The sequence below is a fragment of the Sorex fumeus genome, unplaced genomic scaffold, assembly GCF_029834395.1.
Source record: "Sorex fumeus unplaced genomic scaffold, SorFum_2.1 ptg000019l, whole genome shotgun sequence".
Lineage (NCBI taxonomy): Eukaryota > Metazoa > Chordata > Mammalia > Eulipotyphla > Soricidae > Sorex > Sorex fumeus.
Window position 1 is genome coordinate 19,394,189 of NW_026606076.1, and position 144,179 is coordinate 19,538,367.

The 144,179-nt window shown below is 46.2% G+C and overlaps 1 protein-coding gene across 1 annotated transcript; it reads right to left on the bottom strand.

Annotated features, from left to right (window-relative positions):
• Window positions 1-24,353: 24,353 nt before the first annotated feature.
• On the bottom strand, window positions 24,354-61,336 carry LOC130022004 (zinc finger protein 420-like; the record flags this gene model as incomplete). The annotated part of the gene is made up of 3 exons (XM_056112731.1): window positions 24,354-24,521; window positions 32,619-32,626; window positions 60,130-61,336. Coding segments are annotated over 3 exons (1,383 nt in total), but the record flags the coding sequence as incomplete, so codon positions are not given.
• Between the last annotated feature and the right edge of the window lie 82,843 nt (window positions 61,337-144,179).

The window sequence follows — 144,179 nt, forward strand, 5'->3', positions numbered from 1 at the left end:
GTGGTGGAGTGGTCTTACTCTCAGCTGACCCAAGTACTATACTTGGGCCCTGGCTGCAGTGATCCCTGAGCTGAGTCAGAAGTAAGGGCAGAGCACTACAGGGAGTGGCCAAAACTACAGCAACAACAGGACAACTGTCAGGAAGCAAAACAAACAAACAAACAAACAAACAAGCAAAAATCATGTGCAAAGTCAAACTAGAGAGGAACATTTAAATAATAAAAGAGTGGGTTCTTAAAACTCTGTTTTCTGGCATTTCCATAGTTTCCCAGAATCCTTATTATTCTCTTTTCTTGCAATCACATGTTTTCTTGTGTGTGCAAGTGTGTATGTGCATGTGTGTGTGTGTTTCTTTGATCCAGAACAAGCATTGCTAAGTGTCTATTCCTAACTCTGCACTCAGGGTTTCACTCCTGGAAGCTTTGAGGATCACTAGGATGCAGGGGACCGAACACAAGTTGACTGTGTGCAAGGCAAGTATTTGCTGTACTTTCGCTCCGCCCCTTCCTATATAAATTTCTTCCAAAAGTACCAGGAGTCCTGTACAAAGTCCCCCCTCCCCCCCAAACACAAATTAACAAGTATCTTCCTTCAAAAAAAGGAGAAAAATTTAAAAAATGACAACAAAAATCTTTACCCTCAGTATTTATCCCAATAGCCACGGGTCACCCGCTCAAGAAGAGATGAAGAGTGGAGGGTGCTTTGCAACTTGACGTGAGAGCGATGAAACTCGTGATCTGAAAAAAAAAACACCAATGGTGTTGTTGAACAGACATTAAAGTCTGTAGGGCACTTGCCTTGAGTCCGTAAATTCTCCCCGTACCTATGTCCCGCAGCAACACCAGCAGGAATCATACCTGAGCCCAGAGCCAGAGGAAGCCCTGAGCATCTCTGGTGATGCCCCCTGCCCCACAACGCCCCACAAAACAAACCCCAAACCAAAAAGAGCCCCAAGAGAACATGTTCACTGGCAAACCCCATTCACCTGCAGGTCCACTGCCCCCGAATATCACGGACCAACACAGCGGCAATGAAAATGATGTACAGCAATGGGACCCTTGCCATGGGGGGGGCGGCTGAGGGGGGCTGCAGCTCTGCCCTTCAAATATGGAGGTTCTACAGCTACTAGATTAGGGCCAAAGGTTACAATATGGGACTGCCAGGAGGGTCGGGACAGCCAAGACACCCGCCCTGTGCATGTTCCGCACCCCCGTGCTCAGCCCCAAGCTCAGCCCCTCCCCGCACCCGCTGCTGCCCCATCACGAAGATGAAGGCCATCATGGCCTCAGCGGCCTACGGGGACCCCACGCTCACACCCACAACACTGCGCCCCAGTACAGCCCCCACCGCACCCCCCAAAGCTCCGCATCCCCCTAAAGCCTCCGCCACGCCTCAGGAACACCTGGAAGTCGAGGAACATGTGAGAAACCAGCGCGGAAGCGTCCCCCCACGCTATCGCATTGCTCACAGTGCAGAGATGGAGATTCGCCCCTCTCCTGCCCCAAAATCCGCCTTCAAGAACTGCTTCCAGCCAGTTCCAGGCCGTCCTTCACCCAGGTAACAATAGTGAGACTGACTTGAACTATCTCTGTCAGCAAGAACACAGGTACCTAGAAGGCCCTGTCTGTGACGTCACTTCCATTTCCAGCCGCAGCCTTAAAGGGCCAAGCTCCAGGTGCGGAGAGAACCTTTCGGGACACCCAGGGGATCCTGTGCGGTCTACGAAGGTTCGAATCCCATCATCCCATATGGTTCCCCAAGAATCGCTAGGAATAATTTCTCAGTGCATAGCCAAAAGTACCCTCTGTGCATCACCGGATGTGACCTAAAAGGCCAAAAAAAAGAATAAAATAAAATTTGAGATAACAAATTTGCAATATTAATATCAATAGGTGGAGAAAACAAATTCATGTGAACATTGTTATATCTGGTTTTAGGGTTGGTAAGATTGTCTCATTAATTTTTAAAAGCTTTTGTTAATTCAAGAGGTTTTTCCTTTTATATTTGGTACTTATTTAGTCACTTTCCTCCTGGCTTCCATCACCAAGACTGTTATTTACAAGTTAACACACTGTGAAGTTTAAATGCCGGGACTGGCATAACTAGAGCCCTGGTGATAATCACCGAATACCTTTCCCTTATAGGATGATGTCACGGGAAGCTTGTCATGCTGGATTCTTAGCTTCTGGGCTGGACTTTTGTAGCCCCGTCCTAACCTTCCTGGTCTAAATAAAACTCGCCTTCCCTAGGGGGATTGTTCTAAACTTGGGGACAGTTCTTTGGGGTCAACTCATCCCATGTGCATTTTACAAAAACTATAAAGGCTAGTTTATAAACTAGCTTATAAACTAGTTTATAGTTTATAAACTCAGCTCCTGGGAGAGAACAAGACAGAGTCTCCTACCCTATGCCTGACTGTCTCCACCAGGGCCCAACAGCTGAAGACCATCGAGGCCCAGCCAAGGCCATGCTGGGAGCACTCTCCACACACTTGGATGAGCCTCACGCATAAAAGAACTGACAGAGGAACCCAGGTGTGTGGGACCCGGGGCTGAGATCTCCAAGCCTGCACAGTTTGGGACTGGACCTGCCAGTAACTAGACAGTTACACCCACCAACTGCCGTGTAACTCCAAAAATGGCCAGGATCCAGAGATCATCACACTCAGCTCCTGAGAGAGAACAAGACAGAGTCTCCTACCCTGTGCCTGACTGTCTCCACCAGGGCCCAACAGCTGAAGACCATCGAGGCCCAGCCAAGGCCATGCTGGGAGCACTCTCCACACACTTGGATGAGCCTCACGCATAAAAGAACTGACAGAGGAACCCAGGTGTGTGGGACCCAGGGCTGAGATCTCCAAGCCTGCACAGTTTGGGACTGGACCTGCCAGTAACTAGACAGTTACACCCACCAACTGCCGTGTAACTCCAACAACGGCCAGGATCCAGAGATCATCACACTCAGCTCCTGGGAGAGAACAAGGCAGAGTCTCCTACCCTATGCCTGACTGTCTCCACCAGGGCCCAACAGCTGAAGACCATCGAGGCCCAGCCAAGGCCGTGCTGGGAGCACTCTCCACACACTTGGATGAGCCTCACGCATAAAAGAACTGACAGAGGAACCCAGGTGTGTGGGACCCGGGGCTGAGATCTCCAAGCCTGCACAGTTTGGGACTGGACCTGCCAGTAACTAGACAGTTACACCCACCAACTGCCGTGTAACTCCAACAACGGCCAGGATCCAGAGATCATCACACTCAGCTCCTGGGAGAGAACAAGGCAGAGTCTCCTACCCTATGCCTGACTGTCTCCACCAGGGCCCAACAGCTGAAGACCATCGAGGCCCAGCCAAGGCCATGCTGGGAGCACTCTCCACACACTTGGATGAGCCTCACGCATAAAAGAACTGACAGAGGAACCCAGGTGTGTGGGACCCGGGGCTGAGATCTCCAAGCCTGCACAGTTTGGGACTGGACCTGCCAGTAACTAGACAGTTACACCCACCAACTGCCGTGTAACTCCAACAACGGCCAGGATCCAGAGATCATCACACTCAGCTCCTGGGAGAGAACAAGACATCTTATCATCTTATTATCTCATTCCTAATTTGGTCAAACTGGCAGGCTACCAAATGTAACATGCCCACACGGCAGAGTCTGGCAAACTCCCCGTGGTATACCCAATATGCCAAATACCAGTAACAATGATGGGTCTCATTCTCCTAACCCTGAAAAAGCCTTGAATATGGCACTTTAAAAAAAAAATCTCAGGGCTAGGATGAAGAAGACGTTACTGGCACCTGCTCGAGGCAATCGACGAACAACAGGGTGGTCGTGATCGTGATCGTGATAAAGGCTAGAGAGGCACACAAAGGCCGTCCTATATTGACAAACATGAGTTTTCCCTCCAGTTTGTATTTTCCTATGGATCGTAAGAGTTAAGGGTTGAGTGAAGGCCTTTGCACATTCCTGATATATGTAAGACTTCTCTCCACTATGAATTATCCTATGCATACTAAGGCTTGAATGTAGAGCAAAAGCCTTTTTAACATGTATGGGATTTCTCTCTGGTATGAAATTTTCTGTTTAGTAAGACATCAATTTTGAATGAAGGCCTTCCCACAGTCCTTCCATATGTAAGCTGTCTGCCATATGAATTTTTCTGTGATCAATAAGGCTTGAGGAGATAATGTAGGCCTTCCTACTTGCCTTACATGCATAATGTTTCTTTCCAGTATGAAATGAATGTTCTTATATATAATAATGAGTGAGAGGTAAGTGAATGCCTTCCAACAGTCCATATATATATATATATATATATATATATATATATATAGATTCATTTAGTGTGCGTTTTCCTGTGCTTAGTAAGTTCTGAGTACAAAGTAAAGGTCTTCCCACAGTCCTTACATGAGTAACGTTTCTCTACTGCATGAATTTTCTATGCACAGAAACCCCTGATAAGGAAATAAAGGTCTTCAAACATTCCTTATCCTTACATGAATAAGGTCTCTCTAAATGAATTTTCCTATGCATACTAAGTCTTGAGGTCTTCCCATATTCCTTGGATGAATAGCGTTTCTGTCCTGTATGAATTCTCCTATGTATAATCAGGTATGAGGATAGATCTAAGCCTTCCCACATTTTTTACATGTTTACAATTTCTCCCCTGTGTGGATATTCAGGTGAGGACACTTGTGTGGTGGCTGACTCAAATTGTGTCTGTGCTGCTAACAGCCCTGGGATTTTTCCCATCTGAAGAATTCCTGCCTGTCTCAGAATCCCAACAGTGATGCAGGCACCACTGCTCACTCGAGCCTGTCACATTGCACAGGATCAGAGACATTCAGCTGAGGCTGGTTGCTTCCCTGGAGAACAGCAGAGTAGGTTTACAACTATTTCTTGATTTCTTGAGGGTCTCCATGTCAAAAAAATAGTCAAACCCTGCAGGTTTGATGTCTAACATTTCCACCATGGAAATACAATTATTCACACATATATGGCTTTTCCTGGAATGACCAAATAGTTTTGCAAGAAGTTCATGTAAAATTGACAGAAGTGTTGTTATTAACATGTGTCCATTTTTTTCTCAACTCAACGAAGAACACATTAAGTGGAAATTATTTCTATACAGAAAAAGGAAGCACCACTTTCAAGAAAATAAAAATACACCCGAGTCTGGGTTCGGTTGTAGCTCAGTATGGAGCTCGGGATGCATGTACGAAGGCAAGGCTGAGTCCCCACAAACTGAGAATGCAGGGGCCATTGAAATCATCTAACCTAATTGAATCAATGTCAGGATCAATCAGAATTTTGGGTTTTTTATGTTTATAAGTTGGGACAGTGTCACACAAAACAATGCTTTGCAACTGGCACTTAGGAAGCAGAAATTCTTGACCTAGAAAATAAGACATAAAAGTTGGGACGAGAGACAGTAACGTGGGTAAGGGAATTTGCCTTGCATGTTGCCAACCCAGATCAATCCCTGGCATCCCATATGATCCCCGAGTACCATCAATAGAAATTCCCAACTGCACAGCCAAAAGTAAACCCTGAGCATCTCCAGATATGGTACACAAGCCAAACCAAAAAAATAATGAAGGGGCTGGAGGAAAAGCAGAGCCGGCAAAGCATTTACCTTGCATGTGGCTGACCCAGATTTAATTCCCAGCATCCCACCTGGTTCCCTGAGCATCTCCATGAGTAATTCTTGAGTGCAGACCCAGGAATAACCCCTGTGCATCGCCGGGTGTGACCCAAAAATAAATCACGATCACAACCACCCTGTTGTTCGTCGATTGCCTCGAGCAGGTGCCAGTAACGTCTTCTTCGTCCTAGCCCTGAGATTTTTTTTTTAAAAGTGCCATATTCAAGGCTTTTTCAGGGTTAGGAGAATGAGACCCATAATTGTTACTGGTATTTGGCATATTGGGTATACCACGGGGAGTTTGCCAGACTCTGCCGTGTGGGCAGGTTACATTTGGTAGCCTGCCAGTTTGTCCAAAGTAGGAATGAGATAAGATGTTGCGTGGCCCGGGAGCTGAGTGTGATAATCTCTGGATCCTGGCTGTTGTTGGAGTTACACGGCAGTTGGTGGGTGTAACTGTCTAGTTACTGGCAGGTCCAGTCCAAAACTGTGCAGGCTTGGAGATCTCAGCCCCGGGAGAGAACAAGGCAGTCTCCTACCCTGTGTCTGACTGTCTCCACAAGGGCCCAACAGCTGAAGACCTCTGGGGCTCAGCCAAGGCTATGCTGGGACCATTCTCCACACACTTGGATGAGCCTCATGCATAAAAGAACTGGCAGAGGAACCCAGGTGTGTGGGACCCGGGGCTGAGATCTCCAAGCCTGCACGGTTTGGGACTGGACCTGCCAGTAACTAGACAGTTACACCCACCAACTGCCGTGTAACTCCAACAACGGCCAGGATCCAGAGATTATCACACTCAGCTCCCGGGAGAGAACAAGGCAGAGTCTCCTACCCTGTGCCTGACTGTCTCCACCAGGGCCCAACAGCTGAAGACCTCCGGGGCCCAGCCAAGGCCATGCTGGGACCACACTCCACACACTTGGATGAGCCTCACGCATAAAATAAATAAATAAATATGTGAAAAGAAAAGAAATAAAAAAGAAAAGAAAAATTTCACTTGCAAATCTCACCCACCCACAGGGAATGAGCCACAGGGTCGCCTTTTCCCTTCACAACAGCCAATCAAAGCACAGAGGAGAATTGGATTTTCTGCTGCAAGGGGGCTGGGGCCCTGCCCTTTGAAGTGAATCTGAAGATTCTACACTAGTGATGCCAGGGCCAAAGGCTCTGGAAACAGCCAAGCTCAGCCCAATGCTGGCAGGTTTGAGAGGGCTAAGCCCCGCCCTGTGCAGGTCTCTCAGTCCAGCACCCACCCACCTCTGAGCCTTCCCGGAGCTGGAGGCGATCCTGGCTAAGGGGACCTTCCCACAATCACTTGCTCACACGTGTGAACCCTGCACCCTGGCATAGGCCCCACTCCACTGCCTAAAGCCTCTGGGTCCCCCTAAAGCCTTTGCCATACCTCAGGAACCTCCTGGATATCAGGAACGAGTGAAAAACAAAGGTGAAAGCGCCCCCAAGCTGGACCAGCTCTGCTACTCACAGTGCAGGCGACTCGGAGGCCGCTAGTATCCTGGCACAAAATCGGCCTCCACAGTCCCCCTGTATAAAGAGCCGCCAATTCCTTCTCTACCCACAAGACCTGAGGCGGCCTAAGCCAGGCAACCATGACTAGAATAGAAAGGATGCTGAAAGACCAGTTCTGTGACATCACTTCCGCACCCGCCAGAATCCTTAAAGGGCCATGGTCCAGATGCAGAGAGATCCTCTGTCCCCATCTAGGTAAATTGGTGCTTTAAGGGGGCTGGACTGGATAAAGTAGTGGAGAGGCAGTTGCTGGAGTGGTGGGTCACACAGTGGGGGGGCTGAGGTAAGGACAAGAGCCCTGATCCTGTAATGGGCAGTCAACCACTGAAATAATGCTCTCACAAACAGTCCATCAGGGGAAAAAAAACACGTGGGTTGATTCAAGGTCAAACAGGCAGGTTGGTACAAGGCACCTGACATTGAGTTTCGTGAGGAGGTAATCAAGATGTGGTGAAAGCAGTGACTCCGAAGCCAGCCCTGGAGATGCAGAGAGGAACTGGCCTAGTAGCAGCTCAGATAGCTGGACAGACACTGGAAAGGGGAAAAGCCTGGTAAGACCATAAGAGAGCACTCTCCAGCCAACATGCTACCTCTTGAAAACGCCTGACTAGTAGACTCTTGCCTACAAGAAAAACCACAGGAGGTAGTTTCAGAAACACACTTTCAAATCCAGAGTATGGACAAGAGGGATATTACAGTGGGTTGGACGCTTGCCTTGTATGTGGTCAATCTGGGTTCAATCCTCATAATTCTAAATGGTGCCCTGAGCACCATCAAAGTGAAAATCAAGGAGTAAGCTCTGCACACTGCCAGGTGTGTACCACCAACAAACATTTTATATATATATATATATATATATATATATATAAACATTTTATATATATATATATATATATCGATAGCACAGTGGGTAGGGCTGGAGCGATAGCACAGCGGTAGGGCATTCTCCTTACAAGCGGCCAACATGGCCGACCCGAGTTCGATTCCTCCGCCCCTCTCGGAGCGCCCGGCAAGCTACCGAGAGTATTCGATATGCCAGACACAGTAACAACAAAGTCTCCAATGGAGACATTACTGGGCCCGCTCGAGCAAATCGATGATCAACGGGAGGGCCTTTACCTTTACCTTTACCACAGTGGGTAGGGCTTTTGCCTTGCAAGCGGCCAACATAGTGTACCCGAGTTCGATTCCTCCGCCCCTCTCGGAGACCTAGGCAAGCTACCGAGAGTATCTCGCCTGCACAGCAAAGCCTGGCAAGCTACCCGTGGCATATTAAGTATGCCAAACACAGTAACAAAAAGTCTCAAAATGGAGACGTTACTGGGCCTGCCCAAGCAAAATAGATGAACAACGGGAGGAAAGATTTTTTGACATATATATAATATATGGAGTATTTGTATTATACATAATGCATATCATATAAATTACATCACGGATCACGGTCCTCCTGTTGTTCATCGATTTGCTTAAGCAGGCCCAATAATGTCTCTATCATGAGACTTGTTGTTACTGTGTTTATCCTATCGAATACATCACGGGTAGCTTGCAGGGCTCTGCTGCGAGGGCGAGATACTCTTGGTAGCTTGCCAGCTCTCCGAGAGGGGCTGAGGAATCGAACTTGGGCCGGCCATGTTGGCTGCATGCCAGGCAAATGCTCTACCCGCTGTGCTATTGCTCCAGCCCATAAATTACATATATATCAAATTTATATCTATGTACATGTATGTACACATAAAAACTTAAGAGTATATTCCGACCCTAAGAATGGAGTATAATAGACAGCAAATCATTCTGGTCACTTTGGAGCCTTTTATGATCTTTAAACAGATCTGAATCCTTTTTATCATTGGGGTGACTATGAGATTGATGGAACTTTGATAATTCCATATAGAATGCTTATTTTATTTCTCTGATAATATTGAACTGACAGGTGGGATCCAGGAACTTGACCAACATTGTGAGTAATCACAGGAAAATGGAAGGGCCTGCTGGGATGTGGGTTGCCTGGGGAGTGTTGGGATGTGGGGAACTGACCCATATTCCCAACATTTCTCAGAGATTTGAATCAAGGGGCCCCTTCCATCCTTTCAAACATCTTTCTACGCACAGTAAAGTTCATTTAAACTGTTTCGAGTAGGGACCAAAGAGACAGGACAGCAGGGAGGACATTTCTCTTGCATTACCTTTTTTTTTTTTTTGAATGGGAAAATACTTTATTTTCACAACCAAAGCAGAAAAGATGTCTTATTAGTAAAAGACAGGAAAGATATTCCATATTTTATAACATAAAACTTTTTTATAATTATAAATAATATAGGGCTGGAGCGATAGCACAGTGGGTAAGGCATTTAGCTTGCACACAGCCAACATGGCGGACCCGAGTTCGATTCCTCTGCCTCTGTCAGAGAGCCTGGCAAGCTACCGAGAGTATCTCGCCCACATGGCAGAGCCTGGCAAGCTACCCGTGACGTACTTGATATGCCAAACACAGTAACAAAAAGTCTCATGAAGGAGACGTTACTGGGCTCACTCGACCAAATCAATGAACAATGGGAGGACCGTGACCGTGATAAATAATATAGTCTCTGGTGATGGGATTATGTGTCGCCAGGGGGCCAGTTGGTGGTTGTGACCCCTGCCTACTGGAATTTGGAGGATCTGGGTGGAGTATGCTCAGCCCCGATCCGAGCAGGCTTGGTGATCTCAGCCCCGGCACTCGCATGCCTTTGTTCCTCTGCCAGTACCTTCCTGCGTGTGGAGAGTGATACCAGCATGGTGGTGGCTGGATCTGGAGGTCTTCGGCCGCAGGAGCCCTGGTCGGGGCGGGGAGGGAAACTCAACCCATTCCCCTCCAAGGGGCCCTGGCGAGGACAGCCAGGCGTGGGGGCAGGAGACTCTGCACTGTTCTCTTCCAGGAACTGGGTTTTAAAGTCTCTGAGTCTTGGCCATTGATGGGATTACATGGCGCAAGGGGGCCAGTTGGTGGTTGTGACCCCTGCCTATTGGAATTTGGAGGATCTGGGTGGAGGATGCTCAGCCCCGATCATGAGCAGGCTTGGAGATCTCAGCCCCGGGACCCGCATGCCCTAATAAAACCCAATAAAAGGACAGACAACAACGGGGGTGGGGCGTGGGGGGTTGGGCCCTGCCGTTTGAAGTGAATCTGAAGTTTCTACACGAGTGAGTGATGCCAGGGCCAAAGTGAATCTGAAGTTTCTACACGAATGAGTGATGCCAGGGCCAAATGCTCTGGAACAGGCCAGAGCAAATTCCCATGCTGGGAGGTTCGGGACACCCAAGCCCTGCCCTCTGCATGTCCCGCAGATCCCGAGCTCAGCCCCTGCGCTCAGCCCCACATCCACATGCTGCTGACCATTCATGCAGCTGGAGGTGATGGTGGCCAAAAGGGACCCCATGATCACCCCCACACACCGCAACCCCTGCACTCCCTAAAGCCTCTGGGTTCCCCTAAAGCATCCCTCATGCCTCAGGAAATGGCTGAGATCAGAAATGAGATAAAAACAAGAACAAAAGGGCCCCCCAAGTTGGAGGGGCCTGGTGTTTACAGGGCGGAGAACGGGAAGCACTGCACGCTCATGAACCGCCACTCGCTTCCTGACAAAAAAATAGGTCTTCACAATTCCTCTTCCACGAAGGGCTGCCATTTCCTCCTCTACCACCAGACCTATGGCGGCCTCATCAGGCAACCACAATGAGAAGAGAAAAAAATATCCGAACTTCCCTGGCCTGGGACGCCACTTCCACTGCTGCCGGAACCTGAGCCTTAAAGGGCCCTTGTCCAGATGCAGAAACCTTTTTTGCCCACCTAGGTGAATCTGCTTCAAAGGGGATGGACTGGATAAAGGTGTAGAGAGGTGGCTGTGGAGAGTGGTGGGTCACACGGTGGGGTGGGGTGGGGATAAGAACCCGTGATCCTGTATTGGTCAGTCAAACAATGACCCAATGCTCTCACACACAGTCCATCTGGAAAAACTCAGCTGGGTTGATTCATGGTAAAACAGGAAGGTTGGTACAATTCACCAAGTGCTGCGTTTCTTTGGGAAGTAATCAAGATGGGTTGAAAGCAGTGACTGCAAGTCAGCCCTGGAGATGCAGAGAGGGACTGGCCTAGCAGCAGCCCAGAGAGCTGGACAGACACTGGAAGAGGAGGAGAGGCTGGTAAGAACATCAGAGAGCACTGTATGATCAGCGCACTACCCCTTGAAAACCCCGAACCAGGGCACTCTTACCTACAAGGAAAGAATCAGAAGCACAATTTTAAATCCAGACCATGGGGCAAGAGGTTAGTACAGTGGCTTCGGCGCTTGCCTTGCATGTGGTCAATTTGGGTTCAACCCTCAGAATTCCAAATGGTCCCCTGAGCACCATCGAAGTGTAAAGCCAGGAGTAGGTCCTGAGCACTACCAGGCTGCACCAAAATCATATATTCCTACCCTAAAAATGGAGGATAATAGTCAGCAATCCATTTTGGTTACCTTGGAGCCGTTTTTGTCCTTTAAACAGATCTGAATCTTTTTTATCATTCTGGTGACTACTACTTTGGACGGACTTTGCTAATTCTAAATACAACACTTAATTTTTTCTGTAATATTATTGAACTTGTGGGGGGGATCCAGGAACATGACCAACCTTGTAAGTATTCATAGGTAAATGGAACAGCCTTCTGGCATGTGGGGAGCTGACCCATATGCCCGGCATTTGTCAGACATTTGACTCAAGGGGCCCATTTCATCCTTTCCTGTCTTTCTAAACACAGAAATGTTCATTTAAACTGTTTCCAATAGGGGCCCAAAAGTAGGTACAACAGACAGGACATTTACCTTGCACCAGGATTAACAGGGTTCCTGGAGTACCACCAGGAGTAATCTCTGAGTATTTCAGGATATGACCCAAAAAGATGGGAAAAACAAAGTTTAAAATTTAAAAACAAACTGTCTTCACAGCACTCCATTTAAGAACTTGCCAGCGCCATTTAACTAAGATGACACTTTCTGAAACATTTATCCTTTGTACTTACATAACGCTAAGCAGTACCTGAACACATGGGAAGCGGAGATGGCATGGGGGAAGGAGTTGGTGACACACAGCCCACCGGGACTCCAACCACGGTAACCCATAATGATCCTGAGTCCCCCAGGTATGGATGACTGAGCTGAGAGCGAGGACTAGGACTCAGCTGGGTGTGGCTCCAAAGAACATGAATCAGGAATCCCTGAAGAACGAAGGTGTGGCTGTTTCTCTTCCATAATCCCCCAAACCAAGGGCCTCCAAACCAAGTCACAGGGGCTGGAGTGATAGTCCAGGGGGAGGGCTTTTTCCTTGCATTGAGCCAGCCCACTTTCAATCCCTGCCATCCCAAATGGTCCACAGGCACTGCCGGGAGTAATTACTGATTGTGGAGGCAGGAGTAACATCTGAGCATCACTGGGTGTGAATCAAAAAGCAAAAAAAAAGTCTAGACAGTGTCACAACAAAAGAATATGCCAGGGGTGAGCCTTGACAGCCCTGAGCGAAGGAAATTTTTTTTGCCTTTTAATTCACATTCCTCCTGGCTTTCATCAGAAAATCCAAAAAGTACATGTTAACATCCACATCAAGTTTAAATTGCGGAACCTTGGCATAGACTTTCCCTTATAGACTGATATCACAAAAACTTTGTTACACACTAAGGGATTATTTCCTTCCTGGCTGCATTTATGTAGCACAGCATCAAATGGTACAAAGAAAACAGACTTTACCAAAGGGGCCTGTTTTGACATTAAAATAACATTAAAAAATTTTATTACGGCATTGAGTAGTTGCTACCCGTAACTCTGTGGGATGGGGAATAAAGGCTGTGGGACACGGGTGAAGAGAGGGATAAAGAGAAGTGGGAGACTGGTATAGGTGCACAGGAGAATGGAATAAAGAGCAACTGATCACTGTGAGTCCACAAAGTAAAATGTGCGGGTACAGTGAGTCCACAAAGTAAAATGGGGGTCCCTTCCCAACAGAGACAGAGAGACAGGGAGACAGAAAACCACACCCTGATGGTGAAAATGGCCCGTTTAATGCAGAACAGCTACCATAATTATAGAACGTCTGAGGAGGCATGAGCTAAGGTAATAGGAGTGACTGTTCATTTACGCAGATAAACATTTGGCAGAGGAAATTCTCAGGGAGAGTGGGATATCTACATTGCTTTTATCTTTTCATCTAGTTGTATAAGTTATCAATACTTGCAGTTGTTTGGATAAACACAGTAAGAGACAAAGATCCCAACACTTATTTCTCTGGGCTTTGAGAGCAAATAAGGATTTTAAAACTTAATTCTCTGGGCTCTGAAAGCAAGCAAGGCTTTTACTGTAAATCCTAGACTCAGTCCTCAGGCCACTTCAGCTTGTCCTTCCCCATGGGGCTCCTGTCTCTAACGTTGTAACAGTTTGGATCAAGACAATGCATATCTGCTTTCTATAATGTTCCATTTTGGAACCCGGGTAGTTCTGCCACTTGCCCCGGGTCCATCCATGTCCCACGGCAGAACCTCCGTTTTGGGGTGTTAGGAACTACAGTAACTGAAGTCTGAGTCAAGTAATGATGACCAAGAAATTATGCCCAGGAGTAGATAACTTCAGAGTCAATCTACTCCCAACTATTAGGAGCATAGCATTGATGGTCTTTCTGTTTTTAATCAAACACATTGTTGTATAGTAAAGACATAAAAATATAAAGGAGAAATAGAAAAGCAGTTACAAATACACAGCACTTCAACTACAAAGCAGTACAGATACAAAGTTGAGAATTACCAGAAAGTTATGGCTTATAAGTAATCAAGACTGACTTGGGGAACTGAGACAATGAGAGATAAAATACAAAGAAAAGGTTAAAGATAAACTTGAACTAAATTAGGGATGTTAGCAAGGACATGATAAGCTTCTCTGGGAGGAACAAAAGGGGAAATTCACAGATGAAGCCTAAAACATTGTTAAGTAAATATTCAGCAGATCACCAAGAGCCTGTGCCTGTTTCCTTCTTCAATCCTCTGTCACCCTTCACCGGCCAGGTTTGGGAGACTAATCATGGCCACCAAATGCACGCAGCACATATCCAGACATTATTTGAACACAACTCTCAGTACTCAGTGCAACAGCCAGGTTTTGCCCTGATCAGGGAGAGATGAAGAATCGGGGTGCAATTTTCAACTTTATTTTAGGGTACAGAAATTCTACATGCTAGAAAAAACAACAATGTGGAGTCAGAGATAGCAAGCTGGGAGGGGCGCTTCCCGTACTTACCCAGATTGATACTCGGCATCTCACGTGACCCCTAAAGATGAAAAAAAAAAATAATTGCAGAGTGCTGCTCCTGAAATAAACCCCGAGCTTTTATAGATGTGCCCAAAAAAACCAAAAATACCCCCAAAGTAAATTTTCATTTGCAAACGGCAACCACCCCTAGATCCACACACACAGGATGGCTCTGGACATCCAGGCCACTAATGAATAGTGACCCAGGGCTACAGTGTCATTTTCCTTCCCTCCGCCCCGACCCCTCAAAAATAAACAGGACTTCTATAGTTTGGGAGGCACCACCGACGATATGGACGAGAAACTTCTGACTCTGCGCTGAGGCACCCAATCTGCTCCAGCTCGGAGATCGAACTTGGGTGGGTCAGATGCAAAGCAAACGCCCTAACCGTTGTGCTATCTCTCTGGTCCTCTAAGTGAATCTGCAGCTTCTACAGCAGGGAGGTCAGGGCCAAAGCTTCCAGGCCAGGGCCCAGTGCAGTCCTGTGCTGGGAGGGTCAGGATGGCCCAGCCCCAAAGCTCTGCAGCCCCCGCGCTCAGCCCCGCACCCACCCGCCACTGTCCCATGGCGGAGCTGCAGGGGATCCCCATAACCATGCACTCAAACCCGCGACCCCTGCACCCCGGCACAGCCCCCACTGCACTCACCAAAGCTCCGCCTCCCCCAACAAACCCAGCCGCGCAGCGGGAACCGCCTGGATATCCGGAAGCGGTTGAAAAAGGAGCCTGAAAGCGGCCTCCAAGCTGGCCTGGCCGCGCCTTTCACAGTGCGGAGACGGGGAGGCGCCGGGCAGGTAGTGTCCTGCCACAAACCCGGCCTTCACAGAGCCCTTCCACGCGGAACAGCCACTTCACCCCTCACCTGCATAACAAATGGACGCTGACCCAGCGTCTTGCACGCAAACACCTAAATGCCCTGCTGTGATGTCACTTCCGCTTCTGCAAGCCGACTTGAAGGGCCAGACACCAGCAACGCAGAAAACAACTAGGAAAATGCAGGTAAATGTGTAAGGCTGGTTGGCTGGAGCGATAGCACAGTGGATAGGGCATTTGCCTTGCACGCAGCTGACCCAGGTTCAATCATCTGCATTCTATATTGTCCCCCAAGCAGGACCAGGAGTGCAGAAGAACCGGAGAAATCCGTGAGCACCACTGGGTATGACCCCCCCTCAAAATAAAGTGTACTGCAAGTGGCAAGCTCCCCGTGGCGTATTTGATATGCCAAACACAGTGACAACAAAGTCTCCAATGGAGACGTTACTGGTCCCGCTCGAGCAAATCGACAAACAACAGGAGGGCCTTTACCTTTTTACTGCAAGTGGAATGGGCTCACATAAAGGAGTGGAGAAGTGGTAGCAAGAGTGTTCAGTAACAAAGTGGGCGTCTGGAGAAAGAAGTTCCCCGTTCCTGTATTGCATAGTTACTCTGAAGTCAGCCCTGGAGATGCAGAGAGGAACTGATCTAGTAACAACCAAGACCACCAGAGAGACACTGGAAGAGGAGGAAAAGCTTCTACCCATTAACAACACGAGAGCAATGGACTCATGCCTACAAGAAAAACCCCAGGAGGCAGTTTCAGATACAATATTTCAAACCAACAGTGGCTTGAGGGGTAGTACAGTGGTTTGGGCACTTGACATGCCCAATAGTGGCCTGGAACCACCAGGAGTAATCCTTAAGAACTTTTAGATTTCCCCAAAAGTGAAAATAGATAATTAAGTACATAAAATACAGCATACAGAACAACACCCAGCACGGAGGCATACATGGGGTCAACAGGCAGCAGACCTTACTGGTCCCTTTGTAGACTGGCTTGGCCTTTTGCACAGATCTACATGGTGTTTACCATTTTGGTGTATAATAGATTTTTAGGATTTTCTTGCTTCCAAAGTATAAGTCTCAAAACATTTACCCTCAATGTTTGTGTAAATCAAATGGAAAACGGAATACAATGAGCACAGATATGCTACAGCGAGTGAAGTGCTTCCTTGCATGTGGCTGACCTGGACACAAATTATGGACAGCACAGCGGGATGTGGCTCCCAGAACATAACACAGAAGAGCCTGAAGGATGGAGGTTTGGCTGTCTATTCAATGTCAAAAGGGTTCACCACAGCACCATAGTTGATGAACCCCGCAAACCAGGCCCTCTGAGCCAAGCCAGAGTCACAGCAAAGAATGAAACCAATGTGAGTCTTGAGAGCACCCATCAAAATGCAATTTTTGTACCTATTTACGTCTTATTTAATTACTTACACCCTGGTTTATTACTAAGAAACATTATTTACCAGTTAACATACTCGGAAGTCGTTATCATAACAATGTTGCAGGGGATAATCAGCAAGTACCTTTCACTTATGGTACTAGTATCACAGGAAGCTGTCACACGTACCAGGATTATTTCCTTCCTTACTACTCTTTTCTATCAATCCCCCACCCACTTGTTGAAACTAAAATTGTTTTACCCAAGGTCCCTGTTCTGACCCCGGTCACTGTTATTATGGAATTGATTTATCCAGCATAACTTTTGTATTTACTAAAGCTTGAGGGAACATGATGGCCTTCCTCCATTCCTTCCCTACAGGATTTTCTCCAGTATTCTCTTTAAAGGCCGCAGATGCGAATAATGGGCTTCCCATGTTCTTACATATATATAGTTTCTCTACAGCGTGAATTCTCCTATGCATAATAAGGCCCGAGGATCCAGGAAAGTCCTTCCCATACTCCTGTCATATATAAGGTTTCACTGCAAAATGACTTTTCACATGCACAGGAAGGGCTGAAGACAAACTGAAGACCTTTCTACATTCCTTACACTTGTGAGGTTTCTCTCCACTGTGGATTTTCATGTTCAGAAAGCTATGCTAATTGCATGAAAATCTTCCTGCAGTCCTTACATATAAAGGGCCTCAATCCAGGATAAATTTTTCTACACACAGCAAAGCTTGAGGATTGAGTAAAGTTCTTCTCACACCCATTTTTATGTTTTTTTTTCGAGTATGAATTTTCCTATGTTTAATAAGGAGTTAGGGGGGAAGTGAAGGCTTTGCCAAAGTCTTTTCAAACATAAGGTTCGTCTCCAGTATGAAACTTTCTGTGCCTCAAAAGGTTTGTGAAATAAGCAAAGGCGTTTTCACACTCTTTACAAATATGTGGATTCACTGCAGTGTGTTTTCTTGTGGACAAAAAAAGTTTGAATAGAAAGTGAAGCCCCTCTTACAATAGTGACACGAATAATATGTCATTACTGTAAGAACTTTTCAATGCCGCGAAAGACCTGAAACGAAATGAAAGGCCTTTTCACCTACCTCACAAATATAAGGGTTTTCTCCAAACTAGAAATTGTGAAAACTAAGACTTCAGGAATACACAAAGGCTTTCCTACATTGCTCATATGTATAGGTTACCTCTTCAGTGTGAGTTTTTCTGTGCACTAAGGCTTGTGGAATAAGCAAAGACTTCCCACTCCATGCATGCATATGGTTTCTTTCCAGTGTGAATTTTTCGGTGCATACTATGTTGTAAGAGTCAGATAAAGGCCATGACACATTCATTACATGCATACAAACTCTCCAGTATTAAATTTCCTTTGTATAGGTATTAGGATCCTATGAAGGCCTTCCCACAATCCTTACATATAACCGGTTTCTCTCCTGTGTGAATGTTCACATAGTCCCACCGGGGTGACACTGGACTCAAGTTTGTCCTTAGTGCTTACATTTCTGGGGATTCTGTCCATGAAGGGCTTTTAACGGAAGGGGATGGTGCTGAGGACATGGGAACGGTGATCATCTGATCACCCTCAGAAGACATCCCACCTGTCTCAGCATCCCCATGGGGATGGGGGACAAATTGCTCACTTGAGCCTTTATCATAGTGTGCAGGAAGAGATATTCCACCAGGGCTCGCTGCTTCCTTGTAGAAGAGCAGAGAAGGATTCCTATTAGTAGTCTATGTCATGAGAGTTTTCATGTCAAAAGAAATCAAGCTCTGCAGGTAGGTAGCTGGTAGGGTATGGGACAGTGAGTTTCTTGGGGAAGTAATAAATCCAGATGGGGGTGAAATCAGTGAGTCCGAAGCCAGCCCTGTGAATTATGAGAGGAACTGGCCTAGTAGAAACCCAGAGAGTTGGAGACATGGAACAGGAGCAAAGGCTGGAAAGAACATCAGAGAGCACGTTCTGGACAACGCTCTACCCCTTGACAACACACAAACAGTTGACTCTCAGCTACAAGGAAAACTCCAGGAGGCCATTTCAGAAACATAATTTCAAACTGAGTATCAGGCTAGTAAAGTGGGTTGTATGCAGTCAATATAGGTACAATGTCCAGAATTCCAAATGGTCCCCTGAGCACCATCCACCCTGAGATGGATGGAATTTTGCTCTGTCCAATCATAAATGTTGTGCTTTTTTCTTCTAATATTAGTAAAGTGACATGGGTGGAATCCAGGACTGTGACCCACCTTGTGAGTAATCACAGGTAAATGGAATGGCCTGCTGGGATGTAGGGAGCTTGGGATCTGACCCGAATTCCCACTTATAAAAGATTTTATCACGGGGTCCCTTCCATCCCTTCAAACGGCATTCTGTGTACAGTAAAGTTCATCTAAACTGTCTCCAATTGAGACCAGAGCAACTGTAGATCGGGGTAGGGTGTTGCTTTCACATGGCCGACCTATTTTCAACCCCCAGTATCCTGGAGAGTCTCCCGGAGCACCAACAGAAATAATAGCTGAGTGCAGACCCAGGAGAAACCCCTGAGCATCACCAGGTATTGTAGGATAGTATTGGTTTGCCGTTCCTCCCTGATCTCTGGAGCTTGTTTTTGATGATTGCCCCCTAACCTTTCAATTACCTTTGTCTCCTGATCAGATTTCCTTTAAACATTGTCTTTCTCTTCTCCTTAATGACCTTTGTGTGGTTAGCGATTTCAGAGCAATTGCCTTATGTATGCATATAGGAAGACAGTTACAAAGACAAGCCTGTGGCTTGGGAGTTGATTGTCTCCAGATGATATTACCTCCTGGACATCTGCTCTCTTGACTTAAGCCTCAGTTGCCCTTACTTCCTTGATCCCCAAAATCAGGGTCCCGAAGACAGACTGGATGGACCCAGGGCAAATGGTGAGCTAGCTACCCTGACATCGAAATTGACCTGGCCAAAGTACCGTAATGCTTATCTATAAGTTAAGAGAATGGTCATGGACAAATTCTGTCATGAATCAGATAGTAATAACTAGACTTGGACCTTGATGGGATTAGGAGTGATTGATCTGGCCTGAGCACTATAGTCTGAGCTTGTGGTGAGAAGTTCCCAGGAGTGTCACCCCACAAGCCTAAAAATGTCTAGTACTGTGTCCATACAGAACGGTAAATATTAGGAAGTAAAACTGTCACTGTCACTGTCACTGTCCTCCCGTTGTTCATTGATTTGCTCGAGCGGGCCCAGCATCGTCTCAATTTTGAGACTTGTTACTGTGTTTGGCATATCGAATATGTCACGGGTAGCTTGCCAGGCCTTGCGCAAGGCAAACGCCCAAGCGCTGTGCTAAATATATTAAGTTATTTGCTGGTCTAAGTAGAGAAGAAACAAACCTTAAGGTGTGCTTTGCCCCCGTGGGCTGCAGGTGATGGGGAAGTCTGGAAAAACATTTTTCATTACACTTCCCGTGTGGAGGCGTGGTTGGGGGGGCATGATGAGAGAAGTAAAAAAAAAGCAGCTTCAGGGGGACAGAGGGATTGAAGGAGACTGAGAGAACAAGAGACACAGAGTTAGAGATGTTTGCGACTTAGAGAGAAGGCTGAGAGCTGAGAGTAAGAGTGGCTGGGGAGATTGGAGAGGAGTCATGGAGAGCATTGTAGAGCAAGTTAGAGAGATGGTTGGATAGAGCTGGGAGAGACCAGGGATTTAATAAACCGCAAATACTCAGCAACCAGCTTGGCCCTCATTCTTGTTTCGCCGGTCCAAAGCAACAGCTGTCCGGGGTGATAAGTGGATTGAGAACACCAAATGCGGACAGGGAGAGAGAGCCGCCCAGAGAGTCCGGGAACATCTGTTAACATGGCAATCTGGTTCAACCCCCACTTCCCATAGGTACCCCAAGCGCCCCTGAAGTGATTCCTGAGTGCACAGTCAGGACTACGCCCAGAGTACTTCTGGCTGTGAGCCGAAAACAAAAACACACAACAAGTGAATTGTGGGGGGCTGGAGCGATAGCACAGTGGGTTGGGCGTTTACCTTGCACGTCACTAGTCCACGTTTGATTCCCAGCATCCCAATGGTTCCCCAAGCACCGACAGGAGTAATTCCTGAATGCATGAGCCAGGAGTAACCCCTGTGCATCACCAGTTATGACCCAAAAAGCAAAAAAGTGAATTGTGTATTTAATCAGAAAAAAGAACATGACTTTCTCAAATTAGCATAAAAGCATTTTTATGATGGCCACAGAGATAGCACAGACCATGACTTGCCTGTCTGGCACACTGCTTAAAAGCGTTCAATCCCTATCACCTCACAGGGTCCCCAAACCTAGCATTATCAATGAGAAAAGAGCCAGGGAAAACTCTAATCTCCATGAGGTGTGGTAAGCCAAACATAAATCAACAAATTTATGTGCCACAACTATAGTCTGGTAGGGTACTGGCCTTGTACATGGCTGATTTGTATACCTCCGCACCACACCGCACTAGGTACCTTTTGGTACATTTTGGCAGAGACCATAGGGTATGACATTAAAAATATATATATATATATATATATATATATATATGTGTGTGTGTGTGTGTGTGTGTATTGTGGGTATAATATATATATGTGTATATATATATATATATATATATATATATATATATATATAATTTGTTCACAAATCAACCTCCTGCACCAGCCAGTTTTGTAGAATGCAGGTTTGGGTTTTGGGGCTACAGGTGGCAGAAATTTGGGCTTACCTGAGTGGTGCTTGGGGAATCCTGCGTTGTACAGGAGACTGTAAGGTGGAAGACTGCTTTCAAGTACAGATCCTGCACTCCTGGACTATCTATAATTACATCAATTCAAATTCTATATAAATAATGTGAACCTTGTGCGAAGGATACAGACAGGGGGCAGGGATCAGGCCCAGCTGGTAATGGTCAGGGCAGGGCTGCTGTCACCTGGGGCCTCACAGTGCAAACTTGAGCCAGAAGTACAGCCTGCAATTTCAAAGGTTTGCAGGGGCCTTAAAGAGCTGACAGTGAGTGGTAGGGCACTTGTCATGAATTCAGAAGACTCAACTTCACATCCTGAATTGCCAAGGAGTGATCCAAGAGCACTGCTGAGTTTGGCAAAAGCCCGCATATCCAATCCTCTCCCTGCCCAAATAAAGGCAATGAGAAGATATCTGCCAACAGCAGTGGTGTGAAATCTAGTAATATGTTCTCAAGGGTCAATCCTCTGGGTTTGTTATTTTGTTTTGGGACCACATCCAGAAGTGCTCAGAGTTCACAGGCCAAGTTTTCCGACTATGATTCTACTCCTACGGGTGAGTGATTTTATAAAAGAAAAAGAGGATGAAAAATTATACTTGGAGACAGAGTGATAGTACAGCGGGCAGGGCATTTGTTCGGTCACCGGAATCCAATCCGGTCCCCCAAGCACCGCCAGAAGTGATTCCTGGGTGCCAAGCCAGAACTAACACCTGAGCATCACCGCTGTGTCCCAAACAAGATAAAAGAATAACAGGTAAAGAAAAATTACACTTATTCCAAATGAGATTTTAAAGTCCATAATGTTGCTCAGAGCCTCCAACTCCTTCCTTTCCTCCTAACAGCCACTTGTTGAAAGGACTCAAGAATGTTCACATCTAAGTGCTTTCAATGAAGTTATGAACACAGGGGCAGGGACGAGCACACCAGATTGAAGCAGATGACGGCCAACTGGAAGCCCAGAGGGCCTTCCCTGGTACCTAGTGTCCACTAGTCCCCTGAGCACAGAGCAGGGCACAGACCTCAATCACTGCCAGGTGTGGCCCCAAATCTCACCTCATCTGCTCCCCAAGTAGTGAGATAGACCCAAAGAGAGGAGCTGCATCCCAGACACACATACACAGAGGGGTAGAGTCTCTGACTATCTCCAAGTTTATGGCAAATGGGGCGGGGAAGACAGGAGATATACTCCAACCTCAAAAAGATGTTCAAAGGATGCTCATGTGTCAAGACAAATTCTGGAGTGGGAGGGTTGGAGTCATACCTAGTGATGCTCAAGGTGTGGCGGGGATAACTCTTGTCACGGCAAGAAACACAAATGCGTTCCTGGCTATGCTACTGCACCAGCCCCCTAAGAGTAAGACATTTAGAACCTATTGCAGCTGGTCCCTCTAAAACCCCTTTCTGCAAGTACTCACTCAACAGCAGGGCACTACCCTGGTCTGGGAGTGATGGACATTGGGGGGTGATTGGAATCTTGACAGGTGAGGCAGAAATTCTTTTTTTCTGAGGAAATATAATCATATAGGGTTAGCAAAGATAATAAGTTGCTAGGGTGCTTTTCTATCAAGCAGCTAAGCCGGGGTCAATATGCAACAGTACATAGGCTCACCCACTCCAGCACTGCTAAAAATGATACATGAACTCAGAACCAAGAGTAAGCCCTGAGCACTGAGTGGTGCTGTGACCCCAAAAAGTACAATAAATTAAATAATAAAGAAATTTCTGTGAAAAGAGATTGGAGAGATAGCAGAGCAAGTGAGGTGCTTGTCTTGCACACGGCCAACGCAGGTTTGAATCCTGGCATCCCATATGGTGCCCTGAGCTCAGCCAGGAGTGATCTCTGAGTACTGAGGCAGGAGTAGTAACTGAATTTTGCAGTTGTACTCCTACAGACTAAATAATTAATTCATTTAAATCAATAAAGGTGTGGTGGCCAAAAGTGATCCTAAATTACATTATTAGAGGCTTTAGGGCACACTCTGGAAGTGCTCAAACTACTTCCTGCTAAGATCGCATTTTCGGTTGTCAGACCCACTGTGGCATAGCATAACCCTGATGCACCACTCTGGACCCACCCTCCAACACTGAGTTGTCTTAAAGCTCTACAGATTGGGGCCTGAGTGATAGCATAGACAAATATGCATTTGTTTTGAAGGAGGCCGACCTGGGTTTAATTCTGGGTATCCCTGGCACCACTAGGAGTGTTTGCTGAATGGAGAGCCAGGAGTAACCCACGTGCATCGCTGTTTCTGACCCAAAAAGAAAAATAAAAAAAGATAGAAAGAGTAAAGAGAAGCTTCCCACCCACCTCCCTGTACTCCCAGAACCCACTGAATGCACAAGGAACAAGTGAAAATCAAAGGCTCTGCCAAATGCTTTTGAGCCCCAAGAATATAAAGAATATGCCCCGCCCCTCCTGCAACCTGACCCCCAGGAAGAATGAAAGGACAGAGAGGAGTGTTTTGTTTTCCTTCATGCTGCTGACCCAGATATGGGGTACTTGAGCAACCCCAGAAATGACTCCTGAACACTGCCAGGTGGTACTTGACAACCCAAGAGGAAAATGAATGCCCCCCAGGTCCCTTTGATGAGGGAATCCCATGCTTTAGCCCTACTCCACAATCAGCCTAAGGAATGAAAGGGGGGCAGTAACAGGATGTCCTGCGGACACTGCTGGGATAATCACGAACCCCTGTGACTGACCAGGTGCTGGGAGACGCCCCAAAACTAAGTTAACGCTGAGGTCCCCTCACACGCCCCCTCCGATCTGGAGGGAGAATGAGGCTTCCTCTAGCTCTGACAGTTTCTGCTTTATGAGGGGCCCAAGTAATGGCCTCGCATCCTGACACCCCAAAGTGTCCTCGGATCCCCATGGAGGGACTCCTGAGCACCACCAGGTAAAGGTCTAAAACACATCACTATCACGATTATCCTGTTGTTCATCGATGGCATCGATTGCCCCAGTTTCCACTGGATGCCCACTCATCCACTTCTCACCTTTTGCAGCCCTCTGGCACTTCCACCCAGAATGACAAAGCTCCTCGGATAAAGGACCTGGATTCTGTGATGTCACCTACACGGTTGCCCAGAGTCTTAAAGGGCCAGGCTTCAAATATTACTGGTCAGAAAGTTTCATTTTTCCTCGTTTCTGGGATAGAATCAGGTGACCCAGACATCTGGGGATCGCCAGGTCTGGGATAGATGGAGAGTGATGGACTGAACAGATAACATGTTGAGTAGAGAGACTTTGTATTTACGAAGGACAAAACATTCACAAAAATACTTTGCAAATAGCCACCAAGACCATCTCTCTGAGTCCAATGTTCATTTATATATTCACGTACAACCCTCAGCCAAATGCTAGGATCAGGCCCCCAGGATTTCTCCTGGCAGCTGCCAATGAAAAAGACGGGCTTCAACAGGGTCCCTCACCAAGGGGTGCTGACGAGATACCCCTCAAAGTGATCTGGCAATTTTACATACACATATCTACACCAAAAGCTGCAGGACAGGGCCCGGCACAATCCATGGTTGAGAAGGTTGGGGTGGTCAAGACTTCTCCCATCAGCAGTTCCAGCATCCTCAAGACTCACAGCCCCCAATGCTCAGCTCCGCACCCAGGCCATGCTGCCCCATCGCAGAGCTGGAGGCGGAGGTGCCCCCAAGATAACGAACACACACCCAAGAACCCTGTGCCTTGCTAAATCCCCCCAATGCAATCAGCAAAGCTCTACATCCTCCTAAAGCCTCTGGAGCAAGTCAGACCCAGGAACTCACTGGAAATAGATGAGGGGAGTGAAAAACAACCACAAAAGTGCCCCAAAATCCGGTGTGATCCCGTCAGTCATATTACAGGCACTGGAGGTGAGAGGTCTTCATGTCCTGCCACTAATTGGCCTTCAGTGTCCCCCTTCAACTGAAGTATGCCTTTGTCCTTTAACCATGTGCCTGTAGGAGGCCTGATAGACTTGACATCATTAGGAAGTAAAGGTGCACATGGAAGACTTCCGTCTGTGACATCATCCCTTTTTTCAAGGAGCTTTAAAGTGTCAGGTTCCAAGTGCAGAAAGACCATTATGCCAGCCCAGGTGAGTCGGTGCAAGGGGGATGAGATCGGATAAAGGAGAGAAGAGGCAAGTGCTGGAGGGGCTGGTCACAGAATTCAGGGCAGCGCGTTAAGGCGGAGTCCCTTGATCCTGTACTTGTCAAACATGGAACCAATGCTCCCACACACACATCCATCATAAAAACAAAAGCAGGTTGATTCCAAGTAAAATAGGCAAGTAGATTGTGAATGGCTCATGGGACAATGCGTTTTGCTGGGAAGTCATTAATCAAGATGGTACAGTGACTCTGAAGCCAGCCCTGAAGATGCAGAGGAACTGGCCTAGCAGCAACCCAGAGAGCTGGAGAGACAATGGACAGGAGCAAAGTCTGGGAAAAACATCAGAGAGCACTGTAAAGTGAACATTCTACCCCTTGAAAACAAAAGAGCAGAGAACTCTAACCTACAAGGAAACCCCAGGATGCAGCTTTAAGAAACACATTTTCAACCAAGAGTAAGGGGAAAGAGTATACTACTGTGGCTTAATGCTTGTGTTAAACATGGTTTTCCTGAGTTCCATTCTTGGTATCCAAAATAAAACAAACTCCTAAGAACTGCCAAGTATAGCATGAATTACATAAAACATACTTAAATAAATAAATCCCATGTATGAACCAACCCTATGAACGGAGGCACATAGGAGCTAATGGGCACCAAAGTGTTCCAGATCATTTTGTAGACTTGGTCTTTTTAATGTAGGAGTACTGCTATTTATGCAGCCACTGATTAGCTGATTGAATTGGGCATGAACTCAACCTTACTTTTTTCACAGTTTTATTTATTAACCCCAATATACCCCCATTCCACCCCACCCAATGCCTGTGAGGCAGATGATTTCTACTTATCTCTTCTCTACATTGGTTGCATTCATCATTTCGACATAAGATGCACTATTATTGTTTAGAATTCCCCCCCCAACAATCAGAATTTCTGAAAAGGCATTGTGAAATACTTTGTTTTCTATAGCTGGTTATGAGAATCATATAATGTTGCACGGCTGCTATTGTGGCCACACAATTTTGGATTTCTGCAAAGAGCCAGATAATTTAGAGATTGGTTTCTGTGCGTCTTGTGTTATGGCTGTGCCGGAGATCTGCTCTTGGGGGGCAACTCAGGACCTCACTAGGGAGTGAAGGACGAGCCGGTACCACCCCTCTTCTCACGAGACTGCAGTTGCCCTGTCACTGCTGGCTCATACCTTCCTTTCCTATAAGCTCTGAGGCGGTGGCCACCTTGCTGCTTGGGAGGGGGGGAGGCAGAAGGGAGCAACATTGTTTCCCTCCCTGGGAGGCATGGTGCTGGAGTTTAACGCATGGTCCATTTACTTTTCTGCCGCAAGCTGTCAGGCTCTGAACTAAGTCCATTTGCCTCTGGAGCCATGTCTGTGCCAGAGAGCCACTCATGGGGTGCAACTCGTGACCTCAGTAGGGCATGAAGGACGAGTCAGTACCAACCCCCTTCCCATGAGACTACAGTTGCCCCGTCACTGCTGGCACATACCTGGCTTTCCAATAAGCTCTGAGGTGGCGGCCACCTTGCTGCCGGTGGGGAGAAAGGCGGAAAGGAGCAACACCCTTTCCCTCCCGGGGAGGTATGGTGCCATAGTTTAACGCAGGGTCCATTCACTTTTCTGCTGCAAGCTGTCAGGCTCTGGATTAAGTCCTTTTGCCTCTGGAGTCATGGCCGTGTATACGGTCCAGATGCATTTCTGCCAAAAGCCGCTGGGTTTTGAGATTTGTTTCTGAGTCTCTGGGATCATGGCTATTAATCAGCTTGATCAGGAGCCAGAGAGGCCATTAGAAAGCAGTGAGTCGAGGTCTCGCTGTGGAGGGGTGGTAAGGGCCGGTTCCACCACCATCTGGTGAGGCCCCGCGTGTCTTGTCACTGTAGGCCCAAACCTGACTGTCTTGTGGACTCTGGGGATGACGGTCACCAGGCCGCCAAGGGGAACAGGCCAAGACATGAAACCTATTCCCACCTGGAGTGGCCCAGCCCCAGTAACCTACTGCAGGAACAGGACACATTTCTGCCAAAAGCTTTTGGGTTCCGAGGTTTGTTTCTGAGCCTCTGGGATCATGGCTGTTAAGTAGTTCGATCAGGAACCAGAGAGGCCATGCCTCCGATTATATAGCTGAGCTGGAGGTGGTTTGTGTGTATGTCTCCCACATACCTAACTTTTGGCCTTTACTTTCTAGGTTAACTTTGTCCCAAGTTTTTAGGGTCTGGCCAAAGGCATAGAAGCAATTTTGGGGTATCTGAAAGTCTGACTGTGCCATTAGGTTGCTGATGCACTCACCTCACAGGTACAGATTGACCTGCTGGTGATACCATATCCCCAGACTTGGTCCTTTGGACAGACCAAAAATGGTTTTAATCATTCTGGTGGCTAGTAGGGTTGAGATTATACCACTTCCAAACACAATGTGTTGTCATCTTTTCTCCTTATATAACTGAAATTAGGATAGTGGTGCAGGGGACCCCGGTAACCACTCTCCGACCCGCGGAGGTGGCCCGAGGATTGATCCGATGGTGCAAGGAGGGACCAACCGAATGAACACGAGACACAAGAGACAGAGTACAGTTTAGAAATAGAAAAAGAGAGAAAAAGGGACAGGCTTTATTGAGGGATACAGGCTGTTTATATAGGGTCCGGGCAGCTCAGTCAGGAGCAGAAGCAATATAACCATGTATGGTAAGGTCAGCAACAAGAGCTTTACCTAACATTCAAGGTAGACATTTGTACATCAAAGGGTCTTGTGGCAGTATGTGCATCCTGAGTTTTACATTTGTATATCAAAGGGTCTTAGGGAGTAGATGCATCCTGGAGGGTGCTACAGATAAGGTCAGATAAGCTGTCAGCCTGATGTGTGGCTATAGATCAGGTATCCGCTGAGATCAGGAAGTCCTGGGAGACTGTCACCAATGTCTGTCCCAAGCAGTTCCTAACATGGGAACCATGGCCAGGGTCTATGAGAGGGCTCTTGGCTTCCCACATCTCCCCCTTAGATATTATATAAAAGCCTCGTTCAGGGAGGTATTGGCTGAGTCCCCCCGAGATTGCAAATTACCTCTGTTTTGTGGAGTGGAGGATGAGATTCCCATCCCTCAATTCTCCTTGCTAGAAGGGAATTGTGGAAAAAGGCAGGAACAGAGGAACCTCCATGCAGATCCAGCATCACTCTCAGGGAGTCGGAAACTGGCCACAGGGCCATCCCTTGCAGTGCTTTGCCTTGCAACTGACGGGCTCCAAAAAAGAAAAAAAGGGGAGCACAGGGAGCGGGTCCGACGCCACTACTCCCGCGACGGGAAGGTCCATTCGATAGACAGGCGGGGGAGCTCAACTGACCCAGCGGAGGCCTGCGACAGCCTAGCATCTTCCATAGCCAGGCGGATATAGTGCACCTATAATGGGTTGGTAGATAGAGAAGCTATCTGTTGTCTAACAAAAGCAATAATTCAGTTAAAAATGCAGGGGCCCACTGTAGCAATCAATAAAAGGGCAGTCAGGGGACCCAAGGGTGGCAACAAGTAAGGAAGTAGAGTGTGCAGGGCCCACCCAGAGCTAGAAGACTCAGGTTGCTGGTGTCTCTGCTCCAAATCTTCCCTTAGTTCTCGCATGGACTTTTTAATCACTCCACTGTGTTTAATATAAAAGCAACACTCTTCCCCCAAGGCAGCACACAACCCCCCCCTCTTTCATAAAGAGCAAGTCCAGTCCTTAGTGATATTGAAGAACAACCTCCACAGAGACGTTAGCGAATCCTCGAGCTGAGAGATGGATTGTTCAAGGCGCTCTAAGTCGGTATCCACGGCGACACGAAGTGTAGCTAAACAGGAGTGCCATGAGGTCAGGGTGGTGATACCCGAACTGGCGCCTGCAAGGCCAAGGGTGAACAGGGCAGCGATGGTGAGGGCGGTGACAGGCTCCTGGTGGAGTCGGTGGGGTGTGGCAACATCGCGCTGGGACCAGTAATCATAAAGGGTGGAAGTTGGGTGCTACAACAGTCATACAGAACTGTGAAGAGTAGTCGAAAACAGAGGCAGCGAGATGAGGAGTCAGGCCTGTCACTGAGCAGAGCCACCAGGCATCCTCGGTCGGGATCAAAGAAGGGGTCGGGGTCACAAGAGGCAACCACTAGGGCCCAGAGGGTGGCTGCAGGGCCAGACTGGAGAGGAGGCAGAAATGGTGCTGACCTTATCTTAATCTCACTTAACAAAAACTGTATTCTGCAATGCTTCCAGAGATATTCAAAAAGCCTTAAAAATGCTCACAATTAAAGCTCTTACAAGGTATGTTCACTGGGCAAAAGATCACTTCACATTAGAAATCAACCAGAAGACATCTTAAAATTCTGATTTCCAGGAAAACACAAATACAAAAGATTAAAGCACTCATAAATTATTAAGTAAGGCAAAGGTAAAGGCCCTCCCGTTGATCGTCGATTTGCTCGAGAGGGCCCAGTAACGTCTCCAATGGAAACTTTGTTGTTACTGTGTTTGGCATACCGAATACTCTCGGTAGCTTGCCAGGCTCTCCGAGAGGGGCGGAGGAATCGAACTCGGGTCGGCCATGTTGGCCGCTTGTAAGGTGAACACCCTACCCGCTGTGCTATCGCTCCAGCCCATAAATTATTATGAAACATTAAGTATTTCACACTTGTGTACAAAGCTTTCTGAAAAACAGGGCCAGGTTGATAACTGGTGACAGAGCTTTGCATGAAATAAATAATAGCATGTACTTTCAAGCACTGCATAGATAGATTAACAATGTAGTTAGTAACATTTCCCACAATTTCCATGAAATTCTCCATTCTCAGACAGAGACCATTACAGAAGGCTGACATCTGAGATTATTCCACTTTATAACTCTTAGAAGTTCTAGAAATTTTAGTTACTAAGAGTCTCAGAGATCAGATAGAGCACTGGTAAGACAAATTTTGCAACCAATTTTATAATTCTAGAAACTCATGTTTAAACTAAACCATTATTTTTTTGAACCTGTTTTCATTTTAACTCCTTCTAGATCAAATATTCTAATCCAAGGCAGATACAAAAATGTACATTAACATAACAACATAAGACCTATGATCAATTTTTATAAAACATGATAAAAACTTCTTTGGCTTAATTTCAATAGTTCTTGTACCTTAATTATTTAAAATAATGAGCTTTCTATACCAGATATTTTTAACAATTCCACAAAAATACAAACAGGCTTTCAGACACAGAAAAAACCCTTGGATTTTTAACCAAACTTTTATATTAGCATAAGAAAATATTTGAATTGCTGTGTGAACACAAAAAGGATGGCAGCAATCTATCTTTCCCACCGCCCGCGTTCAGTAGTTTCCCCAACTCCAGGGAGGTGGGTGGCGATGGGCAGGAAAAGGAAGGAAACCTTATGGCCAGGCTGCTTGATCTTAGTTGCAGTTTAATCCAATACTCTCTCCATTCACTCTCGAATCTCTTCTGCCTCTCCCAGCCCATTCTTACAGTCTCATTATATCCCATAAAAGAAACTCAGGTTCTCTCAAGCATGTTTTCCCCTGTTCTCTCAGACCTCCTAGTAGAGAGTCCTGAAATCTCCTCATATAGATCCTGGTACCTCTAAAGGGGCAATACAGTGATGTCATCAAAAGGAGAGAGAACATTGGGGCTGCAAAACAAACATTGCTTCTTTACATCTGCAGGCCAATAATTTTGACCTCACCTTTTATAAGCTACAAGCACTTGGATTAGCACATCAAAGACCAATATACATCTCAAAGATCAGTCTTCCTGGAGGCTGGCATCTACATCCCAAAGATCAGGCCTGGCTAGCACCTGAGATATGCTCTGTGAGATAAGAGAAGCTGCCTCTAACAGCAAGGTTTCTGTGAGATAAGGGAAGCTGCCTCTTGCAGTATCCTATAAATTGCCATTGTTTAGGAAAATAAGGAAACTTCATTTTAATGGCTTCTGTACCTCTGTAGTTTGTAAAAGTAGCCTAATTTTTCATTAAAGTTAGCTGAGGCTTGTAAAATAAGGTCTTGCTTTCTCTGAACTCTTATTTCACTTTTAGTTTCAGGCTCTAGTTCCATAGCTCTTCTAAATAGTACAAGATTCTTAAGTTCAAAAGGATTTCAACTGTTAATCACATAATCATTAATGTTATTCTATCAAGAAATTTAGATTGAGAATTCTGCTTTCTCTATGGGCTCAACCTTCTGATAAGGATTCACCCTTGTCTGACAGGTTCCAAAAACAACTGCATTTCTTAAATCACTGGGTAGCATATCACTAACTTCTTTAAAATTTCAACTACTGATTTCAGCCTGGTTCCAACACTCAAGTGTTCCACATAGACAGACAGACAGACAGACAGACAGACAATTAACTGACTAAAACACCAAACATACATATGCACACATCTGCAGTTGATCGATAATTCTGACCCTTCAAAAGATGACAGGGAGAAACTGATGGTCTGAGAAAGGAAGGGACAGTCCCCAGGGCAGAAGAAACCTTATCAGCCAATTGGGACTGCTCCCCATTTCACAGCCTAAACAGCCAGTCTCCTGCTGTTAAAAATGGGTCAGGAAAGCGCTTGTTGGTATAAGCTGGCAAAATAAATTATCACAAAGATGTTACCATTTTTTAGCCAAGGCTAATTCTGAGGCCGGGAGATTCTTATCAAACATGGGGATAGGCTCCTTAGTGACACATTACTTTGTTTCTGATAACAGTTAATCATAAGATCTTGCATTTTCCTGCCTCCTCTGCTTTGATACTCTCCTATTTCTTTTGTTTACCTGCAAAGATCTAACTCCAAAATAATCTGGTAATGCAAACTGCCTTTATTGGCTATCTTTCCCCACTATACTCAGGCCACAAGGTGTTACAGAGGTCAACAAGATACTCTATCTAAACTACCTAGTTGGAAGCTCCTAGGATGTTTTTCTAATTGCAAGCAATAATCTAAAAAAAAGGATGGTTCCTTGGCAAAACTTTTTTCCAGGTCTATACTTTGGCCTTTTACCCCCCCTTTTTTTAACTGCCTTCATTAGCATTTCAATTGACCTCTACCTGATCTTCTATTTAGACAGTGGGGAAAAGGATTTTATGCCTGGAAATTGGCCTGCCTTAGTTTCCCAGAGTCTTTCTCACTAGTGGGCTGCTCCTGTCCCTTCCATAGTGGATGGTGACACAAAACAGACAAAGGAGGGGTGCCTCTTTGTAGAGACCATTCACACAGAGGTTATCACATTCCTTCCCCTTACCCCCTAGAGATTTCCAAGGGAGTATACCTTCACAGAAGATTTTCTACAGACTACCTCTTTTACTGGAGTCACATGGTTTGTTGAGAAGGAACCTTGTGGGGGCCAATCCACACCAAAGGAAGGTCATTCTGATGAACAATAAATGCCAAACTTACCTTTCTTGACCCTCAAGCCCACATCCTGAGCTTTTCCTATGGATCTCAGAGAAGTGATTAAGAATTAAAACCTTGGGGGTCAATCGATTCTGACCCATGTCAAACAATCTTAACAAGCAGAACTAGGAGAAAGATATTAAGACAATACACACACTAGGAACACACGCACAGATCACACTCCTACACTCGCTCGGACCGGTCCTCCATTTACACGGGTGCGCACCACACTCACCAGTCACACAGAGATATCCGAATTTGCCCAAAGGCCATGTGCGTGATTTTCACCTTCGGGCTTTCAGTTCTTCCAAGTCTTCTCCTGGCGCCAGGTTTTCCAGATCAAGTTACTACTTAGTGGTGCATAGCTCTGGAATTCTGCAGCCAAAGAGAGGTCATTTTCTCTTGCAAATACATTTTAGGGTTGTAAGGGGGAGGTCAGGAAGAAAAGGTACAGAGGTGTGGGGGCCATTTGGGCTCTTGATATCGGGCAGCCTCCTCCTGGAGGTCTGCCTCATCCTCTGGGGATAGGACAGAAGGGGAGTCATGGTGGGGAGCAGAGGGTGGATCTGTGGGATTGTCCTTAAGAACCGGGTATAAGCGATGAACATTAGCCTCAGAGACCAGCATGAGGATAGTAACCGAGGGGCACTGGGATATGGGCTTCTTCACGGGAGAGGAGGCCCGAGAGGCTTTTCACAGCATCCTCTACATCCGATTCAAAATGCCCTACAATCCACAAGGCTCTGGGGACCTCTCCTGGGCCGAGGGTCAGATAGAAATCATTCAGGCACTCCCAAGATGTTTTTTTTTTCAATTTCATTTAACATGACAAAGCTACTCTGTAGTGCTAGTAACTGGAACCTGGAGAGAGTCCCTAAGACCCACAACAAAGAGTTCCCTTTTGCTAAGCGAATTTCCCAAGGTCCTAAGAAAGGAGGGTGGAGGGAGAGGGAAACAGAAAGGCGGTGTTTTCAAATGTGGGGGCATGGATGTGCTTAACTGACGAGTACCTGACGTTGCACAGTTTTTCTTCTGCGGGGGACGCGACTTTATTCTGGGAATCACGACTGTGACCCCCTCATCCTGTCACGGAGTCTTCTAGCGGTGAGTGCCCTAGCGGCTTTTAAGTGCTCGACCTGTGGCCGCAGGGAAGAAACGCCGGGAAATGAGAGAGTGAGAGGGAGAGAGATCAGCCCACTAACCGGGACACCTGAAACACATTTGGGCTGATAGAGGGGGAGGGGATAGAGGGAGGCCGAGAAGGGCCGGGGACTGTGGAGCAGAAGGGTCATAGCCCTTTAAAAAGTTCTCTAAGTTTCATTGCCAGTAAGAAAAGGCCTGGCGGGGATTTAAGACAGTCACGGCCCCTGAGTTTTTTATATACACATTTTCAAGAAGAAAGAAATTGACAAGTTTCTTTTTCTTTACCTAGATTCCTTGGTGCTTAAGGGAGGTCTTTAAACCACAAATAAACAATTCCTTCTTGCTTAAACTCTGACCCATTTTCGGAGGTCAGGAAAAACAGCGTTCAAAGATACAGATACACACAAATATGGAAAATGAGAAATATAGGAAGGAGAGAAGGAGAGAGACAGACGAGAGAAATAGAAGGCAGACAAGACATAAAGAGAGACGAGACAGGAGATGGGTCACTGGAAGGCTGTCCCCTGCGTGAATACCTGGGAAAAATAGACGCAAGACATGGGGGAGGCCCAACAAAGGGGCCCACTCAGCTGCTTGCCTGACCAGTGGGAAACTTAGCCGTAGTGGATCAGCCAAAGGTGACTTGTGGCCGACGTCTAAGTCAGCACTACCATAGACCATATGTTTCCCGTGGATCTGCAGGCAGCCCAACCGGGTTCCGTAGCCTTTTCAGGGACCTTAAGTGTGCCCAGCCGTGGAACCACAAACTCGAATCAGAGGCGAGGATGCCCCTGACCGCTCATTCACTCACACACACATTCCACAAAGGACACGACAAAGGGGCGCAGGGGTGCCTTATCCAACCCAGTGACCGTCTCATATACCTCATATGAGATTAAACACTCAATTGTGACACAGACAGGACTATAAGGCAGAAAAGAAAAATATGAATAGAGACGAGACAGGAGATGGGTCACTGGAAGGCTGAAGCCCTGCGTGAATACCTGGGAAAAACAGACGCAAGACAAGGGGGCCCACTCGGGTGCTTGTCTGGCCAGTGGGAAAGAGAAAGGCAGATGTTTCCCGTGGAACCACAGACAGCCCAACCAGATACTATAAAGTTCTATAAAGAATACCACACCTTCTACAAGATCATTTTTGGTGATTTTAATGTCAAGATAGGAGCAATAAGATCAGATCAAGAACTCATAGTCGGGACCCATGGCCTAGAATGGAATGAACAGGGTGAGAGGCTGAGTTCCTCATGTTGACCAAGACTATCCATGGTAACTCACAGTTCCAGAAGGCCAAATCTAAACGTTGGACATGGGAGTCTTCCAGTGGATGGTTAACAACGAAATTGACCACATCATATTCAATCGATGGTTTTGCCTGACCGATGTCGCTGTGGTCCCAAAATTCCATACAGGATCGGACCACCATCTCCTTCATGCAAAATTCTACTTCATGGTGTGGGGAGAAAGGGCTGCAAAGTTTAAGAAGAGAACTCCCAGAATGACCACCAACTGGGAGCTCTTTGGCACTATTGCAGCAACATGGAAAGATGCCGTCGTAAAAATATATTGACGAGGAATACGATTGACTGGTTCAGCACCTCCATGATTGTGTGAGAAACGCCAAGAGAGAGATAGCCAAAAAAATGCCTGTCTTCGAAAACTCTTGAGCTTATTTGCCAACATGGCTTGGCGCTAGCCTCAGGCAACCAGAAGCGAACGCCCGAGCTTGCAAATCAGTGAATAGAAGCGATAAAGGAAGACCTTGAAGAGAGATGGGCAGTAGTCCTGGCAGATGCATCAGAAGATGGGAAAAGCATTCACAGAGCACTGCTGTTCATGTCCAACTACAAGACCAAGATGACAGCCCTCCGACGTTCTGGTGGATCTATCATATCTTCCAGAAGGGCAATGAAGAAGATTATCCATGACTTCTATTAGGACCTCTTCGATAGCCACATCCACCTGCCCACATACCAAATTTCACTGGATGGATATGTCGTTCCCAATGTTATCCCTTCTGATATCTGACACACCATTTCGTCGGTAAAGAAGCGAATAGCACCTGGCCCAGACAAGGTCAGAACCAAACCCTGAAGAATCTGCCATTAGGACTCAGCAATACACTGGCTCTGCTCTCCACATGCTACCTATCTGAATGCAAGTTTCCATCCCACTGGAAAACCAGCAGGACTGTACTACTGTACAAGAAGGGAGACATTCAAGACATTGGCAACTATTGCCCAATCTGCCTATTGTCTGTCATCCAGAAGCTGTTAACTCAAGTCATCCTGAATAGGATTGGCAGAACACTAGATGAAGGACAACCATACCAGCAAGCTGGTTTCCGAAAAGGATTCAGCACGCTTGACCATATCCACATGATAACCAAGCTTTTTGCGGTTTCTCGGGAGTTCAAGATGCCGCTTTGTCTAACGTTCGTTGATTTAAAGAAGGCCTTTGTTTCTGTTAAGATGGAAGCTGTGATCGAAGACAGCTAGCCTAGCCTAGCCAAAGAGGGCGTTCAAACTCAAAACATCAGGACCCTGCATGAGCTCTTTTATGGATTCACTACAAGGATCTCACCATTCTACAAAGAAGTGATCATGGATGTCAATAGAGTGGTTCGGCAGGGTGAAACCATTTCACCAAAACTCTTCAATGCCACACTCCAGAACACCATGTGGCGACTGCAATGGGAAGAAAGGGGAGTGAAGATAGACGGTTGGCATCTACACCAACTCCATTTTGCTGATGACATCGTTCTAATATCACCAAACATTAACCAACTGGCAAAAAGGCTGGCTGACTTCTACCGTGAGTGTGGAAAGGTTGGACTACAGCTGAATCTCACCAAGACAATGTTTATGAGAAACAGTCTCGTTCCTGATGTTCCATTCACTCTCAATGGAATGATCATCTCCGAATGCAACAGTTATGTGTATAGGTCGAGAAGTCAATATGATGAATGACCTGGCACTTGAGTTGCGCAGGAGGAAGAGAGTGGCTTGGAACACCTTTAAGAGAGTCAAAGAAATAGCTAAGAGGACAAAGAACCTCTGGCTCCAGGCACATCTCTTCGAATACACTGTTTACCTGCATTAACATATGCCTCAGAGACCTGGGCCCTATGAAAACAAGATGAGAATACTATTCAGGTCTCCCAAAGAGGAATTGAAGGAACTATGCTTGGAGTATCACACTTCACTTAAATGAGAGAATGAATCCGAAGTTCAGACCTCCTTCAACGGTCAAGAATCAGGGACGTTGTCTCATTTTCAAAGGTGTCAAAAATCAGATGGGCTGGACATGTAATGAGATTTGGAGATGACTGCTGGACTAAAGCCGTTACTGACTGGATTCCCAGGGCGTCAAAAGATCGCATGGCTGCTCACCTAAGAGATGGCCAGATTTCTTCATCAACACTCTGAACAATCAGTTTGAGGCTCTTCATTCCTGTTCCTAGAACAAACTTACACCATTTGGCTACACTAGCACATGTCAAATATGGATGGAGACGTTATTGATGCCCGCTCGAGCAAATCGATGAGTAACAGATCAAGTGATTTATAAAAATAAAATTTAAATTTAGATGAACATTTTTTTTCTTTTTGGGTCACACCCAGCGATGCACAGGGGTTACTCCTGGCTATGCACTCAGGAATTACTCCTGGCGGTGCTCAGGGGACCATATGGGATACTGGGAATCAAACCCGGGTCGGCCGCCTGCAAGGCAAATGCCCTACCCACTGTGCTATAGCTCCAGCCCCACAAATGCATTTATTAAAAGACTCAGATGTGCACTAATCAGCCCTTACTGATCTAGTTTCTGATGCTTCTATTTGTCGTTCTCAATGTTTTGTTGGAATAAATAATACAAAGTAAATTTTTGATGTGCCAAAGGGGGTAGGTTGGGATTGGGAAGGAAACTGGGGATATTGGTCGAAGGACAGTCACATTGGTGGTGTTGGAACACTAAATGATTGAAACAAGTAAGTATTCTCTACCCAGGGCCTTTCTGTAAGCTTATTTTATTTTGATCCGTTTCTGGGAATGGGAAAGGAGCTGCATGGAGGTGCCTGACAGGGTCCCCCTCTCTTTAAAACTACCCTTGTTCGGGTCCAAAGGTTTGGGGTGCAGTTCAGTGTTCACGTTCAGTGTTGAGAGCCACCAGGGTTGGTGCTGCTGACGTCACAACCAGTGGGGCAGACACGGGGAGGGGGTAACAAAGGGAGCCCGCATTCAAAATTGGGGTCTTTTGCCAGCCTGGCATGCGCCCCAGCCCTTTGAGTCGTTGCCCTGGCCCGTTGCAACATCTCGAAGCCATTTCAAATTTAAACAAAAACCAAGTTATCAGTGTTCATCTTAGGTGTGAAGAATGTATTTGCTACAGTTGAAATAGCATAAATTGAAGCTTCTCCACTTGAGTCAAGTGAAGATCCAAGACACACTGTTTTCTTGAAATCGAGGCATCCCAATTACAATATAGAAAGTTGAGATCAACACACTATAGTGGGGAAGCTGGCTGGGCTCTGGACTCCAGAATCACGGCCAAGTTAAATCACTTGATCACTTGATACCCTTTTACTCATCGATTTACTCGAGCGGGTGCCAGTAATGTCTCCATTCATCCCTGTTGCTTGATCACGTAGCTCAGTGGCATCTGCTCATTCTAGGAACATGTAGAGCCTCAAAACAATCATTCAGGATCTTGATGGAAAAAGTCTGATCATCTTGTAGGTGGGCGTCCACGCGATCTTTTGACGTCGCGTGGAATCCAGTCAGTAATGGCTCTAGTCCACTGGTCATCTCTAAACCTCATTACGTGTCAAGCCCATCTGATTTTTGATGCTTGGCAAATGAGACAGCGTCCCTGATTCTTGAGTGTTGACGAAGATCGGAACTCCGGATTCTATCTCTCAGTCAAGCGAGATACTCCAAGCAAAGCACTTTCTTTGAGAGACTTGAATAGCGTTCTCATCCTTTTTCGTAGGGTCCAGGTCTCTGAGGCATATGTTAATGCAGGTAGAACAGTGGAATCGAAGAGCTGTGCTCGGAGCTGGAGGTTCTTTGTCCTCTTAGTTATTTCTTCAACGCTATTGAAGGCATAGCAAACTGCTCTCTTCCTCCTGCATAAATCAGGTGCCAGGTCATTCATCATGTTGATTTTTCGACCTAGGTATATATAACTGTTGCATTCGGAGATGGTGGTTCTGTTGAGAGTGAATGGAACATCAGAAACAAGACTGTTTCTCATGAACATTGTCTTTGTGAGATTCTGTTGTAATCCGACCATTCTACACTCACGGTCGAAGTCAGTCAGCATTTGTTCCGCTTGGCTGATGTTTGCTGTTATTAGAACGATGTCATCAGCAAAGTGGAGGTGGTGTAGTTGCCGACCATCAGTATTCACTCCCATTCCTTCCCATTCCAGTCGTCACATGATGTTCTTGAGGGTGGCACTGAAGAGTTTCGGTGAAATGGTATCACCCTGCCGAACCCCTCTCTTGACATGGATGATTACTTCCTTGTAGAATGGTGAAATCCTGGTAGTGAATCCGTATTTGAGCTCATGGAGGATCCTGATGTATTGAGTTTGTGCACCCTGATTGGTTAGGGCTTCTATGACTGCTTCCGTCTCAACAGAATCAAAGGCCTTCTTTAAATCAACAAAATTTAGACAGAGCGGCATCTTGAACTCCTGAGAAACCTCAATGAGCTTGGTTATCGTGTGGATATGGTCGATGGTGCTGAATCCTTTTCAGAACTTGACTTGTTCGCATGGTTGTCCTTCATCTAGTGTTCTGTCAATCCTATTCAGGATGACTCGTGTGAACATTTTGTAGATGACCGACAATAGGCAGATTAGGCGATAGTTGCCAGTGTTGTCATATCTCCCTTCTTGTATAGTAGTACAGTCCTGCTGGTTTTCCATTGGGAGGGAACCTTGCATTCAAACAGGTAGCGTGTGAAGAGCCAAGCCAGTGTATTGATGAGTACTGATGGTAAGTTCTTCAGGTGTTCAGGTCTGAACTTGGCTGGGCCAGGTGCTCTTTGTTTCTTTTTTTTAATTTTTTTAAATTTAATTTAATTTTTTATTTTTATTCATTTATTTTTTTGTTCTTTGTTTCTTTACCGAAGAGATGGTGTGTTGGATTTCAGAAGGGGAACATTGGAAACGACATACCCATCTCGCAGAATTTGGTTTGTGGGCAAGTGGACGTGGCTATTAAAGAGATCTGAGTAGAAGTCGTGAATAATCTTCTCCATTGCCCTTCTGGAAGATGTGATAGATCCATCAGGATGTCGGATGGCAGTCATCTTGGTCTTGTAGTTGGTAAAGGACAGGCGGGCATTACGAATGCTTTTCCCGACTTCTGCCACATCTACCAGCACTGCTGCTATCATGTCTTTGAAGTCATCCTAGATTACTTCTCTGCACTGTTTTGCCAGCTCGGACATTTGCTTGCCTGAGGCATGTGCCAAGCACGTTGGCAAATAAGTTCGTGTTCGAAGAAAGGCATTTTTTGTGGTTATCTCTCTCTTGGCATTCCTTGCACAATCATGGAGGTGCTGAAACATTTAATCATATTCTTTGTCAATGTTGTCAATGACGGCATCCTTCCATGTTCTCGCAACAGAGGCAAAGAGCTCCCAGTTGGTGGTCATTCTGGGAGTTCTCTCCTTAAACTTTGCATTCTTTTCTCCCTGTTCTGTGAGGTAGAATTTTGCATTAAAGAGATGGTGGTCCGATCCCTTTTGGAATTTTGAGCCAACCGCAACATTGTTTAGGCAAAACTACCGATTGAATATGATGTGGTCTATTTCATTGTGGAACCGTCCACCGGGAGACTCCCATGTCCAACATTTAGATTCAGCCTTTTGTAACTGTGAGTTACCATGGATGGTCTTGGTTGACATGATGAACTCAGACAGTCTGTCACCCTGTTTGTTCCATTCTATTACATGGGTCCCAATGTGGAGTTCATCGGCTAATCTTCTTGGTCCTATCTTGGCATTAACATCACCAACAATGATCTAGTAGAAGGTGTGGTCTTCTTTATAGAACTTCTCCAGCTCCATGTAGAACTTCTCAATTTCCCTTCACCATAATTGGATGTTGGTGCATAGGCAACAATGATAGAAACTGCTGGCAGTGAGCCACATCTATTCAAGTGAAATCATCCGATTCGGGTTGTTAGGCATTCGAATGAATCAATGCTCAGGGCTATGTTCGTGTTGACAATGATACCGACATCATTGATGCCTCCTTTGTCACATGTTCCAAGGAACAGTTCTTCTCCAGTGTCAAAAATGGCGTGATGTGATTGATGCCTTCTTGTTTCGGTCAGACCAATAATGTCGTACTTGATCTTTCGCACTTGTACCTTCAGGTCCTCGATGAATGCATCAGATGCCAGCGTACATGCATTGAAAGTACAGACAACCATTTTTGTCTTTCTTTGTTTTGGAAGCCTAGTTCGGCCTTGAGATTTTATCAGCCTCTCCTTCCACATCCTTCTCGACTGCCGTATTCAGGGTCAAGAGAATGAAATCCATTTCTTTACTGGATTTGGCATATTGAATATGCCACTGATAGCTTGCCAGGCTCTGCCATTTGGTTGGAATATTAAAGGTAACCTGAAAAAATAAACGTATATAAAAAGTCGCACAGCCTTGAATGCAGCCGTGCGTTCCCGGGAGCTTGGTGTGATAATCTCTGGATCCTGGCCATTGTTGGGGTTACACGGTAGTTAAATCATAAAGTTAAAAACAACCTAACTTAAATTCTCAGAAACTGATAACATTTTAATATGATGCCACTCAATTCCACTCCCCTACCCCTCATTGAAGTCGTCATAAACAAGAAATTGACAAACACATCTCTGACACGTTTATTTCTCTGGTTCTTGCTTTGTCCAAAGGAGGCAGGGGTAAGGGGCGGCGTGAGAAACACACTGCTGGGTAGAGCATGACAAAAAATTAACCCCCACATAATTAATTAAAATAAGGGTTTTTTGTTGTTTTAATTGCTTTTTTTATTTTGTATTTATTTTTTTTTATTAGTGAAACACCATGAGGTACAGTTGTAGATTTACAATTTTTTTGTGCTTGGGTTTCGATTATACAATGATAAAATACACATCACTCCACCAGTGCCCATTTTCCACCACCATGGAAAATATCCCTCCCACACCCATTCCCCCATCCCCCCTGCCTCTGTCCAGCAATATAATTGAAAGGGTGAGAAACGGGTGTTTCACCCTGGGTTATCAGTTCCGAATCTGGCACCTGATCCCCATGGCAAAAGCATTTCAGACACACACACCACTGACCCTGACTCTCTGAGAACATGGGTGGCTCTCCCAGAACATGGAGAGCAGGGCGAGTAGCTGTCAGAAGGAAACTCCCCCGAAAGTTTCTCCAGGAAGATCTGAATCCAATCCCTGATGTCGGCAGTATAGATGCCTCTACCAACAGGGTTTAAACTGCGCTGGTCACCAGCCATCAAATCCGACTCGCCCCCAAGGACTTAATCCACCACCTGCCAGCGGGACCCTCTGAGTCATGGGTGAACCTCCTTCGTCCCCACGGTCGCTTCCTCCCTGTCCCACTCTAGGCAAATACAGCCCCCATCCTGCTGACCTGTCATCTGGGGATTCCTGGGATTCCTGGGACACTCGAGATGCTCGGGATCCACAGTGCAATTTTCTAGACCTCATCCCCGCAGATCAGAGTCCAGACTAACCCTTGGATGTGGAGACAGGTAATGAGCAAACCCTGCCCCAGGGTCAGGAAATACCTATGAACACGCCTTCTATTGGTCCATGTTTTGCCCCACTCCTCTCTCATTGGCTGTTGCTAAGGCCTAGAGCCCTGCGGACTGGTGCGTGCTCCTTAGCCAGGAAACCTTTGTGCTCCAGCCACCAGCTTCTATTCCGTATCATTAGATGTTGACCGTTAGACTACAGACCCTGTGCTTCATTACCGGACCTAGTCCTCCAATGCCTGTTTATAAGCTTTTCCGCATGTTTTGCAAAACCCAGAACAAATACCCAGGCCTTGGCTCTAATTCATAAGAAGGTCTCAATGGACCTATGTATCAGAGTTTTAGAAATTAAGACCAATCTTAGGATATTTGACGTTTTAGTTTAGCCAATAAGAGATCTGTCCAACTTTCCATAAGATTCACCTGCCACATTTGTATTGGTGGGGCGGTGGGGGGACGAGGAGTTAGCACTTCCTAATTAAGGAACTTTCTACAAAATTTGCATTGCATGTGGCCAGCCCAGGACTTTGGACTTCGCATCTGGCACAGTGAGTTTTGATGTACTCATTACAAACGTGGCCAGTATTGTGGCTCAAATAATAAAGAATCTCAGACAACCCTGCCTTTCCTAAGCATTTCCGGTTCACACGGATGCAGGCTAACAAAATAGAAGGTGACTGACAGTTACCGGAATTTCACATTCAAACGAATACACACAGCACCTCAATCTTTGTTTTCTTTTATCTCAAAATCTATTTTTTATTTTAACGAATCACCATGAGATACAGACTTACAAATTTTCATGATTGCGTTTTGATCTTGAAATCTTTTGAGACAAATAGAAAGTGGTTTGTAGGAAGCTCATAGCTATGGGTATGTTGTATGGTAATACCCTCAATGTAATACTCAGGATAATTAAGGTGTTTTACTGGAGTAACAGAGAAGTTATGTATTTCTCAATATATATTGTTATTTTGTTAAGTTTAAATTGTTTGTCTATTGGTTACGGGAATATCTACGAGGTCTTATAAACCTGTTCCCTCTCCCCTGGCAATGAGGCAAGGCAGTAGAGAAGTCCATTCTGCAGTTCCAAAGCAGGCCCCAAAAGCCTGTTAGCTGGATCCCCCTCTGTAAATGCACTATCTGAGTACCTAGAGTAAACTCTCTGCATGTTTTAAAGGGTGTGGTAATAATACTTTGGAGTTTTCTTTTGTTTTGAGGCCTCACCTGGCAGTAGTCAAGAAATACTCCTGGTGGGGCTTAGTGGATCATACGGGATGTTCAGGATTATGCTCAGATTAGGTGCATTTAAGGCAATCACCCTACCTGCTGTACTATCACTCCAACCACTATTATGGTAGGATTTTAAATGGAAACTTTAGTAACCCTTCATAAGACGATATTTTTTTTCTACAGAGAAACCTGTATCTGAGGGGCAATATGATTTCTCTTCCACATTTACAATTACAGTTACAGATTGTATTCAGTAAAGTTGGCAATGTGTTCACATTGGTTTGGTAAGAACTGGGGTCAAAATTTATAAATTATTTATTTTTTTATTGAATCAGGGTGAATTAGAGCATTACATAATTGCTCATTATTGTATTTCAATAGTCCAACACCCATCCCTTCTACCAGTGTATTTTCCCAAAACCAGGGTCCTCAGTTTCCCTCCCACTTCTTCAAGTCACCCCCAACCCCAGCCTGTCTCTATGGCAGGTAATTCTCTCTCTCTCTCTCTTTCTCTTTTCATTTTAGGCATTATGGTTTGAAATACAGAAGCTGACAGGTTGTCATGTATATCCATTTACCTGCTTCCAACACTCAGCTCTTGTCCACAGTGATCATTTCCAACTAGTGTTGCCAAATGGATCCTCTTCTATCATAACTATCATCCAATTCCCACACCACTGATCAACCATTGACCATTCATGTAGCTTGATATTTGTCAATTTAGATTAAATAAATTTAGAGAAATACTACTTTATTCAGTAGGCATCTGGTCCTATTTTCCAAACTGCAGGCTCAAGGGCAGTTTAGATTTTTTATTTTTTTTGACTGACTCCAAAGGGTCCTTCTAGATCTCAAAGACAGAAGCACTGTTTTCCTCTTGATAGAGGCTGTCTCTTGAAGACAGTGCCCTACTACCAATATGAGTGTGGCCCCGTCGGAAAAAAATACATGTTGATGCTAGTGACAAAGGAATATGAAAGAATGAAGAGAATGCACACAGAAGTTTCAGGTCAGTGATGTTCCTCTATGATAATAATGATGGATAAATAATATGATTTTCTCAATACATTAAATAAACGGGCTGGAGCGATAGCACAGCGGGTAGGGCGTTCGCCTTACAAGCGGCCAACATGGCCAACCCGAGTTCGATTCCTCTGCCCCTCTCGGAGAGCCCGGCAAGCTACCGAGAGTATTCGATATGCCAGACACAGTAACAACCATGTCTCCAATGGAGATGTTACTGGGCCCGCTCGAGCAAATCGACGATCAACGGGAGGGCCTTTACCTTTACCTTACCAATACATCTAGAAAGTATAGCATCGAGAGTGAATCCTGGGGCCAGATTGATACAGGTAGGGTGTTTGTAAATTATGTGGTTGACCTGGATTAGATTCCGAGTATCCAATATGGTCCACCCGTGCACTGCCAGGAGTAATTCCAAAGTGAAGAGCCAGGAGTAACCCCTGAGCATCACCAGGTATGACCTCAAAAGTTAATAATAATAATATCCATCATATCAACTTTAGAAATGTCTTTGACGATTGTTAAATTAAGCAAGTCAGAAGAAGGATAAACACAGGACGATACCACTTCTATGTGGCATTTAGAATAACTCAATGAGGAAATGCAATGTTTTAAAGAGGAGGGTGCTCTATTCAATCTTATCCCCAGGGTATACGGAAGAGAAAAGAAAAAAGAGTGGAGGGAAGGGCGAGAAAAATCAGAGGAGAAGGAATGGGGGCCAGGTCTGGGGATTCAGGTTTTATTAAGGAAAGATAGAGCCAAATATCCAAACCACAGTACCAAGAACAATGAAATCAAGAGACCAAAATTATAACAGCCAAAATGAGAAAGATGCTTGTCCAGAGGGCTTGGCTGGAGGTGCGTAGGTGATATGGGCAGGAACCTGAGAACATTGGTGGGGGGAATTTAGCACTAGTGGTGGGATTGATCTTGTAATGTTGTATGTGTAAAGTTCAACCATGAATAACTTTGGAAATCATGGTACTTTAGTTTTTTTTTACATGTCCTGATTGGAAAACAAATTTTAAAAAGAAAATGAAATGCCTTTGATAATTATATTTCATGGAAAAGAAAGTCAAAGCAGAGGAAGCACATCAAACTTAAACACCTCTGCACTGCCAACGAACGGCAGCCAAAATTAAAATACTCCCTCAATGAACAGGAGAAAATATCTGCACAGCATTCGTGTGACAAAAACACAAATTTCCAAGATGTGAAAACGTTGGAAAAACTTAGAAACAAAATAATATACTCAGAACTTACATCTTGCTCTGTGCTCAGAGATCACTCCTGGTGGCCTTTGGGGACCATAAGTGGTGCAGGGGATCAAACCCAGGCCAGCCTCTGTAGTGTTCAAAGCAAGTTCCCTTCCCACTGTCTAAGTAATCCAGCCCCTGTCCACCTACTTTTAATTGATGCTTTCAGGACCTCTGAGCCTCTCTGGTGTGATCCCTGAGCAGAGCCAAGTGTGCTCCCCCAAAACAAACATACAAAAAAAAACACAAAACAACATCAAAAACATATCTTCTCCCTTTTACTGTTGATTTTTCCTGTATCTCCTGTTTCCTTTGATGTTGTCTCACATATCTCTACTATTTCAGGTATATGCAAACAGCTTTGCTTAGCCTATGGCAGTCAAACCTCACTCAACTTTGACCCCTCAGCCTGCCAGGAGAGATCTCTGAGCATTGCCAAGTGTGGCCCAGAAAACAAAATGAAACAGAACAAAAGAAAACAAAATATAAAAATAATTTAAAAAAAACATATCATCTACACAAACATATCATCTATGCAGCTCTTAGGAAAGAGGAAGTCATGAAATTCGTTTCTAATTGGATAGTCATGGAGAGCATCATGCTAAATGAAATTAATCAGAAAGACAGGGACAGACATAGAATGACTGCACTCATTTGTGGAATATAAAATGACACAATATGAGACTGACACCCAAGGACAGTAAAGACAAGGGCCAGAAAGATCGTTCCATTGTTGGAAATCTGCTACTTGAACTGGGGGAGAAGGCAGCTGGAATAGAGAAGGTATCACTAAGTGAATGAGGGTTGGAGGGATCATTCGGGATGGAAGATGTGTGTTGAAAGCAGATAAAGGACCAAGTGTGATAGCCTCTCAGTGTCTATATTGCAAAAGTAGAGAGAGAGTATGAGGGAAATTGTCTGCCATAGAGGAGGGGTAGGGTTGGGATGTGGTGAGGGGGTGGGTAGTGGTGACATTGGTGGTAGAAAATGTGCCCTGTTGGAGGGATGGGTGTTCGATCATGAAACTCAAACATGAAATCTTTGTAACTGGAGCTCATGGTGATTTCAATTAAGAATAATAATCATCACTTGATCACTTGACTTGACTTCCTGTTAATCGTCGATTTGCTTGAGCGGGTGCCAGTAACATCTTCATTTGTCCCTGTCACGTGCTAGTGTAGCCCAATTGCGTCTGTTCGCTCTAGGATCACGAAGAGCCTCAAACCAATCGTTCATGATCTTGACGAAGAAGTCTGACGATCTGGTAGGTGGGTGGCCACGTGGTCTTTTGACATCCCATGGAAACCAGTCAGTAACAGCTCTAGTCCAGCGGTCTTCTTTAAATTTCATTATGTGACAAGCGCATCTGATTTTTGACACCTTGGCAAACGAGACAGCATCCCTGATTCTTGATTGTCGACGGAGGTCGGAACTCCAGAATATTTCTCTCATTTGAGAGAAACATGATATTCCAAGCAGAGCTCTTTCAATTCCTCTTTGTTAGATCTGAATAGCGTTCTCATCCTGTTTATGTAGGCCCCAGTTCTCTGAGGGGTATGTTATTGCAGGAGGAAGAGTGAAATCAAAGATATGTGTCCAGAGCCGGAGGTTCTTTGTCCTCTAGCTATTTCTTCGACGCTCTTGAAGGTGTTCCAAGCCGCTCTCTTCCTCCTGCAGAGCTCGGGTGTCAGGTCATTTGTAATGTTGACTTCTCGACCTAGGTTGCTGTTGCATTCAAAGATGGCCGTTCCATTGAGAGCGTATGGGGTGTCAGGAACGAGGCTGTTTCTCATAAATACTGTCTTCATAAGATTCAGCTGTAGGGCGATCTTTCCACATTCATGGTTGAAATCGGCCAGCATTTGTGCCGCTTGGCTAATGTTTGGTGTTATTAAAACAATGTCATCAGCAAAGCGGAGGTGGTGTAGTTGCCAACCATCAATCTTCACTCCCATTCCTTCCCATTCCAGTCATCGCAAGATGTTCTCAAGGGTGGCACTGAAGAGTTTCGGTGAAATGGTATCACCCTGCCGAACCCCTCTCTTGACATCAATGACTACTTCTTTGTAGAATGGTGAGATCCTGGTAGTGAATCCGTAATACAGCTCACTGAGGATCTTGATGCATTGAGCTTGAATGCGCTGATTGGCTAGGGCTTCAATGACTGCTTCCGGCTCAACAGAATCAAAGGCCTTCTTTAAATCAATGAAATTTAGACAGAGCGGCATCTTGAACTCCTGAGAAACTTCAATGAGCTTGGTTATCGTGTGAATATGGTCGGTGGTGCTGAATCCTTTGCGGAACCTGGCTTGCTCGAATGGTTGTCCTTCATCTAGTGTTCTGCCAATCCTATTTAGGATGACTCGAGTGAACAACTTGTAGAAGACAGACTACAGGCAGTTCAGGCGATAGTTGCCAATGTCATGGATGTCTTTCTTCTTGTACAGTAGGTAATTTTATTGCCAAGATAGGACCGAGAAGATCAGCCAAAGAACTTCACATTGGGACCCATAGCCTAGAATGGAACGAACAGGGTGAGAGACTGTCTGAGTTCATCATGTCGACCAAGACCATACATGGTAACTCACAGTTCCAATTGGCCGAATCTAAACGCTGGACCTGGGAGTCTCCCGGTGGACGATTCCACAATGAAATAGACCACATTATATTCAATTGATGGTTTTGCCTGACCAATGTCGCTGTTGTCCCAAAATTCCAAACGGGATCGGACCACTGTCTCCTTCGTGCAAAATTCTACTTCATAGAGCGGGGAGAATTGGCTGCAGTGTTTAAAAAAGAGAACTCCCAGAATGACCAACAACTGGGAGCTCTTTGGCACTATTGTGGCAACATGGGAAGATGCCATTGTTGACAGCATTGACAAGGAATACGATGGACTGATTCAGCACCTCCGTGATTGTGCGAGGAACACAAAGAGAGAGATAGCCACCAGAAAACGCCTGTTTTGAAAACTCTTGAGCTTATTTGCCAATGTGGTTTGGCGCATGCCTCAGGCATCTGCAAGCGAACGTCCGAGCTCACAAAGCAGTGCAGAGATGTGATCAAGGAAGACCTCAAAGAGAGAACAGCGGAAGTGCTGGTAGATACTGCAGAAGCCGTGAAAATTATTCGTAATGCCCGCTAGTCCTTCGCCAACTACAAGACCAAGATGACTGCCCTCCGACGTCCTGATGGATCTATCACTTCTTCCAGAACGACAATGGAGAAGATTATCCATGACATCTATTCAACTCTCTTCAATAGCTATTTCCACTTGCCGACATACCAAATTCCACAGGATGTATATGTCCTTCCCAATGTTCTCCCTTCCGAAATCCGACATGCCATTTCATCAGTAAAGAAATGAAAAGCACCTGGCCCAGACAAGATCAGACCTGAACACCTGAAGAACCTGCCGTCAGTACTCATCAATACGCTGGCTCGGCTCTTCACACGCTACCTGTCTGAATGCAATAATAATCATAAAATAAATAAATAAAAAACAATATACCTTCCCCTTTCACCTCTCCACATTCCCTGCTTAAAGACTGATGGGAGTTGGTCCCTTCCTCCATGCTTGCAAGACATCAGTGAGGAGCAGCTCATTAGAAGCTCTGCCCTACTCAGTGTAGCCTTTCGCCACTAATCAAGAACTGTAGGAATGTAAGTACAAGGTCGGGGTGCTGGGATTTTTTTTCTTCAATCTCATTTTCTTTGCACAAGTTTCAGCCCATTTTATTTTAGCTTTGTTTTTAGTTGGGAAGTCACACCCAGTGATGCTCAGGGTTCACTCCTGGCTTTGCGCTCAGAAATTCCTCCGTACATTTCTTGGTATGTCGAGGAGCTGGAAAGATATAGCAGGAGTAGGGTGTTTGTCTTGCATGCAGCTGATCCAAGTTCCAACATCCCTGGCATTCCATAGGGTCCCCCAAACACTGTCAGGAGTATTTCCTGAATGCAGAGCCAGAAGTAACCTTAGCATCACCAAGTGTGTGAGTTCACAAGGTAAACCACTGGGGCTGCTACTGCAATGCATGTGTTTGTGTTCTGTGGCCCAGAGCTGCATCCCCACCTCCCCACCTCCCCAGGGCTCCTCAACAGAGAGAAAAGGGGTGGGGAGATGGGGACCATAGTTGATGGTGAAAATGGCCCCTTTATTGGAGAGTTGCTAGCATGTTTATAGAATATCTGAAGGGGGATTGAGGTAAGGACATAGGTGTGATTGGTCATTTACATAGATAAACATTTGTCAGAGGAAATTCTCTCGGAGAGTTCAACTCAAGAAGACACTGCCTCCCAGGGACATCTACATCTACATTGCTTTTTATCTTTCCCTCTAGAGTATAAGTTATCAATACTTGCAGTTGGATAAACACAGTAAGAGTCAAAGATCCCAGCATTTAGTTCTCTGGGCTCTGTGTGCGAGCAAGGCTTTTACCATAAATTCCTGACTAAGTCCTCAGGTCACTTCAGCTTCTCCTTACCAATGGGGGTCCTGTCTCTTAGGTTGTAACAGTGTGCATCAAAACCATGCATTTATGCCTTTTACAATGTCCCATTTTGATGCCAGGTAGCTTTGCCACTCACCCTGGGTCCATCCCAGTCCACGGCGGACCCTCCCTTTTGGGGTGTTAGGAACTACAACAACTGAAGCCTGACTCAAGTAATTATAACCAAGTAATTATACCCAGGAGCAGATATATCTTAGAGTCAATAAATTCCCAAATATTAGGAGCATAGCATTAATGGTCTTTCTGTGTTTAACCAAAGAACATTGCTCTATAGTAAAATATAAAAAGACTATAGGGGAGATAGAAAAGCAGGAAGATATATAGAGCACTTCAAATACAAAGCAGTTCAAATATAAAGTTCAGAATTACCAGAAAGTTTTGGCTTATGAATAACCAAGACTGAATTGGAGAATTGTGACAATGAGAGGTAAAATATAAGGGAAAGTTTAAGGATAAACTTTAACCAAATTAACTTTTCCAGCAAGAGCTTGTTAAGCTTCTCTAGGAGGAATAAAGGGGGCAATTCACTGATGAAGCCTAAAGCACTTAGGGTTAATATCCAACACAAAGGAAAGGTTGAAGATAGACTTTAACCAAATTAGGGATGTTGGTGAGGGCAAAGGGAAGCATCTCTGGGAGGAGGAAAGAGTCAATTATACTGTGAAGCCTGAGGCACTGAGGGTTGATATCCAACAAAGTGTGACAAAAATAAAAAAAATTTAAAAAACGGAGAATTTCTTTTTCCTGATGCTGTTTTTGTGGGACACACTTGGAATGCTAAGCTCACCTGAGTTCCTATACTCACATTCCTTTATACTCATGATACTCTGGAGTTTTTTCTTTTTTGTATTGTTTTATGCTTTTGAGTCACACCAAGTGATGCTGAGGGGTCTTCCTGCCCCTGCACACAGGAATTACTACGGATGGTGTTTGGGGCACCCTATGGGATGGTAAGTGGTCAGCTGCGTGCAAGGCAAGCAAGAATTACTGTGGTCGTACCCAGAGGATACTGGGGATGGAATCCGGCTTAGCTGTGTGAAAGGCAAACGGGGACCCTATAGATGCTGAAGAAAAATCCCAAACCCATCACGAGCAAGGCAAGCTCTCGGGCACCGGGCTATCTCTCTGGCCCATTTTATTGCTTTTAATTTGCATTTTCACTTAAAGTATTTTTTAAAACTTTTTGGTGGCATAACCAGTTCTTATAGTAACACATACAACAGGTTACTTAGAATGTTTACATTCTCACTCAATCACTGACACAGAAGCTCTGTTCACCTTTCCACTCTGATTAACCTTTGTTTTCTGAGTTCACTTTTCTTTTATTAATCTCCCCCAATGTCTTTATGCATTTCTCATTGATTTTTAACTTTTCTCCCAAATGCCCTTTTTCATTTATTTTTCTTAGCACCTATGATTTAATAACCAAAGTATTAGAACTATTGGGGGAGGGAGCAACAGTGAAGTGGGGAGGGCTCTTGCTGTGCATGCAGCTGATGTAGGATCGAACCCTGACAGCCCATATGGTCCCTGAGACCACCAGGAGTGACCCATAAGTGCAGAGCCAGGAGTAAGCCCTGAGTAAAGCTGAGCATGGCCAAAAAAATAAATAAAATAAAAATAGAACTATCTTATCAAGTTCAGATTAATTAAATGATTCTAGGGTGGTTTGTTCATGGTTTGGGGGGAACAAATCCAGCAACACGCAGAGATTTTCCTGGCTCTGCACTCAGGAAGCACCCCGGCATGATGGTGGGGCTGTATGGAGAGCCAAAGAGTGTGAGAGCTTTCTTTCACTTGGGTAACCTGGGTTCCATTCCAGCCTTCATATCTTGTGGGGTACATAACTGGACTCACTATAAACAGTGCTCCTCTCCCACAGTCCAGGGGCATGTGTCCATGGACTGAGCAGAACAGTCTCTGAGTAGCTTTTTCCAGGGGAACTCTTCTTTGCAGGGTGGGCACTTAGTTCCTTCTGGTCGCCCACAGAAGACTCCCACCTGTCTTGGCATCGTCATGGGGCTGAGGGCATAATTGCTCACTCAAGATTTTGTCACAGTGTGCATTATCACAAAAATTCCTCCTGGGTTGACTGCTATCCTAAAGAACAGCAGAAAAGGATTCCAATTATTGTGCTGTGCCTGAGAGTCTCCTCATCCAGAAAATTCTAGATCTGCAGGTTGGTTTCTAACATTTACCCAACTTGAGTGCAATTCTGACACGTGGATGGATTTTCCAAGCAACGACCTAACATTTCAGCAAAATGGACAAGTAAAATATGCCAACGGCAGGTCACATAGCTGTGTAAATTTTTTTCAACTGACACACAAACAAAACAAACACAAACACTGTCCTCCCGTTGTTCATCGATTTGCTCGAGCGGGCCCAGTAACGTCTCCATTTTGAGACTTGCTGTTACTGTGTTTGGAATATTGAATACGTCACGGGTAGCTTGCCAGGCTTCGCTGCGCAGGTGAGCTACTCTCAGTAGCTTGCTAGGCTGTCCGTGAGGGATGAAGCAATTGAACCCGGCTCGGCCGGGCTGGCTGTGAACAAGTCAAACACCCTACTGCTGTGCTATCACTCCAGTCCAAGATACAGTAAGTGGAAATAACTACCTCTGCAGAAAACTGAAGCACCAGTTTAGAGTGAAAATAAAAGGGCCCGAGACTGGGTTTGGTACTAGCTTAGTGTGGAGCTTAGTGGGATAGCTTAGTGAAATACATGTGCGAAGGCAATGATGCACCCCCAGACAGCCAAGACAGACCTTTGAATACATCTCACCTGAAGCAGAATCCTCTCCAGGATCAACAAGTTTTTTGTTAGCTTGTTCTATTTACTTAGGTGGGGAGAGGATCACACCAGCATTACTCAAGGATTCCTGCTGCTGGGGCTCTGGGGGCCATTTGGGGTGCTGGGATGGAACCACAGTTTTCTTCCTGGTGCCAAGCAAGTGTGCTTCCTAATGCAAAACCATTAGTGCTGAATCATCGAGTTCTTTTCAACAATCACATTTGTCCTTGCTGTCTATCAAATGTAAAGTCACAGTATTTACCCTGGAATAAAAATAATTTTTGGGGGGGGTGCCATAGTACAGGGGTAGGCATTTGTCTTCACTACAGCCGGCCCAGCTTCAATCAAAGGCATCCCATATGGTACCACATGCACCACTAAGAATAATTCCTGAGTGGAGAGCTATGCGTAACCCCTGATCATCGCTGGATGTAACCCAAAAAGAAAAAAAAATATGTAATTTTTAGGTTTTAGAACTACTGATTTTATGCAGCAACAAGGTTGGAACTGGAAGATACCGTCTTGAGTGAAGTTAGCCAGAAAAAGAAACAAAAACAGGATGATGTCACTCATCTGTGGAATACAGAACACTGGATGGGGAAATGTACTATAAAGGGGTTGATTAAATCATCCCATATTTCATTGTTTAGAGAGAAGCCGGACAAAGAAGGAAATAAATCTATGGGCAGAAGAGAACCAGAACTTTACAGGGATCAGGGATTCATTTATGCCAGGGACATCAGTGAGAGGTGTAGCCATTTACCAAAAATACAGATGCAACAGAACTAAAAACAAGAAATCTAAGCCACATCCACTGAAACTTAGTCATGTGGTTGTTCAGATGAGAGCCGGGGGTGGAGTGGGGACTGATGTTGGGAGGGGATACGGAAACATGGGTGGAGGGAAGCTGACACTGGTGCAGGGAATGGTGCTGAATGTGTAAGTACAACTATCAATAATTTTGAAAATTCTGGCACTTTAATGAAAATTAAAAAAAACAATACAATGAAATAAATTTCCAGATTTCAGCACCCACTGAGGTTAAAGACTTCTAGTCCCAGCATAAGGCTCTGATATTTTTCCTGTGGTGCTGAGACATAGATATGGTTGTGGGGATGGAGCCAGACCCCACCTTTCAAGTGACATCCTTGGTCCACTGAGCACTCCAATAGCATAATATTTAGTTTCAACAAGAGAATCTTACAGCACACTTATATGCAACAAGCCTGTTCCCAAATGAAATTGCTGTAATGCCACATCCTGAACCTGTGATTTGAGTTCTGAAATCAAACAAAATGCACAATGAGGATTTTAGTCCAATATTGAATGGAATGCAATTGAATGGCTGAGCAGGTGGAGGACATGGTTCTCACAGTCTAAACAAGCCAACAGAAAGGGAAAATCTTCGGAAAGTGTTGCTGCAGGAAAGCGACAATTCCCGAACAAGCCTTTCGGGTTTTATTTTTGATCAGACCCAGTGATGCTCGAGATACCATAGGGGAAGCTGGACATCAAAGGTAGGTGGTGTCTGTAAGGCTAGCACACTCCCTGATGCACTGCTTTTCTAGTCCCAATTAGCTTCACTATGGGCTTATACTCACAATTTAACATACACACAATAAAACATTTTTTTTGTGCGTACAAGAGTACAGCAGGGAGGCATTTGCCTTGCATGAGGCTGACAGGGGTTGATCCTTGAGAACTGCCAACAGCAACTTACAAGAACCACCAGGAATAACTGCTGAGCATCCCTAGTCCCCAAAACAAAACTCAATTTCATCTTACATTCAAAAAACCATGGCAATGACCCAAAGGCAAAGATACGCAGATAAGCATGTTGTCAGATTGACAGAGCGGGATCCAGAAAGGGTACCCGGCCCTGTAGGTGTACAGTCAGGCTGGTTATTCAGCCAGGGGGACAAGGGTCCTGAAACTCATGGACTATTCAACAAACCTGACAGACGAGGAAGAATGAAAACAAAGTCAAGAAAGCAAAGCACAGGATCTCTCCGTAACGAACAGCTCCGAGGAGTGAAGGGCAGCGTGATTGCAGCACAGACGCCTGATCCAGTGGGCCGGGGACACAGTAGCATGTTTCACACACATTCAGGGCACCCACACACTGCCCAGGGACCCCGGCAGGAAGGGTCCTCAGACACTCACCTGCACACACACCTCTCCTCCCCGGCCTTGGGTCTCCTCTTCCAGCCAGGAGATTAACACAGCCTTCACCCCAGATATCCCTGCTCCATCCAGAGACGGAGGAATGGATTAGTCACAAGGAAGGAAAAGGTGACAAGTAAACCTCGTGTGTCCCTGGTTTAACTGGTCATGCTATTGAAAAGACATGATCATAACATCCACTTTCAATATGCCAAAGATTGGTGAGGAGTGAGAAATAAGACAAGGTTTAAACTTAAGAGTGAAACAAGGGAGTCCCAGATAATACCACAAAGATCCCAGCACTGTATGTAGTTTTGTTTTGGGGTTACACTTGGCGATGCTCACGGGTCAATCCTGTATCTGTGTTCAGGAATCACCTCTAGTAGTATTGGCTCCATGGAAGGTCAGTGATTGAACCCGGTTTGCTTCGTGTAAGGAAGCGCCCTCCCCACAGTGCTTCTGGAGCATCTGTAATAACCGGAGTTTATCTTTTACCTTTACTTTGAGCTTACAATCCCCCAAGTCAGTCTTGATGACAGGTGAATCTGAACTTTGTATTTGAAGAGAATACTTCCTATTCTATATTCCCATAAGCCCTTTTATACTTTACCATAGAGCAATGTTCTTTGCTTAACCACAGAAAGACTACTAAATATGCTCCTAATATTTGGCCCATATCCTGAAATACATCTACTCCTGGAACCTGTCATATTTACTTGACTCAAGCTTCAGTTGCTCTACTTCCTAACACTCCAAAAAGGGAGGTCACACACAGGGCTGAGATGGAACTGGGGAAAATAGCAAAACTACCCTGCAATTGAAATGGAATAGTCTAGAAAGCATGAAAGAACAGTCTTGATATGAGCTGTTATGAGAGACAGGACCTGATGAAGGACAAGCTCTACCGGCCTGAAGACCTAGAATGGGATTTATAGTAGAAGCACAGCAGCCTTGCCCTCAGAGTCCAGACAACTAAATTTTGGAATCTATATTTCTTACTATTTTATCCACATATCTGCAATTATTAATAAGTAATTTAATTGTTTAATATTTTCTAGTAGATAGGGAAAGAGGAAAGCAATATAATGCTGTTGATCCTGGAAGAATCTCTCTGTATAGCCACTGGGAGAGAGTGTCTCCTTGAATTCTCCAGAATTCTCTGCATCAAAACCCTTTATCTCTGTAGGGTCTGGAGCCATAGCAGAGCGGGAAGGGCATTTGCCCTGCACGCGGATGACGCGGATTCTTTTCCCAGCATCCCATATGGTCCCCCGATCACAATCCAGGAGTAAATTCCTTAGTGCAGGGCAAGGAGTGACCCCTGTTCATGGCCAGGTGTGACCCAAAAAGCAAAACCAAACAAAAATGCTTTACCTCTGTAAATGATCAGTCACCCCTATGTGTAGTCCTATAGCTCAACACCCTTCAATGATCTGTAGGTATGCTAACAGTTTTGCATCAAACGGGACATTCTGAACATCAGTCAGTGGTCCTGCATATCTTTGTTCCTCTTCTGACTCCAGCATAATATCCCATTAGAGATTCCTCTGAGAGGCAATCAGGTATGTTCATCCCTCTGGGGTGAAACTCACTGCCATGTTGACAGAGGTAACCACATCTTGAACCAGCACACATTAAGGGAGGATGAGGCCATCCCACTCCACACAATGGGGCCTGAGGATGAGACACTGCAGCACTCTAGGGGTGCTCAGGGAACTCCCTTCTCCCCACTCCAGAAGGCAGGAGCCAACCTTCACCAAAACTTTAGGGTGATGGGCCCCAGTAGTCACTTGATGGAATCCTGATCTCCTACAATGGAACTATATTAGAAGGTGATGGACTTGCACGCAGTCACCCCAGAGACAAAGCCAATGAACACTGCTCCTGTGATCACCGGGCAGAGTAACATCTAAGCACTGGCCCAGGAGGACCAAAAGAAAGCAACACTGGGTTGGACCAAAACTCTAGACACTACTACCCCATGCCAAACCCTCACATCACAAGTTCTAGGGATGAGTATGGGGCACTCAATGTCCAGTGAGCAACTCAAAGATGTTGTGGACTGCAGGACTCCTGGGTTGGCCACATGCAAGGCAAGTACCCTATTTGCTGCACTATTGCTCTGGCATTTCTAAATATTTTCCCAGCACACCAGCAGTGACCCCTGAGCAAAACTTCCCTTCCCCATACTCAAATATCTCCCTTTCAGAAAAAGATAAAACAAATATACTGATGAACCCACCCCCAAGAGCCAGTTTTCCTGATGTTCTGGTCAGGGAGAGATGAAGAAAAAGGGATTGTTTGCAATTGGACATGTGGAAGTAGAAAATATTTTTGCAGGAGTATTGTTGTTTATTCAGCTATTGATTAGGCTGACTGAAATGGGTATGAACTCCACCTTACTTTTTTTGGATAATTTTATTTTTTGAATCACCCTGAGACAAGTTACAAAGCTATTGGGTTTAAGTCTCGTTCATACAATGAAGCACCTTTCCCTTCACCGTGCCCATTTTCCACCACCAAAACCCCAAGTATACCACCATTCCACACACTCCTCCTAACTGTGGGGGCATATGATTTCCACATTTCTCTCTACTTTGATTGCATTCAATATTTTGACACCAGATCTACCATTATTATGTTTGGGATTTTACCCCAGCACTCAGATAGTTCAAAAAGGCAACAGTAGACAATTTGTTTTCTATTGCTGGTTATAAATAACATGATTTTGTAATTTTGAAATTTTAAAAACATGGAGGGATTTTTCCCAATACCTGCTGGGTTCCAATATTTGCTCCTGAGTTTCTGGGATCCTGGCCATTAAGCAGCTTTATCAGGAGCCAGAGAGGTGGTTCGTGGGCATGATTTAGGTTACTGTTGGGGCGGGGCGGAAAGGGCCGGCTCAACCCCCCTCCTGTGAGGCCCCACATATCTCGTCACTGTGGGCACAAACGTGACTTTCCAATGGCCTCTGGAGAATAGTGGCCAGCGAGTCACCAAGGGGGAGCAGTGGAGGGACAGCACCAATACCCCCTGGGGTGGCCTGGGGATAGTAACCTACTGCAGAGTCCAGACTCATTTCTGCCAAGACCCACTGGGTTTCGAGATTTGTCTCTGAGTCTCTGGGATCATAGCCATTAAGCAGCAGTGATTGCAGAGCGGGTAGGATGTTTGCCTTGCACGGGAAAAACCCGGGTTTGAATCCCGGCAATAATACGGTCCTCTGAGCACTGCCAGGAGTAATTCCTGAGTGCATAAGCCAGGAGTAACCCCGTGTGCATCGTTGGTTGTGACTCAAAAAGAAAAAGAAATAATCCAAAGAGTAAATTTTCAGAGGCAAAAACCTCTCACTTGTGCAGACATGCCCCAAAGTCCCAACCCCAGCACAGGAGCAAACGAAAATGAAGGACCACAAAAATGTCCCTTTCCTTTGGGAGCTGCCTGTAAACATATCTGGAGTTTCAAAAAGTGTTATGTCCAGTCCAAATGCTCCAAACAAGTCCCCGCAGTCTTGAGTTGGGAGGTATGAGATGGCCAAGATCCACACTCTCTGCAGGTCCCTCGCACCAAGGCACAAAGTCCATGTGCCCACCCTCCAGTGTCATCTTGGACCTGGATGCGATCTTGGCTGCAGGGACCCTCAGGATAACACACCCTCACCTATAACACCTGACCCACAGAACAGCCCCCAATGCACCCCTCAAAAGCTCCAAATTCCCTAATGCCTGGATATACAGAAAAAGTTTTTTAAAAAAGCAAGTGTGAAAACGCCCTACAAGCTGGGGTGTCCTGCCAGTCAAATTCCCAAACTAGGTGGCGCAGGGTGCTCAAGCATTTTTCTCCAGCATGTATGCTCCTATGTTCACTAAGTCTTGAGGCTCCAGCAAAGACCTTTCCACATTCCTTATATACGGTTTCTTTCCAATGTGAATTCTCCTATGTACATGAAGTATTGAGGCCATAGCAAAAGCCTTCCCACATTCCTTACATATACAGTATCTCTCCAGTGTGAATTCTCCTATGTACTGTCAATTGTGAGGATGTTGTATAGGCCTTTCCACACTCCACGCATATATAAGGCTTCTCTCCAGTATGAATTCTCATGTGTATAGTAAGGGAAGAGCAATGCGTAAATGCCTTCCCACATGTCTGACACTGATGAGGTTTCTCTCTAAGATGAATTTTCTTATGTGCAGTAAGATAAGAGCACACAGTAAAGGCTTTCCCACATGTCGGACACTGATGAGATTTCTCTTCACTGTGAATTTTCCTATGATTCCTAAGGTACCGAGATTGACAGAAGACCTTCCCACATTCTTTGCAGATATATGGTTTCTCTCCAGTGTGAATTCTCCTAGGTGCAGTAAGTCTTGAGGCTCCAGCAAAGGCCTTTCCACATTCCTTACATATATACGGTTTCTCTCCAGTGTGAATTTTCCTATGTTCACTAAGTCTTGAGGCTAAAGCAAAGGCCTTCCCACATTCCTTACATATATACGGTTTCTCTCCAGTGTGAATTTTCCTATGTTCACTAAGTCTTGAGGCTAAAGCAAAGGCCTTCCCACATTCTTTACATATATACGGTTTCTCTCCAGTGTGAATTGTCCTATGTACACTAAGTCTTGAGGCCAAAGAAAACGTCTTCCCACATTCCCTACATATATACGGTTTCTCTCCAGTGTGAATTTTCCTATGTTCACTAAGTCTTGAGGCTAAAGCAAAGGCCTTCCCACATTCCTTACATATATACGGTTTCTCTCCAGTGTGAATTGTCCTATGTAGACTAAGTCTTGAGGCTACAGCAAAGGCCTTACCACATTCTTTACATATATACGGTTTCTCTCCAGTGTGAATTCTCCTATGTTCACTAAGTCTTGAGGCTTCAGCAAAGGGCTTCCCACATTCCTTACATATATACGGTTTCTCTCCAGTGTGAATTCTATGTACAGTAAGTCTGGAGGCTGTAGCAAAGGCCTTACCACATTCCTTACATATATACGGTTTCTCTCCTGTGTGAATTCTCCTATGTACAGTAAGTTTTGAGGCTCTAGCAAAGGCCTTCCCACATTCCTTACATATATACGGTTTCTCTCCAGTGTGAATTCTCCTATGTTCACTAAGTCTTGAGGTTTCAGCAAAGGCCTTCCCACATTCCTTACATATATACGGTTTCTCTCCAGTGTGAATTCTCCTATGTACAGTAAGTGTCGAGGCTGTAGCAAAGGCCTTACCACATTCCTTACATATATACGGTTTCTCTCCTGTGTGAATTCTCCTATGTACAGTAAGTTTTGAGGCTCCAGCAAAGGCCTTTCCACACTCCTGACATATATAAGGCTTCTTTCCACTATGCATTTTCATATGTCTATTAAGAGATGAGGTGTGAATAAAGGCCTTCCCACAAGTCTGACATTTATGAGGTTTCTCTCCTGTATGAATTATCCTATGTCTAATAAGATGTGATGATTTATTGAAGGTCTTCCCACATGCTTCACATGCATAAGGTTTCGCTCCTGAATTTATATTCATATGGTCATGATGGAGTAACCCTTGACTCACACTTTGTTCTTGGTGATGACTTTTCCGGGGATTCTGTCCACTGTCGTTTTCTAAGGGAACACCACAGCGCTGAGAACATTGGGAGGTTCTGCCACATTCTTTACACTTAGATGGGTTCTGCTCACAGTGACTGTGATTGAGAGTTTGTCGCTGTGAGGGACTCACTATAAACAGTGCTTCTTTCCCTAGTGGCTGCCAGACTGGGAGATTTTGTGACTGTGAACTGAGAACAACACACGCCAAGGAACTTTTTCCAAGGGAGGGCTTCTTCAGAGTGAGGTAGCTCTTGCCATTCTGATCACCCTCAGAAGACATCCCACATGTCTTGGCGTCCTCATGGGGCTGAGGGCAGGATTGCTCACTAGAGATATTGTCATAGAGCGCAGGATCAGAGACATTCCACTCAGTCTGGCTGCTTCCCTGTAGAAGAGCAGAGAAGGATTCCAATTATTGACCTATTCACCGAGTCTTCCTATCAAAAAACTGAGCCTTGAGAAGTGGTTTCTTTTTTTATTTTGGGTCACACCTAGTGATGCACAGGGGTTACTCATGGCTCTGCACTCACGAGTTACTCCTGGCGTTGCTCAGGGAACCATATGGGATGCTGGGAATCGAACCCGGGTTGGCCACGTGCAAGGCAAATGCCCTACCTGCTGTGCTATTGCTCCAGCCCCAGGTGTGGTTTCTAACATATGCACCACACAAATGTAATTACCTACATATGGATTGTCTTATTATTGAATAACTTCGTGTTAATGTAAGTTCAACGCACAAAATTGATGGAAGCAGATTCATAAAATTCTGTAACTTTTCTCCCCTTTAACTTAATGAAGAAATACAACTGGAAATAATTTCTTCTAGAGAAAACTGATGCATCCATTTCAAGAGAAAATGAAATACATCCACGGTGGGTTTGGTTAAAGCTCAGAGTGGAACCTGTAATGAAGGAGTAAAGACAACGTTGCATCCTCAAACAGCTGAGACAGACCACGTGGCCACTGCAAAGCTCTCACCACAAGTGACTGCTTTCAGGATCAACAAATTTTTTGTTGTTAATGTTTTTAGGTTTCTATTTATTGGGGGTTGGGTGGGTGGAGGGACACACCATGCAGTATCTAGGATCAGTTCTGTGGGTCTACGATGTCTTTAGGGAATGCTGGGTAAGGACCATCCATCCCTATGCAAAGCAAGTATATTTCTCACTGCACTATCTCCAGGGCACACAAATTAGCTTTTTAAACGACTACAACTGTCAAGCAAATGAAAACTCACAGCATTTTTATACATGGTTGATATCAGCACCTAGTGAAGCTAAGGGTCCTCTACTCCAAGCATCAGGCTTTTGAATTCCTCCCTGCCATTCCCAGCCCTCCACCTTAACAATCACATACCTGGTCCACTCCCGCTGGCATAATACTATTTGTTCCGAATTAGCAAATCTTACCAACTCACTCGTACTTGCTGACCCCATTCCCAAATCAAAGTGCTGTAATGCCAAATCTTGAAGCCGTGGTTTCAGTTCTGAAACTGAACATAACATGCAGTTCAAGCAATTGTCAAAAATGTAGCAAAATGATGCCATGTAGTTAGAGAACATCTCAGTGGTACTCAAAGTCCATAAAGTCCTACACTAAAGAAAAGATTAGGTTAGTGGAAAACGATGAGGATCTTGACAATTCTACACTAGGTTTTGTTTTTGTTTTTGAGCAGACCTGGTGATGTTCGGGGAACGAGGTTATTGAACAGATTATTGAACAGGTCATTTTCAGTCACTGCAAGGCAATCCCTGCAGTACTATCGTTCAGATCCAAACTAGCTCTGTTATGGTATTACTTATTCGAAAGCCATGGAAGCAACTTACAGAGTCATTCTGGACAGACATACCATGGGAATGAAGAGGAGTGTGAGTGTGGCACAGACCCATGGATCCAGGAGCCCAAGGCCCCAGCCTCAGCAGTATGTTTAATACATGCTCAGGGAACCCATACACTGCACAGGGCCTAGGTCAGGAAGGGTCCTCAGACACTCACCTAAACACAAGTCTCTCCTCCCCGACCTCAGGGATCCTCCTTCCAACCAGGAGATCACCGCAGGCTTCATCCCAGTGTGCCCTTCCACAACAGAGACAGAGACATGGATAAGTTACAAGGAAAAGGTGACAGGAAAATCCCCTTGTTTCCTGATATAACGGGGCACATTACTGAAACACATGAACTCAATGTCCATTTCCAAAATGCCACATATTTCTAGTTATTTGAGAGGTAAGACCCAAGAAAATACCACAAATACAAAAGACCTGGCCTTGTGTATGGCCGACAGGCTGTTGATCACCACAGTATGTTGTTGGTTATTGTCTTGTTTGGGGTCTAACCTGGCAATGCTCAGGGACGACTCCTGACTCTGTATTCTGAAATCAGCACTGCTGGTGCTCGGGGATGACATGGGATCCCGGGGATTTAACCCAGGTGCACTGCTTGCAAGAAAATCACTTTCCTAACCATACAGTTTCTCTAGGCCTAACACCACATGGAGTTTCCTGAGCCCCTCAAGAACTCATCATGGATTTCAGTAAAACTAAATGCTTAATAAATGTGGAAATGGCAAAAGGTGGCAAGAGACCCTTATTTTTAAGCTAAATATGTATCCAGAAAGAGAGCACACCAGGAGTTTCTCACAGCCAATCCAGTTGCAATACCCGACATCCCCTAGGGTCCTTCACGCCAGCCAGGAGTGATCTCTGAGTGCAGAGTTCAGGAGCAAACCCTGAGTCCTGCTGAAGTCTCACAAGAACCATTAGAAGTATCTAAAAGCACTGAAATAGGGCAGTGTCTGATGAGTTGAGAGAAGAGATATCAAAGCCCCTGTAAGTAAAGGCCCTCCCGTTGATCATCGATTTGCTCGAGCAGGCCCAGTCTCCATTGGGGACTTTGTTGTTACTGTGTCTGGCATATCGAATACTCTCGGTAGCTTGCCGGGCTGTCCGAGAGGGGCAGAGGAATCAAACTCGGGTCGGCCATGTTGGCTGCGTGCAAGGCAGACGCCCTACCCGCTGTGCTATCGCTCCAGCCCTAAAGCCCCTGTGGTGGGAGAGATAGTACAGCACATAGGACAGAAGCACTGCACACACATGTGGGTTTGATCACAGGCAGCCCATAAGGTCTTGGAGCAAGGCCAGGTAGAAATAATCCCTAATCCCTAAGGAAAAAATAAAAAGCAAAAAGCGTCTGATTTGAGTGCCTGGTGCAAAAGTATTGGGAGTCAGGCACCACATTTTAAATTGTCAAGAGGATTCAGTCCGTGGTATGTCGGTTTCTGAGCACTCTTAAGAGTCATCGTTTAGCATAGAGCCAGGAAAACTGTGGACTATGCTCCCTAAACAAAGGCAACAGCAAAGCCAATTAAACACACAGAAGTTCGTGTAGTACACAAAGCAAATTGATTCACCAGTGGATGGAACTATTTAAAGGGACCTGAGTGATAACTGGGCAGATAGGGATCTTCCCACAGACACAGTCGAAACGGGTTGATCTGAATCACCCAACAGGGTCCTGCTACTCCACAAGACTGATTCCTAAGGACAGAGCTGAGTAAGACCTGAGTACCCACAGGTGAACTATAAAAAAAAACAGGTTGGAAACAATTACCTCATGGCTGTCCAGCATCCCAGCCCGTCACAGTCACAGCTACTGTTGGGCACACAGCGGCGGCCAAACCCCAGGGAGCCCAAGCGGGTCTGTCCAGACACAGTTGGCTCCAAACTGCTCTCACCTACAGCCTGCAGATGCTGGTAGGTCTCCAGCGTCATGTCCCTGTAGAGCTTCTGCTGAGAGACCACCAGGCATGACCATTCCTCTGGGGTGAAGTTCACAGCCACATCGTCGAAGGTCACTGCGTCCTGAGTCAGCACACAGGGAGGGTGTCAGTTAGAGTCTACCTTAGTCTCATTCCCCCTACTGTGAGGCCAGGACCCAGGGTCTTATATTGACGCTAGGCCTCTCCCCTTCGAATGAACCAGTCTCCATGCACACGCATGGCTGACGCGCCACAGAAATCACATAAGGCAGCTGGATCTGCTAAAATGGGAGAATGCTATACATAAGGTTCTCTGCCTTTCCTGGTAACCCCAGGTCCAATTCGAGCACCACTGGTCCAGTGAGCACTGTAGAGAGGATCAACTGACCGCAGACTTGTACAATCCAAAAGACCATCCCTGGGTGCAGCAAAAACCACTGCACGCTCACCGCTGCACCCCTACAGCTCATGAACACTAGGACTGAGAACTACTGTCCATATAGACAACTACTCAGAGTGGTGCATGGCATGTGTGCCTGTAAGAACTCACTGCTCAAGACCGCCCCAAATCCCTCGCAAAGAAGGAGAATTTTCTTGACCCCAACATCTCTACTGGCCTCATACATCCTTGACTCTTTCTCCTTGGGATCAGCGCATGCCCAGAAATCCACACATAACTTTATGTGAACGTAAGACTGTATGACTGAGAAGGCGCCCAGAGCAGGAAGGACAAAACAGGGGAAAAATAAGTCCTGGGGTCCAAGTCAGTGTAGTTGACAGTACACAAATGTGGCCAGCACACCCCAGGGCATTCTGATGCCCATCAGTTGTGAATCCAGAGAACAGAGTAAAGAGGATGGCTGAGTACAAAAACAATGCAAAAGAAAATGAAGCATCAGGTTGGCGTAACAGGACAGCTGCTCCGGGAACAGCGTGTAGGACTGGCGATCCACACCATCCCATATGGTCCCACAAGCACTGTCAGGGGCAATGCCAGTGTGCAGTACAAGGATTTATTGTGAGAATCCTTTGCTCTGCACCCCAAATTGTTGATCATCGATTTGCTCGAGCGGGCCCAGTAACGTCTCCATTGGAGACTTTGTTGTTATTGTGTTTGGCATATCGAATATGTCACAGGGAGCTTGCCGGGCTCCCCGAGAGGGGCGGAGGAATCAAACTCAGGTCGGCCATGTTGGCTGCGTGCAAGGCAAACACCCTACCACTGTGCTATCACTCCCAAATAAAACAGAAAATCCAAGACAAAATCTTTGGACCTCCAGCATCCCATTGGTTTCCTAGACATGTCAGGAGTGATCACTGAGCACTGAGCTTTGAGTATTCCTCATGCACCGCTGGGTCGGTCCCAAAGCCAAATATGGCGCGGTACGATCGGAAGTCTCATCTTGGAATCCATCCAAAAGAAAATCAAAACAGATCGCCCAGGAAACCCGGGCACTCCTGGCACTACCTCATGCCATTCTGTCCCTCTACTCCTACCTTTGGACGGTTTATCAGAAGCCGCATCACCATCTTCTCCTGCCACTGTTGTGCTGAGAATTAGCAGGAGGCTCTGTGCAAAGACCTGTAGAAGTCAGAACAGTGAGCACCAGAAAGCAGCACCTCCTCCCACCCCTGATCTCAGACCAGCCACACCCTCATAATCCCACCTCAGGGAGACAATGGCAGAAGCTCCTGTCTCCGCTGGGGATGCAAATTTTGCTGGCATCTGTGCTGCACTTCAGGATAGGAGCCTGGGCCCAGGCAATAGGAGAGGAAACGACAGCCCTCTCTGATCCCCGAATTCCACCCTGAATTGCACAGGAAAATCCCTACAGGTCCAGCCTCGGGCTGACTCTGAGTCCCGGTGCTCCCAAGTACTGGCGCCCCTGCAGCTGGCAGCAGTGCTGCCCCCTGGGAACTATAGCCTGGATGTGGCTCTGCCATGGGGAAAGCCACAGGGACATAGAGTGGATAAAGCTTCAGCCACTCTCTTGAAGCAGGGACAAGAACATGCGCCTGGGCACTCTGTCCCGGGGACCAAGATCACTACTGGGTACAGTTGGGTCAGAGTCACAGCCCAGCTCTCTCGCGCTGGACCTTAGACCTTATGGGTCCTAATTTACTCTATCCCTGAAACGGAACATCTGCGTGAGCCTCAGCCAAAACTTGCTCCTGCCGTCCAAGAATATATTAGAAAACTGTGCAAACAGTTGGTTGAATAGAAAAATAATTCAAATAACCAGGGCATTTACTAGGGACCATAATATGAACTGTCAGGAGTTAAGACCTGAGCACTGTAGATTATGACCAAAAATACTTCAACAAAAAGGCAAATTCGAAGCACAAGAAACCAACAGAATTCATGTGCAAAATAAGAGGGAAGAACATTTAAATAGACAAACAGCAGGTCCTTAAAACTTTGATTTTCTGGCATAGTTTTCCATGAATTATTATTCTCTTTTTCTACGATCACACGTTTTCTGTGTGCAAGTGCATGTGTCCGTGCGGGTGCGTGTGCATGTTTTTCTTTTTGAGTCAGAACCAGCATTGCTCAGGGAGTATTCCTAGCTCTGCACTCAGGTTTTACTCCCAGCAGGTGTGGGGACCAGTGGGATTCAAGACACAGAACGTGGGTTGGCTGTGTGTAAGGCAATCACCCTACTTGCTGTACTTTTGCTCCGCCCCTTCCTATATAAATTTCTTCCAAAAATACTAGGAGTGAGTCATGAACACAGCTCTTCCCCCTCCCCGCACACACAAATATATTCTTTAAAAAGTAAATATTAAAAAGCCCTTTGGAGTTGGAGTGATAGCACAGCGGGTAGGGTGTTTGCCTTGCATGCAGCCGACCCAGGTTCGACTCCTAGCATCCCATATGGTCCCCTGAGCACCACCAGGAGTAATTCCCGAGTACAGAACCAGGAGTAACCCCTGTGCATCGCCAGGTATAACCCAAAAAACAAAAAAAAAAAACCAACTTTACCCTCAGTATTTATCCCGATTCCAGTGGTTGTCTGCTCAAGGAGAGATGGAGAGTCAGGTCTGCCTTACAGCTTGATGTGAAGGACCTGAAATTCATGATCCGGAAAAAGATACACCAGTATTGTTGGACAGGCAGTAATGTGACTTGGGCGTTGGACCACATGAACCGATCAATCCTCTGCATCCCATATGGCCCCCAGCAGTGCCAGGGATAATTCCTTAGCTTAGAGGCTAGAGTAAGTCAGAAGCATCTCTGGGTGTGTTCCCACTCCCCCCAAAAATCCAAAGAATCAAAAATAGCCCCCCAAATACATTTTCATTGGCAAACCTCAGCCACCTGCAGGTCCCCTTCCCCCCCACATACCCCACATGACCCTGGCTAAAATGGCAGACAATGAAGATGACCAGCAAAATATCTCCTGCCATGAAGTGGAGGGGCTGAAGCTCTGCCCCTCAAATCTGGAGATTCTAAAGAAGCTAGGTTAGGGCCGATGGTTCAAACATGGGACTGCTGGGAGGGTTGGTAGGGCCAAGACCCGGCTGATTCTCGCATTCAGCCACTATTGCCCCATCCTGGAGCTGGAGACGATCGTGGCCAAAGAGGCCCCCCGGGATCACACACTCACAGCTGCCACCCCTGAACCCTGAGACAGCCTCCATGGCACCCCCAAAGCTCTGCATCCTCCTAAAGCCTCCACCGCACCTCAGAATACACCTGGATTTCAGAGAACAAGTGAAAAACTAGGGCAAAAGTGCCCCCCAAGCTGGCTCGGCCCCTCAGCTCAGAGTGTGGAAATGTGAAGGCGCGGGGTGCTCACAGGAGGCTGCTCGAATCCTGCCACAAAACCCGCCTTCAGAATCCCCCTTTAAGGATAGAGCGCAAATTTGCTTGTCCTTTGGCAAATACACAACAGCCCCAGTGTCAGTGTCAGGGATGGAAAATGAACTATGACATCACTTATGACATCACTTTCATTTCCATAAGGTGCTTTAAAGAGCCAGAGTCTAGGCACTGAGAACCATTTTGCCTCCTAGGTGAATCCGTACTGCAAGGGGGATGGACACAAAAAAAGGCATGGAGAGGCAAATGCTGGAGTGGTCGGTCACACACTATGGGTCCCGGAGGTAAGGAGAAGTCCCCTGATCCTGCAGTTTTCACCAAACATTGAACCAAAGATATCTAGACACACAATGTTACCCTGACTCTTGCAAATGATCCCTGGGCTCAGACACAAGAGTAAACACTGAGTACTGTATGCTATGGCAAAAAATATAAGAACAAAAAAAGGCAAATTCTACTGAAGGTGGGGGGTGGAATAATGTGCAATGACAAATTCTACAGTGAAACATTTAAAGAGTCAAATTTCTGGTCCTTAAAAATTCCCTATTTTTGATCTTTCCCTGCTACAGAAACTTACAGTTTCTCCAAATCTCTATTGTTCTTTCTCCATTTTGCATCTTTCTTAATTGTATGTGCATATATGTGTGTATATACAAGTGTGTCTTTGTGTGATTTTTGTTTGGGGGCCACAAACGGCATATTCAGGGCTTACTCTTAGCTTTACACTCAGGAATCACTCTGGTACGGAATATATGGATGCAGGGGTGGAACCTGGGTCGAATGCTTCGATGGTTAAGTCCTTACTCACTGTACTATGTCTCTGGCCCTAAGTAAATGTGCTCCTAGCACAGCCAAGGTGAACCCTGAGCAAATGTCCTTACTCCTGAAAAACCAAAACTAAGATAGCAAAATGTTTAAAAAACAAAAACCTTTACCTTTGTTGGATTAGAGTTCTAAACAATTTAGGTTTATCATTGGTCCATCATTTCTCTTCTGCTACAAGGAGTTTAGGCTTACTGAGTAAGACCCATACCAATGCTCCCGAATCACTCCCATTTCCTTAGTATTCATCTTTAACTTCCAGGTGCTCTGCTTCTCCTATGCATTAATCACCCATTTCCCCTAACCAGAAACTGTGAATTGTAAAGTCAAATTCTTCAGAGATCTCTGGATTTTGTATTTGTGAGTAAAATTTTGACTTTCTATTTCCTTAATGTCCTCTGCAGTTTACTTTAGACAAATATCCTTTTTGCTCCTGGACAAGGACCAGTGCAGTCCCAGTTGGGAAGATTCTGCTGGCAGGATCGGGATGGCCATGCCCCCAGCCCTCAGCTTTGCAGAGACAAATGAAGACAATGTTATGCGTTTGTAACTTCAGAGTTATTTGACTCCACAATTATACACTCCTGGGCATTTTCATATTTATGAGACTTAAGCCTCAGCTACTCTTAGTTCTTAGCACCCAAAAAGCAAGAGACTGGATGGACCCAGGATAGTTGTGAGCTACCCTGGCATTAAAAAGGGACAGATAAGCACCATAAAAAATTGTGTCGTTACCCAAACATAAGTAACTGGGTAAGGATCCTGCTGGGGTTACGAAGGACTATCCTATCCTGAGGAGTGTAGTCTGGGAGCTATAGGAAATATTCCCAATAGAGACACCCTATAAGCTTAATAGATCTTTTATTGTGTCCATTCAAATTAAACAGAAAGATTAAGTGTCAATTTAAGATGATTGTTTCAATGAATATGAACTAAGCAAAGAAAAAATATGTCCGTAGAGAAAATCCTGCCCTTGAGCTGATCTCTCTTTCTGAGTCAAAGTTTTGTCCGAGAAATTTCTCTTCAGGGAAGGGCTTTACATCCTCTGATTGTACAACCACATCTCTGTGTATTTGCTACCCCTAACTCTGTGGGATGGGGAATAAAGCCTGTGGGAGTTGGGTGAAGAGAGGGATAAAGAGCAGTGGGAGACTAGTATAGGTGCGCAGGAGAATGGAAGAAACAGCAACTGATCACTGTGAGTCCACCAAGTAAAATGTGCGGGTGCAGTCAGTCCACAGAGTAAAATGGGGGTCCCTTCCCAACAGAGACAGAGAGACAGGGAGACAGAAAACCACACCGTAAGTGAAAATGCCCCGTTTAATGCAGAACAGCTACCATACTTATAGAAAATCTGAGGGGGTGTGAGATAAGGACATAGGAGTTACTGATCATTTATGCAAATAAACATTTGGCAGAGGAAATTCCCATTGGGAGAGTCACCCAAGGAGACACTCTGTCTCCCAGGGACATCTACATTGCTTTTATCTTTTCATCTAGTTGTATAAGTTATCAATACTTGCAGATGTTTGGATAAACACAGTAAGAAACAAAGATCCCAACACTTAGTTCTCTGGGCTTTGAGAGCAAATAAGGATTTTAACACTTAATTCTCTGGGCTATGAGAGCAAGCAAGGTTTTACTGTAAATCCCAGACTAAGACCTCAGGCAACTTTGGCTTGTCCTTCCCCATGGGGCTCCTGTCTCTTAAGCTGTAACAGTTTGAATCAAGACCATGCATTTCTGCTTTCTACAATGTTCCATTTGGATACCAGGGTAGTTTTGCCACTTGTTCCAGGTCCATCCAAGTCCCAAGGCAGAACCTCCCTTTTGGGGTGTTAGGAAATACAGCAACTGAAGCATGAGTCAAGTAATGATGACCAAGCAATTATGCCCAGGGGTAGATAACTTCAGAGTCAATCAACTCCCAAATATTAGGAGCACAGCATTGATGTCTTTCTGCATTAACCATAGACAATGTTGTGTAGTAAAAACATAAAAAGCTATAGGGGAAACAGAAAAGCGGGCACAAATACACAGCACTTCAACTACAAAGCAGTACAAATATGAAGCTGAGAATTAAGAGAAAGTTATGGTTCATAAGTAATCAAGACTGACTTGGGGAACTGAGACAATGAGAGGTAAAATACAATGAAACGGTTAAAGATAAACTTTAACTACATTAGGGATGTAAGCAAGGACATGATAAGCTTCTCTGGGAGGAGCAAATGTGGAAATTCACAGATGAAACCTAAAACATTGTTAATATCCAGCAGATCACCAAGAGCCTGGCCCCTGTTTCCTTCTTCGATCCTCTGTCACCCTTCACCGGCCAGGGTGGGGCGATCAATCATTGCCACCAAATGCACGCAGCTCATGCCCATACATTATTTGAACACAACTCTCAGTACTCAGTGTAACAGTCGAGTTTTGCCCTGATCAGGGAGAGATGAAGAGTCGGGGTGCAATTTTCAACTTGATTTTAGGGTACAGAAATTCTACATGTTAGAAAAAACAACAACAATGTGGAGTCAGAGAGATAGTAAGCTAGGAGGGGCGCTTCCCTTGCTGACGCAGATTGATACTCGGCATCTCACGTGACCCCGAAAGATGATAAAAAAAAACGCAGAGTGCTGCTCCTGAAGTAACCCCGAGCTTCCATAGATGTGCTCAAAATACAACCAAAAATAGCCCAAAATTCAATTTTCACTTGCAAACCGCAACCACCCCTAGATCCTCACACACAGGATGGCCCTGGACATCAGGGCTACTATTGAATAGTGACCGAGGGCTACAGTGTCATTTGCCATTGGGGAGCTTCCCCTCTGCCCCTCTAAAATTAACAGTCCTTTTTATAGTTTTGGAGGCACCACCGACGATATGGACGAGAAACTTCTGACTCTGCGCTCAGGCACCCGTCCTGGTGGAGCTCGGAGATCAAACTTGGTGCGCCAGATGGAAAGCAAACGCCCTAATCACTGTGCTATCTCTTCCGTCCTCTAAGAGAATCTGCAGGTTTTGCAGCATTGAGGTTCGGGCCAAAGCGTCCAGGACAGCGCCCAGCGCAGTCCCGTGCTGGGAGGGTCAGGACGGCCCAGTCCCCACGCTCTGCAGCCCCAGCGCTCACCCCCGCGCCCACCTGCCACTGCCCCACGGCGGAGCTGCAGGGGATCCACAGAACCACGCACTCACACCCGCGACCCCTGCGCCCCGGCACAGCCCCCACTGCACTCACCAAAGCTCCGCGTCACCCACCAAACCCCGTCACGCCTCAGGAACCGCCAGGATATCGGGAAACGGCTGAAAAAGCGGCCTCCAAGGTGGCTTGGCCCCGCCCCTCTGTGCAGAGACCTGGAGGCGCCGGGAGGCCGCTAGCGTGCTGCCACGAAACCAGCCTTCACAGACCCCTTCCACGCGGGACAGCCACTTGGCCCCTCATCTGCAGTAAGAAATGGAGGCTGATCAAGCTTCTTGCAGGCAAACATCTAAATGCCCTGCTGTGATGTCACTTCCGGTTCTCCTAGCAGCCTTAAAGAGCCAGACACCAGCTGTGCAGAGAACAACTAGGAAAATGCAGGTCAATGTGTAAGGCTGGCTGGCTGGCTGGCTGGAGTGATAGCACAGTGGATAGGGTGTTTGCCTTGCACACAGCTGGCCCAGGTTCAATCATCTGCATTCTATATAGTCTCCCAAGCAGGGCCAGGCATGCAGAAGAGCCAGGAGTAACCCTTGAGCACCTCTGGATGTGACCAAAAAGAAAAAATAAAGTGCAATGTAGTGGAATGGGCTCACATGAAGGAGTGAAGAAGAGGTAGCTTCAGTGTTCAGTCACAAAGTGGGGGTCTGGAGATAGAAGTCACCTAATCCTGTATTGCACCCTTACTCTGAAGCCAGCCATGGAGATGCAGATAGAAACTTATCTCATAACAACCCAGAGAGCCGGAGAGACAGTGGAACAGGAGGAAAGGCTTCTACTTCTTAACAACACAAGAGCAGTGGACTCATGCTCATAAGGAAAACCCCAGGAGGCAGTTTCAGAAACAATATTTCAAACCAACAGTGCCTGAGGGGTAGTACAGTGGGTTGCCCACATGCCTTGAACTCGGTCAACCGGAGTTCAGTCCCTGACATCCCCAATAGTGGCCGGGAACCACCAGGAGTAACCCTTAAGTACTGTCAGATTTCCCCCAAAACGAAAATACATAATTAAGTACATAAAACACAGCATACAGACCAACCCCCATCATGGAGGTGTGCATGGGGCTTAAGGCAGCAAACCACACTGGTCACTTTGCAGCCTGGCTTGGCCTTTTGCACAGATCTACGTGGTGTTTACCATTTTGGTGAATATTAGATTATTAGGATTTTACTGCTTCCAAAGTAAAAGTCTCAAAACTTTTATCCTCAATGTTTGTGTACAGCGAATGGAAACCTGAATACAAGGAGTGCAGATATGCTACAGCAAATGGAGTGCTTTCTTGCATGTGGCTGACCTGGACAAAATTATGGACAGCACAGCGGGATGTGGCTCCCAGAACAGAACACAGAAAGGCCTGAATAATGGAGGTTTGGCTGTCTATTCAATGTCAAAAGGGTTCACTGCATCATCGTGGTTGATGATCCCCTGCAAACCTGACTTCTGAGCCAAGCCAGAGTCACAGCAAAGAATAAAACCATGGTGAGTCTTGACAGTATCCAGCAAAATGCAATTTTGTACCTATTTAATTCGTATTTATTTCCATCCACCTTGCTCTATCACTAAGAACCATTATTTACCAGTTAACTTACTGGGAAGACCAAATGCCAGGACAATGCCATAACCATGGTCCAGGTGATAATCAGCAAGTACATTTCACTTATGGTATTAGTATCACAGGAAGCTTTCACATATACCAGGATTATTTACCTCCTTACTGTACATTTGTATCAATCCCCCACCCCCTTGTTGAAAATAAAATTGTTTTACCTAAGGTTCATTTTCTGACTCCGGCCATTGTAATTATGGAAGTGATTGATCCAGAATAACTTTTTTTCATTTTTTATAATGTATTTATATATATATAAATATATAAAATATACATATAATATATGGAGTATTTGTGGGCTGGAGCGATAGCACAGCGGTAGGGCATTTGCCTTGCACGCAGTCAACATGGCCGACCCGAGTTCGATTCCTCCAGAGATGTGATTCATCTCTGTCAGTGCAAGGCATTCCGGGGTGAAGCCTTCAGTGATCTCCTGGCTGGAAGGAGGAGCTCTGAGACATGGGAGGAGAGGCGTGTGTGCAGGTGAGTGTCTGAGGACCCTTCCTGGCAGAGTTCTGGGCACTGTGGGGGTACGCTGAGTGCAAGTGAAAAACGCTGCTGACCCCGGGAGCCTCGAACTCCTGGATCCAGGCCTCTGTGCTGTGCTCACACTGCTCTTCACTTGTCTGGACTCTCCCTCAATTATGATCCTGCACTTTAGTTTCTTGGCGTTGTTATCATTTATCCTGATGTGTTGGTACATACGATTCACAGCCCTTGGTGTCCCGCCCCTCCACCCCCCGCCCCCAGTCTGTACATTAGCAGCCTGGCTGCACAGCCTACATTGGTCGGGTGCTTGCAAAATATCTTTCGCCTTTTTCTGTAAATAGTGAATGAGTGATCCCGTAACAAAGCTAGTTTGGGCCTGAGTAATAGTATAGTGAGGACTGTGCTTACCGTGCACTTGGCCGACCTTGTACAATAACATGCATCCCATAAGTGTCCTGAACATCACAAGGTCTGGTCACAAAGTAAAACCTGAACATCTTGTGTGGATTGACATGCTGCTCACACCCATCATCTAATCAGATCTTCTGTTTGCTATGGGCCTGTTTGGATTGTGAGAACCAAGGAGATGTCCTCCACCCACACTGCCTCATTCAACTACATTTCTTTCAATGAATTCTTACACTGTGTATTGTATTTGATTTCAGAACTCAAACCGCAGATTCAGGATTTGACACTGCAGCAATTTGATATGGGAATGGTGTCATTGAGAATGAGTGAGCTGGTAAAATTTGGAACAGATATTATGCCGACAGGATACTCGGTGGACCAAGAGTGTGATCTTTAAAGTGGAGGGCTGGACACTACAGAGAAGAAATCTAGAGCCTACTGCTTGGTGTTGAGGCCCTTAGCTTCACTGGGTGGTGAAATCACTGCTCAAAACCTAAATAAATTTCTATTTTTTTCCTGAATCAAAAACTTAATATTTCATTTGATTGAACCTGGAAAATTGTTTCAAAATAACTATTTTGGGGCAGGAGCAGTAGTACAGTGGGTAATGACCCTATGGGGTGACAGGCGCCCACTGCTGATCTTGGATTTTGTTTTGTTTTGGGTGATTTTGAAGAGGATGAGCCACACCTAGTGATTCTCAAGGGTTACTCCTAGTTCTGCATTCCAGCATTGCACCTGGTATTGCTTGGGGGACCTGTGAAATGGCTGCGGCCACCAGCCCTAACCATTGCCCCTGGCCTGATATTCTTCTTGTTCCTCCATTATGCTGCTTTGTTTTCTTCCGTATTTATTTTTGTGCCACATTGGAGGCGCTCAGGACTTCATTTTGGCTCAGTCCTCTGGGTTCACAACTGATGTCATCAGTACCCCTGGGATGTGCGGGCCCCATAAGTGCTCTGGCAGCTACAGTGACTCAGTCCCAGGACGTGTGTTTCACCTCTTTTGTCTTTTCTGCTCTGGAGAGCCTTGCCTGCTGTGTCACACAGTCACATTCACACGATGTTGTGCACAATTCCAGGGATGCTCCAGTCCCAGGGAGATGGAGCAGAGAATCTTTGGGACTGAGTCACTACTTTCCGAGACAGATTTGTGACAAACCTGAACCAGGATTTCTGAGTCCTACAGGCACATATGTTACACAGAGTTCTGAGTACCTCGCTGAACATTGAGTTTCCCTTTTCATTCCTAGGACAAGAGTTGTGTGTATGGGGAATGCTTAGTATTTGGGGCCACATCTAGGATCACTTTATTGGTCTCTCTGAGTTTGTTTTCAGTTGTTACTCTTCAGTGCTCACTGGACTAGTGGTGCTGTTTTTGGCCCTGGGGTGTCTGTGTGTAAGGCTGACACCTAACAGGAACTTTGTACTATAGAATTCTCACATTTTATCAGATCCAGCTTCCGTAGAATGATTTCTGGGGCCTGTCAGTCAGGAATTTTGAGTGGAGGCTCGTTCTTCCTGAGAGGAGACACCCTGAGCTGAATGCTTCTAGGTTCCTGGTGGTTTCCTACTCACTGCCAAGGGAATAGGCTGGTGATGGACCCTAACTCCTGCTCCTGTATGTCTCCTGACTGAGGATGCGGTGACCTTTACTTAGGTGGCCATAACCCTCACCCCCGGAGTGGATGTGCTTGGCCATATATGAGAGAAATCTTTATAGGGACGTGATACTGGAGACCTATGAACATCTGCGGGCCATCAGTGAGAGCTGCGTGGGATCGTGTGCCAGGAGAGACCTGTAAGACATCTTGAGGACTGGACAGGGGCTGTGTTGCCATTACTCTGACAGCCAGGATATTTGACAGCTGTGCATTTCGCTGTTTCTCTACGTCCTTTCCTTTTCTCTGTTTTTGTTATTGGGCAACACCTCATGATGCTCAGGGGTTACCAAGGCCCTTTATTCAGTAATGACTTTAGGTGGGCTTTGGGGTCAAACTGAGATACAGGGCATTGAACCAGATCAACCACATGCCAGCGAAGCATCCTCCACATTGTACTGTCGCTCAAGCTCCTGTAAAAGGGTCCTTCCATTGCTAAATTAACTTCTTGTACTACCCTTCACTTCAATGCGTTTGCTTTGGTTTTGTTTTGGGGCCACAGTCCACATTCCTTCTAGCTCTGTGATGAAGGATCGCTCATAGCAGTGCTCAGGGGACCTTGGCTGTGCTGTGGATTTACCTGGTCAGCAGCTTACAAGGCTGGTACCTTAATCTTTGTACTACTGCCCCAGACCTGCAACTTCATTTATTACTTTTTTTTTGTTTTGACTTGGTTTGCGTGCTAAACCCGGTAATGCTCAGAGATTATGCCTGGTTATTATTGAGGAATTTCTCCCGACAGTGCTCTGGAATCCATATGGATGCCAGGGATAAAAACTGTATGTGTGTATCAGGCACTTGCCCACCATGCTGGACTATCACTCCAGCCACTAGTTCATTTCTTTCTTAGAGCCTCACCCCATCAGTCGCTGCTCTATTTCACTACTTGGGGTCACTTCCATTAGTTCATGGGAGACTTCAGAAGGACCCAAATTTCACTCTTGAAATGAAACTTGGGTCTTATGTCCCTGATATCCACCAATCAGAGGCATATGGAAAGTGGAAATTCTGTTCATGCCTTTTATGTAATTTCACTTCTTTTATTAGGACACATGGAGTTGTCCTAGTAAGTTGTCACTTTTTTCCTTGTCACTAATCCATACATTGTCTCTGTGGAAGCAGGGCATTCTAAGGTGGAGTCTGGGTGATCTTCTGGCTGGAAGGAGGAGCCCTGAAGTCGGGGAGGAGAAGCGTGTGTGTGGGTGTGTGTCTGAGAACAATCCCTGGCTCGAGCCCTGGGCACCGTGTGGGTGCCGAGTGTGTGTGTGAAACGTGCTGCTGACCCCGGGAGCCTCAGGCTCCTGGATCCAGGCATCTGTGCTGCCTCATGCTGCTATTCCCTCCCCAGGACTCTCAATCACAGAATAATCCTCACTTTGCTTTCTTGGCTTTGTCACCTCATGTGTCAGGAGTGCAGAATCACGCAATGGTTTCTTGGTGCTCAGTCCCCCTGCCTTATCAGCCTGGCTGTACAGCCTGCAATGTCAGGTCTCTTTCCAGGCACAGCTGGATGCTCTGCCCTCACTGTCATGCTTATCTTTTTTTTTCTTTTTGGGTCACACCTGGCCATGCTTTAGGGTTAGTCCCAGCTCTGCACTCGGGAATTGTTCCTGTCAGTGTTCAGGGGACAATAATGGATGCTGGGAATCAAACCCGGGTCAGTCACGTGCAAGACAAATGACTTACCCACTGTGGTATCAGTCCAGCCCTGTCATGTTATCTTTGCCATCGGATAATTAGCATGGCTTTTCATAATATCAACAAAATGATTTTGTTTTTGTTTTGGGCCTGAAATACTCAGCTGTTTTTCCTGGTTGTTCACAGGGGTTAACTTTGGTGGTGCTCAGGGATCAGCCCCTGTCAGCCTCTTAGAAGGCAAATGCCCTAACTGCTGTTTTCTTCTACCCACTAAGGAATATTTTTGAATTTATGTTTAAATATTGAATGAGGGGGCACATAACAAAGCTAAATGGAGCTGAGAGATAGTACACACAAGTGTGCTTCCCTTGCACAGAGCCAACCCAGGTTGAATCTGGACATCACATATGTTCCCCCAGTCATCACTGTGTCTGGTCAAAAATGAAAACTCAGAAAGCTAATTTGGGGATTGTCAAGCTGCTCACGGCGATTCCCTCAATGGACCTCCCTTTGCTGTGGGCCTCTGTGGACTGCGAGAACCATGGAGATGTTCTCCACCTGCTCAACCTCATCTAATTATGCTCCATTTAATAAATTCTTTTTTTTTCTTTTTGATTCACACTTGGCAATGCACAGGGGTTACTCCTGGCTCTGCACTCAGGAATTATTCCTGGTAGTGCTCAGGAGATCATATGTGATGCTGGGAATCAAATACGTGTTCGCCGCTTGCAAGGCAAACACCCAACCCACTGTGCTATCGCTCTAGCCCCGCATTCAATGAATTCTTACATTGCATTTTTTGTTTAATTTCAGAACCTATCCCCGGTATGTGTGGTTGAAGAATCTGCTCTACCTGCTTTACTATCTTTTAGCGCCTAACTTTATATTTTTATGCATCCAATTTTGTTTTGTTTTGTTTCATTTTTCGGCCATGCCGTGATATTAGGGGTGACTCTGGGTTCTGCACTCACATATCACTCTTGGTGTTTGCTTGGGGGATCATATGGGATCCGGGGATTGAATTGGACCTGTTGTGTGCAAGGCAACAAAAGTGAAGATTGTGTTGTTTGCGTACTTTCAGTAACTTGGCTGGCTATATCAGGGACATATGGGCTAGACCTCTCGCCTTTTTTTGTCACTAGTCTCTACATTGATTCTGTGGGGGCAGGGTATTCTAGGGTGTAGCCAGCTGTAATCCCCTGGCTGGTAGGAGGAGCCATGAGGCTGGGGAGGAGAGGTGTGTTTGCAGCTGAGTGTCTGAGCACCCTCCCAGCCTGGAGCCCCAGGCATCGTGGGTGTGCCCTGAGTGTGTGTGAAACATGCTGCTGACCCCAGGGGGCCTCGGGCTCCTAGATGCAGGCATCTGTGCTGTACTCACACGGCCCTTCGATTCCCTGGGGTGATCCGGTGCTTTGCTTTCTTGGCTTGTTCCATTCTTCTTCATTAGCCATGCGGGTCCTTTGTACCCCTTTCTCTTAATAAGCCTGGCTGCGCAGCCTGTATTGCTGGGGTGCCCTTTTCAGGAGCAGCAGAACCACCTTGCACCCCGCCCTCTCTGTCACTAAGCTTGTCTTTACCCTCAGATCATTTGCATTTTTTTGAGTATACGGAGACATTTTGTTTTGTTTTGGTTTGGGGTCTGATGTTCCCGAAGGGTTTATTCCTGGCGGTGCTCAGGCGTTCCTTTCGGCAGTGCTCAGAATCCTGCCCCTGTCAGCCTTATGCAAGGCAGATGCCCTACCTTCTATTCTCTCTCTGACCCATTACAAAATGTTCTTTTGCTTTTATGTTAAAAAGTCAATGAGTGACCCTTAATAACGCTAGATTGTGCTGAAGTTCTAGTATAGTGGGGAGGGTGCTTGCCTTGCACTGGGTTTGATTCGCAGTATGCTATATGATCCCCAGATATCCCTGGGTCTAGTCAAATAGAAAACCCAAAAGGGTAGTGTGTGATTGCCAAGCTCCTCCCGGCGATACTCCCAAAGGATTTTCCCTTTGCTCTGGGTCTGTTGGACTGGGAGAACCACAGAGATGTCATCCACCTGCTCGGTCTGTTCACGCAGGGGTCATTTGACTAATTCTTACCTGACTTGCTGTGATTTATTTCAGAACTCAAACCACAACTTCAGGATTTGGCATAGCTGTAATCTGACTTGGGAAGAGAGACACTGAATAGGCTGAGCTGGGAAGATTCACACATTCTAAAATGAATATCATTGTCATCAGTTTCTTCCAAGCTTATCTCAATTCTCCTCTGATTCTCTTTCCATGAATCTCCTTCATTTCTCTTGGACTCTCCGTCTCAAATTCTCTCTTGATTTTTCCTTTGTCCACTCTTACAGCCTTAGTTATCTCCCAAATCATCAGGGGTTTGGGGTAGCAATTACACATAGCTGAGGTCATACAATCAATGGATGTATGGTCCCTCTCTTGGGGGAAGCTTCTTCTAGGACAAACTTTTTCAGCACAAAGACCAACCTAAAGGCGAAATGCCATCTTTGGGTGTGTTTTTCCTTCCCTTAGTCCAGCAACCATATAAACATTCATCTTAATTCTACTCTTTAATAATATTAGTCATTTTGTATGGACACAGTAATAGATACATAAAGTTGGGGACATCTTACTATAGATCTCAGACTACGGGGCTCAGGCAAGATTAGTTTTTCTTAACACTAGCATGGTATAATCTAGTTGTTACTCTTTGGATCATGACAGAATTTGTCTATGACCATGCTCTTAATTTATATGGCGCTTTGGTCTGGCCCATTTCAATGACAGTGTACCTCACAGCTATCCCTGGGTCCATCCAGTCCCTCATCGTGACACTGCCTTTGGGGTGCTAGGAACTAAGGGCAACTGAGGCTTAGATTGAGAAAGCAGATATCCAGGTATGAGGTATGATTTAGAGTCAATTAACTCTCAAGTTACAAAGTCAGAGTATTAACTGTATTCCTATGTCTATACGAAAAGGACATTGCTCTAAAGTAACTATGCAAAGGACATAAGGAGAAGAGAAAATCAGTTTTTCACTCATATTTCTGAGGATTCAAGAGCATTACAAATGCCTCAGGAGCATTACAAATTAACAGAGTCTGATTAGGAGAAAAAGGTGACAGGCCAGTTTGGAAAGCAAATCACAGAGAAGAAAGTTACAGAGAAACACAGAAGAATGGGAGTGCCTCAGGAGCACTGTGGTAAACCTAAGCTCCCTGTGGCAAGGGAGGAAGGACCTACCAATGTTAAACCTAAAGTGTTTAGAGCTATATTACAAGGAACAGAGGAGTGGGTGTGCCTCAGGAGCATTGTAATGGGTGTAATCCAATAAATCTAAACTCCATGTGACAAGGAAGATTGGACATCCCAATGTCTAACCCTAGAATGTTTAGAGTTATATTTCCAACAGAATAGTGTAGTAGTTGGGCTAGAGCGATAGCACAGTGGGTAGGGCATTTGCCTTGCACGTGGCCCTTGAGGCTGCCCTGAGTTCAATTTCTCTGCCCCTCTCGGAGAGTCTGGCAAGCTACCAAGAGTATCTTGTCCGCACGGCAAAGTCTGGCAAGCTCCCCGTGGTGTATTAGGTATGCCAAACACAGTAACAAAAAGTCTCAGGATGGAGACATTATTGGGCCTGCTCGAGCAAATCGATGAACAATGGGAGGACAGTGTGGTAGTGGGAAGATAGGGGCAAATCTTGAATGAACTCCAAAATTTGTAGTGTTTGTTCACACCAGCTTGCAGGCTGTTCTGCTAGCCAAAGCAGCAGCCTCCCAATAGAAGCACAGTCTGTTGGTTAGAAAAAAGCACATCCTGATGCACCTGTCCTTTTCATAAGCACCCACAAAATTAACTTCACCAGACCCACATCCTGGTACCACATAAATTTATATAAGCATAGGGAGGCAAGCATAGTTACCGAAGCAAAGAAAAGCTAATGCAGAAATAAATCATCTATTGATGTTTACTACCTCACTTTGGGGGGACCCTTACCTATTGTTCCTATTTGCACACTGTGATGATCTGACACCCTAGTGGAGTGGTTATAAGAAATTGAGTATGTTTATGGAATAATTCTGCTAAGAAGCAAACTTGTAAACTAAATTTCATATTTTTACTGTAACAAACACCAAATCATCATAGCCAAACAATATATCTACATGTCTGAAAAAGAGGTTTTCTTCTCCTGCACAACTGCTATATAGTTGTTCTTGCTTACTGGTTCAAATTTTGAAGAATTACAGCTTAATAAATCATCAAGTACTAAAATATTAAAGACTATTTAGCTGCACAGCAATTAAGGGATTTTCCGTTCATTTTTCTGATCCATGTAGAATCACGGCCATTGAGCACTGTTTGAAGAGTTGCTGCGCATAGCTCTCATGGAATAACTGGAGAGCACCCTTTGCTCTGAACACTCACAAATACAGACACAGGAATTTTTGCTTACACAAATATCTTCCCAGTCATCACCAATCCCCGATTCCCCTTCTGGGCTACCCCTGACCCCTTTCTGAGCCACGTGATTCACTTAGTTTCTAGCTCTCTCTCCTATCATTGTGAAAATAAACAGTTGAAGCTACCCCAGACCTGGACTTTCAGTGCTATACAAATGAACTTGGGGACTCATAGAGACGGTCTGGGTTGCGGGTCACAAAGTATCTTTGTGAATTTTATTCCCTTCGTCAAAAAAAAAAAGACTTCTGATCGACACACTATCTGTTCAGTCGGTCAATCTCCATTTATCGCAGACCTGGCAAACAACAGATGTCCTGATCACCTGATCCTATCCCCCCAAACGGGAAAAATGTATCTTCTGACCAGGCAAGTACCTGGTCAGGAATATTTGAAGCCTGGCCCTTTAAGGCTCTGGGCGCACTTCCGATGACGTCACAGTTTCGGATTTCTCTTTCCCTGAGCGTCTTGGAAGTCGGGGCATAAGTGCTGGCGGCCGGCTTTGGTGCAGAAGGTGAGGAGCGGGTGAGGGGGCACCCAGGGGGGCAGCGGGGTCTGGGAAGGTCGGTTTCCAGCCGGCCGCCCAGTGGTCGCTCTGAGCGCCTGAACGTCCTGGGTCTCCGCCTTGTGGGCGGCGGGGTCGCTCTGTGGCGGTGGCCCAGGTTGGCGGCCCCTCACCCGGGACGCGCCGAGAGCTGATGCCGAAAGCAGCAGCTTTTAAATCTTATTAAAAATTGATTTTGAGGGAAACAAGGTCGTTGTTACTGAGGAGGACTTACTTAGAAAGATGCGTAAGGGAGGAACGCTGCCGGCCGGGTTTGATCCCGGCCTCCCACAGCTTCCCGGTAGCAGCCTGGAGTGAGCCCAGAGCAGAGATGGGGTGGGTGGGGGTAGGGGCAGGGCACATTTCTGTGCTTGGGGCGCAAAAGCATTTGGCAGATCCTTTGCTTTTCACTTGTTCCTTGTGCATTCAGTGGGTTCTGGGAGTACAGGGCAGTGGGGAGCTTCTCTTTACTTTTTCTTTTTTTTTAATTTTTGCTTTTTGGATCACACCCAGCGATGCACGTGGGTTCCTCCTGGCTCTCCGTTCAGCAAGCACTCCTAGTGGTGCCAGGAACCATGAGGGATGCCCAGAATTAAACCCAGGTTTCCTGCCCTTGAAACAAATGCTCTTTTGTTTATGCTGTCACTCAGGCCCCAAGGTGCAGAGATTTAAGACAACTCAGGGCTCAGAGGAGGCGGATCAGCAGGGGGTGCATCAGGGCTGTGCTATGCCATAGCGGGTCTTGTAAGCAAGTGTGTAATCTCAGCAGGAAGTAGCTCGGAGATTTCTAGAGTGTGCCCTAACCCCTCTAGTAATGAAATTTCGCATCAATATCGGGCACACCACTTTATTCATTTAAATGAACTAATTATTTGGTCTGGAGGAGTAGAACTGCAAGACTCAGTTACTTCTCCTCCCTCTGCACTCAGGGGTCATTTCTGGCTGGGCTCAGGGAACCATATGGGATGCCAGGATTCAAACTTGGTTTGACCGAGTGCAAGACAAGCACCTCACCTGCTATACGATCTCTCCAATCCCTTTATAATTTATTTTATTGTAGTTGTTGGGCCACAACACCACTCAGTGCTCAGGGATTACTCTGATTCTCAGCTCAGGCATCATTTTTAACAGTGCTGGGGTGGGTGAGCGTATGCTCTGTTGCATATTGACCCCGGTTTAGCTGCTTGAAAGAAAAGCACCCTATCAACTTACTATCTTTGCTGACCCTGTATGATTATATTTCCTCAAAAAAGAATTTCTGCCTCACCAGTCAAGATTCCAAGCATCCCTCACTGTCCATCTCTCCCACACCAGGGGCGTGCCCTGCTGTTGAAGTGAGTACTTGCAGAAAGGGGTTTTCCAGGGACCAGCTGCAATAGGTTTTAAATGTCTCACTCTTAGGGACTGGTCAGTAGTATAGTTAGGAGGGCGTTTGTCTTTCTTGCAGTGACCAGGTTTATCCCCGACATGCCATAGAGTACCCTGAGCATCACTAGGTATGGCTGCAACCCTCCCACTCCAGAATTTGACTTGACACACGAGCATTCTTTGAACTTCTTTTTGGGTGTTGGGGTATTTCTCCTATCTTTTGCTCCCCTGTTTGCTACAAACTTGGAGATAGTCAGAGTCTGTCCCCCGATCTCTGTGTGTCTGGGATGGAGGGGGAGCCATGCCATGTCCCCCAAAGGTAAAGCAGGTGCTTTGCCCGCTGAGCTCCTCTCCCTGGGTCTATCTCACTACTTGGGGAGCAGATGAGGTGAGATTTGGGACCATACCTGGCAGTGCTTGAGTTCTGTGCCCTGCCAGGGGACTAGTGGATAAGGGGTACCAGGGAAGGCCCTCTGGGCTTTCAGTTGGACAGTGTCTGCTTCAGTCTGCTGTGTTCCTTCTTACTCCTCTGTTCATACCTTAATTGAAAGTTCTTAGATATGAACATTCTTGAGTCCCTTGAAAAAGAGGCTGTTAGGAGGAAAGGAAGCAGTTGGAGGCTCTGAGCAAAATTATGGACTTTAAAATTTTATTTGGGATAAATGCAATTTTTCTTCTTTTTTTTTCCGCTTTTTGGGTCACACTGGTGATACTCAAGGGTTGTTATCCTGGCTCTGCACTAAGCCTGTGCAGTCAGGAATCACTCCTGGCAGTGCTCGGGGAACCATATGGGATGCCAGGGACCAAACCCAGGTCAGCCATGTGCAAATCAAATGCAGTAAAATCATACAGTCTGAAAACCTTGGCACTGGAGCAATAGCACAGTGGGTACGGCGTTTGCATTGCATGCAACCAACCTGGGTTCGATTTCCAGCATCCCATATGGTACCCTGAGCACCACCAGGGGTAATTCCTGAGTGCAGAGCCAGGAGTTACCCCTGCACATAGCCAGGTGTGACCTAAAATCAAAACACAAAAGCAAAAAAACTAACAAAAATATAGTCTGAAAACCTGGCCTGTAAGCTCTGAGCACTTCTGGGTGTGGTCCCAAAACAAAACAAAAAACTGAAAGGACTGACCCTTGCGAATATATTATTAGATTTCACACCTCTGCTGTTGGGAGATAAATTCCTCATAGTCTTTATTTGGGCAGGAGGGGGATTGGCTGTGCGGGCTTTTGTCAAACCCAGCAGTGCTCTGGGATCACTCCTTGGTGATTCAGAATGTGAAGTTGAGTCTGTCGCCTGCATGACAAGTGCCCTGCCATTCACTGTGGGCTCTTTCTGGCCCCTGTAAGACTTTGAAATTGCAGTTAGTACTTTTGGCTCAGCTGTGCACCCGGAGGCCCCAGGTGGCAGCAGCCCTGCCTGGACCTCTACCAGCTGGGCCTCATCCCTGTTTTCTGTCTGTATCCTTCTCATAAGGTTCACAATACTTACATAGACTTTGAATTCCTGGGGTCAGTGATAGGCCAGGAGTGCAGGCCCTGGCCTTGCAAGCAGCCTGCGACACGGTACAATCTCCTGCACAATGCAGGATTCCTCAGGCACCACCTGGGTGAGCCCAAAGATCTGCCACCTTTGGCTCCAAAACCCAAGTCTGACCTGCATTCTCCAAAACTGACTGGTGGAGGTTGACTCATGAACAAAAACTTTTTTTTTTCTGGTCATAACCTGTGGTTGCTGCTTTTGGTACCCTGTGTGGTGCCAGGGACTGAACCCAGGTCAGCTGTGTACAAGGCCCATACCCTACCAGAATGTATTTCTGGCACCTAAATTTATTTTTGGTCGGCCACACCCGCAGAGTTTACTTTTGGCTCTGTTGTCATTGATCGCTCTCAGTTTGGGGATCCTGTGGGGTGATGGGGATTGAACCCTTGTTACCTGTGTGTCAGACAAGCACCTTGTGATCTGTGCTATCTCTGTAGCCATCATTAAAATGCTTTTATGCTCGGTAAAGTAAAGAGAGTTGTGTTCTTTTTTCCAATTAACTACACAATTCACTTTTTACTTGTGTGTTTTTGTTTTGGGGCCACAGGCAGCAGTACTCTGGGTACTGGAGTAACCTGACTTTGCACTCAGGAGTCACTCCAGGTGGGCTTGGGGGATCCTATGGGATGTGGGGGATTAAACCAGAGTCAGCTGCCTTCAAGGCAAGTGCCCTTCCCAATATGCTGTTGCTCTGGCCTGGGGCCTAATTCTTCTCTGTTCCACTATATGTTTAGATATCATAACATTTTCAGTTCAAGTGGAACTACGACCACTTGAGATAGGAGAGCAGGTCAGCTGCTTGCCCTGCCCTCCCTGAGAGCAATTTCAGATTCCAAAGCAGAAACTTCTGGTCAGGGCCCTGGGGTTTGTGCACCTCTCATGCTCACTGATCTTTGCATGGAACTTCCTGCTGATTCTCAGGAATTATAGGTGGGAGAAGATGATGTTGTGCCGTCTGACACACCGTCCACAGAGAGGAGGAAAGTTAAAAATGATATGATGCAGGGAGGAGTTGTCTAGGCCTTCTGGGCTGACTGTCTCTAGAGTTGTTTCAGGAAGGAGCACTGGCTCTACTTGTGTAAACTCATGAAAGGGGCACTGCACACTGCAATGGTGGCTCAATCTCTCCCACCGCTGGCGTTCGGTAGTCTCACCCTTCTTCCCCCACTGCTGGGAGGTCGATGGCGATGGGCAGGCAAAGGAAGGAAAGAGGGCCAGACTGGTTGGTCTTAGTCACAGTTTATTCCAGTCCTCTCTCCATCCACATCAGTCTCTCTTCTCTGCCTCTGCCTCCGCTTCTTCCTCCCCCATGCTACTTCATTCTCCTCCATCCCCCTTCATCCTCCTTCTCTGGAGTCTGGATTCTGATCCCTCTTTCTCTTCCTTCTGCTCCCCTTCTCCTTCCTTCTGACCCCCCAGCCCACTCTTCCAGTACAGTTAAATCCCAAAGCATGAGGGGATGGGGTAATCATTACACATAGGTGTAATCACAATCAATAGGGGTAGAATTCTTTCCCTCTTTCCCTGGGGGCATCCACTCCTAGGACAGATCCTCATTATCAGATCAATCAACCCTAGAGCAGATTCTCCTGGGTGTGTTTCTCCTCTCATTGTCTAGCAAACATATAAGCATATATAATATTAATCATTTTGTATGGATACAGTAAGAAATATCTTAAACTTACAGAATTGCCCTCCTAGTGGCATCTCGATCTCGGACTGCAGTGCTCAGGCCAGATAGTCTTTCCCACCCCTAGCAGGATCCTAGACTCATCACTACTTTTGGATCAATCACAATCACAACAATTACAACCATCATGTTATTCATCGATTGCCTGAAGCAGGCCCCAGTAACGTCTCCTTTATCCTAGCCCTGAGATTTTTGAAAAAAGTGCCATATTCAAGGCGCTTTCAGAGTTAGGAGAATGAGACCCTTCATTGTTACTGGTATTTGGCATATTGGTTATGCCACGGGGAATTTGCCAGATTCTGCCGTGTGGGCAGGTTACATTCGGTAGCCTGCCAGTTTTGGTTCATGGCGACATTTGCATATGATCAAACTCTTGACTTATAGTTAAGAATCGTGGCATTTTGGCCTGACCCATTTCCATGCCAGGGTAGCTCACCGCTTGCCCTGGGTCCATTCAGTCCCTTGTCGGAATCCTGCTTTTGGGGTGTTAGGAACTAAGGGCAACTGAGGGTTAAGTCGAGAAAGCAGATTCCCAGGAGTGAATAATATTCAAAGCCAATCAAATCCTAAGTTACAAAGCATAATGTTAACGGTCTTCCTGTATCTATACAAAAAGGGCATTGCTTTAAAGTAAACTGTTCATAAGGCATAAGGAGATGAGAAAGGCAACATTTCACTCCTAAAATCATAGATTTCTGTGGAATCTGACCTTACAAATTAACAGAGTCTGATTAGGAGGAAATCTGATTAACTAGGTGGAGAGGAGAGCATAGGGAAGACTGTTTACAGATAGGGAAGACTGTTTACAGATAAACACAATGGAATGGAAGTGCCTCAGGAGCACTGTGATGGGTGTAACCAGATAAAGCTAAGCTTTTTGTGCAAGAAGGGCAAAGCAATGTCTTCCTACACTACATTTTTTTTTCTTTTGGGGCCACACTCTGCGATGCACAGGAGTTACTTCTGGTTCATGCACGCAGGAATTACTCCTGGCGGTGCTCGGGGGACCATATGGGTCGCTGGGAATCAACTTAGGTCAGCTACATGCAAGGCAAATGTCCCACCCGCTGTGCTATTGCTCCAGCCCCAGGCTCTAATTTTTTTAAGACTGCTTTTGTCCTTGTTTATTTGTTTTGTTGTATTTGGGTTTAGATCATACTCCACTGAGGAGTAGTCCCAGCTCAGTGCTCAAGATTCATCCCTGCCAGGTCTCGTACTCTGTGTGGTACCTCAGATCCAAGACTGACTTCTTTAGCTTTGTTCTGTTTGGGAAGGTTGGGGACCACACCTAGTGATCTTGGGGTTTCTTCTTGCTCTTCGCTCCAGCATTTCCCTGGCAGTGCATGGGGGACCATATGGGACGCAAGGTTTACTAGCCCTAATCGCTCTTCTTTCAGATTTATTTTTGTGCTACAGTGGAGGTGCTCAGGGCTTCCTCTTGCTCTCTGCTCTGGATTCATCCCTAACAGGCATTGGAGCCCCCGGGCCACATGGCCCCATATATGCCCTATCTGCCACAGTGATTCAGGAACCCGGACATGCGTTTCCTCTGTTTCATCTTTTCTGCTTTGGAAAGCCTCACCTGCTCAGTCACACAGTCTCATGTTCCCTCGCTGCTTTGTGTGCAGTTCTGGGCATGTGCCAGTACCAGGCAGATGGAGCAGAGGATCTTTGGGTCTGGCAGAAGTGTTGGGGGTCAGGTCACTTTTGCCTGCTTTGAGAGGAATTTGGGGCAGCCCTGAACTTGAGTTCATAGTCCTCTAGGCACAAATGTCCACACACAACCTTGAATTGCTCACTGGACATTGAGTTCCCCCTTCTCATCCCTAGTGATTATGGTCCCTGGGGGTCGGGTTTTTGTGTTCAGTGTTTTCGTCCAAGCCCATCATTGCTTTTTTAAGAATTACATTATTTTTAAAAAGTAGTTCACAATATTTGATTACATTTAATATTCCAGCCCCAATCCCACCACCATTACACCTTCCCACCACCATATTTTGGATGTTCTCATCCTGTACCCCAACCCCTGCACCAAAGCAGAAACAAAATAATTTATTTTGTATTGTTTCTTATGAATAAAGTACTGAAAATGCACAAAAAAAAAAACTTTCGTTAGAGGAGAGTGTGTAAAGATTAGTGTATTTCACCCAGAGGCCATTAAGCCTTTTTATAAGCTGTTACTAATATGTTGTTAAGGCTTGAGTCTTGTGTGCTTCTCTCTCTCTCTCTCTCTCTCTCTCTCTCTCTCTCTCTTCTCTCTCTCTCTCTATATATATGTATACACACACACACACAAACACACATATCTGTAAAAATATATTTCCCTCTAAGATTGGTTGCCTTCTACTTTAAAACCACTTCAAATTTGGTACTCTACTCTTGCTTGGAGTATGAGTGGTGTGAGGTATGAAATGCCATGTCTGCGGCGTGCAAGGCAAGCACCCAAACCACTAACCTGATACTCTCAAGTTTAACATCATGTTTCTGAAACTGCCTCCTGGGGTTTTCCTTTAGCTGAGAGTCCACTTTTTGTGTGTTGTCAAGGGGTAGAGCATTGGCCGGACTGTGCTCTCTGATATTCTTACCAGCCTTTGCTCCTGTTCCAGTGTCTCCAGCTCTCTGGGTTTCTACTAGGTCAGTTCATCTTTGAATCCCAAGGCTGGCTTCAGAGTCGTTGCTTTTAGCCCCATCTTGATTAATTACTTCCCCAAGATACTCATTGTCTCATACCCCACCAGCTACCTACCTGCAGAGTTTGATTTCTTTTGACATGAGAACTCTCATGGCATAGAGCAATAATTGGAATCCTTCTCTGGTGTTCTACGTGGAAGCAGCCAGACCTGGTGAGATGACTCTTTCTGCACACTGTGATAAAGGCTTAAGTGAGCAGTGTTGCCCTCATCCCCATGGGGATGCTCAGACAGGTGCATTGTCTTCTGAGGGTGATGAAAATGGCAAGAGTATGCCCGTTCTGACAAATTCGTCCCCTAGGAAAAGATCCTTGGATGTTCAGCACAGTCAGCGGACACAACCCCTCCATAGTGGGGCAGCTTCTGGGAGACGAATACTGTTTATAATGTGTCTCTCACACTGACAGGCCCACAGGCAGTCATTGTGAACTGAACCTGTCCACGTGTAAGGAATGTGGGGCAGCCTTCAAGTGTTCTCAGTACCATCACATTCCTTTAGAAACCCACAGTGCTCAGAATTCCCAGGAATGTTTCAGCACTGAGGACAAACTCTTGAGTCTAGTGTCACCTCGGCAGGGCTATGTGAATATCCACACAGGAGAGTAACCACTTAAGTGTAAGGACTGTGGGAAGACCTTTGATGGAGTCTCATACCTTATTCACAGGAGATTTCATACTGGGGAGTTCGTATGCCTGTAAGGAATGTGTCGAGGCCTTTATCTGACTCATACACCTTAGTATGCACAGGAAAAGTCACACTGGAGAGAAACCATATGCTTGTATGGAGTGGGAAGTCTTTGCTTGTTCCACAAGCCTGAGTGCACAGGAAAACTCACACTGGAGAGATAACTTATATGTGCGAGCAATGTGGGAAGGCCTTTGCTTATCCCTGAAGTCTTAGTTTTCACTTAATTCGTATCGGAGAAAACCCTTATATATGTGAGGTAGTTGGGAAGACCTTTCATTTCTTCTCAGTTTCTTTCTGAGCGTAGGGAAGTTCATACAGGAATGAAACATTATTCATGTCACGACTGTGGGAGGGTCTTCACTTTCTTTTTTTTTCTTTTTGGGTCATTCCTGTCTCTGTACTCAGGAGTTACTCCTGATGGTTTTCAGGGGACCATATGGGATGCTGGGAGTCGAACACGGGTCAGCTACATGCAAGGCAAATGCCGTACCCACTGTGCTATCGCTCCAGCCCGGGTCTTCACTTTATACTCAAACTTTTTAGTCCATAAGAAAACCCACTCTACAGTGAATCCATATATTTAAGGAGTGTGGCAAGGCCTTTGCTTATTCTTCAAGCCTTTTGAGGCACAGAAAATTTCGTACTGGAGACAAACCTTATGTTTGTAAAGACTTTGGCAACGCCTTCACTTCCCCTTAACTCCTTATTGAACATAGGAAAATTCATACTTGAAAAAGCACATATTAGGGTGGGAAGATCTTAACTCAATCCAAAAGCTTTGCATTTTGTAAAAGACATTTATCCAGGATTGAGGCCTTTCATATGTAAGGTCTGCAGGATAATTTTCAATCAATTAGCATAACTTTCTGAACAGGAAAATTCACATTGGAGAGAAACCTCATAAGTGTAAGGAATGCGGGAAGGTCTTCAGTTTGTCCTCAGCCCTTCCTACGCATATGAAAAGTTATTTTAGAGTGAAACCTTATGTATGCCAGAAGTGCGGAAAGGAAAGGCCTTTACTGGATCTGCAGGCCTTACTATGCATAGGAGAATTCACACTGGGGAGAAACTATATATATATATATATATATATATATATATATATATATATTCACACACACACGTATGTAAGAACATGGGAAGTTCATCATCTATCATTTAAAGGACCTGCAGCCTTTTAAGGCATAAGAGAATTCACTTCACTTAATCACTTAATCCCCGTTATTCATCGATTTATTCGAGCGGGTGCCAGTAACGTCTCCATTCATCCCGGTTGCGTGCTAGCGTAGCCCAATGGTATCTGTTCGTTTTAGGAACATGTAGAGCCTCAAACCGATCATTTAGGGTCTTGACGAAGAAGTCTGACCATCTTATAGGTGGGCGTCCACGTGATCTTTTGATGTCTCGTGGAATCCAGTCAGTAATGGCTCCAGTCCAGCGGTTGTCTGTAAACCTCATTACATGTCCAGCCCATCTGATTTTTGATGTCTTGGCAAATGAGACAGCGTCTCTGATTCTTGAGCGTTGACGAAGATCAGAACTCCGGATTCTATCTCTCATTTGAGTGAATCGTGATATTCCAAGCATAGTTCTTTCGATTCCTCTTTGAGAGACCCGAATAGTGTTCTCATCCTGTTTTCGTAGGGTCCAGGTCTCTGAGGCATATGTTAATGCAGGAAGAATAGTGGAATCAAAGAGATGTGCTCGTAGTTGGAGGTTCTTTGTCCTTTTAGTTATTTCTTCAATGCTCTTGAAGGCATTCCAAGCCGCTCTCTTCCTCCTGCGTAACTCAGGTGCCAGGTCATTCATCATGTTGATTTCTCGACCTAATTATATATAACTGTTGCATTCGGAGATGGTGGTTCCGTTGAGAGTGAATGGAGCGTCAGGAACAAGGCTGTTTCTCATAAACATTGTCTTCGTAAGATTCAGCTGTAGTCCAACCTTTCCACACTCACGGTCAAAGTCCGCAAGCATTTGTGCCGCTTGGCTGATGTTTGGTGTTATTAAAACAATGTCATCAGCAAAGCGGAGGTGGTGTAGTTGCCGACCATCTATCTTCACTCCCAAGTTTTCCCATTCTAGTCGTCGCATGATGTTCTCGAGGGTGGCACTGAAGAGTTTTGGTGAAATGGTATCACCCTGCCGAACCCCTCTCTTGATATGGATGATTACTTCTTTGTAGAATGGTGAGATCTTGGTAGTGAATCCGCAATAGAGCTCACGAAGGATCCTGATGTATTGAGTTTGTACGCCCTGATTGGCTAGGGCTTCCATGACTGCTTCCGTCTCAACAGAATCAAAGGCCTTCTTTAAATCAATGAACGTTAGACAGAGCGGCATCTTGAACTCCCGAGATATCTCAATGAGCTTGGTTATTGTGTGGATATGGTCGATGGTACTGAATCCTTTTCGGAATCCAGCTTGTTCACATGGTTGTCCTTCATCTAGTGTTCTGCTAATCCTATTCAGGATGACTCGAGTGAATAGTTTGTAGATGACAGACAATAGGCAGATTGGGCGATAGTTGCCAATGTCGTGGATGTCTCCTTTCTTGTATAGTAGTACAGTCTTGCTGGTTTTCCATTGGGATGGAACCTTGCATTCAGACAGGTAGCGTGTGAAGAGTCGAGCTAATGTATTGATGAGTACTGATGGTAAGTTCTTCAGGTGTTCAGGTCTGATCTTGTCTGGGCCAGGTGCTTTTTGTTTCTTTACCGACGAGATGGCATGTTGGATTTCGGAAGGGAGAACTTTGGGAACGACATATCCATCATGTGGTATGTGGTATGTGGGCAAGTGGATGTGGCTATTAAAGAGATCTGAGTAGAATTCATGAATAATCTTCTCCATTGCCCTTCTGGAAGATGTGATAGATCCATCATGATGTCGGAGGGCAGTCATCTTGGTTTTGTAGTTGGTGAAGGACAGGCGGGCATTACGAATGTTTTTCCCAGCTTCTGCTGCATCTACCAGTACTGCTGCTCTCCTGTTTTTGAGGTCATCCTTGATGGCTTTTCTGCACTGTTTTGCCAGTTCGGACGTTTGCTTGTGGTTGCCTGAGGCACGTGCCACGCCACGTTGGCGAATAAGTTCAAGAGTGTTCGAAGAAAGACGGTTTTTTGTGGTTATCTCTCTCTTGGCATTCCTTGCACAATCATGGAGGTGCTGAATCATTCGATCATATTCCTCATCAATGTTGTCAATGACGGCATCTTCCCATGTTGCTGCAACAGAGCCAAAGAGTTCCCAGTTGGTGGTTGTTCTGGGAGTCTTCTTCTTAAACCTTGCATTCTTTTCTCCTCGTTCTGTGAGGTAGAATTTTGCACGAAGAAGACGGTGGTCTGATCCCGTTTGGAATTTTGGGACAACAGCAACATCTGTTAGGCAAAACCGCCGATTGAATATGATGTGAATTGAATATAAGAGAATTAATACTGCAAAATAATCTGTGGGTAAGAAATATAGGAAGGCTTTCGTGTTACCCTCAAGCCTTAGTAAATATAAAAGTTATGTTGTATCAATCAATTCCCTAATAACAATGGCCAGGGTCAGAACATGGCCCTTAGGTAAAACAGTTTTAGTTTCGACAAGTGGGTGGGGGGTTGCTACAAAACTACAGTCCGGAAGGAAATAATCCTGGTGCGTGTGAAAGATTCCTGTGACATTAGTACCATAAGGGAAAGGTACTTGCTGATTATCACCTGGACCATGTCTATGACAATGTCCTGGCCTTTGGATTTCACATTCTGTTAACTGGTAAATAATGAGTCTTAGTGATAAAGCAAGGTGGAATGAATTAAATAAAATGTAAATAGGTGGGGACTATAGGATGGGAGATGCATGCTGAAAGTAGACTCTAGAACAAACATGATTGCCACCCAGTGCCTCTGTTGCAAACCACAGCACCCAAAAGGAGAGAGAGAACAAAAGGGAATTCCCTGCCACAGAGGCAGGATGGGATGGGGGCTTTGGGGTGTGGGAGGGATACTGGGATTAGTGGTGGTCGAGAATGGGCACTGGTGGAAGGATGGGTACTCGATCATTGTATAACTGAAACCCAGGCACAAAAATTTGTAATTCTACAACTGTACCGCATGGTGTTTCACTAATAAAAATTTTAAAATATAGGTCAGGGCTGGAGTAAAAGCACAGTGGTAGAGTGTTTGCCTTGCACGTGGCCGACCCGATTTCAATTCCCAGCATCCCATATGGTGCCCTGAGCACCACCAAGGGTAATTCCTGAGTGCAAAGCCAGGAGTAACCCCTGTGCAATGTCACGTGTGACCCCAAAAAGCAATAAAAATATTAAGTAAATAGGTACAAAAATTGCATTTTGCTGGGTATTGTCAAGGCACACCATAGTTTCATTTGTCGCTGTGACTCTGGCTTGGCTCAGACGTCCTGGTTTGAGGGGGATCATGGCAGAGAGGATGCTGCGGAGAACTTTTTGACTCGGATAGACAGCCAAACCTTCATTCTTCAGGCCCTTCTGTGTTATATTTCGGGGAGCCACATCCCGCTGTGCTGTCCATATTTGGTGTCCAGGTCAGCCGCGTGCAAGGAAGCACTTTACTTGCTGTAGCATATCTGCACTCCTTGTATTCAGGTTTCCATTCGATTTACACAAACATTGTGGATAAATGCTTTAAGATTTTTACTTTCGAAGCAGTAAAATCTTAACAATCTAATATTCCCCAGATTGGTAAACACCATGTAGATAAGTGCAAAAGGCCAAGCCAGGCTGCAGAGTGACCAGTGTGGTTTGCTGCCTGTTAGCCCCTCCTTTCTGGGGGTTGGTCTATATGCTCTGTTTTATATACTTTTGTTTTGGGCAAAACCTGACAGTTCTTAAGAGTTACTCCTGGTGGTTCCCATGCCACCATTGGGGAATGTCAGAGAATGAACTCAGGTTGACCGAGTTCAAGGCAGGTGCCCAACACACTGCACTACCCTTCTGGCCATGTACTCTTTTTTATTTTTTTTGGGTCATACCTGTGATTTATAGGGGTTTCTCCTGGCTCTGCAATCAGGAATTACTCCTGGTGGTGCTCACGGGACCATATAGGATTCTCGGAATCGAACTCATGTCTGCTGCATACAAGGCAAACGCCCTACCTACTGTGCTCTCACTCCAGCCACTGGCCACATACTCTTGGTTTGAAATCTTGTTTCTGAAACGGCCTCTTAGGGTTTTCCTTGTAGGCAAGTGTCCACTGATCTTGTCTTGTTAAGGGGTAGAAGCCTTTGCTCCTGTTCCAGCATCTCTCTGGCTCTCAGGGTTGTTACTAGATCAGCTCCTCTCTGCATCTGCAGGGCTGGCTACAGAGTCACTGCTAATACAGGATTGGGGGGCTTCTCCATCTTCCAGACCCCCACTTTGTTACCAATCACTCTAGCCACCACCTCTCCACTCCTTTATGTGAGTTCATTCGACCTTCAATACACTTTTTTTTTCTTTTCTTTTTGGGTCACACCCAGCGATGCTCAGGGTTTATTCCTGGCTCTGCACTATGAATTACTCCTGGCAGTGGTTGGGGGGATCATAAAGGATGCCGGGGATTGAATCTGGGTCAGTTGCATGCAAGACTAATGTCCTGTCCACTGTGCTATTGCATTGGCCCAGCCAGCAGTACATATTTACCTGCATTGTTCTAGTGGTTTCCTGTGCACCTGGTGCCTGGTCCTTTAAGGCCACTCGCAGAGGTGCAAGTGACGTCACAGCAGAGTTTTAAGGTTCTTGCTTCAGACACTGGATCAGGTCTCTATTTGTCACATGGGTGAAGGGAGCAGTGGCTGTCCTACGTTGAAGGGGGTCTGTGAGGGCTGCTTTTGTGACAGAGCACAAGCGGCCTCCCATTAGCGCCTGGCACCTCCCCATCTCTTCACTGTGAAAGGAGGGGCAATGCCAGCTTGGGGGCACTTTCGCGCTTTCTTCCAGTCATTTCTGTGGTGCAGCGGTGACGTTTTGGGGATGTGGAGCTTTGGTGAGTTATAGCAGGAGCTGTACCGGGGCACAGGGGTCGAGGGTGTGAGTGCGTGATCCTGGGGATCCACTGTGGCCACAGTCTCCTCCAGTTCCAGAAATCGGCAGTAGCATATGGGCGTGGGGATGAGCATAGTGGTCACAGAGAGAGGAGGGGAAGCGGGGGCGGTCTCGAACCTCCCAACACTGGGCTTCGCTGGACCCTGTCCTGGATCCTTTGGTTCGACATCGTTGCTGTAGAACTTCCAGATTCACTTAGAGGACCGGAGCGATAGCACCACGGTTAGGGCGTTTGCTTTGCATGTGGTCCACCCAAGTCCGATCTCCAAGCTCCACCAGGACGGATTCCTGAGCGCAGAGTCAGAAGTTTCTCCTCCATATCCCCGGTGGAGGCTCCAAAAAAATAAAAGTCCTGTTCATTTTTGAGGGACAGGGTGACAGCTCCCCAAAGGCAAACGACCCTGTAGCCCTGGGTCACTGTTGAGTAGTAGCCTTGATGTCCAGGGCCATCCTGGGGATGCAGCCCTAGGGATGGTTGTGGCTTGCAAATAAAAATTTGCTTTTGGGCTATCTTTGGTTGTATTTTGGGCAAATCTGTGGAAGAGCGAGGCTTACTCCAGGAACAGCACTTTGAAATTATTTCTGTTGGTTCTTTAGGGTTAATATATTTCATATGTTTAATACATTTCATATATTTGATATAAATAAAATGATATATTTTAAATGTTTAATATAAGTAAAATATACATTTTCTATCCTTCTGGGAGAACTCGGAAAGCTATAGAGAGTATCCTGCCTGCACGACAGTGCCTGGCAAGCTCCCCATGTCATATTCGATATGCCAAAAACAGTAACAATAATGGCTCTCATTCCCCTGACCCTGAAAGAGCCTCCAATATGGCACCATTGGGAAGGATGAGTAAGGAGAGACTGCAAAAATCTCAAGGGATGAATGGGGATGTTACTGGCGCCTGCTAGAGCAAATAGATGAACAATGGGATGATAGTGCTACAGTGATACAGTGCTTTAGGGGTGATATGAGATGCCGAGGATTGATTTGGTTCAGCAAGGGAAGTGCCCCTCCCAGTTTACTGCCTTTCTGACTCCACATTTCTTTTTCTAACATTAGAATTTCTATACCCTAAAATCAAGTTGGGATGCAACCTGACTCTTCACCTCTCCCTGATCAGGCAACCCCTGACTGTTATGCTGAGGTACTGAGAGTCAAGTAATGTAGCATGCGCGGAGTGCATTTGATGGCCATCATTCATCTCCCCACCCTGGTCGATGAAGGGTGACAAAGGATCAAAGAAGGAAATGGGGTTCAGGCTGTTGTGATCTGTTGAATTTTAAGCCAAAGTGTTTTAGGCTTCATCTATGAATTGCTGGTTTTCCTCCTTCCAGAGAAGCTTACATCCTTCCTTGTTAACATGCCTAATTTAGTTCAAGTTTACCTTTTATCTATATTTTACCTTTCAATGTCTCAGTTCCCCAAGTCACTCTTGATTACTGATAAGCCATAACTTTGTGGTAATTCTCAACTTTGTATTTGTACTGCTTTGTAGTTGAAGTGCTGTGTATTTGTACCTGCTTTTCTATTTCCCCTGTAGCCTTTTTATATTTTACTATAGATCAGTGTTCTTCGGTTAAACACAGAAAGACATCAGTCCAAGGTTTTGGGAGTTGATTGACTCTGAAATATATCTACTGCTGGGCATAATTTCTTTGTCATAATTACGTGACTTAGGCTTCAGTTGCTGTAGTTCCTAACGCCCCAAGAGGGGGTCCTGTCGTGGGAGTTGGATGGACCAGGAGCAAGTCTTAAAACTACCCTGGCATCCAAATGAGACATTCTACAAAGCAGAAATGCATGGTCTTGATGCAAACTGTTACAGCTTAAAAGATAGGACCCCCATGGGGAAGGACAAGCTGAACTGCCCTGAGGACTTAGTCTGGCCCTTTAAGGCTGCTTGCAGGACCGGAAGTGACATCAGAGTTGGGCCATTTTGGTGCTTCTCTTCCTGGAAATGGGGTCAGAGAGTCATTGTTCACGTGGGTAAAGGATGAAGTAGGGCCCCAGGGAGGGAGCGAGACTCTGAAGGCCAATTTTGTCTTAGTGCAGGTCAGGGGTGGCCTCCCGTGAGCGCCCCACGCTTCCACATCTCCACACTGAGCCGCGGGACCGCGCCAGCTCTAGGTGCTTCTTGCGCTTGTTTTTCTTGTGTTCCCCGATATCCAGTGGTTTAAAGGTATGATGGGGTCTTTTGGGGGGCGCGGAGCGTTGGGAGGTTCGTAAGGGCTGTAGTGGGAGGCAGGGGTTGCGGGTGTGAGTGCGTTATACTGGTGGGCTGCAGTGGCCAAGGTCACCTTCAGCTCCGTGTTGGGGCAGCCGCGGGTGGGTGTGGGGCTGAGCATGGGAGTTGCGGGCCTTGGGGTGCAGGAGCTGCCTAGAGTGGGGCTATAGCCTTACCTAACCTCCCAGCTGACCCATGTTGGGATCTTGCACCAGTTTCGCTCCTGTAGAATCTCCAGATTCACTTTGAGGTGCAGAGCCTTGCCCGCCCGCCAAAAGGCTTGAGACCCTGTTGCCGTCCAGCTTTTTCACTGACTGCCCTCGTGGATCAGGGTGGGGTGGTGGATCTGCAGGTGGCCGGGGTTTGCCAATGATAATTTTATTTTGGGGCTACTTTTGGTGTGGGGAATGGGGGGCTTTGCATTCCCGGAGATACCCGGAGGGCTTGCTCTGGCTCTGTCCTCAGATATTATTCCAGGCAGTGCTCTGGGGGCCTGTGGATGCAGAGGATTGATTAGTGTCAGCAACGCAAGCTTCCTAACAGGTTTACTGTATGTTGGAATAGGAATATCTGCTTCTTCACATCAAGTTGCAAAGTCCTGCCCAGACTGCTGGCTATCGAGGTGAGTATTGGTGGTAAAGGTTGTCTCTGTGTGCGCTTGTTTGTTCGTGTACTGCTGATAAAAAATGTATGTCTGTAGAAATTTTTTTTTAAAAAATTATTTATTTGCTTTTTGGGTCCCAACCAGCGATGCAAGGGGTTAATCCTGGTTCTGCTCTCAAGAATTACTCCTGCGGTGCTCAGGGGGGCCATATGGAATGCTGGGAATCGATCCCAGGTCGGCCACTTGCAAAGCGAACGCCCTACCTGCTGTTCTACTTCTCCAACCCCCCCCTTTTTTTTAAGAGAGGGCTTGCTCAGGCAACCATAGTGCAGAATGTGGCTCTATCAGGGGGTCAGCCATTCTGCAGGCCAGAAGGGGGCGCTGATGCACAGGATTTCCTGGCCTCAGAGTCTGTCCCTGTCTGGACCTGTGAGAAGCTTCTGTGGGATCCGGGAGGAGTCCCCAGACCAAGGCAGGGCAGACTTTTCTCTCTTGTAGCCAAGCCCAGAACTTGTGTCGCGAAAGGCAGCACAGATGCCAACCCATTTTGCTTCAACTGGGGAGAAAGAAACATCAGGCAGTGTTCCCCAGGCGGGTCTGTGAGCCAGTGCCCAAGGGTGTGGCTGGTCAGAAATTGGGGATTTTGCTCCTGTCCAGTTCTCACAATTCTGACTTCTCCTCCAGGTCTCTGATCCTCTGGAAAAAACAGGCAGGAGAAGATGGTGAGGTGCCATCGGACACACCGACGCCAGGTAGGAGTGACACAATGAGGTGATGCAGTGATAGGAGTGTCAGGCTTCCCAGGCTGTCTGTCTCTGACTTGCTCAGGAAGGATCCTGCCGCCTTGTCAGAGCACCTGACTCTCTGCAGTATGAGGCCACATTTGTGTCAGTTTTGTTGTATTTGGATTTTGGACCACAACAGCTCAAAGATTACTGGTGCTCAAGGATGACTTCTGACATGTCTCAGGGACCATATGGGGTGCTGGGCATCAAAGGCTGGTGTCTGGGTATTTTGTTTTGTTTTCAGAACCACGCACAGTGATTCTGGTGATTATACTCTTGGCTCTGCACTCTGGCATTGTACCTGGCGCTGCTTAGGGGACCCTATGGGATGGTGGGTATCACCAGCCCTACCAACTATCCCCAGCCCACTGTCCTGTTACACAGTCATGCTGCTTTGTTTCTTTTCATATTTATTTTTGTGCTAACGGGGGAGATGCTCAGGGCTTCCTCTTGGCTCTGTGCCTAGATGTGCATCATGGGTCCTTGGGTGTGCTACACCTGTTTTTGCCCTTGCAGCTCAAGTGACTGAGATACAAGGGGTATATGTTTAGTGTTTTCAACTGAAAGCAGGGTCACTCTTTTGGTTCCCGCTGATTGTGTGCTCAGTTTTTACTCGCTGCAGTGCTGAAAGGAGCAGTGGTGAAATTCCCTGGCGTCAGGAGCAAGTCTGCCACTTTCAGGAACCTTCTAGTAGAGCATCCTCACATTTTCATAGATGCAGCTGTCTTAGAAGTTGGGACCCGTTTGCCAGGAGTTCAGGTGGAGGCTGGTTCCTCCCGATGGGACAGACCCTGAGCCCATCTAGGGCCCTGGGGTCCTGATCTCACAGCCCAGGGAACAGGGTGGGGTCAGACCCTAACTCCTTCCCCATTTGTATGCCGGTTTAGGGCACGGTGACCTTCCCCGAAGTGGCCATGATCTTCACCCCAGAGGAGTGGACGTGCTTGGATGCCTCTCAAAGAAAGCTCTACAAGGATGTGATGCTGGAGACCTACCAGCACCTGTGGGCTATTGGTGAGAACAGTGCGGGGCCGACCTTGTCTGGACAAACCCATGTGGGCTCCGTGTGCCGGGCCGTGACTGCGTGTCCAACAGTAGCTGTGACTGTCCTGGCGAGGACAGCCATGCAGTAGCTGTTTCTCTAGCTCCTTCCCTGGTTTTCTTGTTGGTGCTCACCTGGCAATGCTCAGAGCTTACTCTAAGCTCTTCCATATGAATCACTCTCTGTGGGTTTGCATGAATCTGCAGTGCTGGCGTTCAACCTAGGTTAGCCCTGTGCATGGCAAGCTCCCCACGTGTTGTACCATTGCTCAGGTCTCTCTAAAAACTTCCTGGTTCCTGCCAATGCTGAGTTCTCTGATCACTTCTTGTACTACATATAATTTCTAGTATTTGTTTTGGTTTTGTTTTTATTTGGGGCACAACCTAAATCCTCTTGTCTCTGTGCTGAGGGATCACTCCTGGGGGTGCTCAGGGGCCATGGGATTCTGAGGATTGAACATGATTGGCAGCTTAAAAGGTTGTTGTCTTAATCCCGGTACTATTGCATCAGGCCCACAATTTCAGTTAATTTATTTTTATTTGTATTATTTTATTTTTATTTTTTTATGTTTTTACAATTTTTATTAGTGAAGCACCATGAGGAACAGTTGTAGACTTAAAAAAAATGTGCTTAGCTTTCAGTTATACAGTGATCGAGTACCCATCCCTCCACCAGTGCCCCTTCTTCACCACCCCTAATCCCAGTGTCCCTCCCACCCCCACCCCCTGCCCAACATGCCTCTGTGGCAGGGCATTCCCTTTTGTTTTGTTTTGATTTGGTTAGGGGTTATACTTACAAATACTTAGGGATCATTTCTGGCTGAGTATTCAGTTATTCATCCTGGTTGTTGTCCGGGACATTGTGTGCTGCTGGGGATCAATCCTGAACGTGTGTGCATTGTCTGTTTCCTGCCTGCTGTAATATTGCTCCCAACATAGCTCATTTATTTCTTAGGGTCTCACCCCATCTGATGTTGCTCTATTTCAGTGCTCGTGGTCACTTCCGGTGGTTCTTAGTTCATCAGGAGTCAGGATTTCCCTCTGGATTATGCAGTCAGGGATCACATCTGATGGCTTGAGAGACCCTACTGAATGTGAGGATCGAACTTTAATTGACCTTGAGGAAGGCCCATTCCTGACCTGCTGTGCCGTCTGTCTGCTTCCTTTTATATGTTTATTTTTAAAACCAATTTGGGGCTTTCGTCATCTTTGGCCATGTTTGAATTTGTTAAGCTTTGGGGCTTACTGCACTGAGGCATCAGTTCACGCAGGCTCAGTACATTGCATGTGATGCCAAGCCGAGAGTGACAGTTGCTTGTCTTGCAAGTTCTGGACATGTGTTCTATTCTCACCATCCCATGTGATCCTCGAGCAACATCAAAGGTGATTTCTGAGTACACAATGAGGGAGAGGCCTTGAACATCCCCAGCTGAGGATCCCGAACTAGAGAAAAACTAGAGAAAAAAAATACTACGTATTGTGCTGTGATCAAATCCCTGTTGGCCCTTTAAGACCCAGGTTATACTATTTGTCGTGTTTTCTGGGGCCCTATATATCACTCTTAAATTGAGTCATGAATCTTAGCTCTTGGATAACTCTAAATCTGGAGCATTTTAGAAGTGCAGATTCTGTTCATGCCTTTCCAGTAATTGACTCAATTTTTATAGGGACACATGGCTTTTTCTTGTCACGTTTTCCTTGTCACTAATCCATGCTCCATCTCTGTGAGGTTCACGGTATTCTGGGGTGAAGCCTGCGGTGATCTCCTGGCTGGAAGGAGGAACCATGAAGCCGGGGAGGAGAGGCATGTGTGCAGGTGAGTGTCTGAGAACCCTTCATGGCTCAGGCCCTGGGCAGTGTGTGGGTGCCCTGAGAACATGTGAAAATCACTGCTGACCCTGATATCCTTGGGTTCCTGGATCCAGGCATCTGTGCTGCATTCACGCTGCCCTTCGCTCCCACAAATTGTCACGGAATAATCTTGTACTTTACTTTCTTGGCTTTGACATTATTTTTTCTCTTCTGGCAGTCCATGAAATTCTCACTCCTTAGTCCCCCTGTCTTACCCCTACCAGCCTGTCTGTACAGCGTATAATGTCGCTGTATTTTCAAAAAAAATTTTTGCCTTTTTCTTTAGTTAATAAGTGAGGCCATAATAAAGCTGTTTTGGCTCTGAGTGATAGTAATGCAGGAAATACGCTTGTCCTTCACACTGTCCACCTGGTTCCATAACCAGCAGCCCATATAGTTCTCTGAGCATCACTGCATATGTTCAACAAATTAAAAAAAAATACATCTTGTGGGATTGCCAAACTTTTCACAGCAATCCTCCCTGGGACCTTCCCTGTTCTGTGGGATACTTTGGACTGTGAGTACCATAGAGATATCCTGAAGCTGTACTGCCTGGTTAAGGATGTTTCATTCGAAGAGTTCTTACATTGTATACTGTGTTTGGTTTCAGAACTCAAAGCATGGCTTCAGGATTTTGGAACTCAGTCGGCAAGTATGAGTGAGCTGGTAAGATTTGCAAGTTTAGAATCAATATTATAATCACAATCACAACTATGCTGTTATTCGTCGATTGCATCAAGCAGGCCCCAGTAACATCTCCTTCATCCTAGCCCTGAGATTTTTTTTTAAAAGTGCCATATTAAAGGCTCTTATAGAGTTAGGAGAATGAGACCCTTCATTGTTACTGGTATTTGGCATATTGGGTACGCGCACGGGGAGTTTGCCATACTCTGCCGTGTGAGCTGGTTACATTCGGTAGCCTGCCAGTTTGTCCAAAGTAGGAATGAGATGATAAGATGTCATTATTATAATACTAATTATTAATATTATAATACTAACGGAAAATGCCAGTGGACTAGCATGTTACTTTTAAAGTGCAGGGCCAGGAATGGTTGGAAGGAAATTCATAGTATGATACTTATCTTCACTGGGTGCTGGCATCTCTGCTCAAAACCTAAAGAAAATTGTAATATGTTTCATGTAAATGCCATGCTTTTTCATTTGATTTAACAAATTAATGGCCCCGCATTCATCAATTTTCCATGTGTATCTTACCGAAACTTTAGGTTAGTCCCTGGTTATGCCATCCACCGGTCGGGAATTGCATTGGTGTGGTGCAAATGTTAGAAACCAATCTGCAGGTATCAATTTCATGTAACATGGAGACTCTTAAGGGATAGAACGATAATTGGAATCCTCTGCTGTTCTACAGGGAAGCAGCCAACCCGAGTGGAATGTGTCTGACCCTTCACGCTGTGAAAAAGTCTTGAGTGTGCATTTGTGCCCTCAGCTACACGGGGATGCCAAGGCAAGCAGGATGGCCTCTGAGGGTGATCAGAATGGAGAGAGCAACCTCACTCTGAAGAATCCCTTCCATGGGAAAAGGTTCACACAGTCTGTTATTCTCGGACCACGGACACAAACCCCAACATTGGGGCAGACCCTAGAATATCAGAGAGAAGCACTGTTTATAGTGAGTCCTTCACACCGAAAGGCCCACAAGCAATGTCACTATGGATTGATACTGTCCAAGAGTAAGGAATGTGGGGGAGCTTCCTCGTGTTCCCAGGACCATGATTTTCCCTTAGAAACCCACAGTGGAGAGAATCCCCAGGAGTGTCAGCAGCAAGGTCATGGTTTGAATCCGGCATTACCCCAATGTGATGACATGAACATCCACAAAGGAGGGAAACAACATACATGTAAGGACTGTGCGAAGGCCTTCACTCAACTCTCAGAACTCTTAAAACATTGTAGAATCCATACTGGAAAGAAAGCATATGTGTGTGAGCACTGTGGGAAGGTCTTTGGTTATTCCTCACACCTTTCTAAACACAGGAAAATTCATACTGGAGAGAAACCTCATAAATATAAGACACATGGAAAGGCCTTCACTCGATCCTCAATGCTTACTGGGTATATGAAAACTCATACTGAAGAGAGGCCTTATATATGTAAGGAATGCGGGAAGGCCTTTACTTATTCCTCAACCCTTTCTCGGCATATGAGGATTCACAATGGAGTGAAGCCTTATGAATGTAAGGAATGTGGAAAGGCCTTTGTTTATTCTTCAAGCCTTACTATGCATATGAGAATGCACAATGGAGAGAAGCCTTATGGATGTAAAGTATGTGGAAAGGCCTTTTGTTAATTCCTCAAAACTTACCTGCCATATGAGAATTCACACTGGAGAGAGACCTTATGTTTGTAAGGAATGTGGGAAGGCCTTTGTTGTATCCTCAGGCCTTACTCGACATATGAGAATTCACAATGGAGAGAAGCCTTATGGATGTAAGGTATGTGGAAAGACCTTTGTTTATTCCTCAAGCCTCAATATGCATATGAGAATTCACAATGGAGAGAAGCCTTATGGATGTAAGGTATGTGGAAAGGCCTTTGTGGAATCCCCAACCCTTATTCGGCATATGCGAAAGCACACTGGAGAGAGACCTTATGTTTGTCAGGAGTGTGGGAAGGCCTTTGTTTCTGCCTCAAACCGCAATTGTCATGTGAGAATTCACACTGGAGAGAGACCATTTGTTTGTAAGGAATGTGGGAGGGCCTTCCGTCTGGCCTCCGGCCTATATGTACATAGGGCAGTTCACACTGGGGTGAAAGCTTATATATGTCAAGAATGTGGGAAGGCCTTTGTTTTTCATTCTGGTCTTAGGAAACATCGTAAAATTCATATTAGATAATTCAATGCTGTAATAACAATTTTTAATGTCAAAACAGGCCCCTTTGGGAAAGTGTTTTTTCTTTGTACCATGGGATACTGTGCTACAAAAGTGCAGCCAGGAAGGGAATAATCCCTTAGTGTGTAACAAACTTTCTGTGATGTCAGTCTATAAGGGAAAGTCTCTGCCAGTGTCCTCGAATTTGAACTTGATGTGTATGTTAACATGTACTTTTCACATTTCTCGTGAAAGCTAAGAGGAATGTGAATAAAAATGCAAAAAAATTCCCTTTGCTCAGGACTGTCAAGGTCAAGAGTGGCCGAGATTAGTACCAGGAATTTTGCTGCATGGCTTGGAGGCCAGGCACACATGCTAGGGGAAAAGGCAGCCCAGGTAGAGAAGGGAGCACCAAATAAAGGGTGTTGGGAGGATCCTCCCAGGATGGGAGAAGCATGCTGAAAGTAGACTATAGACAAAACATGATTTCCACTCAATGCCTCTTTTGCAAACCACAACACCCAAAAGGAGAGAGAGAACAAAAGGGAATGGCCTGCCACAGAGGCACGGTGGGATATGAAGGGATGGGGGGTGGGAGAGATACAGGGATCCGTGGTGGTGGGAAATGGGCACTGGTTGAGGGATGGGTATTTCGTCATTGTATACTTGAAACCCAAGCACAAAAATTTGTAAGTCTACTACTGTACCTCATGTTGTCTCACTAATTAAAATTAAAAAAAAAAGAATGAATAAAAAGGCAAAATAAATCCAGTTTGCTCAGGGCTGGCAAGGCTCACCACTGTCTTATTCTTTGTTGTGACTCTGGCTTGACTTTTTTTTTTGCTTTTTGGTTCACACAGAGCGATGCTCTGGGATTACTCCTGCCTCCACAATCTGTAGTTACTCCTGGCGACTCCTAATGATCATATGGGATAGCAGGGATTGAAACTGAGCTGCCCCGTGCAAGGAAAAAGCTCTCCCATCTGGACTATTGCTCCAGGCCCTGTGACTTGGCTTTGAGGCCCTGGGTTTGGGGGATTATGGCAGAAAACCGGCCACACCTTCGTTCTTCAGGGCTTCTTGATTCATGTTCTGTGAAGCCACACCCAGCTGAGTCCTACTCCTCACTCTCAGCTCAGTCATCCATACTTGGGGGACTCAGGATCATTATGGGGTACTGTGGTTTGAATCCAGGTGGGCTGTGTGACCAGCTTCACCCCCCATGTCATCTCTGCCTCCCACGTGTTCAGGTACTGGTTAGCGTTGTGTCAGTATTAAGGATAAATGTTTCAGAGAGTGTTATCTTAGTTAAATGCACCTGGCAAGGTTCTTTAGTGGAGTGCCATGAAGGCTGTTTTTTTTTTTAATTTTAAACTTTGTTTTTCCCGTCTTTCGGGGTCATATTCAGGAATTACTCCTGGTAGTGCTCTGGGAACCCTGTTAAACATGGTGCAAGCTAAAGTCATATCTGTTGTACCTATTCTTTGGCCCCAATTGGAAACAGTTTAAATCATTACTGTGTTTAGAGAGATATATGAAAGGATGAAAGGGGCCTCTTGAATCAAATGTCTGACAAGTGCCGGGAATATGGGTCAGCTCCCCACAACCCAACAGGCCGTTCTGTTTACTTGTGAGTTTTCACAAGGTAGGTCACGTTCCCCATGAGTTCAATAATAATACAGAAAAAAAGTGTTATATTTAGAATTAGCCATTAGCAATTAGTCACTGCAATCACCGCATCTTGATTACTTCCCCAAGATACTCAGTATCCGGTGAATTGTACCAAACTTCCTGTATTACTTTGAATCAACACAGCTGCATTTTCCCTGATAGACTGTGTGTCAGAGCATTGGGTCATTGTTTGACCAGTACAGGATCAGGGGTCTTCGTATCCCCAGCCTCCCACTGTGTTCCCCACCACTCTCCACAGCTGACTCTCCACACCTTTGTTCCATCCATCCCCCTTGAAGCACACATTCACCTGGGCGGGCAAAAAGGGTCTCTGCATCTGGACCAGGGCCTCTTAAGGCTCAAGTTCCGGCAGCAGTGGAAGTGGCGTCCCAGGCCAGGGACCTTCGGATATTTTTTCTCTTCCCATTGTGGTTGCCTGACTCAGGCCGCCATTGGTCTCATGGTAGAGGAGGAAATGGCAGTCCTTCGTGAAAAGTGGACTGTGAAGACCTATTTTTGTCAGGACGTGAGTGGAGATTCGTGAGCACCCAGTGCCTCCCATTCTCTGCCCTGAAAGAGCCGGAGCCGCTCCAGCTTGAGGGGCGGAACCTTTTGTGCTTGTTCACTGCTCGCATGTTGTCAATCATAGACTGTTGACTGGACAGTGTTCTCTGATGTTCCTACGAGCCTTTGCTCCTGTTCCACCATTTCTCCAGCACTCTGGACTGCTGCTAAGCCAATTCCTCTCTGCTCTTGTGCTGGCTTCGGGTCACTGCTTTCATCCTAACTTGATTGATTATTTCCTGGATAAACTCATTGTCCCTTGCACCACCTGCTCCCTATTGCCTGTTTTACTTTGCGATTTTCCTGATGCACTGTGTGTGAGAGCATTGGCTCATTGTTTGCCCAGTACGAGACCAGGGGATTCTTACCCGTCGCTAGCCCTCCACTGTGTGACCGGCCAGTACAGCAGCTGCCTCTCCACCCCTTTGTGTGTGTGAGTCAGTCCCCCGTGCACGACAGATTCTCCTGGTTTGGCATAATGGTTCTCTCCACATCTGGAGTCTGACTCTTTAAGACTGCTTGTGGAAACAGAGTGACATCACAGGAAGCCCTCCCTGGTGCTTCTATTCCTGGAAACTGGGTCAGTGTCATTGTTCACGTGGGTAAAGGACAGAGTTAGGCCACTGTGAGGAAGTGGGACTCTGAAGGCCGACTTTTTGGCAGAACAGGGGTGATCTCCTGTGAGCGGCTGGCGGTTCCCCATCTCCACAGTGAGCTGCGGCTCCTTGTCAACTGGGGGCACTTTTGCACTTATTTTTCACTTGTTTCTGATATCAGGCAATTCCTGAGGCGCAACGGATCTTTGACGGGATGCAGGGGAGGAGGATGTGAGTGAGTGATTCTGGGCCAGGATCACCTATAGCTCTGTGATGGAGCATCGGAGGGTGGGTACTGGGCTGAGCACGGGGGCTGTGGGTATTGGGTGTAAGGGACCTGCCAGGGGCAAGGGCTTAGCCATCCTGACATTCAGCTGACTTACATTGTGACCTTGGCCCTAATCTCGCTGCTGTAAAATCTCCAGATTCACTTTGGGCAGAGTCACAGCTCCTGCAATTGTAAGAGATCCTATTACCGTCCGGCTTTTTCAATGGCTTCCGAGGTATGATGGGGCCATCCGGAGTAGTGGATCTGTAGGTAACTGGGGTTTTAGTTTCCTTTTGGGTTTATTTTCGGTGTGGGAAATTGGGGGATCTACATGTGTGAAGATACCCTGAGGGCTTACTCTGACTCCTGGCTCAAGTATTTTGCCTGGAGTACTCTGGGGGCCATAGGGATGCATAGGGATGCAGGGGATTGACTAGTGTCAACAGGCAAACATTAGTTTTAGAGTCTGGCGGAACAGGAATTTCTGCTTCTTCACATCAAGTTGCAAAGCCCTGTCTAGACCTGTGTCTATTGAGGTGAGTACCTGGGGTAAAGGGTGTGTATGTGTGTGTGTGGTGTGTGTGTGTGTGTGTGTGTGTGTAGAAATTGGGTTTTTTAAGAGGAGAAGGGCTGTCTCCGTGATAGAGCCACTATTCTGGGGTATGGTTGTGGGAGGCAGCCCTGCTGCCAGCCTGCAGGGGGCGCTGAGTCACGTGATCTGGCCTCCGAGTCAGCACCTGGCTTTGCCTGTGAGAGCCTTTTGTGGAACCCAGGGAGAAGTCCTCAGGCCAAGGCAGGGCTGAGTTTTCTCCCTTGTTACCAAGCCCAGAGCTTGTGTTGTGAAAAGCGGCACAGATGCCAACCCATTTTGCCTCCCCTGGTAGACTGAAGCATTAGGCAGTGTCCTCTAGGTGTATCTGTGAGCCAGTGCCCTGATCAGACCTGGGGGTTGTGCTCCTCTCCAGTGCTCACTGCTTTGACTCTTATTCCAGGCCTCTGATCCTCAGAAAAATCAGTCAGGAGAAGATGGTGACATGCCATCGGACATCCCATCTCTCGGTAGGAAGAGAGTGACAAGATAAGGTGATGCAGAGAAAGGAGCGCTCAGTCTTCGTGGGCCTAATGTCTCTGAGTTGTTCCGGGAAGGATCCTGCATTGTTCCTGCTTGTCGGAGAGCCCGGCTCTTTCTGTATAAGGCCATGTTTGTTTCAGTTTTGTTGTATTTGCCTTTTGACCCACACCCAGCTTGAAGAGTACTCATACCTTAGTGCTCAAGGATGACTCCTGACATGTCTCAGGGATCATATGGGATGCTTGGGGATGAAAGCTTGCGTCTGGGTATTTTGTTTTGTTTGGAGGGCTACACCCAGTGATTCTGGGGATTATTCTTTGTTCTGAACTGTGGCGTTGCACCTGGCAGTGCTTGGGGGACCATATGGGAAGATTTGGTTCACAGCCCGACCTTCTGTTCTATTGCTCCATCCTGCTGCTTTATTTTCTTTCCTGTTTATTTTTGTGCCACAGTGGAGGTGCCCAGGCCTAGTTTTCTCTGTGCTCTGGATTCCCACCTGGTGCACATCACGGGTCCCACAAGTGTGCTGGCCCGTTTTCGCCCTGTCAACTGCGGTGGCTCAGATCCCAGGACATGTGTTTCCACTATTTTGTCCTTTCTGCTCTGGAGAGCCTTGCCTGCTTGGTCACACAGTCCTGAATTCACTCACTTCTCTGTTTGCAGTTCTGGGCATGTGCCGTCTTTTTGAGTCCCACCAGAAATACTCAGGGATTTCTCCTGGTGGTGCTTTGGGACCCTGTTAAATGTAAAGCAAGAGGAATGTCCTCCCTGCTGTCCTATCTCTTTGTCCCCTACTGGAAACAGTTTAAATGGACTTTATAGTGCGTAGAAAGACAGTTGAAAGGATGGAAGGGGGCCCTTGATTCAAATGTCTGACAAATGTTGGGAATATGGGTCAGTTCCCCACATCCCAGCACTCCCCAGGCTCCTCACATCTCAGCCCGCCCTTCCATTTACCTGTGATTTCTCACAAGGTTCGTCAAGTTCTTGGATTCCACCCGTGAGTTCAATAATATCAGAGAAAAAAAATAAGCACTGTATTTGGAATTAGCAAAGTTCCATCAATCTCGTAGTCACCCGAATGATAAAAAGGATTCAGATCTCTTTAAAGGCCAAAAAAGGCTCCAAAGTAGGTCAGAAAATATACTCTAGGTTTTTATGTGTACATACATGTATATACATATAAATTTGATATATATAATTTAAATGATTTTATTATGTAAAGTAAAGTAAAGTAAAGGCCCTCCCGTTGATCATCGATTTGCTCGAGCGGGCCCAGTAACGTCTCCATTGGAGACTTTGTTGTTACTGTGTCTGGCATATTGAATACGTCACGGGGAGCTTGCCAGGCTCTGCCGTGCGGGCGAGATACTCTCGGTAGCTTGCCGGGAGTGATAGCACAGTGGTAGGGCGTTCGCCTTACAAGCGGCCAACATGACTGACCCGAGTTCGATTCCTCCGCCCCTCTCGGAGAGCCCGGCAAGCTACTGAGAGTATTCGATATGCCAGACACAGTAACAACAAAGTCTCCAATGGAGACGTTACTGGGCCCGCTCGAGCAAATCGACGATCAACGGGAGGGCCTTTACCTTTTTATTATGTATAATACAAATACTTCGTATATTATATATGTATATTAAAAAAAAAACTGTCCTCCCATTGTTCATCCATTTTACTAGAGCGGGCCCAGTAACATCTCCATTTTGAGACTTCTTGTTACTGTGTTTGGCATATCGAATATGCCACGGGTAGCTGGCCAGGCCTTGCCGTTGCAGGCGAGATACTCTCGGTAGCTTGCAGGGTTCTCCGAGAGGCGCGGAGGAATCAAACCTGGATTTGCCGGGCTGGCTGTATGCAAGACAAATGCCCTACCGGTGTGCTATCACTCCATATATATGTATGTATGTTTGTTGGTGGTACACCCCTGGTAGTGTGCAGGGGTTACTCCTAGATTTCACTTTGATGGTGCTCAGGGGACCATTTGAAATTCTGAGGATTGAACTCAGATTGACCATATACAAGGCAAGCACCCACCACACTGTACTACACCTCTTGTTCATTCTCTGGATTTGAAATTGGGTTTCTCAAATTGCCTCCTGTGTTTTTTCTTGTAGGCAAGAGTCCACTGGTCAGGCGTTTTTAAGATGTAGCGTGTTGGCTGCACAGTGCTCTCTGATGGTTTTACCAGGCTTTTCCCCTTTCCAGTGACTGTTCAGTTTTCTGGAATGGTGCTAGGCCAGTTCCTCTCTGCATCTCCAGGGCTGACTTCAGAGTCACTGCTTCGCCCATTCTTGATTACTTTCTCATGAAACTCAATGTCAGGTGCCATGTACCAACTTGCCTGTTTGACCTTGAATCAACCCACATGTGTTTTTCCTGATGGACTCTGTGTGAGAACATTGTTTCAATGGTTGACTGACTAGTACAGGATAAGGGCTCTTGTCCTTACCCCCAGCCTCCCACTGTGTGATCCACCACTCCAGCAGCTACCTCTCCACTACTTTATCCATTCCAGCCACCTAAAAGCACCAATTCACCTGGATAGGCACAGATGGTCTCTCTGCATCTGAACCATGGCCCTTTAAGGATCCTGGCGGGTGCAGAAGTGATGTCACAGAGGTGGTACTTTCAGCATCCTTTCTATTCTAGTTGTGGTTGCCTGGCTCAGGCCGCCATTGGTCTCGTGGGTAGAGGAGGAATTGAGGGCTCTTTTGACAGGGGGACTGTGGAGGCCCATTTTGTGGCAGGACACCTGCGGCCTCCCAGTCTCCTGCACTGTGAGTGGCAGAACTGGGGTACTTGGGGGCGCGATTTCGCACTTCTTTTTTGCTTGTTCCTGATATCCAGGTGGTTCCTGATGTATGGCAAAGGCTTTAGTGGGATCCAGAGCCTTTGGGCAGTGGAGTGAGGTCTGTGCCGGGGTTCAGGGTTCACACATGTGAGCAAGTGATCATGGGAGGTTCCCCGTAGTTAGGATCGCCTCCAGGTCTGGGAAGGGTCAGAAGTGTTTGGGTACAGGGCTGAGAGACCTGCGCAGGGCGGGACTTAGCCGTCTCAAATCTGGCAGCACTGGCCTGTGCTTGGCTGTTTCCAGAGCCTTTGGCCCTGGCATCACTAGTGTAGAACCTTCAGATATACTTCAAAGGACAGGGCCTCAGACCCCCTGCATCAGGAGACCTCGTTTTTCTCTGTGCATTGATTGACTGTTGTAATGGGAAAAGGCCACCCAGTGGCTCATTCCCTGTGGGTGGGTGAAGTTTGTAAGTGAAAAATTTTTTTTTTTGCTTTTTGGGTCACACCCGGCAATGCACAACGGTTACTCCTGGCTCTTCACTCAGGAGTTACTCCTGGCGGTACTCAGGGGACCATATGGGATGCTGGCATTGAACCTGGGTCGGCCGCATCTAACGCAAATACCCTACCCAATGTACTATCTCTCCAGCCCCTATGTGTCTTTTTTAAAAGAGAAATAGTTGACATCTGGGCTGTGTGGTGTTGTTGTGATGTTGCTCAGGGTCACTCCTGATGCGGTGAAAATAATTAACTTAGAAAGGGCCAGAGAAATAGTACAGCCAGTACGATGCTTGCCTCATAAGCGGCCAACCTAGGTTTGATCTTCGTCTGATATTTCACATAGTCCCTGAGTCCCAGTAGGACTGAGCCCTGATCCCAGAGCTGCAATAACCCCTGAGCACTGCCAGTTGTGGTCCAAAATTGAAACACCTGGACACTCACAGACATACACACACATACATTGTGAGAACAATGAAAGAGATTACTAGTATTTAAGAGAAAATATGGATTTCTGCAGCATAGAAAAAAACAGAAAGGGGGGCTTAAGGACCTGCTTTAAAAGTTTCACTCTAGAATTTGTCTTTACACATGAGTGTTGAATATTAACCCTAAGTGTTTTATGGTTGATCAGTTAATTGCCAACTTTTCTTCCCCTCAGAAGGTTACAGTACTCCTATGTGCACCCCCAATCCCCTGAGTTTATCTTGAACTCATAAAGTCAAACATTCTGGTGACTCTGGTTTTGTATCTGTAGTCATTTATTTGCATTTCTCTTTCCCCTCTCACCTATATAATCTATAATCTATGACTATAGAGCAACGTTCTTTGCTTCAAAAAGGAAAAAAAGTTAACATGAAGTGCTTAATATTTAAGGGTTAATTGACTTTAAAATATATTTACTCCTGGGGACCCATGATAATTACTTGACTCAGGCTTCAGTTGCCGTATTTTCTAACCGCAGAAAACTGGATCCCACTGAGAATCTCTGGTTTGACCTGCCCAAGCATGAAAGCTAATTTGGCTTCAATATGGGACAGTCTAGAAATCATAAAGCATGGTCTTTTTCCAAGCCTTTATGACCTAAAAGATCAGACCCCATGGGGTAACTGGGCCAAGGACTCCGTGTGGAATTTATGCTAAAAGCACAGTCATCTTTTAACATTAGTTCATGAACCTAGAGAATTAAGTTTTGAAATGTTTCTTACTATGTGTATCCAGATAACTGCACATATTAATAATAAGTGAACTTAATTCTTTAATATGTACAAACAAAGTAAGAGTGAAGCAATACAGATCTTATAACCCCTGAGTGAATTTCTCAGACAAAATGTCTTCTTGAGTTAATTCCCTCTCAAAGAATTGCCTCTGATGAAAAGCTTGACCTCTGTAAATGGTAAATCACAATACATGCAGCCCTGTGCCTTGATCACCCTCAGATGTTCTGTAAGAATGCTATTCGGTTCTGAATTAAAGGTCCACTGTGCACTGGCCATCAATTGTTGTGGCCCCTGTGTCTTTGTTTTATTTTTGATAGATGGACCACCAAACGCCTCGTGCCATGGGACCTTCCAACTCCCTACTCTTCACATCTGGCAATCTGGAAAGGTCGCCTCAGAATTCACACTTGAGTATTTGTTGTTGTTTCGTTTCATTGGAGTTACCATTTGAAGTTGCAGTATTTTTGGTAAACATCCTGCTTTGTCTATTCCTTATTCCTGCCTCTGAGCTCAGGTATCACTTCTGGCAGAGGTCAGGGGCCCATATATGTGCTGGTGTATTGACTCTGGGTCAGCCAAGTGCAAGGTGAATGTTTTACCTGCTGTATTACCACACCAATCCAAAAGATATAATATTCATGGTTTAAAAGTAGACTCACTCCAGAAATTCCAGTTGTCAAACACACATAAAATTGTGGTTCATAGTAAGCACCCTGGATATCTGGATAATTTTTTGATACAAGACACTGGGTTTCAGAGCTATTCCTGCAAAATAGGAACAAGTGATGGATGAGACTCATGTGCAGATTTAGGATTACAGTAAATCATGACCAGGATGGCCTAGGTCCAGCAAATCAGACATGGGACTGCCTGGTGCTCACCGAAGCCGAGAAGTGACCTTGTTCCCTGGAAGAGAGTTCACAGGCACATGTCCCCGACCATTCTGCAAGAGGGCAGCTGAAGGTTTGTCCACGCTGAGTTCCTGTGGTTGCCCCCACAGTATAACCACTAATGGACCTATTATCAATGTCACCTACAGGGGCCGTCTCTGCATGGGACCTCCTGGCCTCAGAGTTAGTCCCTGGCCTTAAGGACCTTCCTGTAGGGCCCAGAGTGGACTCCCGGGGCTCAGGCAGGGCTGTAGTTTCCTCCCTTGTAGGCTGAGACTAGCCCTCCTGTCCCAACAGGCAGCCTGGTCACAACCCACTTCTCTGTCCCTACAGAGGCAGGAGCATCTGGCAGTGTATTCCTGCGGATGGGTCTGTGAGCCAGTGTCCAAGCGTCTGGCAAGTCACCACATTTCTGGCTCCAATGCAGGGCCTTCTGATCAGGTGGGGTGTGGGGCTGGTTGTGCTCCTCTCTGGTGCTCACGGCTCAGGTCTTTTCACGGAGCCTCCTGCTGATCCGCAGGAAAAACAAAGGCAGGAGATGGTGTCCTGCCATCTGCCACACCCACCATCCTCAGGCATGAGAACAACAAGATGACCCAGTGCAGTGACAGGAGTGCACAGGTTTCTCGGGTCTTGGGTTGTTTCAGGAAGGAGATGTGGGATATGGCTCTGAGCCTGAGTGCCCGGCTCTCTGCTCTTTGAGGCCATAGGGATTCGAGCTCCTGGATCCAGGCATCTGTGCTGAGTTCATGCTGCCCTTCATCCCCCTGGACTGTACATCATTGAATGATCTGCGATTTAATTTCCTGACTTTGTCGTTAGTCTTCCTTATCTATCAGGTGTGTAGAATAGTCCATGAGAATCTTGGCCGTTAGTCTTCCTGTATGTGTCTGACCAGGGTGGCTGTTCAGCCTGAACCTCCGGGTCCCTTTGTGCAAAATTCTACCTCACAGAATGAGGAGAAAAGAATGCAAAGTTTAAGAAGAGAACTCCCAGAACGACCATCAACTGGGAACTCTTTGGCTCTGTTGCGGCAACATGGGAAGATGCCATCATTGACAACATTGATGAGGAATACGATCAAATGATTCAGCACCTCCATGATTGTGCAAGGAATGCCGAGAGAGATGACCACAAAAAACCACCTTTCTTCGAACACTTTTGAACTTATTCGTCAATGTGGCTTGGCACATGCCTCAGGCAACCACAAGCGAATATCCGAGCTGGCAAAACAGTGCAGAGAAGCCATCAAGGATGACCTCAAAGACAGGAGAGCAGTGGTGCTGATAGATGCTGCAGAAGCCGGGAAAAGCATCCGTAATGCCCGCCTATCCTTCACCAACTACAAGACCAAGATGACTGCCCTCCGACATCCTGATGGATCTATCACATCTTCCAGAAGGTCAATGGAGAAGATTATTCATGACTTCTACTCAGATCTCTTTAATAGCCACGTCCACTTGCCCACATACCACATTCTGCATGATAGATATTTCGTTCCCAATGTTCTTCCTTCCAAAATCCAACATGCCATCTTGTTGGTAGAGAAACAAAGAGAACCTGGCCCAGACAAGATCAAACCTGAACACCTGAAGAACTTACCATCAGTACTCATCAATACACTGGCTCGGCTCTTCACAAACTACCTGTCTGAATGCAAGGTTCCGTCCCAATGAAAAACCAGCAGGACTGTACTACTATACAAGAAGGGAAACATCCATGGCATTGGAAACTATCGCCCAATCTTCCTATTGTCTGTCATCTAAAACTGTTCACTGGAGCCATCCTGAATATGATTAGCAGGACACTAGATGAAGGAAGACCATGTGAACAAGCCGGATTCCAAAGAGGATTTAATACCATCGACCATATCCACACGATTACTAAGCTCATTGAGGTTTCTCAGGAGTTCAAGATGCCGCTCTGACTAACGTTCATTGATTTAAAGGCCTTTGATTCTGTTGAGACAGAAGCGGTGATGGAAGCCCTAGCCAATGAGGGCATACAAACTCACTCAATACATCAGGATCCTTCGTGAGCTCTATTACGGATTCACTACCAGGATCTCACCATTCTACAAAGAAGTAATCACCCATGTGGTAGATGCGGCAGAAGACGGGAAAAGCATTCGTAATGCGCCCTATCCTTCACCAACTACAAGACCAAGATGACTGCCACTCTGGCTTCTGCCGCATCTATCTCCATTTCCCTTCTGTCCGAGAGGGGTTCGGCAAGGTGATACCGTTTCACCAAAACTCTTCAGTGCCACCCTTAAGAACATCATGCGACGACTGGAATGGGAAAGAATGGGAGTGAAAATAGATGGTTGGCAACTACACCACCTCCGCTTTGCTGATGACATTATTCTAATAACACCAAATATCAGCCAAGCGGCACAAATGCTGACCGACTTTGACCATGAGTGTGGAAAGGTCAGACTACAGCTGAATCTTATGAAGACAATGTTTATGAGGAACAGACTCGTTCCTGACGCTCCATTCACTCTCAACGGAACCACCATCCCCGAATGCAACTGTTGTATATACCTAGGTCGATAAATCAACATGATGAATGACCTGGCACCTGAGTTATGCAGGAGGAAGAGAGTGGCTTGGAATGCCTTCAAGAGCATTGAAGAAATAACGAAGAGAACAAAGAACCCCCATCTCTGAGCACATCTCTTCGATTCCACTGTTCTTCCTGCATTAATATATTCCTCAGAGACCTGGGCCCTACAAAAACAGGATGAAAACACTATTTGGGTCTCTCAAAGAGGAATCGAAAGAGCTATGCTTGGAATATCACGCTTCACTCAAATGAGATAGAATCCGGAGTTCTGATCTCCGTCAATGCTCAAGGATCAGGGACGGTGTCTCATTTGCCAAGGCATCAAAAATGAGATGGGCTGGACACGTAATGAGGTTTACAGACAACCACTGCACTAGAGTCATTACTTACTGGATTCCACGGGATGTAAAAAGATCGCGTGGATGCCCACCTACAAGATGGTCAGATTTCTGACCCTGAGTGATCGGTTAGAGGCGCTGCAAGTTCCTAGATCGAAGTGGACGTGGCTATTAAGAGATCTGAGTCGAAGTCATGAAAATCTTCTCCAATGCCCTTCTGGAAGATGTGATAGATCCATCAGCATATCAGAGGGCAGTCATCTTGGTCTTGTAGTTGGTGAAGGCCAGGCGGGCATTACGGATGCTTTTCCCAGCTTCTGCCGCATCTACCACAACCGCTGTTCTCCTGTCTTTGAGGTCATCCTTGATGGCTTCTCTGCATTGTTTTGCCAGCTCAGACGTTTACTTGTGGTTCCCTGAGGCATGTGCCAAGACACGTTGGCGAATAAGTTCAAGAGTGTTCGAAGAAAGGCGTTTTTTTTGTGGTTATCTCTCTTGGCATTCCTCTCACAATCATGGAGGTGCTGAATCATTTGATCACATTCCTCATCAATGTTGTCAATGATGGCATCTTCCCATGTTGCCGAACAGAGCCAAAGAGCTCGCAGTTGGTGGTCGTTCTGGGAGTTCTCGTCTTAAACTTTGCATTCTTTTCTCCTCGTTCTGTGAGGTAGGATTTTACACGAAAGAGATCGTGGTGCGATCCCGTTTGGAATTTTGGGACAACAGCAACATCGGTTAGGCAAAACCGCCGATTGAATATGATGTGGTCTATTTCATTGTGTAACCGTCCACCGGGAGACTCCTATGTCCAACGTTTAAATTCAGCCTTTTGTAACTGTGAGTTACCATGGATGTTCTTGGTTGACTTGATGAACTTAGACAGTCTGTCACCCTGTTTGTTCCATTCTAGGTCATGGGTCCTGATGTGGAGTTCATCAGCTGATCTTCTTGGTCCTATCTTGGCATTAACATCACCAACAATGATCTAGTAGAAGGTGTGATCTTCTTTATAGAACTTCTCCAGCTCCATGTAGAACTTCTCAATTTCTCTTTCACCATAATTGGATGTTGGTACATAGATAACAAAGATAGAAACTGCTGGCAGTGAGCCACATCTAATCAAGTGTAATCGTCCGATTCGGGTTGTTAGGCATTCGGATGAATCAATGCTCATGGCTAAGTTCGTGTTGACAAGGATACCGACACCACTAACGCCTCTTTTGTCATGTGTTTTAAGGAACAGTTCTTCTCCAGTGTCAAAAATGGCGTGATGTGACTGATGTCTTCTTGTTTCGGTCAGACCAATGATTTCGTACCTGATCTTTCGCGCTTGTACCATCGAATCCTCGATGGATGCATCAGATGCCAGCATACGTGCATTGAAAGCACAGACAATCATTTTTGTCTTTCTTCGTTTTGGCAGCCTATTTCTGCCATGGAATTTAATCGGCCTCTCCTTCCACATCCTTCTCGACTCTGCCATATTCAGGGTCAGGGGAATGAGATCCATTTTTTTTTTTTTACTGGATTTGGCCTATCGAATAGACCACGGATAACTTTCCAGGCTCTGCCATGTGGGTGGGGTATTTAAGGTAACCTGAAAAATTAACTAAATGTAAATGAAAACTTTAAAAGTTTAAAACATTAATCACTTAATCACTTAACTTCCCGTTAGTCGTCGATTTGCTCGAGTGGGCGCCAGTAACGTCTCCATTTGTCCCTGTCGCGTGCTAGTGTAGCCCAATGGCATCTCTTCGCTCCGGGAACATGGAGGGCCTCAAACCGATCGTTCATGATCTTGACAAAGAAGTCTGACCATCTGGTAGGTGGGCGGCCACGCGGTCTCTTGACATCCCGTGGAATCCAATCAGTAACATCTCTAGTCCAACCGTCGTCTTTAAATCTCATTACGTGACCAGCCCATCTGATTTTCGACACCTTGGCAAATGAGACAGTGTCCCTGATCCTTGATCGTCGACGGATGTTCGAACTCCGGATTCGTTCTCTCATTTGAGTGAAATGTGATATTCCAAGCATAGCTCTTTCTATTCTTCTTTGGGAGACCTGAATGGCGTTCTCATCTTGTTTGTGTAGGGCCCAGGTCTCTGAGGCATATGTTAATGCAGGAAGAACAGTGGAATCAAAGAGATGTAACCGGAGCCGGAGGTTCTTCGTCCTCTTAGCTATTTCTTTGACGTTCTTGAAGGCGTTCCAAGCCGCTCTCTTCCTCCTGCGCAACTCGGGTGCCAGGTCATTTGTCATGTTGACCTCTCGACCTAGGTAGACATAGCTGTTGCGTTCGGAGATGGTCGTTCCATTGAGAGCGAATGGGGCGTCAGGAACAAGGCTGTTTTATGTGTTAAAACATTAACACATAAAAAAAACAGTAACACATAGTGATGGTATAGTGGGGGAAGGTGATTGGCTTGCAAACAGTGGACATGGGCTCTATACCTGGCATCCCATGGGGTCCCTGTGAGTTTATGCGTCGGGGTCCCTAGCAGAGGAAGAAAAAGATGGGGGACCACAGACTGATGATCCAAATGGCCCATTTCATGCAGAGCTGAAAGCATACTTACAGAACAACTGAGGGAGGGTGAGATATAGGACTGCAATTAGGTGTGAGGGTCATTTGCAGACTTAAAATTTTGTAATGGAGGTAATTCTCTTTTTGGGGATTAACACAAACAGACATTCTGTCTGACACCTCTGTGGCTTTTCTTTTTTCCCTGTAGTTGTACATTTTCAACAAATAAGTTTACTTATGAATACTTGTAGTTATTTGGATTAGTTACATCCCCGGCCCTGAGGGCAAGCAAGGGTTTTACTCTATGTCTTCAGGCTGGTCCAGCTTTTCCTACCCCTTGGAGGACTTTTCTTTAAGTTATAAGACTTTCATCAAGACTGTGCTTTTATGGTTTCAAGGCTGTCCCTTTTTGATGCCGGGTAGCTTTGCCGCTCTCCCTGGGTCCATCCAAGACCCATCTATGGACCCCCCTTTATTGGGTGTTAGGAACTATGTCAACCGAAGCTTTATCACTAATCTGTGATTCGATCTCTGTTGGGGCAGGGCATTCCTGCGGTGTGAAGCCCTCAGTGATCTCCTGACGGGAAGGAGGAGCTCTTGAGACTGGGGAGGGGAGGAGAGGCGTGTGTGCAGGTGTGACAGGGGTGTGTCTGAGGACCCTCCGTGGTGGAGCTCTGGGCAGTGTGGGGGTACCCTGAGTGCAGGTGCAAAATGCTGTTGACCCCGGGGGCCTCGAATGCCTGGATCCCTTTTTTGTCCTTTCTGCTCTGGGGCCCAGTAAGGTAAAGGCCCTCCCGTTGATCGTCGATTTGCTCGAGCAGGCCCAGTAACATCTCCATTGGAGACTTTGTTGTTACTGTGTTTGGCATATCGAATACGTCACGGGGAGCTTGCCAGGCTCTGCTGTGCGGGCGAGGTACTCTCGGTAGCTTGCCGGGCTCTCCGAGAGGGGCGGAGGAATCAAAACTCGGGTCAGCCATGTTGACCGCTTGTAAGGCGAATGCCCTACCCACTGTGGGCTGGAGCGATAGCACAGCAGGTAGGGCGTTCGCCTTACAAGCGGCCAAAATGGCCGACCTGAGTTCGATTCCTCCGTCCCTCTCAGAGAGCCCGGCAAGCTACCGAGAGTATTCGATATGCCAGACACAGTAACAACAAAGTCTCCAATGGAGATGTTACTGGGCCCGCTCGAGCAAATCGACAATCAACGGGAGGGCCTTTACCTTTTACCTTTACCTGCTCTGGGGAGCCTTGCTTGCTCTGTCACACAGTCATATTCACATGATGCTATGCACAATTCCAGGGATGCTCCGGTCCCAGGGAGATGGATCAAAGGATATTTGGAACTGAGTCACTATTTCTGAGACAGATTTGTGGCAACCCTAAACCAGGATTTCTGAGTCCTACAGGCACATATGTTACATAGAGCTTTGAGTACCTCGCTGAAGATTAAGTTTCCCATTTTCATTCCTAGAACAAGGGTTGTGTGTATGGGGAGGATGCTTAGTGTTTGGGGCCACATCTAGGATAACTTTGTTCGTTTCTTTGGGTCTATGTTCAGTTGTTATTGTGTAGTGCTCACTGGACCAGTGGCTCTGAATTTGGCCCTGGGTATTTGTGTGTAATGCTGACACCGAACAAGAACTTTGTACTATAGATTTCTCACATTTCATCAGACCCAGCTTCCTTAGAATGATTTTTGGGGCCTGTCAGCCAGGAATTTTGAGTGGAGGCTCGTTCTTCCTGAGGGGAGACACCCTGAGCTGAAACCTTCTAGATTCCTGGTGGTCTCCTCCTCACTGCCAAGGGAATGGGCTGGGGATGGACCCTGACTCCTCCCCCTATATGTGTCCTGACTCAGGATGCTGTGACCTTTACTCATGTGACCTTCACCTTCCCCCCAGGAGTGGATGTGCCTGGCCATATATGAGAGAAAGCTCTATAGGGACATGATACTGGAGACCTATGAACATCTGCGGGCTGTCGGTGAGAGCTGCGTGGGAGCATGTGCCAGGACAGACCCATTAGGAATCTTAGGGACTGGGCAGGGGCTGTGTGGCCATTACTCTGACATACCCGGATGTTTGACAGCTGTGTATTTTGCCGTTTCTCTAAGTCCTTTTCTCTGTTTTGTTATTGGGCCACACCTCATGATGCTCAGGGGTTACCATGGCCCTTTACTCGGGGATCACTGTAGGTGGGCTTTGGGGGTCCATCTGAGATGCAGGGCATTGAACCAGATCAACCACATGCAAGCGAAGCATCCTCCACAATGTACTGTCACTCAGGCTCCTGTAAAAAAGTTCCTTCCATTGCTAAATTGACTTCTTGTACTAACCTTCACTTCAGTGTGTTTGCTTTGGTTTTGTTTTCGGGCCACAATCCACATTCCTTCTGGCTCTGTGTTGAAGGATCAATCCTAGCAGTGCTCAGGGGCCAATGGGTTTAGTATTTACTACCCCTATTTAGTATTTATACCATACAGATGAGATTAAGTTAAACTACAAGGCACAAGTACTTTTGGAAGCAACTCTATTTGTACCCGTGACCCAATGTATATACAGAGTAACCCAATGGCAATTGCATAATAAAATACAAGAATTTTCATCATGCAGGGGCTGGAGTAATAACACAGCGGGTAGGGCATTTGCCTTGCAAGCGGCCAACCCGGGTTCGATTCCCAGCATCCCATATGGTTCCCGAGCACCGCCAGGGGTAATTCCTGATTGCAGAGCCAGGAGTGACCCCTGTGAATTACCGGTTGTGGCCCAAAAAGCCAAAAATTGTTTTTCATCATGCATTGCTTACAGGTACCTTAAGAGGTGGTCTTTTTAGAGGCAGGATAGTCAAGATTCAACAGACAACAAAATCATGGCAGGTATTTTTACACAATACTTTTTTTTAATGTAGGAGTACTGCTCTTTATTCAGCCACTGATTAGCTGATTGAATTGTTACACAATATATTTAAAGTTACCTTTATAATACATTTTATACTCAATAATTCAAAACTCACCCAAATAAAATTTTCTCAAGGACTTAACATTATATTTTGTATGCATCCAATTTTGTTTTGTTTATTTTCAGTTTTCAGCCACGCCATGATACTTAGGGGTGACTCTGGGTTCTGCACTCACTTATCAGTCTTGGTGTTTGCTTGGGGGATCATATGGGATTTGGGGATTGAATTGGGCCAGTTGCGTGCAAGGCAGCAAAAGTGAAGATTGTGTTCTTTGCGGACTTTCAGTAACTTGGCTGGCTATATCAGGTACACATGGGCTAGGCCTCTCGCCTTTTCATTGTCACTAATCTCTACATTGATTCTGTGGGGGCAGGGTATTCTAGGGTGAAACCAGCTGTAATCCCCTGGCTGGTAGAAGGAGCCCTGAGGCCGGAGAGGAGAGGCGTGTATGCACTTTAGTGTCTGAGGACCGTCCCAGGCTTGGGCCCTGGGCATCGTTGGTGTTTCCTGAGTGTGTGTGAAACATGCTGCTGACCCCAGGGGGCTTCAGGCTCCTGGGTGCAGGTATCTGTGCTCTACTCACATGGGCCTTTGCTCCCCTGGGGTGATTCTGTGTTTTGCTTTCTTGTTCCATTCTTCTTCATTAGTCATGTTTTCACAGGATTCAGGGTTCTTTGTACCCCTTTTCCTTACCAGCCTGGCTTCACAGCCTGTATTGTTGGGGTGCCCTTTTCAGGAGCAGCAGAACCACCTTGCACCCCGCCCTCTCTGTCACTAAGCTTGTCTTTGCCCTCAGATCATTAGCATGTTTTTTGAGTATACGAAGACATTCTGTTTTGTTTTGATTTGGGGTCTGATGTTGCCGAGGGGTTTATTCCTGGCAGTCCTCAGGGTGTCCTTTGGGCAGTGCTCAGAATCCTGCTCCTGTCAGCCTTATGCAAGGCAGATGCCCTACCTGCTATTCTCTCTCAGACCCATTACAAAATATTCTTTTGCTTTTATGTTAAAAAGTCAATGAGTGAGCCCTGAATATAGGTAGTTTCTGCTGAAGTCATAGTATAGTGGGGAGGGTGCTTGCCTTGCACTTGGTTTGATTTGCAGTATTCCATATGATCCCCAGATATCCCTGGGTCTAGTCAAATAGAAAACCAAAAAGGCTAGTGTATGATTGCCAAGCTCCTCCAGGCGATACTCCCAAAGGATCTTCCCTTTGCTCTGGGTCTGTTGGACTGTGAGAACCACAGAGATGTCATCCACCTGCTCGACCTGTTCACCAAGGGGTTATTCGACTAATTCTTACCTGACTTGCTGTGATTTATTTCAGAACTCAAACCACACCTTCAGGATTTGGCATAGCTGCAATCTGACTTGGGAATAGAGTCACTGAATATGCCTGAGCTGGGAAGATTCACACATTCAAAAATGAATACCATTATACCAAGCGGGATAGCTCAGTGGAGCGGGCATGTGGCTTGAAAGGTGGGGGTCCGGGCTCTCTTTCCGCCATCACATCTGTGATCTCTGGAAACTGCAAGGAGAAAATGCAGAGTCTCATCCTGGGAGTAAAAGGCACTTAGCTTAACTGGGTGCTGAAACTGAAAGAAATTCTATTATTTTTCATATCAATAAAGTACTTTGATTTTTTCTTCTCTTGAAAGCAAACACACGTGGTAATCATTTCAAAGAACTGGTTTGTCAGTTCATGTTATGTATTCAAAAAATCAATATGAAGCTCTCTCTCTCTCCTCTGTCTCTTCTCTCTCTCCCCCCCCCCCCATACCAGGCCTGAAGTTGATGATCTTGGGCTGCTTCCATCCCCCTTGGACACCTGATGGCCATGGGTGGATGAAGGAGGGAATGAGGGCCAGGCTGCTTGGTATCTATTGCAGTTTCTTCCAAGCTCATCTCGATTCTCTGATTCTCCTTCCACGAATCTCCTTCTTTCCTCTTGGACTCTCCCTCTCAAATTCTCTCCTGAATTTTCCTTTGTCCACTCTTACAGCCTTAGTTATCTCCCAAATCATCAGACGTTTTGGGTAGCAATAACGCATAGCCGAGGTCATACAATCAATTGATGTATGGTTCCTCTCTAGGGGGAAGCTTCTTCTAGGACAAACTTTTTCAGCAAGGAGACCCACCTAAAGGTGAAATGCCATCTTTGGGTGTGTTTTTCTTTCCCTTAGTCCAGCAACCATATAAACATTCATCTTAATTCTACTCTTTAATAATATTAGTCATTTTGTATGGACACAGTAATAGATACATTAAGTTGGGGACATCTTACTATAGATCTCAGACTACGGTGCTCAGGCCAGATCAGTCTTTCTTAACCCTAGCATGGTCCTAATCTAGTTGTTACTCTTTGGATCATGACAGAACTTGTCCATGACCATGCTCTTAATTTATATGGCGTTTTGGTCTGGCCCATTTCGATGACAGAGTACCTCACAGCTATCCCTGGGTCCATCCAGTCCCTCATCGTGACACTGCCTTTGGGGTGCTAGGAACTAAGGGCAACTGAAGTTTAGATTGAGAAAGCAGATACCCAGGTATGAGGTATTATTTGGAGTCAATTAACTCCCAAGTTACAAAGTCAGAGTATTAACTATCTTCCTATGTCTATATGAAAAGGACATTGCTCTAAAGTAACTATGCAAAGGACATAAGGAGAAGAGAAAAGCAGTTTTTCACTCAGATTTCTGAGGATTCAGACCTTACAAATTAACAGAGTCTGATTAGGAGAAAAAGGTGACAGGACAGTTGGGAAAGCAAATCACAGAGAAGGAAGTTACAGAGAAACACAGAAGAATGGGAGTGCCTCAGGAGCACTGCGGTAAACCTAAGCTCCCTGTGGCAAGGGAGGAAAGACATACCAATGTTAAACCTAAAGTGTTTAGAGCTATATTCCAAGAAACAGAGGAATGTGTGTGCCTCAGGAGCATTGTGATGGGTGTAATCCAATAAATCTAAACTCCCTGTGACAAGGAATACTGGACATACCAATGTTAAACCTTGAATATTTAGAGCTATATTTCCAACAGAATAGTGTAGTAGTTGGGCTGGAGCGATAACACAGCAGGTAGGGTGTTTGCCTTGCACGTGGCCCTTGAGGCTGCCCCGAGTTCGATTCCTCCGCCCCTCTCGGAGAGCCTGGCAAACTACCGAGAGTATTTCGCCCGCACGGCAAAGCCTGGCAAGCTCCCTGTGGCATATTAGATATGCTAAACATAGTAACAACAAGTCTCAGGATGGAGACATTATTGGGCCTGCTCGAGCAAATCGATGAACAATGGGAGGACAGTGTGGTAGTGGGAAGATAGGGGAAGTTTAAGATAGGGACAAATCTCGAATGAACTCCAAAATTTGGAGTGTTTGTTCACACCAGCTTGCAGGCTGTTCTGCCTGGCAAAGCAGCAGCCTCCCAAGAGAAGCACAGTCTGTTGGTTAGAAAAAAGCACATCCTGATGCACCTGTCCTTTTCAGAAGCACCCACAAAATTAAATTCACCAGACCCACATCCTGGTACTCCATAAATTTATATAAGCAGAGTGAGGCAAGCATAGTTACCGAAGCCACGAAAAACGAACACACAAATAAATCAGCTACTGATGTTTACTATCTCACTTTGGGGGCACCTTAACCTATTGTTCCTATTTGCACACTGTGATGATCTGGCAATCTAGTGGAGTGGTTATAAGAAATTGAGTATGTTTATGAAATAGCTCGAGCGGGCCCAGTAACATCTCCATTGGAGATTTTTGTTGCTACTGTGTTTGGCATATCGAATACATGACGGGTGGCTTGCAGGCTCTGCCATGTAGGCGAGATACTCCCGAGAGCTTGCCGGGCTCTCTGAGAGGGGCGGAGGAATCGAACTCGGGTCAGCCATGTTGACTGCGTACAAGGCAAAGTTTCTACCGCTGTGCTATCGCTCTAGCCCAATTCTGCTAAGAAACAAACTTGTAAACTAAATTTCCTATTCTTACTGTAACAAACACCAAATCATCATAGCCAAACAATAGATCTACATGTCTAAAAAAGGGGCATTCTTCTCCTGCACAAATGCTATGCAGTTGTTCTTGCTTACTGGTTCAAATTTTGAAGAATTATAGCTTAATAAATCATAAAGTACTAAAATATTAAAAGACTATTTAGCTGCACGGCAGTTAAGGGACTTTCCGTTCATTTGTCTGACCCATGTAGAATTCATAGCTATGTAGACCTTGAGCACTGTTTGAAGAGTTGCTGCACATAGCTCTCAAGCAATAATTGGAGAGGACCCTTTGCTCTGAACACACACAAATACAGAGACAAGAATTTTTGCTTACACAAATATCTTCCCAGTCATCACCAATCCCTGAGTCCCCTTCTGGACTACCCCTGACCCCTTTCCTAGCCACGTGATTCACTTAGTTTCTAGGTCTTTCCTATCATTGTGAAAATAAACCGTTGAAGCTACTCAAGACCTGGACTTTCAGTCAGATATAAATGAATGTGGGTACTCAGAGAGATGTTTGCAAAGTATCTTTATGAATTTTATTTCCTTTGTCAAAACAAAGACTTCTGATCGACATGCTATCTGTTCAGTTTATCACTCTCCATCTATCCCAGACGTGGAAAACATCAGATGTCCTGATCACCTGGTCGTGTCTTGGAAACGGGGAAAAATGAACCTTTCTGACCAGGCAAGTACCTGGTCAAGAATATTTGAAGCCTGGCCCTTTAAGGCTCTGCGCGAACGTGCAGATGACGTCACAAAATCGGGATCCTATTTAACTGGGGGTCCCAGCGGTCGGGGCGGAAGTGCTGTCGGGCCACCATTGCTGTGGACGGTGAGGAGCGGGCGAGGGGGCACCCAGGGGGGCAGGGGATTCCGGGAAGGTCGGTTCCCCCCGCCGCCCGCCCAGGTGGTCGCTCTGAGTGCCTGAATGTCCGCGGTCTCTGCCTTGTGGGCAGTGGGGTCGTTCTCTAGCGGTGGACCGGGGTGGTGGCCCCTCACCCCGGACGCACCGAGCGCTCTTGCCAAAAGCTTTATCTTTCGTATAAATTGATTTTGAGGAAAACAAGGTCGTTGTTACTAAGGAGAACTTACTTAGAAAGATGTTTAAGGGGGGAACGCGGCCAGTCGGGTTCGATCCCAGCACCCCACAGAGTACCGGTACCAGCCTGGAGTGAGCGCAGAGCCGGGGCCAGTGATGGGGTGGGTGGGGGGAGGGGCAGGGCACATGTATGTGCTTGGGGCTCAGAAGCATTTGGCAGAGCCTTTTTTTTTTTTTTTACTTTTTGGGTCACACCCGGCAATGCACAGGGGTTACTCATGGCTCTGTGCTCAGGAATTACCCCTGGCAGTGCTCGGGGGACCATATTGATTGCTGGGAATCTGGGTTGGCCACAAGCAAGGCAAACGCCCTACAGTCTGTGCTATTGTTCTACCCCCCATTGGCAAAGCCTTTGATATTCTCTTGTTCCTTGTGCATTCAGTGGGTTCTGGGAGTACAGGGAGCTGGGGAGCTTCTCTTTGCTTTTTCTTTCTGTTTTATTTTCTTTTTGGGTCACAACCAGCGATGCACATGGGTTGCTCCTGGCTCTCCATTCAGCAAGCACTCCTAGTGGTGCCAGGAAGCATAGGGGTTGCCCAGAATTAAACCCAGGTTGGCTGCCTTCAAAACAAATGCTCTTTTGTCTATGCTCTCACTCAGGCCCCAAGATGTAGACCTTTAATACAACTCAGGTCTGGGAGGAGGGGGATCGGCAGGGGGTGCCTCAGGGCTGTGCTATGCCACAGCAGGTCTTGCAAGTAAGTGTGCAATCTTAGCAGGAGGTAGCACGGGGACTTCTAGAGTGTGCACTAACCCCTCTAGTAATGCAATTTCCCATCAGTATTGGCCACACCCCTTTATTCATTTAAATGAACTAATAATTTAGTCTGGAGGAGTACAACTGCAAGAGTCAGTTACTTCTCTTGCCTCTACATTCAGGGATCACTCCTGGCTGGGTTCAGGGAACCTTACTGCTATGCCAGGATTTAAACTTGGTTTGGCCGAGTGCAAGACAAGAACCTCACCTGCTGTACTACCCTCTCCAATCCCTTTACAGAGAAATGTATTTATAATTTATTTTATTGTACTTTTTTGGGCCACAGCACCACTCGTTGCTCAGAGCTTATTCTTGGTTCTGAGCTCAGGCATCATTTTTAAAAGTGCTGGGGTGGGTGAGCATATGCACTGTTGCATATTGACTCCGGTTTAGCTGCTTGAAAGAAAATCACCCTGTCAACTTACTATCTTTGCTAACCCTGTTTGATTATATTTCTTCAGAAAAAGAATTTCTGCCTCATCTATCAAGCATCCCTCACTGTCCATCATTCCCAGACCAGGGGTGTGCCCTGCTCTTGAAGTGAGTATTTGCAGAAAGGGGTTTTCCGGAGACCAGCTGCAATAGGTTTTAAATGTCTCACTCTTAGAGGCTGATCAGTAGTATAGTCAGGAGGGCGTTTGTCTTTCTTGCGGTGACCAAGGTTATTCCCGACTCGCCAGAGGGTCCCCTGAGCATCACTATGTATGGCCGCAACCCTCCCACTCCAGAATTTGACTTGACACACGAGCATTCTTTGAACTTCTTTTTGGGTGTTGGGGTATTTCACTTGTCTTCCCCCCCTGTTTGATACAAAGTTGGAGATAGTCAGAGACTCTCCCCCCTCGATGTCTGTTTGTCTGGGATGCAGTGGGAGCCATGCCATGTCCCCCAAAGGTAAAGCAGATGCTTTGCTCGCTGAGCTCCTCTCCCTGGGTCTATCTCACTACTTGGGGAGCAGATGAGGTGAGATTTGGGACCATACCTGGCAGTGCTTGAGGTCTGTGCCCTGTCAGGAGACTAGTGGATAAAGGGTAACAGGGAAGGCCCTCTGGGCTTTCAGTTGGCCAGCATCTACTTCAGTCTGGTGTGTTCCCCCTTACCCTCTGTTCATACCTTAATTGGAAGTTCTTAGATATGAACATTCTTGAGTCTTTGAACAAGAGGCTGTTAGGAGGAAAGGAAGGACTTGGAGGCTCTGAGCGAAAATATGGACTTTAAAATTTCATTTGGGATAAGTGCAATTTTTCTTTTTTTCCCACTTTTTGGTTCACAGTGGCAGTGCTCAGGGATTATTCCTGGCTCTGCACTCAGGAGTCATTCCTGGCGGGGCTCAGGGAACAATATGGGATGCCAGGGACCAAACCCAGGTCAGCTGTGTGTAACTCAAATGGCCTGCCCGCTATACTGTCACTCCAACCCCAAGTGTAATTTTCATCCCCTTTTTCTTTTTACAAAATCACGTACCCATAGGACTCAAATAATATAGTCTGAAAACCTGTCCTTTAAGCTCTGAGCACTTCTGAGTTTGGTTCCAAAACAAAACAAAAAACCCATAGGGCTGAACCTTGCAAATATATTACTAGATTTCACACCTTTGCTGTTGGCAGATAAATTGCTCATTGTCTTTATTTGGGCAGGAGTGGAATTGGCTGTGTGGGCTTTTTCTCGGGAATCACTCCTTGGTGATTCAGAATGTGAAGTTGAGTCTGCCACATGCGTGACAAGTGCCCTGCCATTCACTGTGTGCTCTTTCTGGCCCCTGCAAACCTTTGAAATTGCAGTTTGCACTTCTGGCTCAGGTTTGCACCGGGAGGCCCCAGGTGCCAGCAGCACTGCCTGGACCTCTACCAGCTGGACCTCATCCCTGTTTTCTGTCTGTATCCTTCTCATAAGGTTCACAGTACTTATAGAGACTTTGATTTCCTGGGGTCAGTGATAGGACAGGAGTTCCGGACCTGGCCTTGCAGGCAGCCTGTCACACGGAACAATCTCCTGCAAAATGCAGGATTCCTCAAGCACCACCTGTGTGAGCCCAAAGATCTGCCACCTGTGACTCCAAAACTCAAGTCTGACTTGCATTCTCCAAAACTGGCTGGTGGAGGTTGACTCATGAACAAAAACTTTTTTTCTGGTCATACCCTGTGGTTGCTGCTTTTGGTACCCAGTGTGGTGCCAGGGACTGAACACAGGGCAGCTGTATACAAGGCCTATTCCCTACCAGACTATAATTCTGACACCTAAATTTATTTTTGGTTGGCCACACCCGGCGGAGTTTACCCCTGACTCTGTTGTCATTGATCGCTCTAGGTTTGGGGATCCTGTGGGGTGATGGGGATTCAACCCTTGTCAGCTGTGTGCCAGACAAGCACCTCCTGATCTGTGCTATATCTGTAGCCATCATAAAAATGCTTTTATGCTGGGAAAAGTCCATAAAGTTGTGTTCTTTTTTCCGATTAACTACACAATTTACTTTTTCTTTTGTGTTTTTGTTTTGGGGCCACAGCCAGCAGTATTCTGGGTACTGAAGTAACCTGACTCTGCACTCAGAAGTCACTCCAGGTGGGCTTGGAGGATCATATGGGATGGGGGGGATTAAACCAGAGTCAGCTGCGTTCAAGGCAAGTGCCCTCTCCAATATACTGTTGCTCTGGCCCAGGGCCAAATTCTTCTCTGTTGCACTGTTTAGATATCATAACATTTTCAGTTCAAGTGGAACTACAACCCGTGAGATAGGAGAGCAGGTCAGTTGCTTGCCCTGCCCTCCCTGAGAACAATTTCAGACTCCAAAGCAGAAACTTCTGGTCAGGACTCTGGGGTTTGTGCACCTCTCTCATGTTCACAGATCTTTGCGTGTAGCTTCCTGCTGATTATCTGGAATTATAGGTGGGAGACGATGATGTTGCCCTGTCTGACACACCGTCCACAGGGGGGAGGAAAGTGATAAGATTATATGATGCAGTTACAGGAGTGCATAGGCCTTCAGAGCTGACTGTCTCTAGAGTTGTTTCAGGAGGGAGCACTGGATCTACTGTTTTTGAGGCTGCAATTTTCCTTGTTTATTTGTTTTGTTGCATTTGGGTTTGGATCATACTCCACTAAGGAGTACTCCCAGCTCAATGCTCAAGTTTTACTTCTGCCAGGACTCGTACTTTGTGGTGCCGCAGATCCAAGACTGACTTCTTTGACTTTGTTCTATTTGGGAAGGTTGGGGACCACACCTAGTGATTCTTGGGGTTTCTCCTTGCTCTGTGCTCCAGCATTGCCCCTGACAGTGCTTGGGGTACCATATGGAATGCCAGGATCACCCAACCCTATCCACTCTTCATTCAGATTTATTTTTGTGCCACGGTGGAGGTGCTTAGGACTTCCTCTTGCTCTCTGCTCTGAATTCACCCCTAAAGGGCATAAGAGCACCCAGGCCACATGGCCCCATATGTGCCCTATCAGCTACAGTGACTCAGGAACCCGGACATGCGTTTCTTCTGTTTTGTCCTTCCCGCTCTAGAGAACCTCACATGCTCAGCCACACAGTCTCACGTTCACTCGCTGCTTTGTGTGCCGTTTTGGGCATGTGCCAGTACCAGGGAGATGGAACAGAGGATCTTTGGGGCTGGCAGAAATGTTGGGGGTCAGGTCACTTTTGCCTGCTTTGAGAGAAATTTGGGGCAGCCCTGAACTTGGGTTCAGAGTCCTCTAGGCACAAATGTCCACACACAACTCTGAGTTGCTCACTGAACATTGAGTGTCCCCCTCTCATCCCTAGTCATTATGGGCCCTCGGGGTCGGGTATTTTGTGTTCAGTATTTTGGTCCAAGCCCATCATTGCTTCTTTAATTTTTTTTAAATTTTACATTATTTTTATAAAGAAATTCACAATATTTGATTACATTTAATATTCGAGCCCCAATTCCACCAGCATTACACCTTCCCACCACGATATTTTGGATGTTTCCATCCTGTACCCCAACCCCTGCTCCAAAGAAGAACTGAAATAATTTATTTTGTATTTTTTCTTTTGAATAAACCACTGAATATGCTCCAAAAACTTTTGTTAGAGGAGAGGGTGTAAAGATTGTTGCATTTCACCCAGGGGCCATTAAGCCTTTTTATAAGCGATTACTAGGGAACCCAGCCAGCAATCCTAGGCTGATCTTGCCTTGTTTTGTTTTCGAGGGTGCTGATGGGGACGGGCCACACCCAGTGATTCTCGGGTTACTCCTGATTGTACACCCTTGCATTGCACCTGGCGGGACCTGGGAGGACATATGCGACTTTGGGGATTACCAACCCTACCCACTGTCCTGTTACTCCAGCCTGCTGTTTTGTTTTCTTTCGTATTTTTTGTGCTGTAGTGGAATGCTTAGAATGTCCTCTTGGCTCTGTGCTGCAGATTCACCCCTGACAGGCATCAGGACCACCAGGGTGTGGTAGCCTTGATTGCACCCTGGCAGGTATCATGATTGAGACACAATTGACATGTTTCCGAGATTTTTTCCTTGATCTGGGGTGCCTTGCCTATTGAGTGACACAGGCTGTGCGTGGATATTCTGTTCATGCCCTTTCAGTAATTTGACCCATTATGTCAGGGACACTCGGGGTTCTCTTGTTACCTTTTCCTTGTCACCAATCCATGTCTCTGTCTCTGGGAAAAGGGCATTCCAGGTTGAAGCCTGCGGCCATCTCCTGGCTGGAAGGAGGAGCCCTGAGGACTGACAGTTGAGGAAGAATAACACCAGAGTCAAGAGAGAAAATCAAAAGGTCATTCCATGATGGACTGTCCAAAGTAGTGAAAGGCAAGAGAACACAGCACAGATGACTGGATCCAGGTGCCCGAGGCCCCAGGGGTCAGCAGCACATTTCACATGAGCTCAGGGCACCCACACACTGCCCAGCGCCCGAGACAGTGAGGGTCCCTGACATTCACCTGCACACCTGCACACACGGCTCTCCTCCCTGGCCTCTGGGGAGTCCATCATGGAATGACCCTGTGATTTGCTTTCTTAACACTGTCATTATTCTACCTTAAAAAAACTAAAAATGAAATAGGGGCTGTAGAGATAACACAGCATATAGGGCATTTGTCTTTCATGCGGCCGACTCAGGTTTGATTCCCAGCATCCAATATGGTCCCCTAAGCACCGCCAGTAGTAACTCCTGACTGCATGAACCAGGAGTAACACCTGGGCATTGCCAGGTGTGACCCAAAAAGCAAAAAAAAAAAAAAAAAGTTAAAAAAGAGCACTTCTCACTTCACTAATATTAGAGGGGGGAAAATCCTGAAACTTTTTGTTTTGGGAAGTAGTAAAAATCCCAATAATCTAGTAGTCATATGATACTATAAATCATTTACGTTGTTGAAAAGGCTAAGTAACGCCTTTTTACCAGGAAAGTTTGCTAACTGTCAGCTTAGTATATACCTGCATTCTAGGATGGGTCCTTATGCTTTTTCAATAATATTTTTGATTTTGGAAGCACACCTGACACTTCTGGTGGTGCTCAGGCAACCATTTGGGGTGCCAGGGATGGAACTCAAGTTGACCAAGTTCAGTGCAAGTATTAACCCACTGTACTGGTCACGACTGGTCCATACTCTGGGTTTGAAAGGTATTTCTGAAGCCCCCCATTGAACTTTCCTTGCCAGTGACTTTCCATTGCTCGTGTGTTGTCAGGGGTACAGCATTAACACATAAAGTGCTCTCAGATGTCCTTAGCAGCCTCTCTTTCCTTTCTAGTTTCTGTCCAGCTCTCAGGTGGCTGCTGTCTGTCTGGGTTGTGCCAGTTCCTCTTCAGGGCTCGCTTTTACCCCCATCTTGATTTGTTACTTTCCTGGTAAACTCACTGTCCTGTGCCCCACCCACTCCCTACCTGCCTGTTTTACCCGGATCAACCCTGTTTTAGTTTTCCTGATGGCCTTGTGTGTAGGAGCATTGACTCTACACTTGACTGACCAGTAAAGCATCAGGGGACTTCTTACCCGAGCTCCCACGCTGACCAGCTACTCCAGCAGCTGCCTCTCCACACTCCCTTATGTGAATCCATCCCCCTCAAGCCACTGATTCACCTGGGTGTGGATAATGGTTCTCTGCACATCTGGAGTCTGGCCCTTTAAGGCTGCTTGCAGCACCGGAAGTGACATCACAGTGGGGCCTTCCTGGTGCTTCTCTTCCTGGAAATGGGGTCAGAGAGTCCTTGTTCATGTGGGTGAAGGACAAAGTGTGGTCCCAGTGAGGAAGGGGACTTTGAAGGCTGATTTTGTCTTGTTGCAGGACGGGGGTTGCCTCCCTGACCGCCCCGTGCCTCCCCATCTTCACGCTGTAAGTCACGGGACCATGCCTGCTCCAGGGGCCTCTCGTGCTTGTTTTTCTTGTGTTCCCCGATACCCAGTGGTTCAAAGGTATGATGGAGTCTTTTGGGGTGCGCGGAGATTTGAGAGGTTTGTGGGGGGCTCTAGTGGGATGCGGGGGTGGCGGGTGTGAGTGCGTGACCCAGGGGGGCCGCTGTAGCCACGGTCACCTTAAGCTCCGCGTTGGGGCAGCCGCAGGTGGACGCGGGGTTGAGTGCAGGGGCTGTGGGCTTTGGGGTGCAGGACCTGCAGAGGATGGGGTCTTGGCCATCCCGACCCGCCTGACTGAGCCATGTTGGGACCTTGCCCAAATTTCGCTGCTGTAGAATCTCCAGATTCACTTTGAAGGGCAGAGTTCCCCCCCCAGGGTGTGGCTGGTCATAACTTGGGGATTTTGCTCCTGTCCAGTGCTCACAATTCTGACTTCTCCTCCAGGTCTCTGATCCTCTGGAAAAACAGGCAGGAGAAGATGGTGAGGTGCCATCGGACACACTGACACCAGGTAGGAGTGACAAAATGAGGTGATGCAGTGAGAGGAGCGTCAGGCTTCCCGAGCTGTCTGTCTCTGATTGCTAAGGAAGGATCCTGCTGACTTGTGAGAGCACCTGGCTCTGCAGTATGAGGCCACATTTGTGTCAGTTTCGTTGTATTTGGCTTTTGGACCACAACAGCTCAAAGATTACTAGTGCTCAAGGATGACTCCTGACATGTCTTAAGGACCATGTGAGGTTCTGGGCATCAAAGGCTGGTGTCTGGGTATTTTGTTTTGTTTTCAGAGCCACATGCAGTGATTCTGGGGGATTATACTCTTGGCTCTGCACTCTGGCATTGTACCTGGCACTGCTTAGGGGACCCTATGGGACGGCGGGTAACACCAGCCCTACCCACTATCCCCACCCCACTGTCCTGTTACACAGTCATGCTGCTTTGTTTCTTTTCGTATTTTATTTTTGTGCCACAGGGGAGATGCTCAGGGTTTCCTCTTGACTCTGTGCTCCGGATATCCACCCACCTGATGTGTATCATGGGTCCCCGGGTGTGCTGGCCCTGTTTATGCTCTGGCAGCTAGAATAACTCAGGCCCCAGTATATGTGTTTCCACTATTTTGTCCTTCTCGCTCTGGAGAGCTTCTCCTGCTCTATCACACAGTCCAGCATTCATTGGCTGCTCTGTTTGCAGTTCTGGGCATGTGCTGGTCCAAGGGAGACAGATAAAAGGATCACTGGGGCCAACAGAGCTGTTGGGCTTAAGACACTTTGAGAGGCATTTCGGGTGTCCCTGAACCATGATCGGATTGCTACAGGCTCATATGTGCATGCACAGCTTTCAGTCAGTGGCTGGACATTGAGTGTCCCCTTCTCCCTAGAGCATGGGCTGTAGGATGCAGGGGGCATATGTTTAGTGTTTTGAGCTGAAAGCAGAGTCACTCATTTTGTTACAATGATTGTGTGCCCAGTTTTTACTCTCGGCAGTGCTCATAGGAGCAGTGGTTGAATTCGCTGGGGTCAGGAGCAAGTCTGCCACCTTCAGGAACCTTCTAGTAGAGCATCCTCATATTTTATCGATGCAGCGGTCTTAGAGAGAAGTTGGGACCCGTCTGCCGGGAGTTCAGGTGGAAGCTGGTTCCTCCCGAGGTGACAGACCCTGAGCCCCTCTAGGGCTCTGGGGTCCTGGCTTCACAGCCCAGGGAACAGTGTGGGGACAGACCCTGACTCCTGCCCCTCTTTGTATGTCGGCTCAGGACACGGTGACCTTCCCTGACGTGGCCGTAAGCTTCACCCCAGAGGAGTGGACATGCCTGGATACCTCTCAGAGAAAGCTCTACAGGGACGTGATGCTGGAGACCTACCAGCACCTGTCGGCCATTAGTGAGAGCAGTGCGGGGCCAACCTTTTCTGGACAGACCCGTGTGGGCTCCATGTGCCAGGCCGTGACTGTGTGTCCAACAGTAGCTGTGAATGTCCTGATGAGGACAGCCATGCAGTAGCTGTTCCTCTAGTTCTTTTTCTGGTTATTTTGTTGGTGCTCCCCTGTCGATGTTCAGGGCTTACTTTAAGCTCTGTCCATAAGAATCACTCTCTGTGGGTTTGCATGAGTTTGGAGTGTTAGGGATCGACCCAGGTTCGCCCCGTGCTTGGCAAGCTCCCCATGCGCTAAACCATCACTTAGGTCCCTCAAAATAGTTCCTAGTTCCTGTCATTTCTGAGTTCTCTAATTACTTCTTATACTACACATAATTTTTATGAATTTTGGTTTTGCTTTTATTTCGGTAACAATATTGACTATTCTTGAATATTTTAGTCTCTGTGCTGAGGGATCACTCCTGCGGGTGCTCAGGGACCATGGGGTACTGAGGATTGAACACGCTTGGCAGCTAAGAAGGTTGCTGTCTTAATCCTGGTACTATTGCTCCAGGCCCACTGCTGGAGCAATAGCACAGCAGTAGGGCATTTGCCTTGCATGTAGCCAACATGGCCGGTCCAAGTTCGATTCCTCTGCCCCTCTTGGAGAGCCCAGCAAGCTACCGAGTGTATCTCGCCCGCACGGCAGAGCCTGGCAAGCTGCCCGTGACATATTCAATATGCCAAACACAGTAACAACAAAGTCTCCAGTGGAGACGTTACTGGGCTCACTCGAGCAAATCGATGAACAACAGGACAGCGAGAGATTTTATTTTATTTTTTAAAAATTTTTATTAGTGAAAAACCCTGTCGTAAATTTGTATACTTACACATTTTTGTGCTTGGGTTTCAGGTATAAAGTGATCGAGTACCCATCCCTCCACCAGTACCCATTCTTCACCACCACTAATTCCAGTATCCCTCCCACCCCACAGCCCTCCTGTCCACCCTGCTTCTGTGGCAGGGGATTCCCTTTTATTACGTTTTGATTTGGTTTTGGGGTTACACTTACACATAGGTAGGGGTGATTTCTGGCTGAGTATTCAGTTTTTCATCCTGGTTGTGGTCGGGACATTGTGTGTTGCTGGGGATCAATTCTGTATGTGTCTGAAATGTTAGTGTCCTGCCTGCTGTAATATTGCTCCCAACACAGTTCATTTATTTCTTAGGGTCTCACCCCATTAGATGTTGCTCTGTTTCAGTCCTCGTGGTCACTTACAGTGGTTCTCGGTTCATCAGGACTCTGGGTTTGCCTTTGAACTATAGTCAGGGATCAAGCTGATGGCTTGAGAGACCCTACTGAAAGTCAGGATCGAACTTTTATTGACCTTGAGCAAGGCCAGTGCCTGACCTTCTGTGCTGTCTGTCTGCATCCTTTTATGTTGATTTTTATAACTAATTTTGGATCTTTGGATTTGTTAAGCTTTGGGGTTTACAGCACTCAGGCATTGGTTCACACAGGCTCATTACATTGCATGTGATGCTGATCCTAGAGTGATAGTACAGTGGTCATGGTGCTAGTCTTGCAAGATCTGGACATGTGTTCTATCCTTACCATCCCATGTGATGCTCAGGCACCACCAAAGGTGATTTCTCGGTACACAGTCAGAGAGAAGCCTTGAGCATCCCCAGGTGAGGATCCCAAACTAGGAAAAAAAATACTACGTACTGTGCTGTGATCAAACCCCCGTTGAAAAAAAAAAACCACCTGTTTGCCATTTGCAATGCCAGGGATATACTATTTGTGGTGTTTTCTGGAGCCCCATACTCTCTTAAATTAAGACCTGAATCTTAGCTCTTGAATAACTCCAAATCTGGAGCATTTTAGAAGTACAGATTCTGTTCATGCCTTTCCAGTAATTGACTCCATTTTTATAGGGAGACATGGGGTTTGCTTGTCACATTTTCTGTATCACTAATCCATGCTCCATCTCTGTGAGGTTCAGGGCATTCTGGGGTCAAGCCTGCATTGATCTCCTGGCTGGAAGGAGGAACCCTGAGGCCGGGGAGGAGAGTGATGCGTGCAGATGAGTGTCTGAGAACCCTCCCTGGCTCAGGCCCTGGGCAGTGTATGGCTGCCCTGAGCACATGTAAAACGCACTGCTGACCCTGATATCCTTGGGTTCTTGGATCTTGGCATCTGTGCTCTATTCACGCTGCCCTTCGCTCCCACAGATTGTCTGTCATGGAATAATCTTGCGCTTTAATTTCATGACTTTGACATTATTTTTCCTCTTCTGCCAGTCCATGAAATTCTCACTCCTTGGTCCCCCTGTCTTTTCCTTACCAACCTGTCTGTACAGCCTGTAATGTCGCTGTACCTTCAAAAAAGTTTGCCTCTTTGTTTAGTTAATAAGTGAGGCCATAATAGCTATTTTGGCTCTGAGTGATAGTAATGCATGAAATGCGCTTGTCCTGCACACTGACCACCTGTTTCAATAACCAGCATCCCATATAGTTCCCTGAGCATAACTGTGTATGTTCAACAAAGAAAAAAGAAAAAAAAAATTCTTGTAGGATTGCCAAGCTTTTCACAGCAATGCTCCCCAGAGACCTTCCCATTTCTGTGGGATACTTTCAACTGTGAGGACCATAGAGATTTCCTCAAGGTCTTCTGCCTGGTTAAGGATGTTTCATTCGAAGAATTCTTACATTGTGTATTGTGTTTGGTTTCAGAACTCAAAGCATGGCTTCAGGATTTGGGAACTCAGTCACCGAGTATGAGTGAGCTGGTAAGATTTGCAAGTTTGGAATAAATATTATAGTACTCACGGATAATGTCAGTGGACCAGCATGTTATTTTTAAAGTGCAGGGCCGAGAATGTCCGGAAGGAAATTCAGAGTATGATGCTTGAGGTCGAGGACTCTTATCTTCACTGAGTGCTGACAACTCTGCTCAAAACCTAAAGAAAATTGTAATATGTTTCATGTAAATGCCATGGTTTTTCATTTGATCAAAAGTATCTACAAATGGTAATTGTGAAAACACCTGGTCTTTTAACTGGTACATCCACATTGCTCCATGTGTTTCTCAGAGACCTACCGGGAATAATCCCTGAACACTGCATGGTGTACCATACCCCAAATGAAAAAAAAAATACAGAACAGAAAAAGTCATTGAAACTGAAAAGGATCGGCCTGTGGTGAGATGTTTTCAATGCCCCCTCTGGTCAGTCTCAACAGTGTAGGATGCAGAATTTCTTCACAAATGTTTTCCAGACTCTACTCCACAGTGATCTAGAACTGAAACCAGAGTTTAGTGTGTTTTATTTTTCTCTTGAATCTGGTGCATCAGTTTTCTGTGGAGGGAATTATTCCTGCCTGTTCATTGAGATGAAAAAAATATTTAACAAATTAATGGCCTCTCATTCATCAATTTTCCATGTGTATCTTACAGAAATATTAGGTTAGTCCATGGTAATGCCATCCACCTGTCGGGAATTGCATTGGTGTGGTGCAAATGTTAGAAACCAATCTGCAGGTATAAATTTGCTTTAACATGGAGACTCTTAAGGCATAGAATGATAATTGGAATCCTCTTCTGTTCTACAGGAAAGCAGTCAGCCCGAGTGGAATGTCTCTGACCCTTCACACTGTGAAAAAGTCTCGAGTGTGCATTTGTGCACTCAGCCACATGGGGATGCCAAGGCCGGCAGAATGGCCTCTGAGGGTGATCAGACTGGAGAGAGCAACCTCACTCTGAAGAATCCCTCCCCTGGGAAAAGGTTCACAGAGTCTGTTGTTCTTGGTCCACGGACACAAACCCTAGAATTGGGGCAGTCCCTAGAGTGTGATAGAAGAGCACTGTTTATAGTGAGTCCTTCACACCGAAAGACCCACAAGCACAGTCACCATGGATTAATGCTGTCCAAGAGTAAGGAATGTGGGGGAGCTTCCCCATGTTCCCAGGACTGTGATATTCCCTTAGAAACCCACAGTGGAGAGAATCCCCAGGAGTGTCGGCAGCAAGGGCATTTTTTGAATCCAGCGTCACCCCTTTGTGATGACATGAACATCCACACTGGAGGAAAACCACATACATGTAAGGACTGTGCTAAGTCCTTCAATAGACCCTCATACCTCTTAAACCATTGTAGAATTCATACTGGAGAGAAAGCATATTTGTGTGAGCAATGTGGGAAGCTCTTTGCTTACTATTCACACTTTTCTAGACACAGGAAAATTCATACTGGAGAGAAACGTCATAAATATAAGGCACGTGCCAAGGCCTTCACTCGATCCTCAAACCTTACTGGGCTTATGAAAACTCATACTGAAGAGAGGCCTTATATATGTAAAAAATGCGGGAAAGCCTTTTCTTATTCCTCAAACCTTACTCGCCATATAAGAATTCACAAAGGAAAGAAGCCTTATGGATGTAAGGTATGTGGGAAGGCCTTTTGTTATCCCTAAAAACTTAATTGTCATATGAGAAAACACCCTGGAGAGAGACCTTTTGATTGTAAGGAGTGTGGGAAGAACTTTGTTAAATCCTCAGTCCTTACTCGGCATTTGAGAATTCACACTGGAGAGAAGCCTTATGACTGTAAGATATGTGGAAAGACCTTTGTTGTGTCATCAAGACTTACCTGCCATATGAGAATTCACACTGCAGAGAGACCTTATGTTTGTAAGGAATGTGGGAAGGCCTTTCTTTATCCCTCAGGCCTTCCTTATCATGTGAGAATTCACACTGGAGAGAAGCCGTATGGATGTAAGGTATGTGGGAAGGCCTTTGTTGAATCCTTAGGCCTTACTCGGCATATGAGAATTCACACTGGAGAGAAGCCTTATGAATGTAAGGTATGTGGGAAGGCCTTTGTTGAATCCTCAAGCCTTACTCGGCATTTGAGAATTCACACTGGAGAGA